This window comes from Panicum virgatum, chromosome 3N, assembly GCF_016808335.1.
Source record: "Panicum virgatum strain AP13 chromosome 3N, P.virgatum_v5, whole genome shotgun sequence".
Lineage (NCBI taxonomy): Eukaryota > Viridiplantae > Streptophyta > Magnoliopsida > Poales > Poaceae > Panicum > Panicum virgatum.
This window is the reverse complement of record NC_053147.1, coordinates 14809881-14932419: the sequence shown is the minus strand read 5'-3', so window position 1 is coordinate 14932419 and position 122539 is coordinate 14809881. Positions and strand designations below refer to the sequence as shown.

Sequence of the window (122539 nt, the reverse complement as noted above, 5' to 3'; positions counted from 1 at the left end):
GGAGTGTCACCGCCGCGCTGATGGGAAGGTTTGAGCCGGGTTGCGGAGCCGGACGGAAGCGAAGGGGAGAGTCGGGTGCTTGCGGCCCTACTCGGAGCCGGGGGTTGTGGGTTGAGACGGGTCTGACCCCGGACCCAACACTAGCGGGAACGAGGAGAATCCTCGGGTGCTAGGCTGGGGTTTTGATCCTCGAATGTGTGAAGTTTTCTCTGTGGGGGCGCGTCAGCACACCTGCGGGTGTAGCCCCCGAGGCCTTGGAGGAGTGCTTGCTCTCGTCCAAGGGCTAAAAACATCGCTCTGCATGGTCGATCAGGTGTGGCAATCGCCCAGCTTCTTTTTTAGCTGGCCTCGGCATTCCTTTCAGCCGATCTCGGCATTTTCATGCTGGTACGGCGGCCCGCAACTCTGTTGATCAATCTGGCTAGCGCGTGCAAGCGCGGGAAGTTTGTTTGACCCGTGGGGTTTCACAATTGACGGTAGCCGATTCATTCGAGGGTGCGGCCTGAGCCGCGGCGTGCGAGGAGCCCCCGAGCCCCGGCCTACGTGAAGGCATTCAGGGGACCCTTGACTTTTCGTTACGACCCTCGTCACCCTTCCGAAGGGAGGAGGGGTGAAGCGCACCATGCTATCCATGCCCGGGCCGTGAGCCATGGTTGCTTCGGTGAGCTATCGGCGGGTGGTTCAAGTGGACGTCTTTGTCCCGTTCGATTGGGTCCGAGGGCTCGGTGCTCTCCCTCGATGGGATCCCCCTACTAGGCACCCTCGGTTGGCCTTGAACATGACGTAGGGCATCTCGAACTCCGCATTCGAGGGTAGCTTGTACGGCACGCCCATGCTGTTTCTGACTCTGGTGATCTGGGGCGCCTATCGAACCCTCAGTGGGCAGGCTTCGAACCCCTAATCGGTAAGGCCTCGGAATAAAATTCCTTCGATGGTAAGGAACCCCCGGAGGGAATATTCTGTCATGGTTTGTAAACGGCGCAGAGTCGCCGATGCGCGGGTCTTCCACTGGTCGTGGGCGACTGTGGCAGAACCACCTGAATTACCCCTGCTTAAGTGCACTGGCCATCACCATAAAAGCAACACAGACTCAAACGCACTTCAAAAGGAACAATTCTTGGTCTGTCGGGTAACGTCCCGATACAACCACCGGATCTCAAATCGAACAAGCATACCCCTCACGAAGGCGAGTCCAGAGATATTATAACCATATATTTTACAACACAGGCATAGTAGTTATTACAACAAGTTCAAAGTATTATTATAGGTCCAAACTCAGTAAAACGTTATACAAAACATAAGTTTAAAGTTCAGAGTTTAAGCAGCGGAAAGAAAACACGATAGCTACAACACGTCGTAAAAGGATACCAAGCTAGCCCAAGCAAGGTATCACTCGTCGGGGTCATTGCCAGCCGGAGACGGATCCCACTCAACGGACCAGCCAGAGGGCAAAGAGCAGGGCCAAGTCAGACTAGCGGTCTGGTCCTCAAAACTCATACCTGAAATAGGATTCAACAGCAAGGCTGAGTATACTAATACTCATCAAGACTTAACCGTCAATGGATATACTTAGTCCACTTAGCTAGACTATGCAGGGTTCTGTAAGGCTCTGGTTTTCCTTTTGCTGAAAAGCAACAAAAAGTAGGTCCTTAATTTCACATTTTAGCTTTTAATATTCTAGTTGATTAACCATTCTATGTAAGCAACTAATTCTAATCAACCATGGTAGAACTTTAGTCAAACATCAAGATTGATCATAATAATATTACTCTTATTACTCTGTGTGGTAAAGAGATCAAGTAGTCTCAATATCCGCGAGAGACGGACGATTCGAATCGAATTTCTAACCTTGCAAGGTAAACCTAACACACACGTTTGGAACACCGTCGGGTCGTTCCCAAACAACCGTGGACCTTTCATTCCGGCTTGTGGATAGGGTCACTCTCCCCGACTACAGGGCACCAACTTCCTCCCTGCACCCGTGGTGTTGCACAACATAAACATAAAAACCTATCTCTAAGAGAGAGTGAAAGGTATATCCACTCACCGGTCCGATCAGCTACTAGGCTTACCGCGTACCATATTTACGGCATGTGGCTAGTACGTTCAAACACTTAACCACCGCAACCACACACCGCGACCTTAGCAGAATTCATCAATACAGACGGGGTATCACCCAAGGTCATGATATCGAACATGACCCCGTCCGATGTCCTTATACACCGTGTTCGGCTCCAGCCTCCAGCTCCAGCCCTACAGTATTTCTCTCTCACACCACTCCAGCTCTAGCCTCCAGCCACCAGCCAGGTAACAATATTTTTCTCTCACACCACTCCAGCTCCAGCCTCCAGCTCCAGCCTGCTGAACATGGTGATAGTGATTGCAGATAAAAGAAAACAAGCAACTCCTATTAAGCTCGCAAGTGACAGGCAATCACTCGACATTTACCGGTCCTATAAGCATAGCAATTACTCGAACTCAAGTCTAGTGTTCAGTACATAGGTTCCTAGGATCATGCATCTAGGGTTTCAATTCAAATCCTAAGAACTATAAATGCACAAGTAAGTAGTATATAAAGTGCATAATTTGAAATACTGGGTTTATGTCCGGGGCTTGCCTTCGCGGTAGTCACTAGCTAGATCAGCCTTGGGCTCTTCCAGACTTTGGTCCGGGTCTTCAGTCAGTGTAGCGGCGTTCACCTGGGCTTCTTGATCAGCTCCTTCAGACTCCGGGATCAGCTCGTATGTGCCGTCAGCTAGAACAGTCGTATCTATATGTGATGCAAGAAACGATATTACAATCATACACACTTCGCGATAAAGTTGCAGTCTACAAATTAGCAAGCATAACTTAGCATATGGGCAATCATTTATAGAGTAGTTATTTAACATGTCTTACTACACAAAACAACATGATTAACCTCACAAAACAACTTGATTATCTTCACAAAGTAAGTTTTAGTACACATAGCATGTAAATCATGGTTTGCCAATTATTCAGAATAAAACATTTACTCAGACAGCACCTAGAACAAGATTAAATTCTACAGAATAAAATACAACACTTATGAAGCTCAAAATTTCTCAGAACAGGCTTCATATGCTTATGAACGATCCATACATTTTTCAGAATTTATCTACGCATAAAACAGAAGTAATAATTTTGACAATATTAAACCATATATCGTAAAACTAATTAGTACAGAAAGTTCTATAATGTTTCTGGATCTTAAATTTTAAAAACATGAATATGTGACCAAAATAGAGTTCCAAAAATATTCTTAGATTTTTCTAAGGAAGGAAACTATTTATTATAATTTAAGCCTACTTAACAAGCATTAAATCAAAGATTTAGTTGAACAGATCTAAAATTTCTCAAACTTACGAAATAGCAAGGTTTTAGTTACATGCATGCAGGGAAAAAAATTCAGATACAGAACTTTAATATTTCTACCAGCATAAATACATTAGCAAAACTAGTAGATCTAGGAATCTTGAAACTTTGACCTAGTTAATGATGTGAAAAAGAGTTCAAATTTTTACCAGGTACTAGTAACACTGCAAGACACATTCTAACCAAAAATCACATGAATTTACGGAGTAAAACTCCTAGAACAATTAAAGCCTATTTATTCTATTCTTTTTCTTGGATTAACATGCAGACCAAAAATGAAAATATGTATGTAACAAAATTTGTAGATCTTGTAACAAGGATTCCAAAACATTTGGATTTTTATTTTTCTGATTTTTCTACGAATTTCTAGGTATTTTCAAATTTCGGCCTAGAAACAAAAGGAAAGGAACTGAAAACTTGCAGATAGGTCCCTAGAAAGAAAAAGAGTTTGCAATGTGGCCCCTGGCTCGCTTGAGAAGAAGACAGGGAGGGGAATCGGCCGGCGTTCTGGCTAGGGGACTCACCGGCGGCGAGCTAGAGGTGGCTAGGGAGCTTGAGGAGGTCAAGGCGCGTCGAATGGTGGGTTTGGTCAGGGCTGGGGCGGTTGGCTGGGGTGTTTCCCACGGCGAGGTGCGGCGGCGGCTCGGACAGCTCGCCAGCGGCCGTGATGCGGTGGTGGAATGGGGGTGTGGAGTGGACTGGGAGCTGCGCGACGCTCGCGCGGTGCTAAAGGCGGGGTCAGCGCGGGCGGAGGAGGTCTGGATGAGCGGACTCGCGGCGGCGTCGGGCTCGCCGGAGTTGCGGAGGAGGGGCGGTGGTGCTCGGGGCGCCTGGAGTGCGAGACAGGGGGTGTGAGGGGCGGACTGGAAGGAGAAGGATGAGGCCGTGCTCGTGTGCATGCCAGAGAAGAGAAGGGGTCTCTCCACCAACCGGGCCACATCGCCGGCGATGTGGCGGCCGACTGGGGCCTCGGGGTTGCGTGGCAGGAGCGGGGGAAGTCCAGCGCGAGGCCACGGTGACCAGGAGGTGGCCTGCGGCCCTCCCTCGGCGGCGGGCGGCGCCGCTCTGCGCCGGCGGCAGAGGAAGCAGAGAGGGAGAGAGGAGGAAGATGACAGCTAGACTTGTTTGCAATTTCAGAAAAGTTTAGGGGTCCTACTGTAAAACGAAAATAACTCCTAAACTAGGGCTCAAATGAAAAAGTGCCCAACATGAAATTTGTTCAACTTTTCAAGATCTACAACTTTGATGTTGTGCAAAAATTGATTTGACCAAAGGTTAAAGAGTTATTTTGAAAACACAGAAAGGATTTTGAATTTAATGGACTTTTGTCTTTTCCAAAGCAAATTCACCTTAATTTCAGAATAAAAAGTAAAATTTCCTGCCATGTAATGATTATCCTAAATTTTACAAAGAAACCCTCCACAAAAGCAATATTCACCCATCCTATTCAAATTAAATTATAGAAAAGACCTTGCATCAAATCATATTTACACAATTAACCTTATATTTTTAAAATAAGACCCTTGTTCAAGCAATTTAAGCACATGATGCATAAAATAAATGCAGTTCTACTGTGCAGACACCTAAGGTGTCACAGCTTTCCCCCCTAAAAGGAATCGCGCCCCGAGATTACAGGAAGATTTAGGACGGAATGGATTGGCTCTAAGAATGTCGGGAAAAATTCTTTGGAGATAAGTTTCAGTCTCCCAAGTGGCTTCTTCCGCAGTATGGTGATTCCACTTGATTTTGTACATTTTAAATTTCTCCCTTCTGGTACTTCTTTCTTTGGTGTCAAGAACTCTAATTGGATACTCAGCATAAGATAGATCGGTTTCAATTTTGATATCTTGTGGTTTAATGATCTCAGTGGGCATTTTGACGCACTTCTTGAGTTGAGAGATATGGAAGACATCATGAATGGCGGCCAACTGAGAAGGAAGATGGATTCGGTAAGCAACTGGACCACAAGTTTCGATAATTTCAAATGGTCCGATGTATCTGGGTGCCAATTGGCCTTTTATGCTGAAGCGTTGAACACCTCTAGTAGGAGATACTCGCAGATATATGAAATCCCCTACCTTGAACTGTAAAAATTCTCTTCTTTTGTCTGCATAACTTTTCTGTCTTGATTGGGCTACTTTAAGATTAGTTTGGATAACTTTGACTTTCTCTTCTGCCTTAATGACTAGATCTGGCCCAAAGACATTGCTTTCTCCGGCTTTTGACCAACTTACAGGAGTTCGACACCTTTGACCGTATAACGCTTCAAATGGTGCCATTTGCAAGCTGAATTGGTAACTGTTATTATATGAGAACTCTGCCAGTGCTAGGCACTTATCCCAGTTCTTGCCATATTGAATAGCACATGCCCTCAACATATCTTCAAGGATTTGATTGATTCATTCAGTTTGTCCATCTGTTTGTGGATGATAGGCTGAACTACGAATCAATTTTGTTCCAAGGGATTCTTGCAATTGCTCCCAGAAATGTGCAATGAACTGCGCCCCACGATCAGAAATGATCGTCTTTGGAACTCCATGCAGACGAACAATCTGGTCGAGATAGATCTCTGCATACTTCTTGGCAGAATAAGTTGCATTCACAGGAATAAAATGAGCGGTCTTGGTGAGTCTATCAACGATTACCCAAATAGAATCATGCTTCTGAGAAGTGTTGGGTAAGCCAACGATAAAATCCATACTGATGTCCTCCCATTTCCAGGATGGAATGGGTAAAGGTTAAAGAGTACCAGTTACTTTCAAGTGACTAGCCTTAACTCTTTGACAGACATCACACTTAGATACATATTTGGCAATCTCTCTCTTCATTCGAGTCCACCAGAAATTCTATTTAAGATCCTGGTACATCTTGGTACTACCGGGATGAATAGAAAACTTCGATAGATGTGGCTCATCAAGGATTTGTTTTCTAAGTTGGTGATTCTTGGGTACAACAAGACGAAATTCAAACCACAGAACTCCTTTATGATCCACATGGAAACATTTGTACTTTGCTTCTCCCTGGGATAGCTTTTCCTTGATGATTTTGATACCTTCATCATGTAATTGTGCCATGATGATGCTATCATGAAGTGTAGGCTCAACAGCTATATGGTTCAGACTTCCTTGAGGTACCATTTCTAGGTTTAGTTTCATCATTTCCTGGCATAGAGTTTCGTTGAATGGCTCTACAGATAGACAATGGCATTGTGACTTGCGGCTAAGTGCATCCGCAACCACATTAGCCTTTCCTAGATGATAGTGTACTTCTAGATCATAGTCCTTTATCAATTCTAGCCAGCGTCTCTGTCTCATGTTGAGATCAGCTTGGGTGAAGATATAATTGAGACTCTTATGGTCAGTGTAAATGTTACAATGAGTTCCCATAAGATGATGTCTCCAGAGCTTAAGAGTATGTATGACAGCTACTAACTCCAGATCATGTGTTGGATAGTTCTTCTCATGATTCCGGAGAGCTCTCGATGCATAAGCGATCACCCGGTTGTCTTGCAAAGTACACAACCAAGTCCCGTACCAGAAGCATCACAATAGACATCAAAAGGTTTGGTGCTGTCCGGTGTAGCCAGCACTGGAGCAGTAGTTAGTCGCGCTTTGAGAGTTTGAAAGGGTTCTTCACATTTATCATCCCAAACAAATTTCACTCCTTTCTTTAATAACTCCGTCATAGGTTTGGCTATTCTAGAAAAATCAGGAATGAATCGACGATAATATCCAGCTAAACCGAGAAAACTGCGAATCTGATGGACTGAAGTAGGAGGTTTCCAATCCATCACTTCTTGCACTTTAGTTGGATCAACCGATATACCTTCACTGGAGATAGTATGGCCTAAAAATTTCACACTATCCAGCTAAAATTCACACTTGGAGAATTTGGCATAAAGGTGATGATCTCGTAATCGCTGAAGAGCGATGTGTAAATGCTGAGCATGATCTTCTTCATTCTTGGAGTAGATCAAAATGTCGTCGATGAACACCACGACAAATTTATCAAGCTCCGGCATAAAGACTGAATTCATCAGGTACATAAAGTATGCCGGGGCATTGGTAATACCAAAAGACATAACCAGATATTTATAGTGTCCATATCTGGTGGAGAAAGCTGTTTTCGGAATATCACAGGGCTTGATCTTTATTTGATGGTAGCCAGAACGAAGATTGATCTTAGAAAAAATCTTGGCTCCAGCTAACTGATCAAACAGGAAATCAATGCGGGGAAGAGGATACTTGTTTTTAATAGTGACCGCATTGACTGGTCGATAGTCAACACATAGCCTCAAACTGTTGTCCTTCTTCTTCACAAACAGGGCTGGACTTCCCCATGGTGAAGCACTCGGACGTATAAAACCCTTGTCAAGAATGTCTTGAAGTTGGATTTTCAATTCTGCCAACTCATTTGGAGGCATACGGTACGACCTCTTAGAAATAGGTGCGGTACAGGGTTGAAGGTCGATAACGAATTCGATATCTCTATCAGGGGGCATTCCAGGCAAGTTATCTGGAAATACATCCGCATACTCAGACACAACAGGAATATCTTCAATTTTAATTTCTTTTATGGCATAGGCACAAGAGTTGAAGCACTCTCGTTGTGGCAGATAGAGTATGGTGGCTCCTTGATAAGGTGAATCTATCTCAATAGCTCGGGAAGAGATGTCTAACAGTACTTTATGTCTAGTCATCCAATCCATGCCCAAAATAACATCCATGCCTTCTAAGTTCAACAAGATCAAATCTGTCTTTATCAATTTGCTACCCAACTTAATTGGCACATGTCTAATGATTTGATTGGAAGCTATCTTCCCACCAGGGGTTGCTATCATGTAAGATCTCTTGGTATGACAAAAATCCAATCATACCTTTGCTCTAAATTTGGCACTTATAAAACTATGAGTTGCACCAGAATCAAATAATATGATTGCGGGTTTATTGTAGATAGAGAAAGTACCCGACATGACTGGTGCTCCTTCGGGAAGCTTTGTAAGAGTAGTGAAATTAACTCGCCCTTGTCGGACTTGCACCATTTGCCTCTTGCCCTTGCCCTTGTTGTTCTAGTTGGAGTTCTGCCCCAAATAAGGCTTCTTGGGCTGCGGGCAATTCTTGGCGAAATGGGAAGTACTGCCGCAATTGAAACGTCGATTGTCACCGTTCCCGCGATTGAACTGTGGGGCATTTGGCCTTGGGCCAAACTGCTGCCGCTGCTGAAAGACTAGAGGTCTGAATCCTCCCTGTTGCTGAGGCAGCCTAAAAACAAACCTGCCCATTGGGGAATTTTTCTGTGGAGCTCTTGGTGGAGTATTCTGCACCAGACGATACCTTGGTGGCTGAGCACTCAAGGGTCCTGTTGGTGCCTTTCGCTTCTTCTCGGCACGGTACGTGGGGATACAATCTTCTTGAGTAATGGCCATGTTGACCAGCTCATTATAAGTGTCTGGCTGAACAAGATTCCGGCGTTCCTTGAGCTTGGTGTTGAGGCCACGATGAAAACGGTCGCGTTTCTTGGTGTCAGTATCCGCATGATGGCCTGCGTACTGGCACAAATGATTGAAGGCATGTGCATACTGAAGAACAGTGCGGGTCCCTTGATTCAAAGCTAAGAATTCATTCAACTTCCTCTCAATCAGTCCCTCGGGAATATGATGTGTCCTAAAGGCATTCTAGAATTCCTCCTAAGAGATAACATGTCCAGCAGGCTGCATAGCACAATAGTGATCCCACCAAATGCGAGCGGTGCCACGAAGCTGCTGGGCGGTGAACTGAGCCTTGTTCGCATCAGCCCAAGGTACTGCTAGCAGGGCAAACTTGGACTCAATAGTACGGAGCCAAGCATTGGCATCCAATGGTTCATCAGTCCGGCTGAACTGCGGAGGTTGGGTACCAAAGAATTCCTTGTAACCCGCTGGTTGCTCATCACGTCCTCCACGCTGCTGCTGGCATGGCGGATTCTGCTGCAGGCTCGGCTGGGACAACTGGAGGTATTGGCTGCTCATGGAGCATACCAATATGATCTATAGCATCACCCAGCTCCATTTGCAGCTCGTGAACCTACTCCTGAAGAAAAGCAATCACCGTGTTGCGCTTCACTATTTCAGCACCATGCTCCAGAACCTGAAGCTCGTACTGTGCAATGACGTTATCTCTCCCAGCAACAGCCTCATTAAGCCCCTGAATCTGAGTGTCTCTCAGGCTAAGACCTCGCTGAAAAGTCTGGGCCAAGTCCATCACCTGATTTATGTGCCTCTGCTGAAGGACCTGATAGCGGTACTGGGCATTCATATACCTAATCACCGCCTGGATAGTCTCATCATTCACATCTCCAGATAAGTGACCAAAGTGGGTGGTTCTGAAGAGCCACTCTGCGTTGCCAGCATTGACTGCCGGGAACAAGCCAATAGGATAAGCGGCCACTTTATTTGGATGGTGCTCACAGAAGGTAGTAATAGCTTTGAGGGCTGCTATCTCAAAAGTGTCCACAAGGCGATATCCAACCACCTCAATCTCAATAGATGGCCAAGCCAAAGTGGGATGTTGAGGAATGGTCATGGTGGCACTGCACTTCTGAACTCCATCCTCATAAAACTGTCGTCCCTTGTACCGGGGTGGTTCTGGGTAGTGGAAAATACGAAGCGTATCCCACAAAATCCTAGAAAAGCCCTCCCAGTACAGGCAATCAGTATGAGCATATCCATCATCATCCCAGAAGATACTCGGAAGGTCCGCCATTTGAATCAAAAAGATTCAAATGTGAGTTATATGATTATCTCAAGACTTCTCAAATAAAGCTTTTAAGAAGATTGCGGAAAAATGTGATTCTGATTCAAAAGATTATATGGTTTCACAAGACTTAGGAAGTAAACAAACCACGATTGGTACTGGTTCATCATTTGAGATTCTATGGAATGAAAAGATCATTATGACATCAAGATGGGGCTAAGGATGAAGGCATGACTCAATTCCATCTTTTACATCCAAGAAAGTCTAAGTGTTTCAACAAACATGCTCCTAATATCAAGTTTTAACTCAACTTATTATTTAAGCATACTAAGACATATTCATGATGATCCACGCTAGAAATTCCTTAAAAAGGCTCATGTAACAAATTCAAATCCTAGGAATCAAATCAAACATCATCAAACTATGCATGCACGATCTATTCGCCCTCACAAGATAAGCAATTGCCAACTATTATTGAGCTTACGCGGTTAGTTCGGTGGCATAACATAGATATGTCTCTCCCTATAATATCTAGCCAATAAATTCTAACCATTCTTAACTTATCGAATCGCGGTTAGTGTACCTGCAGAAGATTGATAGAACATATATATGCATTGAACCTTTCACGCCAGCACTCATGAAAGTGTTCCCATACATTACCGCTCACTATAGAAGCGGCATCCATGCGTCCAACACTGCATGGACAGTGCTCATACGTTACCGAGGCAACGTATTCACGGGGTACTTTTACTCCCAATATAATCGACCGATGGTCAGTATATTGGCAGTAGCTCAACTAGGCCACTGCTTGAGCGCAGCTTTTGGTTCGCATTGCCGACGGAAAGGTCAGACTCCCTCAGCTTACTGAGTATATTTTACTCCCAATATAGTCAACTAATAGTTGGTATATTGGCAGTACCTCAAGTAATTCACTGCTTGAGGGCAGCGTTCGGATCGCATCACCGACGGGAAGGTCAGACTCCCTCAGCTGATTGAGGATCCTTACCTTCTTATCTTAGCGTAGGTGCGTCGTTACAGAATTTAAAAGATTTATTGTGCACAAAAGTAAGGTTTGATAGAAATGTAAAGTACTGGAAGTCAGATATAAATAAACCATAAGTAGATAGCCACCTAGTAACTCCCATAAATTCCCCTAGGGCTTTACATTCTAAGCACAATCCTTAACGAAACCAACGTAGTTTTATAAATACTTTGTTGGTCCAATTTTATACAGAAATCTATTTTTAAGGTTCCAACACCTCTGGTGTATACTTGTAGCTCTGATACCAGCTGTGGCAGAACCACCTGAATTACCCCGGCTCAAGTGCGCTGGCCATCACCATAAAAGGCAACACCGACTCAAACACACTTCAAATGGAACAATTCTTGGTCTGTCGGGTAACGTCCCTATACAACCACCGGATCTCGGATCGAACAAGCATACCCCGCACGAAGGCGAGTCTAGAGATATTACAACCATATATTTTACAACACAGGCATAGTAGTTATTACAACAAGTTCAAAGTATTATTACAGGTCCAAACTCAATAAAACGTTATACAAAACATAAGTTTAAAGTTCAGAGTTTAAGCAGCGGAAAGAAAACACGATGGCTACAATACGTCGTAAAAGGATATCAAGCTTGCCCAAGCAAGGTATCAGTCGTCGGGGTCATTGCCAGCCGGAGACGGATCCCACTCTACGGACCAGCCAGAGGGCAAAGAGCAGGGCCAAGTCAGACTAGCGGTCTGGTCCTCAAAACTCATATCTAAAACAGGATTCAACAGCAAGGCTGAGTATACTAATACTCAGCAAGACTTAACCGTCAACGGATATACTTAGTCCACTTAGCTAGACTATGCAGGGTTCTGTAAGGCTCTGGTTTTCCTTTTGCTGAAAAGCAACAAAGAGTAGGTCCTTAATTTCACATTTTAGCTTTTAATATTCTAGTTGATTAACCATTCTATGTAAGCAACTAATTCTAATCAACCATGGTAGAACTTTAGTCAAACATCAAGATTGATCATAATAATATTACTCTTATTACTCTGTGTGGAAAGGGATCAAGTAGTCTCAATATCCGCGAGAGACGGACGATTCGAATCGAATTTCCAACCTTGCAAGGTAAACCTAACACGTACTTTTGGAACACCGTCAGGTCGTTCCCAAACAACCGTGGACCTTTCATTCTGGCTTGTGGATAGGGTCACTCTCCCCGACTACAGGGCACCAACTTTCTCCCTGCACCCATGGGTTGCGCAACATAAACATAAAAACCTATCTCTAAGAGAGAGTGAAAGGTATATCCACTCACCGGTCCGATCAGCTACTAGGCTTACCGCGTACCATATTTACGACATGTGGCTAGTACGTTCAAACACTTAACCACCGCTACCACACACCGCAACCTTAGCAGAATTCATCAACACAGACGGAGTCTCACCCAAGGTCATGATATCGAACATGCCCCCGTCTGATGTCCTTATAGTGATTGCAGATAAAAGAAAACAAGCAACTCCTATTAAGCTCGCAAGTGATAGGCAAACAATCGACTTTTACCGGTCCTATTAGCATAGCAATTACTCGAACTCAAGTCTAGTGTTCAGTACATAGGTTCCTAGGATCATGCATCTAGGGTTTCAATTTAAATCCTAAGAACTGTAAATGCACAAGTAGTATATAAAGTGCATAATTTGAAATACTGGGTTTATGTCCGGGGCTTGCCTTCGCGGTAGTCACTAGCTAGATCAATCTTGGGCTCTTCCAGACTTTGGTCCGGGTCTTTAGTCAGTGTAGCGGCGTTCACCTGGGCTTCTTGATCAACTCTTTCGGACTCCGAGATCAGCTCGTACGTCCCGTCAGCTAGAACAGTCGTATCTATATGTGATGCAAGAAACGATATTACAATCATACACACTTCGCGATAAAGGTGCAGTCTACAAATTAGCAAGCATAACTTAACATATGGGCAATCATTTATAGAGTAGTTATTTAACATGTCTTACTACACAAAACAACATGATTAACCTCACAAGACAATTTGATTATCTTCACAAAGTAAGTTTTAGTTAGTACACATAGCATGTAAATCATGGTTTGCCAATTATTCGGAATAAAACATTTACTCAGACAGCACCTAGAACAAGATTAAATTCTACAGAATAAAATAACTAGTAACACTGCAAGACACATTCTAGCCAAAAACCACATGAAGTTACGGAGTACAACTCCTAGAACAATTAAAGCCTATTTATTCTATTCTTTTTCTTGGATTAACATGCAGACCAAAACTGAAAATGTCTATGTAACAAAATTTGTAGGTCTTGTAACAAAGATTCCAAAACATTTTGATTTGTATTTTTCTACGAATTTCTAGGCATTTTCAAAGTTCAGCCTAGAAACAAAAGGAAAGGAACTGAAAACTTGCAGATAGGTCCCTAGAAAGAAAAAGAGTTTGCAATGTGGCCCCTGGCTCGCTTGAGAAGAAGACAGGGAGGGTAATCGGCCGGCGTTCCGGCCAGGGGACTCACCGGCGGCGAGCTAGAGGTGGCTAGGGAGCTCGAGGAGGTCAAGGCGCGTCGATTGGTGGGTTTGGTGAGGGCTGGGGCGGTTGGCTGGGGTGTTTCCCATGGCGAGGTGCGGCGGCGGCTCGGACAGCTCACCGGTGGCCGTGCTGCGGCGGTGGAATGGGGGTGTGGATGGGCCTCGGGGTTGCGTGGCAGGAGCGGGGGAAGTCCAGCGCGAGGGGAAAAGGGCGGCGAGGAGCCTGAGCACGACGCGTGGAAGGCCACGGCGAGCAGGAGGTGGCCTGCGGCCCTCCCACAGCGGCGGGCGGCGCCGCTCTGCACCGGCGGCAGAGGAAGCAGAGAGGGAGAGAGGAGGAAGATGACAACTGGACTTGTTTGCAATTTCAGAAAAGTTTAGGGGTCCTACTATAAAAAAAATAACTCCTAAACTAGGGCTCAAATGAAAAAGTGCCCAACATGAAAGTTGTTCAACTTTTCAAGATCTACAACTTTGATGTTGTGCAAAAATTGATTTGACCAAAGGGTGAAGAGTTATTTTGAAAACACAGAAAGGATTTTGAATTTAATGGACTTTTGCCTTTTCCAAAGCAAATTCACCTTAATTTCAGACTAAAAAGTAAAATTTCCTGCCATGTAATGATTACACTGAATTTTACAAAGAAACCCTTCACAAAAGCAATATTCACCCATCCTATTCAAATTAAATTATAGAAAGGACCTTGCATCAAATCATATTTACATAATTAACCTTATATTTTTAAAATAAGACCCTTGTTCAAGCAATTTAAGCACATGATGCATAAAATAAATGCAGTTCTACTGTACAGACACCTAAGGTGTCACAGTGACATGGCCCGGTGCGTGCGGTGCATGCGCGCCTTTTCAGACGATCATCTCGGGCAGGTGGAGAGGCGTGGGCGGTGACCGGCTGATGATACGGCTTACAGTGCCGCCGCCCACGTCGGTTGCGGCGCCGCGATTATTGCCACTCGAGCGTGTAGGGTCTCCGCGGTCGTGGGGCCCAGCCATCGGTGGCTGTGAAATCTCCCGCATTTAATGCGGTAGATTTGGGGCTGCCGCGGTGAATCCGCCCGGAGCGGTGGATAAAAAAGAGAGAGGGGGGATCTGTTCGGCTCACCTGGCCATTTGCTTTCGCCTCCCCTGCCTTCTTCATCTCCGCTACATCTAGAGCGCAGAGCCAAGAAGTGAGGGGAGGAAGAAGAGAAGAGCGAGTGCACCTTAGCCTTCGTTCGAGCCTATTCCCCGCGTTCCCCATCGGTTGAAGTGATGGCGCAGTTCGCGGAGCCGGCACCATGGAGCAAGTCCACAGCCACCGAGGTGGTCCTGGAGGCACCGTTCGACGAGGGGCTCTTGCTACCGAACACCGAGTCATCGCGGCCGGTGTGGATCACCCCGAGACCGGAGGAGAGGGAGCTGAAGTCCCCTAGCGGCTACATCGTGACCCTCGTGCGGCCCCACAAGCGAGGATTCGGCGTCCTCGCCGTCATGTTCGTCTGCGCACTCTGCCACCTCTACGGAGTGGAGCTGCACAACTTCGCCCCCAACTCTGTCTCATAGGAGGCGGTCTTCGTCGCCATTTGTGAGGGCTTTTTGGGGGGTGGAGGCGCACTGGGACCTATGGGTGCATCTGTTCCGCGGCGAACTCTACACCGAGTACGTCCAGGGACAGGTGAGGAGATACACGCGCGTGGGTGGCCTCATGCTCCAGGTGCGCGAGAATAGGAGGAATCTGTACATCCCCTGCAAGATGACCACGAACAACGCCGGGTGGACCCGAGGGTGGTTTTACCTGTGCAACGACGACGAGCAGCTCCCGGCGTTCACCGACAAGGTGCTCTGGGAGAAACCGGATGCATGGAAGTGGGGGGTGCCCCACGAGCGCCAGCCCAGGCTCAAGGTGCTCACCAATGCGCTGCAGCGCTTGGCGAAGAAGGGGCTGACGGCGCCCGCCGTAATCGCGAATTTTCACCGTCAGAGGGTGATTCTCCTCATGGAGAGAAGGTTGGCGATCTTCGAGCTGACTCTCGAGGCTGCGGCCGAGGGCTCGAGGATGTCTAGTGTGTTGCTTTCGCTCGACGCCGCTGCCCTGAGGGTGAAGAGTGCGGTGTCGCATTTCCCCTCCAACCCCGAGGATCTCTGGAAGATCAAGATGCGCCCCGAGAAGGGGTACATCAGCCTGGTGAGTCCGGCTTTCGATTATTATCGATTTCCCGCCATCCCTTCTCCTTCTTTTCGTCTTTGATCCGGTTCGTGCGCGCAGGGAGTGAGCCATAAAGGCTATGTCTCGAAGCCCCCGCTCCCCGAAGTCCGCGAAGCGAACCGTCTGCACGCGCAGTTGTACAAGAAGAGGAAGGACGAGGTGAAGGCGAAGGCTGCCAGGAAGAGGCAGAGGAAGGAGGAGCACGATAAGGCGTGCGCCAGAGCGAGGAGAGAGGGCATCCCACCGCTGCCGACGCCCGAGTCCACCGAGGAGGAGGATTCCTCGACTGGCGGGGTCGATTTCTCAGAGTCGGATGACTTCAAGGCGGTGACGGGCGTGAGTCCTCCGCCGGCATAGCGACGGGCCGGTTTCGAGGCCTCGACGATGACGCTGGGTGAGAGGAGGCTCGCGCCAGCAACGCATATAGTGACGCCCGCAGCGAGGGCAGAGTGGAGATCGCACACACCGGCGTCGGGGCGAAGGTCGCCCGCGTCAGTGACGGGCCAGAGGTCTCCTGTGCCGACCGCGGGATGGGATTCACCCACGCTGGCTACGGGACAGAGGTCGCACGCGCCTACGGCGGGTGGGAGATCACCCGCGCCAGCGGCGGCGACAGGGGTGGGGGGGCGGACGCCTGCGTCCGCGACACCGGCAGGCGGCAGGACGTCCGCGGCGGGTACGGAGATGCTGGGGCAGATGGCCTCGAGGGGTCTGGTTGACCTGAGGGCGATGCCCCCAGGCCAGTCGTCAGGATGCGTCAGCGTGCCGCGGGCCCGGAGGAGCGGCACAGGCAAGCGCTGCCTGAGTTCCCTGTCTAAGTAAGTGGTTTTGATTCCATTTTTCGTACTTGTTCGTTCGACTTCTCGTTCCTGCTGACTCCGGTGTTCTCTCCCCCTTTGTCCAGCCACAGGGCCACTACCAAGGGCCCGGTCCGCCTCACGCCGACCAAGGCCCTCAAGATCGGGGCGAGTCCGACGCCGCATTCGGCGCCGCAACCCTCGACCGGGGGGGGGGACCAGTCCCTAGAGGCGGAGGCCGCAAAGCTCCGAGAGGCGATGGCTCGGTTGGCCCAGCAGGCCCAGCAGACCCGAGTGCAGGAGGGCGGGAATGAAGCTGGTCAGAGCGGCGCTGCGGCGGCCACTCGGGCCAACATCGAGGAGGAGGCCGGCCAGTGCGGTACGGGGAACGCCGCTCCGCCGGATGTCAAAGTCGAGCCCGCCCGTGGCGATGCGGACAACGCCGCTCGACCAAAAACTGGGGACGATGCCGGCCGAGGCGTCACGGAGGACGCTGCCCGGCCGGGAATAGGAGGAGGAGAGACCGGTGGGGATGCCCCGGAGCACCCCGCCAGCCCGGAAGAGGGGGAGACCCTCGCCCCCGGGTCCCTGTTGACGCTTCTTAAAGCGCCAATTTACGTACCGTAAGCGCACGGATCGTGTAGCTTTTTCCTTAGAGTATTCCCCCAAGGTTTATCAATCCATGGAACAAGTATATTACTATACTTAACTAAACACTAATGATGTTGGTAAAAGATCTATATTGAGTGTATGAGTGTGAAATAGATCTAATCTAACCAATCTAATTTAATCTAGACTAGTGAGCAATGGTAGGTGTGTGCACAAGATATGAAGAGCATTTGTCCATAGGGTCTAGGATCACTAGAGATGTAATCACCAAGCAACGAAGAACGGATCTAATCTAGCAAAGGTGTGTTCCAAGATCAAAACCTTTCCCTCCCGCATACTGTCACTACACGAGGATAATCGGTAACGAATCAACAAGAACATGATAGTTGATGTAATCTAAGTAAACCATGCAAGAGCAAAGCAAACCCAAAGCCAAGTCGCAAACTATTAAGCATCAAAGCATCATCAACAAGAATCGTGATAGATCAATCTCATAAAGGATTCGACAATTACAACTCAAGATCTCCTTACAACCCCATGAACAAACGAGGACTTTACCCCATGAAGCTAAGCGAAGCGTAGTCGATCATGGTGACGAAATCTCCGGCAAGGGATGGATCCCTTGCTGTCCTCCAACTTGCAGCGGCGCCGAGGGACGATGAGGCCTCCGGTGTCGCCTTTCTCATGTGTCTAACTCGAATGTATCTCTGGATGCTCTCCTAGATGCCCTCCTGGATGTCCTCTTGGATGCCCCCTCTTTGACGGCGGCTTCGGGGTATTTATAGGCAGATATGGTCGGTGGTTTTGGTAAAACATAGATTTGGGTTGACGCATACTTCGTGCTGAACTATAAATACCCCGAAGCCGCCGTCAAAGAGGGGGCATCCAAGAGATCATCCAGGAGGGCATCCAGGAGAGCATCCAGAGATACATTCGAGTTAGACACAAGAGAAAGGTGACACCGGAGGCCTCATCGTCCCTCGGCGCCGCTGCAAGTTGGAGGATAGCAAGGGATTCATCCATTGCCGGAGATTTCGTCACCATGATCGACTACGCTTCGCTTAGCTTCATCGGGTAAAGTCCTCGTTTGTTCATGGGGTTGTAAGGAGATCTTGAGTTGTAATTGCCGAATCATTTATGAGATTGATCTATCACGATTCTTGTTGATGATGCTTTGATGCTTAATAGTTCGCGACTTGGCTTTGGGTTTGCTTTGCTCTTGCATGGTTTACTTAGATTACATCAACTATCGTGTTCTTGTTGATTCGTTACCGATTATCCTCGTGTAGTGACAGTATGCGGGAGAAAGGTTTTGATCTTGGAACACACCTTTGGTAGAATATATCCGTTCTTCGTTGCTTGGCGATTACATCTCTAGTGATCCTAGACCCTATGGACAAATGCTCTTCATATCTTGTGCACACACCTACCATTGCTCACTAGTCTAGATTAGATTAGATTGGTTAGATTAGATCTATTTCACACTCATACACTCAATATAGATCTTTTACCAACATCATTAGTGCTTAGTTAAGCATAGTAATACACTTGTTCCGTGGATTGATAAACCTTGAGGGAATACTCTAAGGGAAAAGCTACACGATCCGTGCGCTTGCGGTACGTAAATTGGTGCTTTAAGAAGCGTCAACAAGCTTTTCTGGCGCCGTTGCCGGGGATAGCAGGATTAGCAGGATTAGAGGCTACCCGCCCTCACGTTGAAGGCTCTGGGAAGTATTTGGTTCTAATCTTGCTTGCCTCAAAGCGATACATGATAGTCTCTTTTATAGAGACGACTGACTTGACCCCTAAGCAATATCCTAACCGAATCAATCTATCTTATCTCTTTCCTAATAGACCAAATCAATCTAATCTAATCGGATTGTGCACTATTCACGTGGTACTGTACACATACTACAGTACCGCGTGGGGCCCTGGATTGGCTCCACTTGCCATAACACTTCACTACCCCTCGAAGACAGCTCGTCCTCGAGCTGTCAGATGGAAATGGCCATGGATGCTGCCCAAGGTGGTTGCCATGCAATGTTGAAGTTGAGCAACAAAGGCAAGAGAAGCCGCGAGAACAACAGGCTGCAATTCCCCAATGGTGTTCTTGCAGACGGTGACGGTGTAGTAGCCATGGCCGTAGTAGCAGCAGAGAAACAAAACCAAGCCGTCTCTCTAGCTTGGTGCGGATGGTGGGCTGCGCGATGGGGAAAGCAGCTTTGTCGCCGGTGTCGAGGTAGCGGAACGGAATGGCCTCGTCGGCGTCCATGAATACCTCCAGAATCTCTTCTATGAAATCTGAAAATATAGCCATCATGCACATTTGAAAAGAAGCGGGCGCATTGCACAATCCAAAAGGCATCCTCCGATATGCAAAAGTTCCATATGGGCAAGTAAACGTGGTCTTATGTTGATCATCCGGATGAATAGGTATTTGGAAGAATCCCGAGTATCCATCAAGGTAACAAAAGTGTGAATGCTTTGCCAACCTTTCTAGCATCTCGTCAATGAATGGTAGTGGAAAATGATCCTTCCTCGCTGCCTTATTCAATTTTCTATAATCGATGCACATCCTCCATCCTGTGATGGTTCTTTGCGGTATCAATTGCTCCTTCTCATTTTTCACAACCGTGAGTCCTCCTTTCTTCGGAATGCAATGCACGGGGCTTACCCATTCACTATGTGGCACGGGTATATTATTCCGGCATTCAACAATTTGATAACCTCCTTCTTCACCACATCACGCATAGCATGGCTCAAGCTTCTTTGATGCTCTACCACCGGCTTGTATTGCTCCTCGAGTTGTATACGATGTGTGCAAAAAGCGGGGCTAATACCTTTCAAGTCGTTAATCGAGTAGCCGATCACCTTTTTGTGCTTCTTCAATAAATTCAGCAACTTCTCCGTCTCTTCCGGGCTCAATTCGTCGCTAATAATCACTGGAAAAGTCTTGCCATCTCCCAAAAATTCATATTTCAATCCCTTGGGGAGCGGCTTCATCTCAACATCGGGCGCACCATCCTCTTCTTGATCTAACTCTCCAATGTCTTCAATTTTTTTTCCTCCAAATTCCCGTGTTGCGGCTTCAACTCTTCCATTGTTTCCAATAGTTCTCCGTCTTGATCATCTTGAGCGTCTTCATTCTCCAAAGCGCGTTGGAGGGGATCCCTGAAAGAATCAATGGAACGAATGCTCTCTACCTCTTCGTTATCAAGAGGTAGAGGTGAAGCAAAAGACGGTTTTGAATGAAATTCAAATATGCGCTTCTCTCCATCTAGATCAAAAGTGACAATCCCTTTTCCAACATCTAGAACAACATTTACTAATTTGAGAAAGGGTTTTCCAAGGATTATTCCTTCATGCTCATCATCACTAGCATTAATCACAAAAAAGTCGGTAGGAATTTTTTAACCCGCTATAACAACATTTAGATTTCTAAGCACACCAGGTTTGATTAATCTACCATCTCCCATGATCAATTTAATGATTGTGGCATCTATGTTTGATGTTTCGTTAAAAAGCTCAACATAAACCTTGGAACTCATCACACTAACATGGGAGCCAACGTCACATAAAACATTGCAACATTTTATTCCTTCTATTATGCAATCAACACGAGGTGTGGGTGATGGGTTATCTTCGCCTGGATCGCTTCCAATCGCATATACTTGGGCTATGTGCGCGTAGGGTGACGATTCCGAGTTCACTCCTATGGTCCTTCTGATCTCCAGCACTTCGTCTAAGTCAATCTCTTCCTCTTTTTCTTCAAAAAGTTTCCGAATAATATCGCCGGTCGATTCCTTGCCAAATGTATATCCCGTGTGAATATCCGGCGGGAAGTCTTCCGCTATCACCTTCGCCATTCCTCGTTGATTTGGATGCGGTCTTGCTTTGTCGAACAATCTTCCGAAGTCAATTGGTATCCAATCCATTTGCTCGAATTCCCTTAGCGATTTGGCGGTGCCCATGGTTCTTCCTTTCTTTTCCGGGTCGTCTTTCGTTGCACACTGGATCGATGCTTCTTCATCGTGGTTTGTCTCTATGACTTTCCCATGCTTTGGTTGTTCTTCCCTCACTTCCGATGCCTCTTTTCTGAAAATTCTAGCAAGCACCCGCAATTGAGATTCTTCTTCGGAGCTTGCCGAACATCGTTTTTCCCAATCTCTTCGCATGGCCGCACCCTTGCTGATTTTTTTGTAGGAGTTGGGCGGCTTCCGTGAGTGTTTTCTCCATGAGATCTCCTCCTGTACACATTTGAACAAATTGCATGCACTCGGGGGTTAGGGAAAAGTAAAAGGTATGCAGGAGTACTTCACCGAAAAATCCGAGCTTCAGTCCTTGTTCAATCAATCCATTGAATCTATCCCATGCTTGATCTATCCCTTCTTCTCCTTGCGAGAAGTTGATCACTTGCTTCCGAATATGTTGAACCTTGCTTAACGGAAAGAACCGCTCGCAAAATTTCTTCACCAAGTCATCCTAATTTCCTTTTACCTCGAAGGATGCAAGTGCAAACCATCTTCTCGCTTCTTCCGCAAGTGAGTATGGGAAAAGATTCCATCTAAACCAAGCTAGCGGAACTCCGTCTTGTTGTACCGTGTTGCATAGCATTGTGAACCACTTGATATGTCTATATGGGTTGTCCGTCTCATCTCCTCTAAAGGGGTTTGCCGCCGTCATCTTGATGATTTGAGGCTTGATCTCGTACTCGGTGGCTCGCAACACCGAATCTGATTTTTGCATGTCGAAGTCCTCCGATCGCGGGCTTGCATAATCCCTTAGTAATTTTTCTCCTTCCTCCACATGTTGAATGAGATGGGCCATCTAGACAATCAAAACAAAAACAAAAACAAAAATTTTCTAGGGAAAAGGTTAGGTGTTAGTAACCAACAAAATTAATACAAAGTTAAACGTAGCAAAATCGCTTGTTCCCCGGCAACGGCGCCAGAAAAGCTTGTTGACGCTTCTTAAAGCGCCAATTTACGTACAGCAAGCGCACGGATCGTGTAGCTTTTCCCTTAGAGTATTCCCCCAAGGTTTATCAATCCACGGAACAAGTGTATTACTATGCTTAACTAAGCACTAATGATATTGGTAAAAGATCTATATTGAGTGTATGAGTGTGAAATAGATCTAATCTAACCAATCTAATCTAATCTAGACTAGTGAGCAATGGTAGGTGTGTGCACAAGATATGAAGAGCATTTGTCCATAGGGTCTAGGATCACTAGAGATGTAATCGCCAAGCAACGAAGAACGGATCTAATCTACTAAAGGTGTGTTCCAAGATCAAAACCTTTCCCTCCCGCATACTGTCACTACACGAGGATAATCGGTAACGAATCAACAAGAACATGATAGTTGATGTAATCTAAGTAAACCATGCAAGAGCAAAGCAAACCCAAAGCCAAGTCGCGAACTATTAGGCATCAAAGCATCATCAACAAGAATCATGATAGATCAATCTCATAAAGGATTCGGCAATTACAACTCAAGATCTCCTTACAACCCCATAACAAACGAGGACTTTACCCCCATGAAGCTAAGCGAAGCGTAGTCGATCATGGTGATGAAATGTCCGGCAAGGGATGGATCCCTTGCTGTCCTCCAACTTGCAGTGGCGCTGAGGGACGATGAGGCCTCCGGTGTCGCCTTTCTCTTGTGTCTAACTCGAATGTATCTCTGGATGCTCTTTCTCCGCGATCTGCGCCATCTCCTGGATGCCCTCTTGGATGATCTCTCTTTGACGGTGGCTTCGGGGTATTTATAGGCAGATATGGTCGGTGGTTTTGGTAAAACATAGATTAGGGTTGACGCATACTTCGTGCTGAAGAAAACTGAGACCGATTGGGCTCCGAAATGGGCTAGGCCGGCCGGCCCAAGGACTCCAGGCCGGCCGGCCTGGGCCCTTTCTGGCCCCTTTCGGTCCCATCTTTTTCGTGTGGTCTCTTGCTCTTATTCCTCATCTTAGCCCAGTTGTAACCATGCGTCAAAACATCTCCGAAAATGTCCAATTTCCTGTCAAAATACAACATGCTCCAAAATCCAGGACAAAATCGAAAACGGTCAAGTTCGGGTGCGAAGTGGCGGGTTAGTACATGAATCATCCCGAAGAATTTACCGAAACAACTCCTAATCATATAGTAAAATGGGTACTTAAGGAGCGCCAACAGTCCCCGAGGGCTGAGGCCGAGGGAGCCATGGCAGTGGCGTCGGCACCAGCGGCGCCAGTGGTAGAAGAGACCCTTGTCCCAAAGCTTGCAAGGGCCGGAGAATGTGGTGCCAGTGGTGGAGCTGCCGCTGAGCGAAGAGTTCGGGGAGTCCGAGGGTGTCTTCGGCGTGGGGACGTCCGAGAGGCCTGGTCACGGGGCCAACTATGCGATTGTTCAGTCCAGTGTCCCCTCGGATTTTGCCCACATGGAGCGGGAAGAAGGTGGCGACTGGCGAGCGCATATTGTTCCCCCGGATTTCACCCACACCGAGCGGGAAGAAGGTGACGCCTGGCGAGCACACATGGCCATCGGGGCTAGATCGAGGAGGATCTCTCCCGGGCTCTGAATCTCTTTGCTCGAGCAAACCGTGATGTCAATAGTGTGAGTCCTGTTTGCGTATTTCCGATTTCGTGCATATGATTTCCACTCACATTTCTTCATCTACAACAGTTGTTGTCCATGTTGCGGGACAAGAGCGACAGGCTGATGCGGCTGTACTCCAGGGTGCACTGGCTTGATTCAAACAATGCCACCTTGGTCACGCAGCTGAACGAGGCCAACGCTCGGGCCGACCAAGTGACACCCTTGGAGGCGTGGATCCACATGCTGGAACGCGAGCTGGCCCGAGCCAACAGCGAGCACAACGTGCAGCGAGCCGCTGCTGACCAGAAGGCCCAGGAGGTCGAGGTGCATGAGGCCGAGCTGCGGCGAGCTAGAGCGGCGCTGGAGTAGAGGGATCAAGCGCTCGAGGCGAAGGAGACCGAGCTCCAGCACAAGGAGGCTGAGCTCCAGTGCAAGGACGCCGAGCTCCAATGCGAGAAAGCGGCCGTCGCCACGCTCACCGCGGCCCTTGCGGAGAAGGACGCAGCGCTTGTGGAGAAGGAGGTGGCCGTTTTGAACACAGAAGCCACCCTCAAGGAGAAGGAGACCTCCTTGTCCGCGCTTCTGGATGCCACACGGGCCTAGCTGGAGGAGGCGCAAAGGTCTATCGCGTGTAAGTGTCCGAGATTTCATTTAACTTGATTCTAGTTTGCCGCAACTTATCTCCGTTCCCTCGTTTAGAGCTGAGGAAAGCGGTGGTGGACGAGACCGCGGCGAAGGAAGCCGCCCAGATCATGCTCACAGTGACGCAGGCTGAGCACGCAGACCTGGAGTAGACCGCCGTGGCCATGTGCCAAGAACTCGAGGGGGAGGGAGCCTCGTCCGGTAGATCGGTGGCCAGCCGCCTGCGATCGCTGGGCGGTCGGGTGGCCGAGCGTATTAAGAGCGCCTTCCGTCTCGGCGTTCAGAGGACCCTTGGCGTGGCATCGACGCACTACGACCTGGACCTCGCGCTGGTATCGTCGGGGTACGTCGTCGCGCCCGGCGTCGACGGGGATGCCGCAGCGGCTGCTATGGATGAGGCCGACACCGCCGTCGAGTGCTTCGCCGCCGCCTTGTTCAAGAAGCTTGAGGACGATGTCCTCCCCCTAGCTGAAGTAGACGCTACTGAGGATCCTCAGGAGGGAGGAGGCAACCGGTAGGAAGTCTAGGCCTCGGAGCCCATGTAAATGAGTTAGTATTTTGTCGTTACTATATTTTTGGGTAAGAAAACTAGTTAATATGTATTGAAAGTGTGGACGATCGAGGCCTTGTGCGTTAGAGCCCTCGTTTTCTTTACTTTAATTTCCGTGTTCTCGTATGCACCTTAGATAGGTCTCAGCGAGGAAGTTTGCGTTCATAAGCAACTTAGGCGTAGGGAGGTGAGTGGGGATGCTGTATCCCGGAGGCGTAGGCGGTCCCGCGGCTCGACCGATCCCGTTCCATAGTTGTTTATGCCTTGCGTCTACTTTTCTAAGTATACGAGAAACTTAGGTATGGAAATTTTTTGAAAAAAATGTTGGCGATTTTGGGGACGCTCGGGGTCCCCCCCCCCCCGTAGTAGACCCGAGGGAGGCTTGGCTTTGCCGAGGGTAAAACCGAGCCTACCTCAGTGTTCGTGCGCATCCGAGCCCCCGAGGGTTCGGAAGGTTCCCAAAAAATAAATAAGTAAAGCATACTTTTTATTGCTTCGGGAAATTTTAAGTACAAGTACAAACTGTGTACAACTAGCTTGGAATTTTAAGGAAAGAAGCGACGTAGCTGCTGAATGTTCCAAGCGTTGGTGAAGACTTCGCCCTTTTCGTTAGCTAGCTTGTACGTGTCAGGCTTGAGCACTTCAGCGACAATGTACGGGCCTTCCCACGGCGGTGAGAGCTTGTGGCGTCCTCTGTTGTCCTATCGAAGCCTCAGCACCAGATCCCCTTTGTTGATATCTTCGCAGGGATTGCTGATAACGTGCTGAGTGTAGGAGCGCCACGTCTCGAGCCTCATCCACTTGGTCTAGCGAGTCCTCGCGGACTTGCTGGTTTTGCTGGTCCTGGTAGGCCTTGAGCTTTGGCGACCCGTACTCCAAGTCTGTAGGGAGTATGGCCTCGGCGCCATAGACGAGGAAGAACGAGGTGAAGCCCGTGGCTCTGCTCGGAGTTGTCCTCAGGATCCAGATAACCGAGGGTTGCTCTGTGAGCCACCTTCATCCAAACTTGTTCAACTTGTTGAAAATCCTTGGCTTGAGGCCTGGCAGGATCATGCCATTGGCACGCTCCACTTGGTCATTTGTCTGTGGGTGTGCCACAGCTAACCAATCCACGCGTATGTGGTAGTTGTCTCAGAACGCCAAGAATTTCTTGCCCGTGAACTGGGTGCCGTTGTCGGTGATGATCGAGTTCGGAACCCCGAACCTGAAGACTATGTTGGTGAAGAACAGCACGGCCTGCTCGGACTTGATCTTGCCGATGGGCCGAGCCTCGATCCACTTGGAGAACTTGTCGATTGCTACCAACAAGTGAGTGAAGCCCCCAGGCGCCTTCTGCAGTGGCCCAACGAGGTCCAGTCCCCACACGGCGAACGGCTACGTGATGGGGATGGTCTGCAGAGCGTGAGCCGGGAGGTGTGACTTCCGGGCGTAAAACTGGCAGCCCTCGCAGGTCCGCACGACGTCGGTGGCGTCGGCGACCGCGGTGGGCCAGTAGAAGCCCTGCCGAAATGCATTGCCTACGAGGGTGCACGGCGCAGCGTGGTGACCACAGATACCAGTGTGGATGTCTCGGATTAGCTCCTTGCCCTCGGGGATAGGGATGCAATGTTGCAGAACGCCCGAGGGACTGCGCATCTACAGTTCATCGTCGATCGAGACGAAGGACTTGGCCCGCCTAGCGATGCGTCGTGCCTGAGCACGGTCCAAGGGTAGGACCCCTCGAATCATCTAGTCGAGGTACTGGGCGCGCCAATCTCGCGGAGGTGGGGCCTCGTCGATCTCCATTGCTTCAGCCTCGTTCATCGAGGAGGTCTCGATGTCAGTGTCCATGGCCTCGGGCCCCACCACTGAGGGGTCCTCGGCTAATGGCTTGACAGTCGCAGCCCTCGAGGGTTTGGGTGCTGCTCTGATGGCTTCCGCAGGGTTCCTGAAGTCGACGGTTGGCTTAGTGAGGTCGCAGGCGAAGACGTTCGAGGGAACGGTGGCTCGCCCAGACGCAATCTTAGCTAGTTCATCCGCTTCCTCGTTGCACTTGTGCGTGATGTGGTTGAGCTCGAGCCCGTCGAATTTGTCCTCGAGGCGACGTACAGCGTTGCAGTACGCCTCCATCTTCTCGTTGTGGCAGCTGGCTTCCTTCATCACCTGATCGATGATGAGTTGGGAGTCTCCTCGGATGTTGAGGCACTTGATGCCGAGCTCGATGGCGATGCGGAGGCCGCTGAGGAGGGCCTCATACTCCGCCATATTGTTCGACACTGGGAAGTGCAAGCACACCATGTATCCCATGTGCTCTCCGAGGGGTGAGACGAATAGCAGGACCGCGCCCGCACCGGTCTTCATTACTGACCCGTCGAAGTACATGAGCCAGCATTTGGCTTGAATCTGGGGTGGGGGCAACTGAGTGTCGGTCCACTCGGCAATGAAGTCTGCCAAGATCTGGGATTTGACCGCCTTGTGAGGGGCGTAGGTGAGAGTCTCTCCCATCAGCTCCACTGACCACTTGGCAATCCTACCCGTGACCCCCCGATTGTGGACTATCTCCCCGAGGGGTAAAGATGAGACAACGGTGACGGGATGAGCCTCGAAGTAGTGGCGCAGCTTGCGCCGAGCCAAGATTACTGCGTAGAGCAGCTTCTAGATCTATGGATATCGTGTCTTGATTTCGGAAAGCACTTCACTGATGAAGTACATCGGCCTTTGGACGGGCAAAGCATGTCCCTCCTCTTGTCGTTCCACAATGATGGCTGCACTGACGACCTGAGTCGTGGCTGCCACGTATAGGTAGAGGGGCTCACTGTCCATCGGTGGTGTTAGGATTGGAGCGCTTGTGAGCGACGCTTGAGTTTGTCGAGAGCCTCTTGGGCCTCGGGGGTCCACGAGAAGTGTTCGGATTTCCTCAGGAGTCGATATAGAGGTAAGCCTTTCTCACCGAGGCGTGAGATAAAGTGGCTGAGGGCTACTAGGCAACCCATGACCTTCTGTACCCCCTTTAGGTCTTGGATCGGTCCCTTCCGAGTGGTGGCCGAGACTTTCTCAGGGTTGGGTTTGATGCCTCGCTGGGAGACGATAAAGCCCAAGAGCATGCCTCGAGGGACTCCGAACACACACTTCTGGTGTTGAGATTTACCCTTTTGGCCCTAAGGCAATCGAACACGATCCTGAGATCGGCTACCAGGTCGTCCGCCTTCTTGGATTTTACGATGATGTCGTACACATACTCCTCTATGGTTCGCCCGATATGGTCTCTAAATACGTGGAGCATACATCGCTGGTATGTGGCTCTGGTGTTTCTAAGGCCAAAGGGCATCGTGACGTAGCAGTACATGCCAAAAGGGGTAATAAAAGAAGTCGTGAGCTGGTCGGACTCTTTCATTTTGATTTGATGATAACTGGAATATGCATCAAGAAAGGATAAAAGTTTGCATCCCGCAGTTGAATCGACTATTTGATCAATTCGTGGTAACGAAAAGGGAACCTTAGGACATTCTTTATTTAAACTAGTGTAGTCTACACACATCCTCCATTTCCCACTCTTTTTCTTAACCAGTACAGGATTAGCTAACCACTCGAGATGGAATACCTCCTTGATGAATCTGGCCTCCAAAATCTTGTGCACCTCCTCGCCGATCGCCCGTCGCTTGAGCTCGTCGAAGTGCCGCAGGCGTTGCTTGACCGGCTTGGAGTTCGGCAGGATATCAAGGGAGTGCTCGGCGACTTCCCTCGGGATGCCAGGCATGTCCGAGGGATTCCACGCGAAGATGTCGGCGTTGGCGCGGAGAAAGTCGATGAGCACCACTTCCTATTTGCTGTCGAGGGTAGCGCTAATCTCAGTGCCTTGCCGTCGAGGGTCTTTGGGTCGAGGGGGACGTCCTTGGTACCGTCGGCAGGCTCGAAGTTGCCCGCATGCCACGGCTTGGAGTCCATGGCCTCCTTGGCCATCTCCTGCAGCTGCGCGGCGAGTACTTCGTTGAGCGCCAGAGCCTCGGCGTGCTCGACGCACTCGACGTCGCACTCGTAGGCGTGCTCGAACGAAGAGCCGATGGTAATGACACCCTTCGGGCTCGGCATCTTCATCTTGAGGTAGGTGTAGTTGGGGATCGCCATGAACTTGGCGTAGCATGGACGCCCAAGGATGGCGTGGTATGCCCCCCGAAACCTCACCACCTCGAAGGTAAGCACCTCCTTGCGGAAGTTGGCTGCCGTGACGAAGCAGACAGGTAGGTCGATCTGGCCGAGAGGTTGGACTCACTTCCCCAGCGCAACACCGTGGAATGGCGACTTGCTAGGGCGGAGCTTGTCCAAGCTGATCCCTATGAGCTCCAAGGTGTGTGCGTACATGATGTTGAGGCTGCTGCCTCCGTCCATGAGCACCTTGGAGAAGCGAGTGTTGCCAATGATGGGATCCACAACGAGTGGATACTGTCCTGGGTTCGGTATGTAGTCGGGGTGGTCCTCGCGGCCGAAGGAGATGGTGTCCTCCGACCAGTCGAGGTAGGATGGCGTGGCCTTGGTGACGGAGAAGACTTCCCGGCGCTCGCACTTGCGCTGCCGAGAGGTCATGTTCGCCGTTGGCCCTCCGAAGATGAAGAAGGCGTTCTCCACCGAGGGGAACTCGCCGTCTCCACCCTTGTCGCCTGCATCCTTCTTCTTGTCCTCGTCGCGATACGCGACGCGGTTGTAGTACTTGCGGAGCATCTCACACTACTCGAGGGTGTGATTGACTGAGCCCTTGTGGTAAGGGCACGGCTTCTTGAGCATGTCGTCAAATAGGCCGCCACCGCCTCGATGGGGGCCTCGCGGGCCCTTGCGATCTGGGGAAGCAACGAAGGCCTCATCAGAGTCCTCCGCTTGCCCCTGTCGGTGCTGGTTCGGTGGGGCCGGCTTCTTTCCCTTCTTCCCCCGATTCTGCTTCTTGGCGGGGGCCTTGGTCTTGCTGTTGCTGCCCTCCGCGGGCGCATCTTCCTTGCACTTGCTCGTCATATTGTCAAAGATGGCACTGACTACCTCCTCGCCGGAAGCAAAGTTGGTGGCGGCATCGAACAACTCATTGGTGCTGGCGGGATGGCTTCGTGCGAGCTCGTGCACCAGGTTCCTGCACGTCATGCCTTCGAGGAAGGCGTTGATGACCTCGATGTTGGTGACGCTAGGGAGCTCGGTGCAATGATTGGAGAAGCGTCGCACGTAGTCGCACAGGGATTCGTTGGGCTTCTGCCGACACCCTCGGAGATCCCAGGAGTTCCCAGGGCGCACGTAGGTGCCCTGGAAGTTGCCCACGAAGACCTTGACTAGGTCGGCCTAGTCGTGGATCTGATCCGCAGGCAGATGCTCGAGCCACGTTCGTGTGGAGTCGGCGAGATGAAGGGGAAGGTTGCGGATGATGACCACGTCGTCTGTCGCACTGCCTAGCTAGCATGCCAGGTGGTAGTCGTTAAGCCAGACCGTGGGGTCGGTCTCTCCCGAGTACTTGACGAGGGTAGTGGGTTGGCGAAAGCGTTGGGGAAAAGGAGCGGTGCGAATCTGCCGACTGAACACATGGGTGCCCGGAGGCTCCGGTGACACGCCCCTGTCGTGCTCAGGGTCGAAGCGGCCACCCCGTTGAGGGGTGTACTTCCTCCCGTTGATGATGTTGCGGATGTCGCCATTGTTGGTGTGTCCGCGTGCGTCGTGAATGCGCTCCTTTACAGGAGGCCTCCTGATGCGATCATGCATCGAGGGTGCCCTTTCCTCCTGGTGGGATGTGCACCGAGGCCTCGTGGTCCTGATGCACAGTGCCTCCGGTCTTAGCCGAGGCCACCGAACGCATGCGAGATGCGGAGCTCTCAGCCTGCTGCACAGCAGCCTACTCGATGAGCACCTGTGCCTCGTCGCGCAGGTTACGACCCTCGGGCGTAGAGGGCTAAGGCATTGCTTGGAGTAGGTAAGCCACAGCGATGAGTTTTTGGCTGGCCCTTTTCAGGTCCAGTGGGTTGTCGACGTTGTCGTCGGCCAGGATCCACTCCTGGGCGACACGTCCCGCCGCCCGAGCATGCGCACCACGTGCGGTGCGCTCCTGCACGAGCGCGGTACGTAGAAGTCGGGTCTGCCGACGCTCCTCGTCGAGCCTGGTCTCGAGCTCCTTGAGTTGCGCCAGCTGTGCCTATCGCGCCGCCGATCCGGCCGACGCAGCTGGGTTCGCGGCAGGCAGCACCGCTTGGTTTGCTAGTGGGGGCTCCTCGTTGTTTCCGCTGTCGCTCGGTGCGTCGTCGATAGCCCCATCCGCCAGCTCGACCATGAAGCACTCCCAAGTGGGATCGTAATCCCCCTCGCAGGAGTCCTCGGAGCAGGTGAGGCAGTAGTCCGCCTCTAGTTGAAACGACCGGAAAGCGTCGAGGTCATGGACCCCAGAATAGTCCCACTCTAGGCCGTGAAGTTGTCCATGAAGAAGTTGATGTCGTCGGCAATCGTGCCGGCAGTGTCGGGGTAGGAGTCGTCGGGTGATGACGTGATGAGGTTGCGGATCGAGAGGAGGTGATGTCCCGGCAGATCCTCGTACGTGCTCATGTTGGTGCTGACCGACGAGGAGTATGTCATAGCAGTGTTGTGCATCCCGAAGGAAAAGAGCGACGGCGCAGTCGCACCCTCCTTGGGAGGCACCGAGGCTGTGCTCGGTGGTGGTGCCATGACATCCCCCGCCGCGGCCATAGGTTGCGGGGCGCCGACCTCGACCCACGTGGGGGTGGCAAGGCGGGCCGCTCTACGCCGCTCCATGCGCGCTTGCCGTGCACGCTGGCCCAAGCGCCTCTTGCGCTGGGGCGGTGGAGTCGGAGTGTCGGGGTTGGCCCTGGCCGGGAGAAGCTCCATGTCATAACCGTTGCCGGTCACGACGAAGTCGAGGCTCCTGAACCGGAGCACTGTGCCCGCCGGGAGTAGGCGTGGCTCGTCTTCCATCCAGAGAGTAAGAGAGAACGAAGACAAAATGTCACGCAGCGGACTCCCCTGCCTGGCGCGCCAACTGTCGGTATCCTGACCCGGCGGTCCGGCACCAACTAGTAAAGATGCTATGTGGTCTCTCACCCTGGATGCTTGATGCAAGAGGCAACACAGGAATGCACAATTTTATCCTGGTTCCGGCCGCGGGGCCGTACGTCCAGCAAATGTGTGCGAGTGCATTGTACTATCTTGCACCGGGAGTGCCTATAGTAGGGGGTACAAGCGACGCGAGAGAGGGAGGGAAGCTCCCAAGTCTCTGCTAGGTGATTGAGGCAAGTGCCAATATTAGGAGAACGAGTGGGCGAAGCTAAGGAGTTGGTCGCATGAGAGCGTGGAGGCGAGAGAGATGATGGAGAAGATAGAGCCCGCCTCCCCTTTTATAGACACAAGGAGGGGCGGTGTACATGTACGGGAGGGGGAAGAAGTCGCAGTTTCTCCCCGAATCGGGGGCGCACAGCGAACAACTACTGTAGATAGTACACTGTGGGACACTGGAGATCATAGCGCCGGGCGTGCAGTTGTCCTGAGCGTCGTCCTTTGCCTTGCGGAGATCACGCCGGCATCATTGCGGCTCTAGCAGGCGTCGTGGTGATTGCCGTGGAGGGTACCATCCTCCGTGCTCGACGTGACGGGGCGCCGAGGGTCCTGCGGGTGGAGGTCTTGCTCTGGTCAAGGCCCGGGCCGTGTTCGAGGGTCGCACCCATGCCGGTCGAGGGTTCCGTAGGGGAAAAAGTACACGGGGTAGTACGGGCAGTTGGCAGCATAGTGGTGGGAGCAATGCTGGGCACGCTCGCACAGGGCATCGCAGGTTCCCACAGAGACGCCACAGTGCTGGGGATGGCTGAGCAGTGATCGGAGTTGGTGGATGGGATTCCGGTCACAGCCGCTGTGCGGCATGGCAGCCTGACGCCGCCTGACCTCCCACTCCGTGGCGGAGTGGTTGGCAATTATGGCTTCTGTCAGGCGGACGGTGAGCCGGCGGATCGCTAACTCTATCTGCCGAGGGGTAGCCTCGAGCGAAGCGAAGTTGGCCTGCTCTCCCGAGGGTAGGTCCGCTACCCTCGAGCGAAGCGGAGCTGCGGTGCGCTGTCGAGGGCCTCGGCGGGGAGGCCTCGAGCGAAGCGGAGATCGCTCCGCGTGTTTGAGGAGGGTTTTGAATGGGCCGTACTGTGGAGGTGGGCTGCGTATTGGGCCTTTTTGAGTCCTTTCCTTTCCTTTGGATCGGAAGGAGACTGTAGGACTTCGTGGGCCTAATTGCTTTATCACATGTTTTGTGTTTTCAGGGCGGTTTAGTCCCCTAGTTAGGGTGCCCCTAATCATGGTACCCGACAAGAGCAGTCATGGAAGCAGTGTCACCTCTGGTCAGAATGAGTGTGTCGTCTGCGTACTGAAGGACCGGGCATGGCAAGTTGGGGTCAATAGGGTGTACAAGATCCCCACGATCAGTGCACTTAAATACAGATCACTGTACCCAATTAAAACTTAAAAGAAAAATATGGGAAATTAATTCAAAGAGGAGAGGTCAAATAAAAGTCAAAGTATACAAAAGAAATTAAAGGAGAAAGAAAAAGGAGTGAGAAGCTACTCAGAATTCAATTCAAAAATATGCACAAAAATTTAGTTGGCTCATGAGAGGTACTTTAAATGACATGTGCTCAATTGAACTTCAGCCAAAACCCACCCAAAAACTGAATAAAACCAAAGTCCTTTTGAGCAAGTTTGAAAATTTAAAAATAGTTCAAAATGTGAGTTTCAAATGAAAATTTGCTTAACACAAAAGTTGTAGATCTTGAAAAGTTATGCAAGATTGGTATTCAACACTTTTTCATTTGAGCCCTCTAAGAAGGAGATATTTTTAGTTTACCGAGAGGTCCCTGAACTTTTAGAAATCACCGATAGGCCCTCACCTCCATCTCTCCCCTTTCGGCTGCTCTGTTTCGCCCGCCGCCCGCCGTACGCCGCCGATGGACCTCGTCCACGGCGCGTGCGCGGCCAAGTGGACCCAGGGGAGCTCTCCAGCGCCACCTGGCCTGCCCCTTGGCACCTCCCCAAGAGGACACGCGCCCCTGAGGCCCTCCCGAGCCGCCACGCCACCCCGCCTGCTCGCTCCGCCCGCTCGCCGTTGAGTCACCCCGGACCAAATCGACCTCCCCCAGACGCTAATAGCCTCGCCCAGGTGCTCTCCGGCCTATAAAGAGGACCCAAGGCCCGCAGTCGCGCGACCCCCTTTCTCCTTCCTCTTCCTCCACCGTCCGCCATGGCCGGCGAGATCTAGCTCGCGCGGACCGGCCACCACAGCCCCGCATTGCTCCATCCATCCACCCCAGCAGCTTCACCACACCCCAGTCAAGCTCCACGCGCGCGGAATCGAGCCCAAACCCATCCCCGTCGCCGTTCCCCTTCCGCGCCGCCGCCGGCGAGCTCGGGCTCACCGCGGACCGGCCAACCCAGAGGGAGACCGTGCACGAGAGCTACCCCAGGAGCTTCCTCACGCTCTCATGGTGCTCGTGCGCGCGATGTTCCTCTACCCCGAGCCCTCCTTCGCCTACAACGCCGGCAACCCGAACTTCACCTCCGCCATTGACGCCGACGAGCTTGTTTTCGATCACCTTGCACTCGAACGCCGACCTGGGTAGGTGTTCCTCGAACTCCTCTCTCTCACGCGCCTCCCCGTTGCTGCCCCAGTAAGCCCTGCCTAGCAGAACACCACCGGCAAGATGCAACGGCGGAGAAGGCCGGCGAAGGACCCGGTTGTAATTTATTTTTTCGCTCAAGGGTGTGTTTGCAAGATTTCCAGCGTTTGTCAGTGAACTTCTAAAATGCATAACAAATCTCAGAAAAATCGTAAAAATGCAAACTCAACTGATCTGGAATCCTGGTAACAAGATCTACAAGTTTTGTAACAGTGAAGTCTGCAGAAACTCTACCAAGTTTAATCTAGGAAAAAGAATAGGAAAATCAACCCATGCATGTTCAGGAAGTTCCACTCAACAAACGACCATGATTTTTGAATATGTTATCACTGATGGAATTTTAAGCTCACAGTAAAAAGATGGCACCCAACCAAAACAGTTATCATGTTGGAACAATCAAGATTCTCTAATCTGTTGTTGACTTTCATGATTTAATACTGGAAAACATATACATAAACTTGCTCTAGAATTTCTACTGCATGCATGTGTAACTGAAACCATGTTAATCCATAAATTTCAGATTTATTAGAGTTTATTTGCTATATACCATGATTAATGTGTGTTCAATCAACTTAATTCTTCATATATAGTTTTATGCTCAGAAAAAACTATATTTCTTTCAGAAGTCTCACTTTGGTTCTATGATCCTTCCTGAAGATTTTGAGTTACAGTTAATGAGTATTGCTTTAGATAAAAATCATGCTTTAGATAAAAATCATGCTTAGTATCTCATGGTTAGATTTGCCATTTTTGTTCTGAGTAAACTAGGCCGTATCTGATCATGATTTTTGGACATGTTCTTATTTAGAGTATTTTCTCGCTATAATAAAAAGTTCACATGCAGTACTGATCAAATGAACTTTGAAAAATTTATGCTAACTCATGATAAGTTAAATGCATAACTAATTTATCTTGTTGATATGAAGCTTGATAGTTTTTATGGAATATGTTTAGCTCATGACTAGGCTTTGGTAAAAATTTGAGAACCATATCCCTAGTATAACTCTCTGTAGATTTAATCTTATTTAATAGCTTGCTAAATTTGTTCATTTTTTCACCTCTGGTGTATAATTATATAAAATCTGGAAAAATTACAGTACTGAGTAGATTCTATGAAGTTTCTTCCACAAAATTTGTAGCACCAGAATCCATGTCATTCGTTCTGTACAAAAAGGTGAAGCAACTAGAGTAATCTACTTACATGAATGATTATGCTTAATTGCTTTATGATTAGATGTTGAAAATTATACCATAGATGCTAGAGTATCTGATCTGTGTTACTTTAATTTTTCATCACTAGCTCATGAGTAGATTTGTTGTTATGAAATAGTGAAAGCATGCTATGTTTTAATGATAAAAATGAAAACCAAACCCCACACTCATTCATGAAGAAACATAGTTGTGTTTACTACTCCATAAATGACTGCCCATGAAATAAAATTTTGAGATCATCACTGAATTAATTTTTATTGGACTACAACTTTATCGTGAAGGAAAGAAATCGTTATTCATGAATAACTCATAATCTTGCATTGCATATAGAAACAGTTAATCTCGCGGACGGTGACTACAAATTGGTGCCAGCGGACTCTCATTTTGGTCAGGAGGTTAATTTGAACTATGCTAACTTATCTCAAGACCTGGGCCAAGCCCCAGAGGTTTTTCTGCCTGACAGTGCCTAAGAAGGCAAGCCCCGGTGCATAATCCCATTATTTTTCGAGTTATTATTCATCTAACTATTTATAATGTGTTGTAATAATTTTATTTCTGCATTTAAGTTTTCTAGGCGTTGATCGAAAACTTTAGATGCATGATCCCTAGGTACCTATGTTTGATACCCGGACCTTTTTATCGACTAGTTGCCATACTAATTAGGTACGGTAGAAATCGAGGGGTTTCCTGCCTCTCGCGAGCAAATAGGAATTTTACTAACTTTAATTCCTGCTGAAATATAAGGACAACGGGCAGGGTTGTATAGTTGTGATACCCCGCTGGTGTAGTCAAAAATGGCTAAGATCGCAGAGTGTGGCTCATTTCGTTAAGCGTTTGAAAGTACTAGCCACATGCCGAGAAATATGGTAATCGGTAAGCTTAAGTACCTGATTGGACCGGCGAGTGGAACGACCTTTGCACCCTCTTGGTAGAAATAGGGTTTATATTTTTGTCGCGACGTACGGGTGCAGAGTGGTCGGACTCTGTAGTCGGGGAGGGTGCCCCGGATCCACAGACTGGAAAGAAAGGGGAAAAGTTGCGTGGGCGAAAGCGGCGTCGATCCCCATGCGTGTGTGTTAGGTTCCCCTGGCCAGGTTGAAATTCGATTCAGAATCGTCCGCCTCTCACGGAATGAGATTGCTTAATGTTTTCGGTCACACAGAGTAACAAGTGGAACAAATGTTGATAATACTACTGTATGATTAAATGTATGCTCTACCATGTTTGAGTAGAGTTAGTTGCAAACTCAGAATGGTTAACTCCCACTAGAAAATGGCAAAATAAAACTTGAAAGTAAGGATCGACACTTAGTGGCATTTTTGACAAACAAACTCCACCAACCAAAAAGTCTTGCATGTCTAGTTATCGGACTATGTTATATCCGGTGACGGGTAAGTCTTGCTGAGTATTAGTATACTCAGTCTTGCTTGTGGCACTGTTTTTCAGGAACTAACTTCGAAGATCTGTTTGCAAGTCTTACTTGGCCGTGTACCTTACCTCCGGGCTGGTCTGTTGAGTGGGATGGCCCTTCAGCTAGTGCTGACCACCCTCCCGCTGAGTGACATGTTTCGTATGGGCTTTATCGATACGTCACTTCCTTTCGTTAGATATTTTATTGCTTCCGCTGAGACTATGACACTTGAATAATTTGTGTAGTTTGGAACTCTGTAGTACTTCGCTACTCTGAACATGGTTTGTAATAAATTTCCTTTCCGCTGCAAACTCTGAGATGTATGAGATGATCTGTGTTGTAATCTCTGGGCTCACCTTCGTGTGAGTGTTGTCTGTGCGATCCTGGAATAGCGTGGCTTTTATGGAGGCTTCACTCGAGGAACTACCGGTGAGTGCCAATTTGGGTCAGAGTTGCTTAGCAACAAAGATCAGTGCACCCGGACTCAGTAGTTTTGGGTGCTTCCGCCACAGCGTTGGAGGACGTCTGCGACGATGATGAAAAGGTATGGCGAGAGCGGATCGCCCTGACGGAGACCGCGCCGACAAGCGATCCAACACCCAGGAACGCCGTTGAGCATCACAGCAGTCTTCCCACTGATGAGGATCGCGGAGACCCAAGAGCGCCAGCGAGCATCAAAGCCGCGAGCTGCAAGGATCTTGTCAAGGCTAGACCATTCCACCGAATCAAATGCCTTCTTAAAATCGAGCTTAAGAACCACGGCGCGCACCTTGCGCTTGTGGCAGCAACTCAGCAGATCGGCAGCGTAGACAAAGTTCGCGATGTTCCGGCCATGAACGAACCCAGTTTGGTCAGCATCAACGATGATGGGGATCGCGGGTTTGAGCCTGTTGACCAGAACCTTGGTGAACATTTTCATGGGGCAGTTCTGCAGTGAAATGGGGCGGAATGCGTTAGCAGTCCGAACGCCTTCTTTCTTGGGGAGCAGAACGAGCAGAGAACGGTTGAGGCCGTCGAGGTCTAGCTGGCCAGAGTGGAAACCGTGAAAAAGCTGAAGCACATCATCACGAAGGAGCGTCCAAAAGCTCTTGTAGAATGAAGGACCGAAACCATCGGGACCAGGACTCCCGTGCATATCCATGGAAAAGAGCGCAGCAGTGATCTCACTAGCGGTGAAAGGAGCAGAAAGGTCCCAGGAAGCAAGGTCGAGCTGAGGGTAAAGGTCCTGCAAATCAAAGCGCCAGGACACATCATGGCTTCGGCCGAGAAGATTCAAATAGAAGTTGTGGAGGATCGTGCTTTTCCCACCATGGGAGGTGATGGGGCCATCCTCGCTGTCCAGAACAGCGATGCAGTTGCGACGACGTCTCCCGGAAGTAGCAACATGGAAGAAGCGCGAATTCTCGTCCCATTCCACTACCAAGCGAACGTTGAAGCGTTGGCGCCAGTAGGCAAGTTTCTCGGCCTGAATGTTGTGCAAACCTTGGATGGCAATGCGTCGCAGCTCCTGTTCGTTGGTGTTCAGTTTTCGCTGCTCCTCGAGAAGGTCCAGAGATTCAATCAAGATTTTGGTGTCGTTTTCCCGTTGAGCAAGGTGGAGAAGTCGCTTCGCCCAGGAGCGGCAGGCGCCACGGCAATGTTTAAGCATCTGTACAAAGTTCTTGCCAACGTCGCCAGAATAAGAGCGCGAGAGAATTCCATGGATCACCGCACGGAAGTTGGGGTTAAGAAGCCATGAATTCTCAAACCGGAAGCAAGTGCTCCGTGGGGTTTGAGTACTCACTTTCAGAAGCAATGGGACATGATCGGAACAAAAACGAGTCAAAGAGGAGAGGACCGTATTGGGGAAAACTTCATCCCACTCAGTGTTCACAAAGAACCGGTCAAGCCGCACCAGGGTTGGGTCATCTCTCTTGTTGCTCCAGGTGTATGCACGATCCGTGAGGGGGATCTCAATGAGGCATAGCTCGTTGATGAGATCGTTGAAACGCAAAGCTTCGCTGAAGTTAAAGTTGTCGTTGTTTTTATCCTCAGGCACACGTTAAGTTGAAATCACCAATTAGAACCCATGGGTCAGCGACAGTGCGTGCAACAGCGCTGAGTTCGGAGAAGAAGGCCTGTTTTTCACCATGGTTTGCAGGAGCATAAATATTCGTAAGTGTAAATTCAGACGACTCTGTCCGGAGCGAGAATCGGCAGGTGAGGGAGTACGGGCGGCTGCTAGAATGAATCAGGCAGCAAGTGCTCTCGTCCCAGGCGGTGAGGAGGCCGCCAGAGGCACCACACGAGTCACGAACCACGCATTGTCGCAGACGGCTTGGGAGGAAGCTGGCCGTCTTGTGTTCAGAGGCGGATGTCAGCTTGGTTTCCTGGAGCGCAGCAAATGTGGGGCGTACAGAGATGAGTTCAGCAAGAACTTCATCGCGTCTAGTGGCATGCCCAAGGCCACGCACGTTCCACGAGCAGAAAGCAAGGTTCTTATGCATCAGGAACAAGAGGAGCACCACAAGACGAAAACAACACATAACAGAGTTCACAATACAAACAAGGAGCGTACAGAACACGCCGGCCACGCCCTTGCGGGACCCTAACAACACAACGGCAGCTAGCAACAAACGCCGGGAGCTGCAGACCCGGGACAACAACAACAACAAACGAAGAAAAACACAACACATAACCATACGCTCACGACCTAGCGCAGGGAGGCCGAGCAAAGCATCAGGCCAGTACAGCTCTATCCGCAGAGGGAGAGCAGCCCAAGCATGAAGAACAAGATCATGCCGGGCAAGGACACACCCCCTAGTGGGGTAAACACACAGCAGTAGCAAGTAGCGAAGCAGCATCAGGTAGAGGCCACCACCTCCTCCACGTTGTTGGAGATGTCGGGGAGACCACACGCACGCCCAAGGCATAACAGCTTGCTGGTGGAGATCCGGGCAGGCGGCGGTCGCTCAAGCACGCCAGAGCGCGCCAGCGCCTCCTTCATGCGCGCGGTGGCACGCACGAGATCCAGCTAAGCGGCCTTGACGCGCGTTGCCTTGGTCGCCGCGAGCACCGCAAGCGGGCGGTAGCGGCAGACGAACCGGAAGTCGGCGTCCTCGTGGCGCACCAGACGCAGAATGCGGCCGTTGAGGCAGAGCGGACCGCGACGCAGGGTCTCCTCCCGGAAGAGCTGATGCCGGAAGACCACCATCATAGCCCCGTGGGAGGAGGGAGCTAGCCGGACGGGAGGGTCGCCGCCACGGTGCTCTAGAGCGGTGCGGATGAAGAGCCCGGGGTCAGCGCACCCAGGCTCGACGAAGGCGTAGGCGAGGCAGCGACTTGGCCCCAGGTCCACGTGGGGCATGTGGACCTCGGCAAAGTCGTCTCCGGTGGCAAAGTGATCGCCAGAGGGTGGAGGAGCAGCAGCGAGGGGGGAGGGGGTGGCGGAATGCCAAACACCGGGCTGGCGAAGCCATGAGAAGAGGCGACATCGGCAAACCTGACGGCTGGAACGCGATGTCGCCCCCGGAGATCAGCATCGGAGCGGGAGTCGAGCTGAGAGGGGGGAGTGTGGAAGAGGCCGCCCACGCCTGAAGCCCGGCCGTCGATCGTCGGCGACCTCCTGATCTCCGAGGCCCTAGCCTGGAGTGCACCGAGCGGGGACGGAGCGCGTGGCCGTGGCGGGGTGTCGAAGTCGTCGCTCGGCGGGCGTGCCGCCCTCCTGGTGGCCCGCGCCCAGAGCACTGTCGGGCCCGCCATTGAGCACGTTGCTCTGCGGTGGCCGTAGCGAAGACACAAGCGTCACCTGACGGGGTCCCTACAGGCATCGACCAGGTGATCAGTGGCGAGACAACGGAAGCACTGGTGGTGGAGAGAAGGCAGCGAACGGACACGGCGGAGACGGCTGCCAGTGGTAGATTTTATAGGTGTGGCGGGGGTGAGCAGAGCCGCAAGGTATGGTCGCGCCGCACAAGGATGGGACGCTAGAGTAGAGTCACCGGCGAGCCGCGTAGAGGTGCAGGCCTGGCCGGAGTGACATCCGTTCGGCGCGCGCAGAGATGGACATCCGTTCGGCGCGCGAGGTGACTGCACATCCCTGAGGGATGAATGGTTCACAGGAGGGCAGTCAGTTAGCAGCAGGGGAGAGTCAGGTAGGGGCGAGGATCCCCGATCTCCTGCGGATCTGGCACAACGGCAGCAATGGCGGAGAGCGGCGCACCTGACAGGAGAGTGGGAGGCAATTGAATACCGGACGTGGGGGGTAGAGAGTGGGCCGTCGGCATGAGGCCCAGCTACCCCTTTTGGGATTTTGATTCGTGACCGTGACGTCACTGTCCCGCTCTCCAGAAGCAGTGCTAGCATCCATGGCGGAAGCGAAAGTGGAGAAGAGGAGAAGGGAGACGGACCCAACTCTGCATCGACCGCGCAAGGCGATGAAAGCGGTCTTGTTCTGGCTGGCGGTGCAGGCGGAGAAAACCCCAGGACTGGGACATCGAACTGTGAAACGAAAGGGAGGACGGGAGAAGCGAAAGTTGAGAGCGTTGGCTACTTGAACCCTCGAGGGAGAGCCAAAGCTAGGCTCAGCTCGGACCCAGAAGGTACAATCAGGGGAGGCAGGAGAGCCCGGCACCGCGGGGACGACCAACAGGTAGAAGTGCAAAAGGATGAAGTCGGAGAAGGACACACCTGGAGCGCGGGGTTCCATTGAAGCGACGACTTCCGGCGGCGCGGTGAGCCTGAGAGACAAAGTCGGAGTTGCCGGAAAGACTCCCAGAAGCAAGCACGGATGGGCTGCGGGGGGTTTTCGAGCAAGCCGGCGAACCCCGGGGTGGGGAAGCCCGACTACGAGGACGTCGGGACTGACGGCAGGGGAGAGGGACAGTCACACCGATGGGCTCAAAGGTGGGTGGCAGGGAGGTGGGAAGGGGGGAGAGGAGGGAGGGGAGAGCTTAGGCGAGGGAAGGAGGGAGGATCACCGGCGCCGAGGATGGCGGCGGTGGTGGCAGAGTCGCCAGCCAGGGGCGCTCTTAGAGGCTCCCTCTCCCATCCGAAACTACCAACACGTATTTATAGTTTGAAAGAAAGTAAGGTTAAAGTTTCAAATCCGAAAGAGGGGGCCCCTCCATCCATCCATGCACATCAGCCATCTATATGGCAACACGTGTCGAGCTCCACTCCAAATCCAACGTGTGCTCTCAGCGCTACTCTTCGACAGATCAATCTCGTCCGTTCGTTAGAGTTCGCACCAATTTCAAATAGTGAAAGACAGGTTAAATAATTTCTTGCTGAAGATGAATAGGAATTCAGGTGTTGGAGGGCAAAGGGGATATGGGCCTTATGGCCAGTGCTGCTCACGAGGCCACAGCCTTGGTGGGCTGGGCCTCATCTTCTTTTCTCTCGGATGGGCCTCATTATGGTTGGGCAAAGTGGATGCGAGTTGGTAGACAGCGCGCGCGACGCCGAGCTGGCTTTGCGCGTGCGCGGTGCGCCGCTGTCGGCGACCACGTCGAACGGCGACGGGCCCGACGGAAGCGAAGCGGCGGCGCCGCCGCGTCTGGGGGAAAACGTTTCACGGTTTGGAGGGGGGACAGCTCGATTCCCATCCACGGGTTGTTATGATCAGCGCCGCCGGCGCGTTGCTCCGCCGTGCCGGTCGGTGCACGGCACATGCCTCTGGATGGGTTTGCTCGCTCTGCCGCGGCGAGAAAAGCGGATCGCCATCACGTTCCCCGGTGCCACGACACGACACGACAGGACGATCTAATCCACGACAAAGAAAAAAAGCATTTCAATTACTCAGTGGAGGCATCAGTTTCACGAGATTGATGACAGAGATCGAAGCAGCAGCGAACAAAATTGATCAAAAATATGTACACATTTTGAGCGTTCATGTTAGCAGCCATGATCCATGAGTTACATGATCTTTGTCATACTAGCTAGATCTAGCTGAGCATCCTATTAAGAATGGAGGGAGGGGGAGAGCTACTAATCAATGGCGGGCGGGCGGGCGACGGCGTGCGCGGTTGGAAAGGACAGAAAGATCAGGCGACGCCAAGGAAGTCGAGCGCGGACTTGGCCATGACGGCGGCGAACTCCTGGAAGCTGATGACCCCGTCGCCGTCTGCGTCGGCGTCGCGCATCATCCGCGTGAGCTCCTCGAAGGTGAGCGGCTGGCCGAGGCGCGCCATGGAGCGCGCGAGCTCGGCGGCGGAGATGAAGCCGTTGCCGTCGCGGTCGAAGGCGCGGAACACCTCCAGCAGCTGGGCCTGGTCGACGAGGTGCGTCTGCGTGGTGAGCAGGGGCGCGATGGCGGCCGCCAGCTCGTCGAACTCCACGGCGCCGTTGCCGTCGGCGTCCATCCCCGCCAGCAGCGCGCGCACCTCCTCCCCCGTGGGGCGCAGGCCCAGCGACCGCAGCAGCGCCGCCAGCTCCAGCTGCGTCAGGCTGCCGTCGCCGTCCATGTCGAACCGCATGAAGATCTCGCGGAGCTGCTTCAGCTGGCTGCCCCGCAGCGCCGCGTGCTGCTGCTTCTTCGTCGGCGCCGGGACGGAGGCCGCCGCCGCCGCCGCCGCCGGTGCTGACCTCGTCATCGCTAGCAGCGCTGGTGAAATCCTTGAGGTTTGTTGAGATGGGCAATCAGCTGCTGGTAGAGGTAATGCCAGATGGCGCCCGAGCCGAGAGGGCTGACCGGGTTATTTAGGCTTTCTCCAACCATTCCCCCCATCCAACTCCCCCCAAACGTACTATTTACTATATTTTACTACCTCCCTCCAAAAGATTCCTCCCCCTATAACTCCTTCTCTCCAATCATTCCCCCCATATCTATTCCCCCTATATACTATCACTCATTAACTAACTATTTATTTAACGTTTTTGAATTAAAAAAAAATCATACAATATTTATACTGTCATAATACGTATTATCATCGTGTTACGGGGCTCAAACGAGATTAATATCGCGAAGAAACGGTGTGATTAGAGATATAGGGGGAGTTGAAACTCACCCTATACATGGAGGGAGTTTCAACTCCCCCCGTATATAGGGGGAGCTGTGGGGGGAGCCGTTGGAGGGCTCGCTCCCCCCAAAGCCCCCCCTACGTAGGGTGGGGGGAGGGATACGGGGTGCCCTTGGAGGTAGCCTTATGGAGGCCGAGGAGGCGGCGGATCTACCGGGAAGACGCGTCGCGTTGGGTATGGGCTGCCCGTTGCGCTGCCTGGAGACAGTGGAGAGCTGCGGCGGCCGGCCGAGGTGCGTCTGCGCATCAGAACTCAGAAGTGGTTTGGGGCTCTGTTTTTTCCTGGTTGCAACCGAGAGGGGTGTAACACCGTGTGTTAATCAAGGTGCTAATCACGTATTAATCCGCTAATTACGGGCTTAAGAAGGTCATTAGTGTTAATCAGTTCGCGTAGTAAACTTCGATTTAGCCGTGTTCGACTACATTTTTCTCCACGATCCGAGTCCCCTCAACTTTCGTCCAAAATCAAAGTTGTAGATCTTCTCTTCCTCTACAACTTCTATTTTGGCCAAATTTCGAGTTACCATATGAAATTTGGAGTTTCAACTGGTCAAAATCGAGTCAAAATCATTTAAATGTGTCACTGTTCTCTCCTATGCTGCATTGTGCTCACCCGACGCCCATACCGGCGACGCGTTGGTGACTCCACGCATCGCACGCGCCGGCGATCCTCGCCATCCGTGCTGCACCATCCTTATCCCGTGCGCGCGACCCTATTCGTTCCTCCTCCCCTTTCTTCTTCCTCGCACGTGAGTTGAGCCAAGCTCAAGCAGAGCCGCCGCCGAGCTCTGCGCCGACCACCCCTCGCCACCCCGCCTCGATTCGCCGTGCCCCGAGCCGCGCAGCCTCTCCCTTCCCCTCCTCCACCCATTCCCGAGCTCGGCCGCGCCCAAACCCGGCCGGAATCGGGCCCGCCATCGCCGGCCGCCATTGCCGCTCACCGGAGCTCTGCCCGCGCTCGTCGATCTTCCCCCTCCAGCCACCCTCCGCCCAAACCGAGCCCGCGGTGAGCTTCCCCGCGAGCCCCACTCTCTCCCCGACCCTTTCCCCGTTCCAAACCAGCGCCACCGCCGCCGGGCCGCCGCTGCGCCGCCGCGGGCCGCCCCTGAGCAGGCCCCAGCCGCGCAGACGCGTGCCCCCGCATCCCCGCTCCACCCTGGCCGCGGGCCAGCGCCGCCGTGCCGCCGGGCGGCCCCCGCCGGCGAGGAACGCCGCCACCGCGGATTGGCCTGGCCACGCGCCGGCCATGGCGTGGGCAGGGGAGGGAGCTGGGGGCAGGGCCTCCCACTGACATGTGGGGCCAGTCGTCAGCCCCCTATTTTGGGTTTTGTTTTTCAATTTTATTTATTTATTTCGGCTGAAAATTTTGAAAATTTGTAAAAAAAATATGAAAAATGTAAACTAAATTTTGTTGGGTTTCTTAAGTTAAGGTCGTTAGAGGAAAAATACTCATGTATGTGAAATGTCACTTTTGTCCCTGCTAAAAATTTAGTTTGTGCTTAATCTAGTTTATTTAATACCGGTTGTTCTATTGCTTTAAAAATTATGAAATTTATGCAGTAGCTTACTCTTTATGTGTGTAGTTCACTGAAAAATTTTCAGGTGCATAGCCTATGTGCATGTTTGTGGATCTGTTGTTGTCCAGTTTATTTTGCTAGGGCAAAAATAAATATTTTATTTTTACAATAAAAGTTAATAAATTTTTCTTGCATGTGATATCAATGTATCTTCATGCTAGTAAATTTTGTGGCTTTATTCCTGTCTGCAAGTTAAGTTCTTGCGCGTGTTTCGCTCCTTGCCGCAGTTTTCCTTTTTGTGTTGACAAATAATCTTTCTTTCGGTAATATCATTGCATCATGAACACTTATATCATTTCATTGCACCATTTTAATTATTGCATGGCATCCTTTTTCATACGTGTAGACGCCGCAAACGAAGCCGTCTACGAGCTAGTTGCTGAGCCGGTCCAGGAGCCACCAGCAGGAGAGCAGCAGATCGAGGAAGCCGTTGAGCAAGCTCCGGAAGACGTTGTTAACCCCGCTGACTTACAAGGCAAGCCCCGGAGCATAACTCCTACTTTAAAACTTATGCAATGTGTTATTTAAGTACTTGTGCATTAAGTTCTAGGAGTTACTTGGAACCTTAAATGCATTATCTTTAGGAGACCCCGATCTTTTACTAGCATGATAGGTCGATAGCACTGCCATGCTTAAGTAGGATACGGTAGAAGACGGGTGATTTCCTGTCACCCGCGAGATATAAGTTTGGTATTTCAGTAAGAAAGTAAGAAATAATGCTATGAGAATGGAAAAGGAGACTGGGCGGAGGGAAGTTGGATATGACCATGGAATAAAGGAAAATTGAGTCTCCGCCTATGTCAATTGAGGACCGTACCATTGCTGGCCGTGCTGACCAAGATTGAACAGTACTAACCACATGCCGGAAGTAGGAGGTAGTCGAAACCGATAAGCTAATTACCTAAATTGCTTCAGAATCTGATTCTCGACCCGTGGTGCTGGGCAAGGGATGACGGATGGTGAAGTCGTCCACGGGTTCACCGAGTGTTTGCACGTGCGAGGCTCCTCATCCGGGCGTTTGCGGGCTTGACTCAGGCTTCGGGGTAATCATGGGAACAGTTGCTCGGTGTGACTCGACGGGGTCACACTTGGCGTGTGAGTTAGGTCCACTTTGTAAGGTTAAATCGGATCGATTCGCCGTGACTCGCGGTTATGAGAACCTTGCTCACTTCGTCGCATCGTAGTAAAGAAGTGAAATGAGACTGGAATGGAAAGGTTGAATTGTATGTTACTAAAGATTAATATGATCAATCATGTATGCTCTAGAGAAATAGGCGAACCTAGTTTATAGTTGTCAACTCAATTGGAGCTAAAATATTGAAAGTAAGGATCCAATATTAGCAGTTTTTCCGCAAAATAACTCCAGAGCCAAACAGCTTTGCATGTCTAGATAATGAGCTAAGTATACCTATAGATGGGTAAGTCTTGCTGAGTATTAGAGTACTCAAGGTTTGGTTGTACCCCTCTGAGCAGGCGGTGTTCCGGAAGACTTCGAGGAGACTTGCGCATCTTGGATTGGTCAGCCTCTTCCTCCGGGTTGGATCGTCGAGTGGGTCCCGTCTTCTCCGTGAAGTACGAGCAGATTGGCCTCACATCAATGGGTAAGATGTGAAGCTCATCTTTTGTCGTCGACGGCAATTATCGTATTGTATTTTGGGTCTCTGTTTTAAACTCCGTTTTTCATCCGCTGTGTTTGAACTCTGATGTTTGAAATGTAACTCTGGATTGTAAAACCTTATTTTAATTTATTTCAGAAGCTTGTGTTAAACTCTGTAGTAAATTAATTTGAACTCTGCTTTTGCTTGTAATTACATGTGCTCGTCTTTTGGCGAGAGTTCCCGTGTAATCGATCCTGGTTACAGCAGGCAGTCTGAGTGTACTGGTTGAGTGCAGAAGCTGTGGTTTAAGCTTAAGTTGTTAAGTATTGCATTCGATCAGTATTATTTGGACTGTTGTGTGACAAGGGGTCAAGTTGGCTGCAAGTTCGTTGTAACCTTCAGGCTCCAAGAACTGGTTTGATACATACAGTTCATAGGGGCTGTATGTGTCGTTCTCCGTTACGGATGAGATTTCAAAATTTCAAAGAAGACTTCTCTGCTCATTTGAAATGGAACGAGCCTGTCGAGCCACCGATATACTCGACGCGAAATGTATAATTGATTTCATTGATTCAGTATATTCAGCACGGTTCCCTGCACCCACCACAGGTCCACGCCCATACCGTGTGGCACCTTTGCTGAAGCGCCCAAAGATGATTCATCTCTGAACTCTATTTAGGACAAAACTAAGGTCCACGGCCATTCCTGACCTCTTTTTTTTTTTAAAAAAAGGAAATCTCATTTCTGAATTCAGTTGTTACACTGTGTGGCTGCGCACCAGCTAGACTAGGAAGATGCAAAGGAGCTCAAGCTCATCAGTCCATGCCTGAAGGACGCTGGTAATGATATCCTGAAAGAAGTAGAGTGCGGTTGGCATCAGCGGCTCAAGATTGGCAAGAGAGAATCTTACAGCTGCCGCTCTCCCATAAACAATAGAAGTGGCCGGTCACTCATCAGGATGTGGTCGGTCATGCACTATCATTTCCTGGAGAATAATTGGACGTGTTCGTACCGGAATATTTCAGAGTTACCTGCTCATGTTGCCTCGTCAACCAATGCCAGCCACGGCGATTGTGGAAAAAGCTATGACCACTCACCACTCCCTGAGATACTAGTAGCCTATTTTTCTGAAAAGAATACTAGTAGCCTCTACATTGTTGTAGCATGATGTCCGCTTTTGAGAATTTGAAGCAGGCTGAAGCACATCTATTTGAATTTTGATGCGCATTTAGTTCCTGTTCAACTGGATGCAGGCATGTCGCCGTTTGCTAAACTGAAGGACCTTCTTGTCGTCAGTATTTGTTCTGGTTAAACACTTCAAGTTCATATTTGGTTTCTGATACAAAACACACTTGCCTAGCACTGCGCTGTCAAAACACAGCCATCATGCATCTGACCTTATTAGATTTGATCCTGGCAGCGGCAGGCATCAGCCTTTTCATCAGTTGATGTTTCTGCATATTCTATTTAGGTCAACTGGTTGGTGGGTGGGGTGTACGTGCGAGGTCAGCTGCGGCAGAACTTCTTTTGAGTTTTCTTTGTCTTTTTACATTCAAGGAATTACACTTATGTATATCTACACAAAATATTTATTTTGCGATAAAATATGTCTACAACTATCATGGTGTACAGACCAGTCATTAGTTCATGCTAGTTAGTCCCCATAATTTTGCAAATGCTGTAGCTTTACTTTTTTTTGCCCCCAACACGATTTTTTTTTGAAAGCCAATCGGTGAGCTTTATTGATCTGATAATGTAGTTACATCGTTCACTAGTACATTCAGAATGAAACTAGGGGGATCATCAACCCAAGTACAAGAAGATTTCAAAGAAAAAGCTTTCCTAGCAAGCTCATGAGCTACCCGATTAGCCTCCCTATTACAATGTTCAATGGATATACTATCGAATCCGCTCCACAGGAGAAAGCAATCATCATAGATTGCCATCGCCGCTGTTGCCGAGAACCCACCATCCTTCATCGTTTCGACAACCTGCATGCAGTCAGTTTGGATACTGAACCTATTGCATCCTATATGTTGCGCCAGCATCAGACCTTCTCTAAGTGCGTACGCCTCCGCCATTGGGGCGTCAACTACGTGTGGTAAGAAGCTATGAGCAGCTGCGACCCATTGTCCTTCATCTCTAATGATAACTCCAGTACTCCCACTTCCCGTATTAGTGTCAAAGGCTGCATCCACATTCACCATCAGTTTACCTTTTGGAGGTTTCTTCCATCCTTGGCGTATATTAGATGTTTTTTTCTCAAGGACATCATGTAATTGGTAGTCAACGCTGCAATCGACATTGCTGATATGAAAGGTGTTTGAATGCTTTCTCCGTGCACAAATTTCCTTCTCTCCCACCAAATATACCATCCAGCTGTTAGCACTAGTTCCACTAAACCCACATTATTCAGGGCTGGGATTTTCCCTCCTATTCGAATAATCTCCTCCATCAAAATAGAACCTGATCGGTCAATGTTTAACACCTCCTCAATTCTGTCCCACACTCCTAGACATCTCCAAACCTCTCGCGCTCTGTCACATGTAAACAACATGTGTTTGATATCTTCACACCCCGATGGGCATAGGGGACAGCTTCCTTGGTTTCCAATGTGTTTGTTTGCTAGAACACCTTTGCAAGGGATCATTCCATGTAAGACACGCCAACCAAATATTTTGATTTTCCCTGGAAGGTCAAGCTTCCATAGTTTGTCCCACTGGGTTATCTCCCACTCTACTTGCTTCTCCTGTTCTTCCCCTTTCAAATTTATATTCCCATTGAGAATGATAGGCAGACCTGACTGTGAACAAGCCATTTCGGTTATGGTGCCATGCAACAACATCCTCTCTTCCCGGTGAGATAGGGATTTGAAGGATACAATGTACATCAGTTGGCCAAAACAAAGAATTTATCAGGTCCTCATCCCAGCTCCCATCCACTGGATTTATTAGTTCGTTGACTGTCCTTACAATATTGGTACCTCTAGGTGTTTGAATTTTCAGATTATGGCTTGATGGAATCCAATTGTCTTCCCAAATATTTATTTGAGATCCATCCCCCACTCGCCAAATGCAGCCACGTTTGAAACATTCTAATCCAGCGAGGACACTTTGCCAAGTATAAGAGCTCCCACTTTTCAGCTTTGCATTCAAAAGTTTCCCATCAGGGTAGTACCTTGCTCTCATCACTCTAGCGCAAAGGGAATCAAGATCACTTAGCAGCCTCCATACTTGTTTTGCAAGCATTGCGATGTTAAAGCTGTGTAAATCTCTGAACCCCATACCTCCTCTTTTTTTTGGGAAACATAATTTCCACCATGCTTTCCAATGAATTTTCTTGTGGTCATCGTCGTTGCCCCACCAGAATTGTGAGATGGCATCCGAGATCCCTTTACAAATATTTTTTGGGATTTTAAACACCATCATCGCATATACTGGAACGGCTTGAGCAATGGACTTGATAAGCACCTCCTTTCCTCCCATGCTTAACTGCTTCTCCTTCCATCCATTTGTTCTAACACGAACTCTATCAATAAGATGGCGAAAACAATCACTCCGATCTGCTCCAACGAGGGCTGGGAGTCCCAAATATTTATCATTTAAGGATTCAGTCATAATATTCAGAGCTTCACAGATCTCTCCCTTCACCACCACTTCAGTATTTTCACTGAAAAATATGCTTGATTTCGCCCCACTTATCATCTGGCCTGAGTTTTTACAGTATCTATCTAGTATAGCTTTCAAGCTCTCCGCATTCTGTTTGTCAGCATGCATTAGGATTAGAGAATCGTCTGCAAATATTAAGTGTGAGATCATTGGCGCATTTCGACAGACTTTGATTCCCTCTAATTCCCCCCTATCCTCTGCTCCTTTCAACATGCTTGATAGTCCTTCTGCAACAAGCAAGAACAGGTAGGGAGACAGGGGGTCCCCCTGTCTAAGTCCCCTTGTTGGCTTGAAAACTTCTGTCTCCACAGAATTGAATCTTACACTATACTGAACAGAAGTAACACATGCCATTATGGTTTTCACCCATCTACGATCAAAGCCCATTTTCAGCATAATTTTCTCCAGGAAGCACCATTCTACTCGGTCATATGCTTTGTGCATGTCTAATTTGACAGCACAAAGACCCTTTTTTCCCCCTCTTTTTCTTTATTGTATGCACACTTTCATAAGCAAGTAATATGTTGTCTGTAATCAATCTTCCCGGAACAAAAGCACTTTGATGATCACTTATGATTTCCGGCAAGATAACTTTAAGTCTGCTCGAAAGAATTTTAGAAATAACCTTATATACCACATTGCACAAGCTTATGGGTCGAAATTGAGATACCTTATCAGGATTGTCTACCTTTGGATCAAAACAATGGTGGTATTATTCCATCCCTCCGGAATTGTTGCTGTGTTAATCCCTTGTAGAACCTCCTGCACCAAGTCGCCCCCAACATATCCCAGAATCTTTTATAAAACACAGCATGAAGTCCATCAGGCCCAGGTGCTTTCAGGTCGCCAATGCTGAACAACGCCTTCCTAACTTCATCTGGTGTAAAGGGAGCAGTGAGCCCCCAATTCATCTCCACAGAAACCTTCTTTTGCACATCATTCAGAACTGAGGCATCAATGTCCTGCACCTCTGATGTATATAAACTCTCAAAGAAATCTTGTACTAGTTTGCACATTGCTTCTCTTTCCTCATGCAAAACTCCTAGATTATCCACCAAGCCCTTTATAGTATTCCTTCTTTTACGCTGAGTCGCATAGTTATGGAAAAATTCAGTATTGTGATCTCCATGTTTCAACCAGTTTGCCCCCAACACGATTAGAACAACTGGGTCAACAATCCTTTTTTTCTCCTCAAATACAGCCAATCATCCCGACATGGTTTCACATTTCACACTGCTCAACGACCCTCTGTTCCCAAAATCCAAAGGCATGCCATCAGACTCCATGGGCTCCGCGGAAAGGCCACAACAGTGAAACATGCTCCCAAAATCCAAGCCATTTTATACTTTGGAAGCAAATCTCGAGCTGTGAGGTCTTGGATTGGGAATGGAAGAAATGAGAAAAACTTGACTGAGGGTATGAAGGCCCCACCGTTTTTCTTTAAAAGGAAGTGACCATGGGGTGTTTCGCAAACATACTGTCCATGCAGAAATATTTGCATCAGGAATATTTGTATGGGGGGGGGGGGGGGGGGCTTCCAAGCTGCTATTTATTTATCTAAGGCCATGCAGAAATATTTGCATCAGGAAAACATGGACAGCGAGCCGGTTCTTTCATTCATTGATAAAAAAGAGATAGAGAAGGGATAACCGAGGAATTTACATAAGAGGCTTCTCAAACAAGGGATCATAATCACACTACCTCCATTAACCAGTTTGCTTCCCAGAAAACAAATGCAATCGACGTACACAGGATCTAGAGGTCAATCTTCAGACCACAGCTCCAGCACGGTCCATCAATCACGGACCTCTGAACTGACGGAAGCACGCAAGGCATCCTGGCCGCTGATCGACGGGAATCATGCCTCCACCCTTTGATGTGTCGATCGCCTCCAACATAGACACCACCTCAGCCATCTCAGGTCGCTTGTCGGGGTTTGCGTCCCAGCAACGCTTCATCACGTTTGCTAAAGAACTTGGACAGCAGCGCGGTATCTCGGGCCTCAAGTTCTGTTCACCAAGTGATATTATATTGTCCCCTTGCTCAGAATTCAGCAGCTACAAATGTAAGTATGAAAGAGGCATGCTAGGAATATGTTGTTTTTTTACCTGTCGAACAACAGCAGACGTGACCTCTGAGAAGCTCAAATCTGGATATGGCATATCACAGCAGTATATCTCCCATAAACATATTCCAAAGCTATAGACATCACATTTCCTGTTATAAGGATTGCCATTAAGAACCTGCAAATCAGATGCCAATGTAAGACACATACTAATATGCAAGACATCAGATGCCAATATAAGGCACATACTAATACGCAAGTAGGCATAAACAAGGGATGTGCTTTCTGCGTCTGACAGACATACAACTACTTGATGCAAGAATGGTATTTTATTAGTTTATTATGCTAAAATGGAATCAAAAGAGCAACTCTGAGGATATAAACAGTAGTTGCTACAGAAAAGATACCTCAGGTGCCATGTAACCAAGTGTTCCAGTTTCGCCGGTCATATCACTGGGATTAGAAGCTTCAAGACGAGCAACACCAAAATCAGCAATTTTCACAGTTCTTGTTTTGTCAAGAAGCATATTTTCAGTCTTCACATCACGGTGCACAATCTTCTTTGAGTGAAGATAGCTTAACCTAATCAAACTCAATACTCAACCAAATCAACGTTTGAAGGGTAAAAGAATGTAAAAAAGAATCTGAAGAAAGAAAGAGAAGAATCCAGTAGAATACTTACCCCCTGGCAAGGTCAAGAGCAATTTGGACAACAACCTTAAAAGCTAACTTCCTTCTTCGGTTCTTTATCAGAAATGATTTTAGTGCACCTCCAGCAAGATACTCCACAACAACGCAGCATATATTAGTTGGCATGCCGATGTGTCCATTTTCTGTCTGAATATTCAGATCCCTTGCGCCCATTATCGCTCCAATAAACTGGTCAGGAATATTCAAGCTGTTGGTACGCTAGCTGATAAGGAAACATATAACTGAGAAATATGAACCTAGTAAACTTTGTGGCCCCACAGTACGCAGTCACCCGCTGTTTCCCTAATAGTAGCACAAATGAACAATCATATACCCAGCTAAAATCTTCATTTTCAAATTTTCATTCCAGCTCCTTTCTAAAATAAAAGTTTTTATACCAATTCCCAGCACATAATCATTGAGTTTTTCTTCATGTTTATTGTGACTAGAGAAAAAGTAATTGTGGATGTATAATAGCACAACCTTCAGGAAGCTGCTAGTTTGGCTTACTAAACTACAGTTCAGTCATGGATGATTGGTTACTAAATTAAGCATGCTGTTCTGTTTTGATGTGGATATATTGCACGAGTAAAGAAAGAAATAAGGTTGCTATCAGAATACTACTGATCATTGTGGCCTCTTCCTTCATTTGATATACAGTTAAGGATGTTACATCAATAAGACAGAAAACCAAATGTATTGATGTAATGAACTCAATGTGCAATCTAGACAAATAAGACAAATATGGCCAGTAACTTGCGATATGACACTGAAGATCAATTTCAATTTGTCACCATTTCTTCTAATACCACCAAATATGGACTAAATAAATGCATGCCAATGTTATTACAGCAGCAGATGTAATATAACCAAGCAGTACCTTAGTTACATTTGGATGGTCAAGCTTATGCCAAACAGAGACCTCCTGTGAAAATGCGGCTCTTAGTGCTGCAATATCTTGTTCTGACCTATGACCATCCTCACCCCAATCAAGCAATTTCACTGGGAAACAACGCAGTCAAAATGTCACATAAAAAAGTAAAAGTTGTAAGTTATAACAATAATCTGCACATCTTCATAATGAAAAAACACCTAGTTCCTATTAGGTTGGATCTTGTTAACAATAATTTATACATCAATAACAATGGCAACCTAAAACAAAAACACTTGAGTTTGAGAATTATAGGTAGTAGGTGTACGAATCTCCAGGAAGGTACTTTGTGTTCTGTTATCCATGGCCCAGTTGTGTTCTAATATCCAAGCCAAAGTTGACATATTTAATAGCGATATTTTCTTTTTGAATTGGCTGTAGAAACTCAATATTCCCCTATCAAGCATATTCTTTTGGTATCAAATTTTTGACCAAATAACAGCGTGCCAAACTATGGAACTGAAGCCCATACCCAAGCCAGGAGGAACGAGAGAGTGCTTTCTGACAAGCGTGGGGGGCATACTGTCATGGAGTATAACAGGACATGCAATCCATAAAAGCAGAATAACATGTACTGTGATATAGTATGCAAGTAGGATGGATCAACAATCATTATCATGCTAGATACTCTAAATCTGGTTACAAAATCTAGATTGCATTCGACCCTACTGAAAGGTGGTCATCTTTAGCTCTTTTTGCCTCTGTGGAACCCCTAAAGCAGCTTTGCATCCAACAACTGCCGCATTTCCTTTCCCCTGGTCTCAAAACACTAGCAGCGATCACAAGAATCACGACTACCTGATTGATGGTCCCGATTCACATGAGTGACCAAAAGCCGCCCTATCCAACTGATGTCACGCGAAAGCAGAGCATAGCACCACGGGATGCCCGCCAAAAAAGTAGCGGCATCAACTCCCGCAATTTGCCAAAAGAGGCAAGAAAAAGGAGGCGCTTCGGGTAAGCAAACAGCGACCAGCTGCTGCCTCCGCCGGCCGCCGGTCCCCATGGGGCGCCGCATTGGCAGCTGGGCACAGCGATCTCCGCGGCACGCAAAGTTGGTACCTGCGACGTCGTGGCCGTCGTAGATGCCGCGGTGGACGGTGCCGAAGGTGCCGCGGGCGATGACGCCCTTGACGACGAGCTTGGCGGGGTCGATCTCCCAGTCCTCCCTCCGGGGGCGGAGCGAGTGCTGCCTCCCGCCGACGCCGCGCTGGTTGGCGCCGGCGGAGGCCTCCTCCTTGCGCTTCTCCATGGTCCAGGCGCGGCTGAGGTGGCGCTCCAGCTGCTCGTCCAGGCTCTTGAGGTCGATCTGGTCCGCCCGGACGAACCCCCCGTCACCTCCTCCTCCTCCTCCGCCGCCGCCGCCGCCGCCACCCCCCTCCTTCATCGCGTGCCGCTTCGCCTGATCGCCTCACGACTCGACCGTGCGGCTCGGTGTGATGGACTGATGGCGTGTGGTGCGGTGGCTCCCGCGGTTAGGCTAGCGATGAGGTGGCTAGGAAGGAGGGGGAAGGGTGGCGGCGGCGAGGCGTGGGAGCGGCAGGCATGTGAGCTGATCTGAGCACATGGGCTGCCTGCCTGCCGAGTGCCGAGGCAGCGGAAGCGGACGGGTGGGCTCGAGGGGCCCAGCGTGGGGTTGGGTTTTCTGCTGGTTTTTCGGATCGGGAATGCCGTGGGCTGCGCTCGCCGGAGCGGCTCGATCGGGCGGCGGCGGTTGGGGCGCGGCGCGGCGTATATGTATACGCGGCGCGGTTCCAGGGAGGTGGGGACCGGGGGAGGCCGGCGTACGGCGTGGGCTAGATGGCAGGCTGGTGGTTTCTGCAATTCTGCGTATCAAGAATGTGCAGTAAAAACCGCTCAGTCTTTGACTACACGTGTAAGCAAAGACGTCTTGATTGACTGCTGCAGTGGGTTCTCGGACTATTGTTCCATGGTCATGGTGTACGTATGTTTGTATATTCACATAAGAATAATTTATATGTAGAAAGTTACCGTTCATTCCTTTTTAAAAAACTGAATTACCTTACAGTCATGCCTATAGAGGCGGATCTAACGGTGGCTCCATAGAATCCTTCCTAAACCTTCTCTATAATTTTTTGACATGAATACACTAGAAGAGATTAAAGTTGTTTAGAGTAGAAGAAAATCCGTCCTAATAATTATTCTGGATGATCCGCCAATGAACGCCTGTGTTCTCCATGCATTCAGCATCGGCCTTAAACTCAAACCATTTACCACGGACCGGCAAGCCAAGGCCAAGGCCAATCCAAACGCTAGATCATGCGACTCTCAGTGCCTCGCGGAGTCGCGGTACTGTAGAGAACCTTGTCCCTCGTGTCTTTGTTGGAAAACAAGCGAACAGCCAAATTATCAGCCATGCGTGATATTCCAGTCCCGATCTATTTCACACTTTTGGCGGATGGCCAGGGCCTCTGGATACCCAAAGATTTCCGCTGCCTCCCGCTCACGGGTTCGCAAACGGCTGCGGATAACGTTTCTTGTGAGCCTCGGCTCTCCTTGTTATCGCTTGACATCCACATCCGATGTGTTTTCCTTGCCTTTTGCCTACGTGATTGGCGTAGTAAGATGCTCAAACTGCTAGTGTCAGCTACTCTGTCGGCATTGAGAAATTGTGCGCCGCTCAGCTTGTGTGACCTCGTGACGTTTGGTGGTGAAGTGTGGAAGAAACCGGCACCGGCCAGTGCGACGCTGAGCCTTGAGGCCTGCTGCTTGACTTCTGCGAGATTTGCTTTCAGAATAGAATAGAATCCCGCTGTCACTTCAAGACTGCCGCGTATGTGCTGTGGGCTTAACTTGTCCCTGACCTCGAAGAGATAAAACTTTGACATCGACAGAGCGCATACATCAAGTGGATGACAATCCGACGATATCTGGATAAGGATTTTACGACGAGCTGTGTAATTTCTGTGTATTGCATCACATCATGGATCATTGCCCGTCCAAATATAATGCAACGCGAGCGTCGGATTCATCTCGTGTTTCAAAAAGGTTATGCAGCTATCACGACGACATCAGCTCAGAAATCAATGTAACATGCTCCAAAGTGGCGTCGTCGCAGGTGGATTGCCTTCGCTCTGTGGAATTCCATATGATTACAGCATAGCTTGTCAAGGATTAAGACGGATACGAATCACAAAACTTTGCTGATGTAGTCCTTGCTGAAAAACCTCCTAGCGATAGATGACCAGGAACAGCCTGCAGTTAGAATATCCTGCCGATAGGCTTCAGCTCTGTTGGTAAATGATCATAGTTGCCAGAATCAATCTGCGTCTGGAACATGGGCCGCTTCCCATACTCGCGCAAAACACCTGGTGCCAAGTGCTCCTTGTTTGGTGTCAGCATAACATAGTTTGGATCAGCTCGTTGGTAACTGCATTTCGTAAATATTCATTCATTCATGAGCCAAATGTACTCAGAACTGCTGAAATTAATAAAAGTAAAAGAATACGATCTGATCAAAGAACAAAAATAACAGAACCTGGCTTGTCTAAGATCCTCTACTCGAAGGCCAAGTCCATATGATGTTGTGCCCTTTTGAAGATCATTCACAGCTATAAAACAGAAAACAGGGAGTCAATGTACCCAAAAGGAGAGTGATTTCATTCATAAATTGCAAACCCCAGAATTAGACTTTCTTCATGTTCTGTAAGGTTTTTCTACTTCACTGGAGTACAATGAATACAAATTTGAAAATAGTGTAAACTATAATCAATTACCATAATAATAGTAAGCAAATAAAGCAATGTTTTCCAGATTACATGTTAACATGTATGAAGTTTTGAACTGCTCATTGTGCTTAGATCAGCATTTATTTACAGCTGGGTAAGTTATGTTCGAAACTTCAAGTTCTCAATGCAAAGTAAAAAACTGTAAAAGAGGCGATGATGATATCATCAGTTCGACAGTTCATCACTTCCAAAACATACAGCAAAATTAATCAAAGGAACTGAAAAGGTCCTTCACTCAAGCAGTATTAATGGATCTGGGTGTAAATGGATGTTTTTGCTTTGCAAGAGATAAAGGTCACAAAGGCCTGCACACCTGTGACACTAAATGTAAACGATGGTCTCCACCATGATTTGAATGCCAGAGCTATAGAAGACTTCGAGGGACCAAGCTTTCCCTGTCAAGACCAATGAACATCAAAACAAATGAAGTAATAAGGAAATCTAAAGACAAGGTCGTGCCCAATGTGTTCGCAACTTCTAATCCACCACATACTTATTTCACCTCAAAGACTTCCAAAATTCCAAAAAAGGGTGAAGGAGGATAGTAAAAAGGTAAGCTACATCTATGGAGGAAGATACGGAAAACACACTTGTCTATTGGCTGGATTTGAGTTTTGGAAGATACAGGAACATCTTAAATTGTTGAGTTCAGATGTGCACATGGTGCAGCGTGAGGTGGGAATGCATTACTTGTCCATAGGCTGGGTTTGATTTGTGGATGATACAAAAAAATAAAATGATAGGGTGAACTATCCTAATGGTGCAGGTGGGAATGTGTTGCCCATCCTCTCTAAAGACCTAACTGATAAATTCATCTATTTAACCTTCAGTAGGAAGTTTTTGTTAGCCTGCCAACTTGCACCCAACTGAAACAAAGAACTGCCATCCTCAGTTGCTTTATCTTTATCAACCCTGCAGACAGTATGAATATGTCGTTAGCCACTTGGGTTGATGTGAAACAGAGTAACGTTCCTCCATGAAAGCTTACCTGGCAGCCAACTCAAGTCCAAAATCGATGTAGTTTGTAATACCAACAACCTGATCATCTTCAAAAGGATTTTTTACCTGGTAGACACAAGCCGTGCATACTCACAACAAATCTCAAATTTGGAAACTCTAGTATTGAAAGTAATCTAAACCATAATTAAAATAATAAAAACAGATTAGCTCTTATCAGGAAAACTTCCTCCTATGAGCACAATCAGGGAAAAAAACGGAAGCCAATCTATATTCCCCGCTAATAAAAAGGAGTACGATGAGCATAAAGACTATCTTTGATGACATGGATTGGTTTAAATAGAATTAACCAATGGCATGGAACAACAACCATGTTCAGCTCGAGTTGAATATTGGTGGATGTGGACTTCACATTAACAACACAGACATATGTAACCTGAATCTCAACTGCAGTCACAGACTTGCAGTAATGAGAAAGGACAAGAACTCTTTGCGAATATATAATGACAGGGAACTGCCCTTACCCTTCTTTGAACAACCAGGTGCTGATAGAATGATGCGATCAGCTGCACATTAAGGAAACAGAATGTCACTGCAAATGAGAGAGAAAAATTGATGAAGCCAAGCACTCCTTAGACAAAGGAATCTCTTTAGCTAGCATCATTTGGAGCTGCTTAATTTATGCCAGCATTGCAATCCCAATGTTACGGACCATAAATAACTAATACTAGTTTTTAAAAATAATGGTTCACCATTTGCACCCTGCACAAAAGAATGAAAAAACACATATCCATCCAGGACTCTTTGGCACCTAGGTGAAAATCTATAAACTTTACGAATAAGCACAGCTACTTTTTTATGCACCCTTCGCTTCAGAATGCTAGTTCAACTCTAACCACCTTGTGTACATAGATTAGCAGGGCGTAAGATCAAGGAGGGATATAACAGGTCAAAACCTTATTCTCGAGATTTTGGAATATATTTCACATGGAACTCGTGTGTACATATATTATTGTGTGTAAAGTATAAACACAGAGTTACATATAATATTTCAAGAATAAGAGAATCAATGTTTCTAATCATCCAATGCAATAATAATGTTCTTACATAAATCACCAGTATGAGTATACAGCTACCTAGGCACCTAGCAAATTTATATATTGATCCATGCAAAAAAATATCCTTTACTCCATTAGAGGCAGTATATAGTTTATAGCCTTATCAAAAGATCGTAGCAATTGCAAACTAATAAAATGCAAACGCTTTCTTACAGAAATACATGTAAAATTGAAGCAAACCTGTGTACTTCTGGCAAGCTCTAGGGAGAAAATGAACGAAGGGCTGAGCGGGCTAGTTGAGCCAACACCATAACTGATTGCACAATTCCAGTTCTCCAATTCTGTAAATGGCATAGGGTGTTTGCTCCCACCTATTTGCAGAATGGACAGGATAGAGAATAAGAGTTAGCAGGAAAAAGAAGGCTCAAAACATCAACATCTACACGTGTTTATCTGCTAGCAGGAAACGCAGATGATCGTCAGGACAGCGTATGCCTATTGTACAAATCATGTAAGAAGGACAGCATCTCCACAAAACATTGGAATTCAACAATGACGACTACAACAACAAAGGCTCCTAGTCCCAAACAAGTGGTTAGTCTATTTAAAATGTTGGGAAATCAAATAGAAATAGAAATTGTAAAGAGTTTTGAAGTATTATAAATCTTCACGCGGTTCAATGCCAACTTTATTGGGAATAAAAGGTGTTGTTATTTTTGTTGTTGCATATCAATACCAAAAGAAAGCTGCAGCTTACACACACTACGATGGTCCTTTTAAGGGTGGGTAAGATGAAAATGCAGAGCATCAAATAACTTTTAAGAGAGCCACATCCAATTAAAAAAGAGAACCTTAGACCGTTTTGACTGGTGACACTCACTTAGTGGTTTGTACTGTACTCCTGCAGTTAAACTCCCTTTTCTCCCAACCAACCATGCACCAGAGGGTACCTCACTGGATACTGCAAAGAAAAGAATTATCATCATGACATGAATATTATTAGGAAGCAAGCCAAACCATTAAATTCATTCAAAACTAAGGAGGTGCGTCTACTTGTTCAATATCATTTGTAATCACAATTCAATAAACAACAGTAACATAGGCAGCTAATCCCAAGCAAGTCGGGGTAAGCGAACGACCAACAAATAAAGGGAAAATGAAAGAGGTATTTCAGTAGTAGATAGATCTATACAAGGAATTGGAACAAAGGATGCCCCAACTGATAGATTCTCTGAACCATATCTTACACCCATGACCCCATAATCTTCTGAACGCACCCTGCAAAAATGATGAATATAATTCCCTCACTCCTAACCATATTAACAGAAAGAAACAATATAATATCTAAGATTGGACATGAAAAACAACACAAAAGTATCTGGAAAACTATTTAACATCATTGTGCATTATATGCAGTCTACCTGTTTCCCATTAGCAAAGGTAATGTTCCAAAGGCACCAATACGATACTTTGGATCATACGCACATGATCTCAGCTGCAGCAAGCTGCACAAAAGGGAGGACCCGCAAACGACATTATCCACGTTTTTTTCAATAATAAAGACCAGCATTATTATAGTCCATTGAGCAGGAAAGTGCTTACGGATTTGAAGTTGACACAAGAAGGTCCACAAAGGTGTGAGGATCATAAAGTTCTCTAAAAAAATTAAGAGAGGTGTTTTTGTAAGTAAAAAAAATGTTGGGCAAATATGAAAAGTTTAGAAGTTATGAATATGCACTTCTGCCAGCGAAATAGAGCATCTCCTTTTACTTCTGTTCCACTATTTTGATCAGCAGCAGCAGACACCTAACGAAATTAAGGAAAGCAAAAAAAATTTGTAACTTAACCAAAAATCTTTAAAAAGATGAATGTGACTGGAAAGAAATATCTTAAGTTTCCAATTGCAACAGCTATAACCATTCTTCAAAACTGCATCCAAAAATGCTACCAGAATGAAACAGTAATAGAAAATAAAGGTGGTAATAGGGATCAGTTGGCGATCCACTGAGCATCGATTATATCATGAATAGACAGGTACTGTGCTATTGAAAGGGTTCAGAAACACAAGGTTTAGCAGACATGACAGGCAATGTTTGAAAGGATACAGTAGCAATCAAATCAACATGAGGATCTTCCAGCGGCTTCAACATGATCCTTGAGGTCATATTCCCAGCTTGATCGAAGTAGTCCTCAAACAGGTTGTGCAGAGAAAGTTTCCCAAACATTAACTCATACGCCGGCACCGCCATCCTGCATGTTCAAGACCAGCACTGCTTCAGTAAAGCACAATGAAGGGTCAAGGCTAACATAAGAGCAACTCCAAGAGCTTATGCAAATGGATTTGGTTAGGTAAAAAAAAAAAGAAAACCCTACAAAAACTGGATCCAACAGTTTATGCAAATATCCCCATTAGCTATCCCATTAGTCATTCCCGATCTCCCGGAAGGCAAAAATGCACACCCCGCTCCGTTCGGTATCTGCCTCGACCCACCCCTCAGCCCGAGCTCCGAGCTCCCTCCGACGTCGGCGGCGGCGGCCGAATCGGCGGCGCGGCGGTCCGGCACAGCGGTGGCACGGCGGTCCGTGGCGGCGTGGCAGGGCCAAAGCTTTTGCGGTGGCACCGTGGTCCGGCGCGGCAGGGTGAGATCTACAGCGTCGCAGCGGTCCCGAGCTCCTCGGCGGCGCGGCGAGGGCGGAGCGGCGCGGCTGGGCCAGAGCTCCGCGCGGCGAGGCAGGTCCTAGGTCTGCCCATCCGGCCGTGCAGCGGGAGCTCGCGCCCGCGCCGGCAAAGCTCACCCGCGGCGGCGGAGCTCACGCCCGCTGGCGGACCGCAGCAGGTGCCGGCCACGAGCTCGCCATATCCTTGCCCGCTTCCCGCGCAGGTGCCATGGTCCCTCGGAGCTAGTGCGGCGGACGGCGGCGTCGAGCACGATGGGCTCGGGCGTTCACTTCTTCGGTGCCGGCGGCGCCCGGCCGCATCATGGCGGCTCGAGCACCCTGCCCAAGTCCGGCAGGGTTCAGGAAACTCACGCCGAGCAGCACCTCGAATGTGCTCCTTCTTGTACCGAGCGACGGCGACGGCAGGAGCATGCGCTTCTTGCTCGACAGCAGCGAGGCGGGCGGCGCGGACCGCATAGAGGCGAGGCGAGGATGAAGCGGCGCAGAGAAGTCGCGACGACCGGCTCCAGCGCATGACAGCTCTTGCAGGGACCTCGCGCACATGCGTCCAGCGCAGGGAGGTCACGGCGGTCGGCGCACAGCAGCTCCTGCAGGGCCCTCACGCACATGCGGCCTGCACGGGGAGGTCATGGCGGCCGGCGGCGTCCACTGCACGGGGAGGTCGCGGCGGCCGGCGGCATCCAGCGCACGGCTGGAGGCTAGTGGAGGAGGGGTGGATAGAGAAGCTATTGGATTTTACTCTCTTTTGATAGCTAAATGGTTAGCTAAATAGTTAGCTAAATAGAATTTACCTAATATAATTTGAAGAAGCTCTTGGAGATGCTCTAAGTGCAATGTAGCTATATTTCATCCTTCCAGGAGGATTAGAATTAACCTTAAAGGTATGCATAAAAAAGGTATCGCATGAAATTCTGTCAGAGATGTGCGTGCCCCAAGGATAAGCTACAGAATTGAGATGCACAACCGAACAGCCAAACTGATGCTGACGATCTGACGCATTTCACCGATACACAGTTCCATTTCACCCTATGCGCGCGATCAAGGACAATTGACTAACAGGCATGATTAATCAAGGCGATTCAACCGTTTAGACCAGCACTATGTAGCGCGTACGTCTACGGCTGAATCATCAACCGAGAGGGTTTGTGCGAAGTGGGTTTAACAATTAGCTTCCCTGCTCCTGACATGAACTAGAGGGGCCTAGAGGAACGGGAGGGGGCAGGCGGCGAACCTGGTGCGGGCGGCGAGCGGAGGGTAGTCGAAGAGCGGCGGCACCAGCACCATAGGCGGCGGCGGCTCCGCCTTGCTGAAGAATATACCCATCTCGTCCTCGGCTCACGGATTCTACGGCGGTGCTGCGGCGCTTCTCACTCCTGTCCCCTCCTACTGTCATGCCCGGGGCGTCAAGCCAAGGGGAAAGCGTCAACTAGATATTACCTGTTACATTATAATTGTTATCTCGCTGACCGGTAGGGTCCAGCCGTCAGTAATGCTGTAATCCCCACGGGGGCGTTATGTATGGGGATCTCGCGTGGAGACGGATTATTCCAAAATCTGATAATAGAAACCTCCGTTCTTGGGTGCCAGGGTTCATCGCCCTCCTCAGATCGAACCCGAATCGTGTGCTCTTGTTGATCTTCTCACGCTGTCGATCGATCGGTAGCCACGGGTGTCACAAGTGGTATCAGATTCAGCGTCCTCGGCGCGCAACCGCTCGTGTACTACCTCGTTCGATCCCGTCTCGCCGCCGCCACTTTTCCGGCGATTTCGAGTTGCTCAGCCGCAAATCACTTCGACTCCGGCGTCCACGCCCCGCCTACCGACCTTGAGTCGACGGCGGCCACCGCAAATCAACGGTTAGCCGTTCCGGCGCCGTTGACCAGTCACTATCGCGCCGCTTAGGGTTTAGTTGTTGGGGATCGGTCGTTCTCGTCGCGGAATTCCTCGTTTCTGGGATTTCATCGGCGAGTGGAGTGGAGACTACTGCAGCACGGGCGCGACGTCGAACACCTCGACGTTTGCTTGCGGGATCTGGTGGCAGACTACCGAAACCCGTCGGTTTGGGTTGATACTGCTCGGGCCTTTTTTCGAGGTAATATCAAATCGAGTAGCCATCCCCTCACTTCCGGTGTAGTCACCACGGCGCCCCCTAAGCCCTCTGCACAGACTCAGATCCTCCTTTCCCAAATGGAGGAACGTGCTCGAATTGATGAAGAACATTGGGATAGCGTGATGGAGAGCCTAGATATTCTATTTACCAAAGTTGGAGTAGTGGAGGAGCGTCAATAGAAAATGGAATCCCAGTTCGACATGTCTACCAAGTTACTGGAACAGATGTTGTTGGATCAACAAACTCTAGCCAAACAAATGGAAACTACAGGCAATGCAGTGGCACAACTCACCATTAACCAGATGTGCCACCGTCAGGATAGACTCCCTAGCCCAGCTTCTAGTGACAGTAATGAGGATGGTGGCTTTCACCATCGCAGGCAGTTTGCTCCTGGTGGCTCTGGTCATGGTCGTACTACTGTTCCACCACACAGAGCAACCAACAGAGAAAGAGCTGGACACACTGAGTACAATAGCTCAAGGACCTACATGCCTAAGATGCAGTTCCCCACTTTTGATGGTTCCAATCCCTGCATTTGGAAGGATAAGTGTGAAGACTATTTCAGGATCTTTGATCTACTAGAAACCATGTGGCCCAGCATTGCTGCTATGAACATGGATGAGAAACCATCCAAGTGGCTGAAGGTGTACAAAATGAAGCATGGACTGGGAGATTGGGCATCTTTCATGGCTGCTGTGGAACAGAAGTTTGGGAACAATGACTATAGAGAAGCCTTGACAGAACTTTTGGAACTGCAACAGGGGTCAACGGTGGATCAATACATTTCACAATTTGAGGACCTTCAATATCAGGTGACAATGCATAATAGTGAATTGGGGGAGCTATTTTTCACTACTCAATTCTTGAGAGGCCTGAAGCCAGAAATAGGCAATGTGGTGCAAGCTCAAATTCCTGACACACTTGAGAGGGCTATGCTCCTAGCAAAGATTCAGCAGCAGGTGGTGGACAAGAGCAGAACAAAAGGGTAGAAAACTGGGTACAGCCACAAACCTCATGTACCCTCTTCCAAAACAGATGGGAAAAACAATGGGTCTACCAGTCCACTATGGAAAGAAAGACAGACTAGAGATTATCTGAGGGCTAATGGGCTCTGTTTCTACTGCAGAGAACCATTTGATTCTAACCACATCAAGACTTGCACCAAAAGACCCCAGCAACAGTTGAATGCACTAGCAATTAATGGGTTGGATGCAGTGTTAACAGAAGATATCCTTCAACAGTTAGAGCTAGAAGATACTTTAGCATCAGATTTTGGCCAACTCTCTCTCAATGCATTAGCTGGTACTGCTCAAGGAGAGGCATTGGTGGTGAGAGCATTAATTCAGAACAAAGTGATGTTAATCCTGATAGACAGTGGGAGCTCACACAGTTTCATCAGTCAGACATTGGTACATAGGCTGAACATTCCAACAGTGCCCATACTGCCCCAGAAGGTAAAGCTAGCTAATGGTACCACTTTAGTGACAGACCAGTGGATTCCCAAACTGACTTGGTGGAGTGAGGGGCATACTATCCAAACAGACATGAAGGTCCTGGATATACCAGCATATGATGCTATATTAGGCTATGACTGGTTGCATTCTAATAGTCCCATGAATTGCAATTGGGCTGAGAAAACACTTGAATTCCAGCAGGATGGTAAACTAGTGAAGCTACAGGGCATCCAACCTCAAGTGGCATCCATTTCAGAAATATCAATCACTCAAGTACAAAAATGGGTCCAAGGTAATGATGTCTGGGCAATGGCAGTGGTGGAGCCTGTCACTGAAGACCATCCTCAGCACCATCAGAAAGCTATACACCAACTATTGCACCAATATCAGGATGTGTTTCAAGAACCACAGCAGCTACCCCCCCACAGGTTCTATGATCATCACATCCCCCTTATACCTGGTTCCACTCCTATTAATTCTAGGTCATATAAATACTCACCCCATCACAAAGACGAAATAGAGAAACAAGTTAAACATTTATTAGCTGATGGTTTGATCACACAAAGCTGTAGCTGTGACACCCTAGCCCAGGGCTTAATAGGATTAATAGGATACTCATACCAACAAGTTGCAACTTCTTTTCCGGAAGTCGATCTCCAAAGAACTCCGAGGTTAAGCGTGCTGGGCCCGGAGAAATTTGGGGATGGGTGACCAACCGGGAAGTTCTTCCCGGATGTGCACGAGTGAGGACAAAGTGTGCAGAAAAGACTGGTGTTGGTCTGTGAGGACAGTCTATGTCCTAGAAAGCAGCAAGATGTAAGCGGGCCCGGCCTCGGGGAGGCGGGACGTTACAGAATGGTATCAGAGCTGACTCTCGCGATTTCACGGGCACGTACGGGCGTAAATGCGGAGGCATGAGCACGGGCACGTGGGGGCGCATATGCCGCCGGCATGTGCACGGGCGCGTGGCGGGTTAGTGCGCGGGCATCTGGGATGCACCGTTGGCACTAGACGCACGGACGTGGCACAGAAACCGTTGGCACTGGACGCACGGACGTGCCACATGGGCTGCTGGCACTGGACGTACGGTACGTGGCCAAGAGAGGACGTTCCTGGCTTGGGATTGACCGACGAGGACGTCGGTCTCTTAAGGGGGTGAGCATGTGACACCCCGGCCCATGGCTTAATAGGATTAATAGGATACTCATACCAACAAGTTGCAACTTCTTTTTCGGAAGCCGGTCTCCAAAGAACTCCGAGGTTAAGCGTGCTTGGCAGTGTGCAGAAAAGACTGGTGTTGGTCTGTGAGGATAGTCTATGTCTGTTGTCGGTCGAAACCCACCAGCGAGCAGCGACAGGCAACACGAAGAGCCGGGAGGTTGCTGGGGCGCTGGCAGGCACTGCTCCCTCGTCGACGGCCCGCAATTCCAGCACACGCCGCGGCTTATGAAGACGCAGGGCGTGCCACCTTACCTATACCTGATCAGGAAGGTGCGAACGTGCTTGCAATGATCTGCCTGCATACACAAACACGTGGAAATATAAGTCCGAGCCGTGGTCGGCTCCCCGGGACGACTCTTGCATCGGCTTTAAAGAGCCGATCGAGTCCCGGTGTCAGATTGGATCTGTTTGCATCCGGATATGATAAATAGAGCAAATAACCATAAAGCTGCTTCAATTAGATCTAACTAATCTAATCCACGATGGTAAAAGATTCACTGCTAGATCGGAACATCCTACACATGATTGGGCCTAATGAACATAACAAATAACTAAACCATAACAAAAAACAGAGGCCTAAGAACTAGCAAGAGCCGATTCCCGGAACAATCCCTATCAAGGCTAAGATAAAGCATCTACTACATCACCGGATCGTCCAACCCGTTTGCAAGGCCTAACCTAGCAGATATTACGCCAACTCTTATGTTCAAGAGCAAACCATAACAGATCAGATCTACTAGACATAAAAGAAGCAGGGTGTTGTCTCCGTGCAACTAATTCTATGCGACAAGAACTAGCATAAGATTAAAACGTGACTGCACAGAGACAACATGATATTCGTAGATGATAAACAACAAAGCACAACAGATCTACTAAAAGCCATGCTACGAACATCAAGATAACTAGCATTACTCGCCATCAAAAACGCTTCAGTACGAGTAATACCAAGGTAAAAGCAAGAACAATGCTGCCCTGATCGCAAGACGCGATCAGGGCAGCATGGCGCTTACTTGGATGAAACCATAGGATTAGGGGTGGCGATGCGCCGAGAGTTGTTGTTTGCGAGACGTGATGACGTTCTTCTTTCATGAATAACATAGGGTACATATTTATAGTCCGGAGACTTGGGAAACAATCTAAACTAATCTTGTCCCGATCGGACTCTATCTCTAATCTTGAACTAAATCTAACGATACATGGCCCATGTGGCCCAGATGCTCACGCAGGAGCCGATTTACAAGCCTTCTTAATCTTCTGCTTTAAGCTCATCTTGCTTTCGGCCCATAAATTAATCCCGTTAATTTATAGCGATAACACATGCCCCCTGGTTTTGGCAATGATAGTTCCAAAACCATTATGTCGCTTCATCTTCCCGTTAATGTTCATTAAACACACTGCAACCACCAAGGAAGACGCAACATCTCTGCAACTGGCTCCTCGTAAAATGTGAAACTGCCGATCCATCTTCCATCTTTTCACTATTTAATCTCACTCTGAATCGGCTCTTCTTCACGGCAAACTCCTTCTTCCTCCCAAAGCCAATAGCGCAGAAAACCCCACTCCTCCACCAGCGATGGCAATCTCTTCTTCCTCTGGCTCCAACTCTTTTGGAGATTCCTCTTCTTCCTTCTCATCATCTCCTTCTTCTTCTTCCCTCTCCGCCTCCTCCATCGACACTATCCCAGAGAGCCGAGAGCCGACCCCCGAATGGGACCCGACAGCGGCGTACGAAGCGCTGGCGCCTCTGCACTGGGATGCGGAGGAGTTCGACTTCGGGTTTGCATCCGAGGAGGACGAGCCCGAAACTGAAGGAGAGGAAGACCTCCAGTTCTTGTTCCAAGAGGAACTGGAGAGCAGCGAAGACGACGACTTCTCCTGGGAGGGAGCCGACTCCTTCGAAGAGATCGACTCCTCCTCCAGTGACGACACGGCGGCAGGAGGAAAGCACACCAATTCCTCAAAGCCCCCACGGAGGGGAGTGAAGAAGGAAGCAGCAGCGGCGGTGGACGAAGCAGCAGCAGTGCCGTGGACGATGGCAACAGCGGCAGCGACGACGACGATGACGACGGCGGAGAAGCATCGACGCGAAGCCCCAAGCGCCGTAGGCACTCAGATACCTACGATTGGTAGATGTAGGTAGCATCGTAGGGGTAGGATCACAAAGCCAAAGGATTAATTCCTTTGTAACAATCGGCTTTCCTTGTAATGACCTTTTATTAATGAAATCGAGTTTCCTTCAATTCCGTGTATATCCATTTACTTTCCAAAAAGCTGATGGCAACGCATCAGGCTTCAATAAATATCCAAGAGCCGACGAAATTCAAACTAGAAGCAACCCGCATAAGAGTAGAGTATCACCTCCACCTTGAACCGAACTCGAAACAAGCTCTTCAAACTGAACGTAATTCGAAAACCCAGCTCTACAAATCCGAGTAAGAACTCTCCAAGCATTCGGAATTCGAATCAGAGCCCACAACAATCAAACCCCAAGTCAACAGATCTGAACCATGACAGACTCTGCAGCTCAGACAACAAACTCTGCAATCGATGATGCGGCAATCTGCGGCCTGAAGGTAATATTCGGCCTAATCCTTTAGTTTTCCTCAGCTTACTAAGCCTCTGAAATACTAAGCTCTGAAACATGACACCATATGCATACTTCTGAATTTCTGAACTTCAGGTGTCAGACATCCTTCTGCCGCATCCCTCCAATCCAAAATCTTTCTGTCTTGGCCCACGAACTTTCGAAAATCCTATAGATTTGATCTCTTGTGAAGCAAATAGGATCCCTTTTGTGAGTCAAAACATCGATATGAACCTCTGGGCCGACTGCTTAAGAGCCTGGCCTAGTCTTCCTGAGAGCTGGATTACATGGTACAGCAGAGTAGCAAAAGCTTATATGCCCTTGTGGCAAGATTTGAACATAGCCGATGTACTTAGCTTATCACTGTGCCCTCTTGACAAAGATGAAAATCTTCTGAAAACCATCGGCTATTTCTGGTCTGATGCTCTGAATTGTTTCCTCTTTGGTCATGGACCCATGACCCCTACTCTGCTGGATGTCACCATGATCACTGGCCTAGACATTGAATCTCCTAATCCAGCTGCCCACAAAATGGCAGAAGTCCCCTTCAAACTTTCTTCCAAGGTTAACTGCACAAACTGGGGCACTTACATGAATCAGCACATGAAAACAAAAGGTCCAGTGACTGAGAAGGAACACACAGCCTTCTTAAATCTTTGGCTAGAGCACTTCATCTTCTGTGGCCCTTCTTTAGCTCCAACTAAGAACTATCTTCCCTTGGCCTATCACTTGGCCCATGGCAATCACACCGGCCTAGGCAAACTTTTCCTTGGAGAAACATACAGATATCTCCATTTGATGACATCTAACCTTCTTAACCAAAAGAAACTGAGAATTGGAGGCCCTTGGTGGTTTATTCAGTTGTGGGCACAACTGTACTTTCAACACCAGATTCCGAACTTCCAAGGCCTGACCAAGAACTCTTTTCCTGATGAGAGTGGCAAACCAATCAGATGTACTAGCTATGGCCAAGCTTTATTCAGTCTTCCTGGCAGCAAACTGAATTCCACAGATGCAGCAAACTGGTTCAGAGTCTTCTATAAAGGCTTAGAGAATCCCCTTTATTTCCCATTCACTGAATCTGAATCCTTTGAAAACCCAACTGCCTTCAGATTAGACAATTTTGCCGATGACAACAGCACTCGGCATTTATACTCTTTAATGATCCGACATGGCTTCCTTCCTGTTGGCATCAGCACCTCCAATAGAATTATCAAGCCAGGTTATGAATCTTACCAACCCGTCATAGCAGTTCGGCAATTTGGCCTAGGACAGGTCCCTCCCCACTTCCATATTCACCACTTGGTGGAGAGCAGAGCCGATCTGCCTGATGGTCTCACCAGCTCAAGATGCTACAGCATGTTCGATGACCTCCACATTCCAATACCAGCCGATCTGTCCTTCACCTCCTCATCAATCGACTTCAGCACATGGTGGGGAATGTGGAAAACACATGTATTCAGGAAAGCTCTAGGTCCTCGACTGCAGCAAATTGATCCTGAATATGTAATCCCCGAGGAAGAGGTACTGAATTTATGCACTTTGTTCTTTCTAGATCATCCATTCCTTTACTTGACTAATCATGCTCACCTTGTTAGCAGCAACAGGATGGTCCAGAACCTATGACCAGCAACGGGAAGCCATTCCACTTTCTTCCAACTGCCCCTAACGTACTCTTCTGCAAGGGATCACCAACAATGAAGAAAGTGATAATGACCATTCAGCCAGACTTACTTCAGTCGGCTTCCAAACGAAGACAAACTTCTGTAATTGTTGCCCCCCGAGTCTTGACCAAGAAAAGGAAGATGATCACGAGGCGAGTGATCAAGAAATCAGCACCAGCTTCCCCAAGTCCATCAGAGTCCAACACCAACCAGGTAACTCATCCTTCTAAATCTTCTTCTATATTGCATACATATGTACTCTGGTTGACTGTAATTCTATTTCCAGAACGCAGTTGAAGACATCTCCAACGCAGAAAGCCAAGTACAACATGAGATGACCGCAACTCTGACAGAGGCAAATGACGAACAAGCCGATACTGTCGATGTTCTTGATGTCAACACAAGCTCTAACAGGACGATCGCTCTTGAACCGCCCAACGCTTCTTCTTCAGAACAGGTAACATTACAAAAACCAATTCTGCTTCAGCCGATAGCTTCATAACGCACCTTGCTCTAATTTCAGATATGTCCATAGGACTTCGATATTTCAGGTTTGCTCTCCTTTGACCCGGCATCAATGGGTCTGACTGCCCCTGGAGAAAAAGCACCATCCTTGCAGCAATCGGCTATCTTGGCAAATCAGCTTCAATTCATCAAGGATCTAATATCTGCTACGATCACTGCTCTGGTTGATGATTCCAACAAGATAAAAGAAATTCTTGAGCAGATAGAAACCCAGCTTCCAGAATCACTTCAAGTCAAACTTTGGCCAGCCGGCCATCTCCCTTTCTTCCGGGCAGAGGTGAGGGCAGCTCAACAAAGAATAGAAGCACGTCGTTCTCAAGTCTCTATGAAAACTGACATAGCTCAAAAGTGCAAAGCCCTCAACCAAAAGAAAGCAACTCTGGATGCTAAAGCTGATATCTCCGAGAACACAAGACGACTCAACCTCTTGGAAAAGGAACTGATGGAACTTGAAGAAAAGGTCCGCAATATCCAAAGACTAATCTAAGAGGAGAAAGCTTCGATCGCAAACTCTAAGCAGGAAGCCCAAGAAATGACTGAACAGATACAGGCAGAGTTTGCAGAGATAAGCACCTTGAGTCGGCAGATAATATCAGGCGATGACAAGGATGACGAAGAAATCATTGCAAGAGCTGATGCTGTACGTGCAGACGCCATCCATGCCATAGAAAAATTACTGAACTAGTAGAACTGTTCAGAAAACATTTGATGTGGCCTGTTAAACCCTGAAACTTGTACTCATTAAAAAACACCTTAAGTCGATGGTCACACATCGGCTGTCTTGCTTCTCATATGTATTTTACTAGCCAACTCAAAGTGTTGGCTTCTCCTTTTTTTTACCGGCCAACTCAACGTGTTGGCCTGTCATGATTTTTTTACCGGCCAACTCAACGTGTTGGCCTATCTCTTTTTTTTTTACTGGCCAACTAAATGTGTTGGCCTTTTCATGATTATAGCCAGATGGATCTCATCGGCTCTTGTTACTCGCTCTCCCACATGCTCGGGAAATACTTCTTGAGGTGTTGGCCATTGACAGCAACAGGAAACTTGATGCCATCCAATTCCTCGAGCATGTATGCATTCCCAGGCAAAACCTGATCAACCTTGTACGGCCCGTGCCAAGTTGGAGACTACTTGCCATACTTTTTTATCTTTAGTTCCCAATGGTAAAACTGCCACCCAAACCAAGTCCCCAACCTGGAAATTCTTTGGCTTGACCTTCTTGTTGTACGCACGAGCAACTTTAGCCTTGTTTTCCTTAATCTTCTCCAATGACCAAAGCCTTAGCTCTGTTAGGTCCTCCACATTGTCATTCATCAAGGCTGCATACTGTTCAGCAGATAGATCATTCTGAAACTCAACACGCCTTGAACCGACCGTGATCTCCCATGGTAACACAGCGTCTTGGCCGTAGACTAAATGGTACGGCGATGTCTTGGTGGATCCGTGACATGAAATACGATATGCCCACAAAGCTTCTGACAAAACTTCATGCCAGCACCTAGGATATTCATCAATCTTTCGCTTTATGAGCTTGATGAGGCTCTGGTTGGATGCTTCAGCTTGTCCATTAGCCTGGGCATAATATGGAGATGATCTAATCAGCTTAATCCCCATGTCATCGGCAAAGTTCCTGAATTCCTCTGATATAAAGACCGATCCTCCATCAGTCGTAATGGTCTGAGGGATCCCAAATCTGTGAATGATGTGCTCTTTGACAAAGCTGATCACATCTCTTGACGCTACTGACCTTATGGGCACTGCCTCTACCCATTTTGTGAAGTAATCTGTAGCAGCTAAGACCCATTGGTGACCTTTGCTAGATGACGGGTTGATCTGACCAATCATGTCCATGGCCCAACCGCTGAATGGCCATGGTTTGATGATGGGATTCATTACTGATGCTGGCACTATCTGAATTTTGCCAAACCTCTGACATGCCTGACATCCCTTGTAATATTTGAAGCAATCTTCAAGCATAGTGGGCCAGTAATAACCCGATCGCCTAATTAGCCACTTCATCTTATGAGCCGATTGGTGAGTACCACAGGTTCCTTCATGAACCTCATGCAAGAGCCGATTCGACTCTGAAGGTCCCAGACATTTAAGCAGTAGTCCTTCCAAGGTCCTATAGAACATGTCATCCCCTATCAGAACATACTTCATAGCTTTGAGTCTTGTCCTCCTGGGTGCCCCCCGAGCCGAATCCTTCAAGTAATTGAAGATATCGGCTCTCCAGTCTCCGGGTTCTAGAAACTGAACCTCCACATCAACTCCATCGGCTGTCTCCTTGTACCCAGAAGCCATCTGTGCCAAATCATTAGCTTCATTGTTCAGAGTCCTACGTATCCAGTGGAAATTGATGTACCTGAATCGTGACATCAACTCACGGCACTGCATCCATATCGGGAAAAGAGCCTCGCTCTCACATCTATATTCTTCCGTGAGTTGAGAAATCACCAACTTCGAATCTCCAAAAATTTCCACCACTTCTGCACCAGCTTCGAGGAGCAGTTCCATCCCTTTGCGAACGGCTTCATATTCCACCAAGTTATTAGTGCATGGAGCAGTCATCCTAATGGAAAAAGGAGTAAGTCGCCCCTTGAGGCGACACCAACAGAATTCCCATGCCGCACCCATCATCACAAGCCAATCCGTCAAAAAACATAGCCCAAGCACGAATAAATAGTGCAGCAATATCCATGCTGATCCTGTCTGCAACAAGATCCGCCAGTGCCTGTCCTTTGACTGCTTTTGCAGGCTGATACCGAATATCGAACTCTGACAATGCAAACATCCATTTTCCAAGCCGGCCTTTTAAGACAGGAGCCGACAGCATGTGCTTTATGACATCCGATTTGCATATGACAATTGTTTCCACCGAGAGCAAAATATGACGAAGCTTTGTACATGTAAAGAATAAGCAAAGGCAAAGCTTCTCGATTTCAGGATACCTGGTCTCGGCGTCTAACATGCGCCTGCTGAGGTAGAAAACCACCCTCTCCTAGCCGTCGTGCTTCTGGACTAACACCGAAGCAATGGAAGTGTCACCCACGGATAGGTACACGTAGAACGGCCTATCTTGCTGAGGAGGAACCAATACTGGAGGCTTTGATAAATATTCTTTGATTTCATCGAAAGCTTGCTGCCGTTCTGCCCCCCAGCGAAACTCATCATCGGATTTGATCTTCACTAAACCCATGAATGGTTCGATGCGCCCAGACAGATTAGAAATAAATTGTCTGACAAAGTTAATTTTACCGATGAACTTCTGCAATTCTTTCTTCGTAGTAGGTGGCTTCATCGTCTTCACAGCTTCTTGACTCTTCAGGCCAATCTCGATTCCTCGTTCATGCACCAAGAATCCCAGAAATTGACCGGCCGACACGCCGAAAGCGCACTTCTTTGGGTTCATTTTGAGCCCAAACCTTCGAGTCCGCTCCAAAACTTGACGCAGATCTTCTAGGTGCCCCCCAGCTGATTTGGACTTGACCATGACATCATCAATATAAATTTCTACCAGTTTGCCAATGAGATTACGAAAAATGTAATTCATGGCACGTTGGTACGTTGCACCGGCATTCTTCAGTCCAAAGGTCATAACCAAATATTCGAACAAGCCGACTGCGCCTGGTACTCTAAACGCAGTCTTGTTCACGTCTTCTGGGGCCATGAAGATCTAGTTGTAGCCGGCATTACCTTCCATAAAACTCATCATTTTGTGGCCAGCAGCTGCATTGATCAATGTCTCTGCAACAGGCATTGGGTATTTGTCCTTTGGCGTCGCTCTGTTGAGATCTCTAAAATCGACGCAGACACGCCATCGGCCATCCTTCTTTTGCACCGGTACCACACTAGAGATCCATTCTGCATACCGGCACGGCCTGATGAACCCAGCATCCAACATCTTCTCCACTTCTTTCTTGACTTCTTCTAGGACTTCGGCCTTCATCTGACGTGCTCGTTGCTGAAACGGCCGAAACCCTTTCTTGAGCGGGAGCCGATGCTCGACGATGCTTCTATCTAGACCGGGCATCTCGGTGTAGTCCCATGCAAAACAATCCCGGTACTCTTTCAGCAGTGCAATCATCTCCTCACGCAGGGCCGGATCCAACTTCTTGCTGATAAATGTCGGCCGTGGCTTATCCCCAGGACCGATGTCAACCTATTCCAAATCGTCAGCTGACGTGAACCCATACCCTAGCTTGCCGTCGTCTGAAAAACCAGCTGCGAACGCAGGCGAGTCTTCGTTATCGACAAGATCGGCGACAAACACAGGGAGATGACAAGAAAAATTATTTGGCCAACCGCACAGGCTGGCCGCCTCTATACTTCCATTATCATTCGGAACCAAATAGTCGATGAGTGGCCAACTGCCAGAGCAGGCCATCGTATGTACATGATGTAAGAATTCCGACCCCAAACAGGATTTTTCTATTTTTTGGGGCCAGTCGCTGGGACCGGCCTCTCTATCTCTATTGCACCCCGTAGCATGCCAGGATGCGTCTACTCTGTGAGGCCAGTGAATAAGACCAGCCTTAGTCCATTTTTTGTCGCTTCGATCTGATCACAATCTTCCAGGGCGATCCCTGAGATCGGCTTTTGCCCTTCCGCATCCCAGGCGTTCATGTCTGCGAGCAAGGCCTCGCTGGAGTCATCTACATGGACCACCTCCACTTCATCGCCGTCCCATTGGACGAGATACTGGTGCATTGTGGAAGGAATACAACAGTTGGCGTGAATCCAATCCCTCCCAAGCAATACCGTGTATGTACTCTTGCTGTTGACGATGAAGAACGAAGTCAGGATCGTCTTGCGGCCCACTATCTACTCCACATTAAGAACCCCCATTGTCTCTGATGGTTGTCCGTTGAAGTCATTGAGCATCACATTGGTCTTGATTAGGTCGGCAGAAGAACGCCCCAACCAGCGCAACACTGAATATGGCATCAGGTTGACTGCAGCACCGGTGTCGACCAACATCCTGTTAACGGGTTTGCCGTGGATGAAGCCCTTGAGATACAGCCCCTTCAGATGCTTGTAGCTTTTCTCCTTGGGCTTCTCGAAGATGATCGGCTGTGGGCCCAGATCCAGCTGTGCAACAGGCAAATCCTCTGGTTGGGGTGCCCAAAACTCTGATGGGAGCACGAACACCATGTTCACATCGGCTGATGGCTTCTCATCGGCTTTTGTCTGCTTGGGCTGCCACTCTTTTCTTGGAGGGCGCCTTTCCTGCCTTCGCGGTCGCCTGACTTGCTCCGCGAGATCCGGACGCGCCTTCCTCAGCACGTCAAGGTACTTTGCTTTTGCCTCTTCCAGATTGTGCAAGCGCTGTACTCTGTGCTTCTGCGAGCGATTAAGCCCGTCAGGACACCACCGTGGGCGATGGTACCTGTCTTCTTCTTCTGGCTCGGAATCACCCCTGGATGGCTACCTCACACGGTCATCATGACGTGTTCTGGGCCCTAAGCGCTGGAACACCGATGTCTCGTCCTGCTGGCGTCCTCGAGGCCTGCACTCCAAGCAATCATCTATAGTAGGCAATCGGCTCATGCCGGAATTCCAACAGTACCTGAAGAACGGGCAATGCCAGTGGTCGCGTATAGCCTGGCATCTCCCCAGTGTCCTTCCTGTGCGGTGCTCGTACTCATCTTCTTCCGATTCGTATCGGCGGCGCAACTTGTACTGGTACTGGTACTTTTCCAGAAGCCGATTAGAAGCTAGAAGCTGGTTGCGGATGTGACGCACTTGCTCTTCAGTCACATGTTGCTGTTCCAGCTTGTGTTCATCCTGCGGCCGTTTGCCAGAAGCGGCCTCTCTCCTCTGCTTGTCATGGCGGCGCATGGGTCGCACCATGTTGATCTGGAATGCCAAATTCTGGCCCTCGGATTCGAAATCTAACAGCTCCACCACGTTAGCTTGTGGGAAGGGCTTCGTGTCAACCTTCATCGAGTGTTGGGCCAGGATTAATTGGCCTTGCTCGATAGCCGATTGAATCTGACGACGCAACTCCTTGCATTCACCCGTGGCATGAGTGAACGAATGATGCCATTTACAGTATAGCCTCCCCTGCAGCTCTTGTGCGGTTGGCAGTTTGTGATTCTCTGGGAGCTTCAGCTGTTTCTCTTTAAGCAGTAGATCAAATATCTGCTCTGCTTTGGCCACGTCGAAGTCGAAGCCCTTCACAAGCCCCTGCTGTTTGACCCACTTGCACGGGACAGGGTTTGCCCCCCGAGTCCACTCTGCCACGGCCACTTCTTGCTCCTCGCCAGAGTCATCAGATTCATCCGCCTGGGCCACGTTTACATGGCGCTTGAACTTGTCCTGGTACAGCTCAGGATGGTAAAGTTCATATGCCGTAAGCTTCTGCACCAGGTGCGCCAGAGATGTGAACTCCAACTGAAAAGCCGCATCCTTGATCGGCTTAGCGAGTCCCAGAACTACCAGATCGACTGCTTCCTTCTCCGTAATGCGTGATGAGTAGCATCGATTCTTGACATCTCTGAAGCGCTGTATGTATTCAGACACTGTCTCTCCTCGCTTCTGCCTGACTTGGGCGAGGTCGGCAATTCCAGCTTCAGCAGCCTCCGAGTGATACTGGGTATGGAACTGATCTTCCAGCTGCCTCCAAGTTCGAATCGAATCCGGAGCCAATGACGCGTACCATCCAAAAGCTGGGCCTGTAAGAGATTGGCCGAAGAACCGGACCCTCAACGGATCCGACACTAAGATCATCCCAAGCTGGGTTAAGTATCGGCTCACATGCTCGATGGAGCTGGCTCCTTCCGACCTGTTGAATTTGGTGAACTCAGGGAGCCGATACTTGGGTGGCAACGGAATCAAGTCGTAGTCACTTGGATACGGCTTGGAATAGCCGATCGCTTTTCTCTTGGGCAGGATGCCGAACTGGTATGTCAGTATTGCACTGACCTGCTCCACACTAAGAACTCCTGGGGCCGATGGCTTAGCACTCGGCCCAGTAGCGTACTTTGCCAGCCACGCTTGTTTCTCCGCGTCTGCTCCAGGAGCTCCTGGGTTTACCACCTGCACCGACCGTGTTGGATTGACGCTGTCAGGGATGTAGGTGCACGTATAGCCGTGTGGGATCTCCTTGGGCGGCTCGGTGAGGAACTGGCCCTCTCCAGGATCACCGCCGATCTTGTGGACGACGTAGATCGGCGCACTCTGTGGTTTTGGAGCCGCAAATGAGAACGGTAATAGCGGTCTAGAATGCAGTGCAACTTCCTCTGCGTGACTCCCCAGGGTTGGTCCCGATGGAGAGTATTGGTTCTTGATTATCTCCTGAATGACGCGATGTGCCACGCGCTCGAGCTCGTTCATCAGGCTCTGAGAGTGCCGATGAAGCGTATGGGCCACCATGTAGTTCATCTCCTGACGCAGGGCCCTGGTGCGCTCCTCTGATGGTACAGACAAATCTACGTTGTCGAGAACGCCTTCAGGTGAGAACCCCTTCCACTTAATGCCGTGGTTGCGGGTCTTCTCAAAAGAGCCGATGAGATCGGCTTCCAACAGAGTTTTGATCTCATCATACTTCTTCTTGTGTTCAGGAGGAAGCTCTTCATACGTGATGGCTTGGGAGCGGGTTCTTGATCTTGAGCTCCAGACATTGTTGCAGTGGATGTTGTTGCCGAGAAGGGTCCCACCGGGCGTGCCAGAATGTGTTGTCGGTCGAAACCCACCGGCGAGCAGCGACAGGCAACACGAAGAGCTGGGAGGTTGCTGGGGCGCTGGCAGGCACTGCTCCCTCGTCGACGGCCCGCAATTCCAGCACACGCCGCGGCTTATGAAGACGCAGGGCGTGCCACCTGACCTATACCTGATCAGGAAGGTGCGAACGTGCTTGCAACGATCTGCCTGCATACACAAACACGTGGAAATATAAGTCCGAGTCGTGGTCGGCTCCCCGGGACGACTCTTGCATCGGCTTTAAAGAGCCGATCGAGTCCCGGTGTCAGATTGGATCTGTTTGCATCCGGATATGATAAATAGAGCAAATAACCATAAAGCTGCTTCAATTAGATCTAACTAATCTAATCCACGACGATAAAAGCTTCACTGCTAGATCGGAACATCCTACACGTGATTGGGCCTAATGAACATAACAAATAACTAAACCATAACAAAAAACAGAGGCCTAAGAACTAGCAAGAGCCGATTCCCGAAACAATCCCTATCAAGGCTAAGATAAAGCATCTACTACATCACCGGATCGTCCAACCCGTTTGCAAGGCCTAACCTAGCAGATATTACGCCAACTCTTATGGTCAAGAGCAAACCGTAACAGATCAGATCTACTAGACATAAAAGAAGTAGGGTGTTGTCTCCGTGCAACTAATTCTATGCGATAAGATCTAGCATAAGATTAAAACGTGACTGCACAGAGACAACATGATATTCGTAGATGATAAATAACAAAGCACAACAGATCTACTAAAAGTCATGCTACGAACATCAAGATAACTAGCATTACTCGCCATCAAAAACGCTTCAGTACGAGTAATACCAAGGTAAAAGCAAGAACAATGCTGCCCTGATCGCAAGACGCGATCAGGGCAGCATGACGCTTACTTGGATGAAACCCTAGGATTAGGGGTGGCGATGCACCGAGAGTTGTTTGCGAGACGTGATGATGTTCTTTCATGAATAACATAGGGTACATATTTATAGTCCGAAGACTTGGGAAACAATCTAAACTAATCTTGTCCCGATCAGACTCTATCTCTAATCTTGAACTAAATCTAAGGATACATGGCCCATGTGGCCCAGATGCTCACGCAGGAGCCGATTTATAAGCCTTCTTAATCTTCTGCTTTAAGCCCATCTTGCTTTCGGCCCATAAATTAATCCTGTTAATTTATGGCGATAACAATGTCCTAGAAAGTGTGCAGAAAAGACTGGTGTTGGTCTGTGAGGACAGTCTATGTCCTAGAAAGCAGCCAGATGTAAGCGGGCCCGGTCTCGGGGAGGCGGGACATTACAGTAGCCCTTTTGCTAGTCCAATTTTGCTAGTACTCAAGAAAGATGGCTCCTGGAGGTTTTGTGTTGACTATAGAAAGTAGAATGACATCAAAGTTAAAAATAGATTTCCTGGTGTTGGTCTGTGAGGACAGTCTATGTCCTAGAAAATGTGCAGAAAAGACTGGTGTTGGTCTGTGAGGAAAGTCTATGTCCTAGAAAGTAGGCAGATATAAGCAGGCTCGGCCTCGGGGAGGCGAGACGTTACAGTAGCCCTTTTGCTAGTCCAATTTTGCTAGTACTCAAGAAAAATGGCTCCTGGAGGTTTTGTGTTGACTATAGAAAGTTGAATGACATCACAGTTAAAAATAGATTTCCTATGCCACTGATAGAGGAGATTTTGGATGAACTAGCTGGTACAAAATATTTTGCCAAGTTAGATATGAGGTCAGGTTATCACCAAGTGAGAATGAAACCTGAGGATGAGTACAAAACAGCATTCAAAACTCATCAAGGCCATTATCAATTCAAAGTGATGCCATTTGGTTTGACCAATGCACCATCTACCTTTCAATGCATTATGAATGAGATTTTAGCTCCCTTCTTAAGGCAGTTTGTGATGGTGTTCCTAGATGATATCCTGATTTATAGCCCTGACTTTGCTACTCACATACCTCACCTCACATTGGTTTTGGACAAGTTAAGAGAACACCAGCTATATATGAAGGCTAGCAAGTGCTCTTTTGCTCAAACCAAGCTGGAATACCTAGGCCATATTATTTCTGATAAGGGTGTCTCTACGGATCCTTCTAAGATTGAAGCAATGCTGCAATGGCTAGTGCCCACAACAGTTACTTACTGCATTGAGGGGATTTTTGGGATTAACGGGATACTATAGGAAATTTGTGAAGAACTATGGATTGATAGCTCATCCTCTTACTCAGCTTTTGAGGAAGAAACAATTCCAGTGGTCCGATGAGGCACAACAGGCATTTGAAACACTCAAGCAAGCTATGTCAAGTACCCCTGTGCTGATCCTACCTAATTTCAAGGAGCCTTTTGTCATAGAAACAGATGCATCTGATGTGGGTATAGGAGCTGTCCTCATGCAAAACAATCAGCCAATGGCATATCTGAGCAAAGCCTTGGCCCAACACCACAAACAGTTATCCATCTATGAAAATGAGTTCTTGGCACTAATCATGGCAGTGGATAAGTGGAGGCAGTATTTGCAACATCAAGAATTCCTCATCAGAACTGATCACAAAAGTCTGACCTACCTCACTAAACAGAACTTGCATTCTGACATGCAGCGTAGAGCTATGAACAGATTAATGGGGCTACAGTTCAAAGTGGTATATAGGAAAGGAAAGGAGAATTTGGCAGCTGATGCACTGTCCCGAGTTGGTCATCTATTGGCCATACAGGCTGTCTTCTTTACAGCCAATTTGGGTGCAGGAATTGTTGAACTCCTACACTACTGACCCAAGAGCACAACAGCTACTAGCACAGCTAGCTATCAAGAGCCCAGATGAGCATGGCTACAGTCTGGACAAAGGGGTGATAAAGTTCCAGAATAAGTTATGGGTGGCCCAGAATTCAGCTTTGCAGACTAAGATCATCACTGCATTCCATGCTAGTGCACTTGGAGGTCATTCAGGGGTACAAAGCTACCTATCACAGAATTCACAGATTGTTTCATTGGAAGGGGCTTAAACTAGCAGTGGAGGACTTTGTCAAACAATGTCAGGTTTGCCAACAGGCCAAACACATGAATACTCACCCTGCAGGGTTGTTGCAACCTCTGCCAATACCTGAAGGGGCATGGCAAGACATATCCATGGATTTCATAGAAGGACTTCCTAAGTCTGAAGGCTATGATGTTATTTTGGTGATAGTGGATAGATTTACCAAATGTGCTCACTTCATACCTATCAGACACCCTTTTACAGCTCCTACTATAGCCAGAGCAGTGTTTGATAATGTGGTCAAGCTTCATGGAATGCCCAAGACTATTATGTCAGATAGGGATAAGATTTTCACCAACACAGTTTGGAAGGAGCTTTTTCGTTTGCTGGGCACTCGTCTGTTGTTCAGTTCGGCATATCACCCCCAAACAGATGGTCAAACCGAGAGAGTGAATCAATGCTTGGAAATGTACTTGCGCTGTGTGGTATATGATACACCAACGAAGTGGAAGTCAATGCTGTCCCAAGCGGAATTCTGGTATAATTCATCTTTTCATTCCTCTTTGGGTTGCTCCCCTTTTCATGCATTGTATGGTTATGACCCAGACTTTGGAGCTGGTCCCATGAGTCAAGGATCTTCTACCACAGTGAATGAGATGGTTCAGGAGATCAAGAATCAGAACACATGGCTGAAAGAACATTTGGCTCGAGCTCAAAACAAGATGAAACAAGCAGCAGACAGATCCAGAAAGGATCAGGTGTTCCAGGTAGGAGAGCAAGTGCTATTGAAACTCCAACCATATGCTCAGTCGTCTTTGGTGAATAGACCCTGTCCCAAGTTGGCCTTCAAATATTTCGGGCCATTCCAGGTGGAAGCTAGAATTGGGTGGGCAGCCTATCGTTTGGATCTTCTAGAGCACAGTCAACTTCACCCAGTGTTCCATGTGTCTCAGTTGAAACCATTTTTGCCTAACTATACACCTGTGTTTTCTGAGTTACCTAAAGTTGCAGAGCTCGACGCAAGCAATTTGCTGCCGGAAGAGGTGCTGGAACGTCGGCTGGTGAAGAAGGGCGGGAAGGCGATCCCTCAAGCTTTGGTCAAGTGGAGCACACTGCCTACAAGCATGGCCACCTGGGAGGACTGGTACGTGCTGCAGCGCCGGTTCCCAGATCAACTTGCTGGAGGACCAGCAAGTTCTGAAGGAGGGGGAGGTGTCATGACCGGGGCATCAAGCCAAGGGGAAAGCGTCAAGTAGACATTACGTGTTACATTATAATTGTTATCTCGCTGACCGGTAGGGTCCAGCCGTCAGTAATGCTGTAATCCCCACGGGGGCGTTATGTATCGGGATCTCGCGTGGAGACGAATTATTCCAAAATCTGATAATTGAAACCTCCGTTCTTGGGTGCCAGGGTTCATCGCCCTCCCCAGATCGAACCCGAATCGTGTGCTCTTATTGATCTTCTCACGCTGCCGATCGATCGGTAGCCACGGGTGTCACACCTACTTCCTCGGACTCTAAAGCGACCGCCCCTCTTCTGCAGTTCTGCAGCGGCCGCGGCGAAATCCTGACGGAATTGTTCCGGGGCGGCGGACAGCGGGCGGCGGCCGGCGGGGGCGGGGAGGGCTTTTGATTGGCGAAACGATAATACTGGCTAGTTGAAGGGGCTCCTCTGTTAAATGTTGTGAACTGCCGCTCTTCTGCAGATCCGACCGCCAAAGCCCGATCCAACGGTCGATTGAGCAATACTACATTTTTTTTTCTTGATCAGGGAGCAATACTGCAGCCTACATTGATCAGTCCTCTTCCAGTCTTCCATTCGCGAATACTCCAATCCTGATCCCAATCCAAATTCCCAGACACAACTACACAAGTGAGAGCTCCGCTCCCGTCTCCGGAAAGCCAAAACCCTAACCCTCGCCGCCCGCCGCCCGGCACCGCCATGGACGCCGCTGGCGAAGAAGGCGACGAGTTCACCACGTACGATCAAGTCGCGCGGTTCTTCAACTCCCTGGAGGGCCCGTCCGCGCAGGAGCGTATCGACGGCATCATCCCCTTCCTCGTCTCCCTCCTCCCCGCGCCCTACGTCCCCGCCCCAGAGATCGAGTCCGACTCCGACGACGAGCGCTTCTCCCTCACCTCCTCCGAGTCCGAGGCCTCCGACGACGGGGCGTACCACGACCCGATCACGGCTGCGCCGAGCGACGGCGAGGATCGCATCAGCCGCCTCCCGGACACGCTCCTCGCCGACATCATCCACCGCCTCCCCACCAAGGACGCCGGGCGCACCGCCGCGCTCTCCACGCACTGGAGCCGCGTGTGGGCCGGAACCCCGCTCCTCGTCGACGACGCCCACCTCCTCGGCGCCGGCGGGACCTCCGGCGTCCCCGTCGTGCGCGCCCTCTCGCGCTGCGTGGCCGCGCACCCCGGCTCTGTCCGCGGCGTGCGCATCACCCACGTCTCCTTCTACGCTCACGAGTACGCGCTCCGGCGCCTGGTCGCGGACCTCGCCGACAAGGACGTCCAGGATCTCATCCTCGTCAACCGCCCGTGGCCGCTCGACATGCCGCTCCCCGACGACATCCTCCGTTGCGCCTCCCTCGACCGCCTCTACCTCGGGGTATGGCGCTTCCCGACCACAACCGCCGCGCATCCGCCCGCGTTCCCCGACCTACGCGAGCTCGGTCTCTTCCACAGCATCGTCGGCTACCAAGAACTCGAGGCCCTGCTCGCGTACTGCCCCAAGCTGGAGGTCCTCTCCATCGTCATGTCGTACCACGACCCATCGCGTTTCCGCCTCGTCTCCGGCAGCCTCAAGATTGCGGTGGACTGGATGTCATCCTTCGACGAGGTCGCCGTGGAAGACGCCCCAAGCCTCGAACGGCTGCTCTTCCAGAGTATTGGCAAGAGGAGGCCCGTCAAGATTGTTGGCGCCCCGAGGCTGGAGGTGCTCGGGGTCCTCGACCTCGACCTCCACACCCTCGAGATCGGTGGCACTGTCATCGAGGCTGGGATGAATGTGAGAGCTAGCAACATGGTACCAAGCCTGAAGATACTGGCTGTGAAGGTTCAGTTTGCCTGCAACATGGAGGCCAAGATGCTGCCGACTTTGCTCAAATGCTTTCCTCACCTTGAGACGCTTCACATCATGCCCATTCCATCCAATTCACTGGACAGTGTACATGACCTGAGGTTCTGGGAGCACCAGGGTACTTGTGAGTGCCTCGAATCACATCTGGAGACTGTGATCGTCCATGGGTCCTTGACGGAGGGTCATGGGGTTGGGTTTATCTGGTACATCATGGGAGAGGGCAAGGTGTTCAAGACCCTGAGCTTTGTTTGCAGCGATGAGAAGGCGAGAGGCTTCAGAGAGTCAGCTGAAGGCAGAAGTGGTGAAGTTGCTATCTGTGTGGTCGCCCCACGCTGGAGTTTCCAAGCTGCCATTGATTCGTCCCTGGCCGACCCCTTCTGTGCGCTGTAGGCTCAGGCATGAGGATGCTGGTGTGGTTTAGAGATGGAGTTTACTGTGCTTGGGGAGTTTCGTGGTGAAATTGGCATGGGGAGAAACGTGGACATGAAGGTCTGTATAAGCCGGTTTAACTGTTAGGATCTGATTTGGGTTTTTCTGGAAAGGAATTAGAATTCTGGGTTATGTTGCTTCTTTTCTGCATGTTGTTTGGCTCCTCTATTTTACCCGGATGTGCGAAATCAGGCTGGAACTTCTGCTTGTCGTTAGTCTGTTAAAGTTCATATTGACAGCTATTTGTCGGGTGCAATGTTGTGGCTCGTACTTGTATGTTAAGTACTGAGACACGTGTAATCTGAGACTTCGTTGCCAAGTTCCCGGTTGGCAAATATACTACTACTACAGCATTTACGTAGTATTTTTCAGCATTTATGTCTGTTAAGTGCCTACGCATTTGTGTAAAATCACTTCTGGAAGGTGTAATCAGTCTATTAATTCGCTTGTTCTGACGGTAACAGTAACGGAAGTGACATGCCATCGACAACAAAATCGTTTGATGGTTTTTCATAGCGTGTTCTGGCGGTAACGGAAGTGACGCTGACATCGACAACAAAAATCGTCTGATGGTGGTATTTGCAAAATCATCTGATGGTGGTATCTACCAGTTCCTATAGATTGACTGACTTACTCTAGTTCATTTCACAACAAAATTTCTTCCGCTTCGAGCTGCTGCTAAGATGTATTCCTGTAAACATGGTAACTGATATGGATACATCGGTTAGAACTGTCACACCCCAAGAAAAAAAAGAGAAAGAAATAAAAAAAATCCCACGCCGGGCCCACCCGTCAGCCTCCTTCTTTCCTCTCCTCCTCTGTTCTGCCTCGCCGCGGACGCACGCGTTGCCACGCGCCGGCCATCCCCGGCTTCCGTGCCGCGCGCGTCCTCCGCTCGCCTTATCCTCCACGACGACGACGCGGCCTTATCCTCCACGCCCCTCCCCCCTCAAACCCTAGCTCTTCTCCCTATCTCCATTACCGCCGCCCCCAAGCCGTGCCGCTGCCGCTCGCCGCCGCGATTCGCCCGCTCTGGTGAGCCGTGGCTCCATCCCTCGTACGGGGAGTTCCTTCTCGCCCTCCCCTTCCGATTCCGGCGCTCACCCGGCCTTGGGCCTCACCGTGCAGGGCCGCCGCCGCTTGCCTCGGTCCGCCGCCGCCCCTGCGCGTCGCGCCGCCCGTCCGCCGCTGTTCCCCGCCGTCCAACCCGCCGGTGAGGCTCGCCGCCACCTCCTTCTCCCCGTGTGTGCCTCCCCTGGCCGCTCCAGCCCTGCCTCCGCCGTGCCGCCGTTCGCCGGCGCCGCCGCGTCGCGCCGCGCGCTCGCGGGCCGCACCGTGCCTTGACTTGGCCGGGGGGCGCCTGCCCGTGGGACCCACCTGTCGGCCTCTGGCTGGCGGGTGTGGCCGGATTCGGGTGCACCTAGCGTTTTAGGGTTTTGTATTGGAGCAGCAATCTTGCAAAATGCATAGAAATTCGTGTATAACTCCAAAAATTATGAAACTTGTTTTGTTGGATTCCTCTAGCTCAGATCTATTCAAGAAAAAATATTTTTTTGCATGTTACTTTGCTATAGATTTATCTATAATTTTATTTTGCAAAAGTGAGTTTAATGCTTAGTTATTTGAGTATTGCTCTAAAAATTTCAAACTAAATTTTGTTAGACTCCTTGTGAGGTGTAATTTTCAGTGGTACAACTTGTTCACATGCTTCCTTGATGTTTATCAAAGTTTTAGCTTGTTTTCTTATGCTTTATCTGAAAATGGTTTAATATAGAACTTTTTGCTGGAAAGTGAGAAAATAGTAAAACTAGTTTTTTTAGCTTTTTTTCATGCCTAGTATCTAAGATAATTTTTTGGTTTTGTTTAGTTTAGTTTTCATTCCTTTTCTGTTTTACCTTGTTTAGAGTGGCTGAAAACTAATATATTTATGATTAATTATAGGAAAATCCTTTTACTACAAATGTAATTTTCATTAGTTTCTTGCAATGTTCTCGGCATGCTCAAATTATTTCATGATTTATGCTTATTGTTTAGTTCATTTCTTAATTCTTGCATCGCATTCATGCATTATAGTGACCGAACCGTCGGAGGTCGAACCCGTGGAGCCCACCGAGTCCGTGGAGCCTGAACCCGGAATCCCGTTCGTGGTCGAGCCCGAAGTTAACCAAGGCAAGCAGCTAAGCATAATTCCTTGCACCTATCTAATTTGACTAGCTTAGTTATCTCACCTGGGTAATGTTGGGTTATATATATTATGTATGTATTGCATTGTTGTACCTATCTTGATGCATAGTCCTTCCTTGATTTGTTACCCTTGTTCTTGGCACTAGTTAGTTAGTTAATTACTTAACTTGACTAGATGCTTAGCCCTGCTTAGAATACTTACATTGCTCGCTAGATAGGAATGGTTTGGAGGATCACATTTACCATTTACTCTTGATTGTACTGGTTCGGTTGGGTTGTTAAGAGTTTGGTAATATCGAGATTCGAGCGGAATGGTAGGGCCTAGAGAATGGAGTCACATGGGCATAGTCCGCTTGAATAGTTTAAGGACCATTCGTGGATGACGTCGGTTTTGAGCACCTTTCCGTGCTACCACATATCCAATATAATGGTACGGATAAGCCAATTACCTTCTTTGACTTGATCATTGATGTGCAGTCCTAGATACGTGGCTACAGGCTATGCAGAGAGGCTTAGTGTGTCCCCAGGTGGACCTATGTGTAGGAAAGTTTAGAGATGTCCCTGGTGGTGTCCCCAAGTGGACCTATGTGTAGGAAAGTTTAGAGATGTCCCTGGTGGAACTAAGTCTCTACTCGTAAGCTAGGTGTGAGGTTCAATGATCGAGCCTTGTTGGGAACGGTTGACGTGAGTACCCCTTTGCCCGGCGTGATCTGTTGGGTGAGTCGCACGTTCCTCGCGTCGTGTGGGTAAAGTAGTACACCCTTGCAAGGTTTTAATCAATTCGAATTGCCGCGCTCTTGGTTATGAGCAAGCTCCTTATCCCATGAACTCCTCGTAGAATTTCGATTATGATGGGAATGGTTCATGTTACAGCTATGATCAGTTATAGATTATATTACTCTCTTAATCAACTAAAATTGTTTGGGAGTTTGGGCAATATTAATTAATTCTGATGGGTGATAGTGTATAGAGCTAATGCTTCTGCAATAATTACTTAACCTTAAAGCTTTTACTTGAGCCATTGCATGATCCTTGTATATGTAATCGCGTAAGTCTTGCGAGTACCTTTTGTACTCAGGTTGCTTTCTAAACCTAGTTGCAGGTGAGCCCGAAGTGGTGTTCGGCCACTTCTACCCCGCTGATCCAAACGCGGGGGAAGAGTAGGTCGTGGTGGCTGTAATGATGTCTTTGAGCAAGGCATCATTACTTTAGTAAGTCTTTATCGTAGTCGAGCTCCGTGAGAGCATGTAAATACAATAAACTTTATGTTTCTATTTAATATGACTTTCGTGAGCCCAAGGCTTGTAAGTGAAGCTTGAAACCCACCTATATTGAACTTGTAATATTAAGTTTCGAACTCTGTTTTTGTAAAACTACCCTTTGTGGATTATTGCCGATGTATTCGATTGTAAACGGTATGTGCATATGCTGATTCTGGGCGTATGTTGGAGCACATACCGGGACTACCGGATTTGATATTATTTTGGATGAATGACGTGTCGGTTATTCGTGTCTCTAGATGTGGGATAACACGTGGCACGCTCTCCGGCAAGCACGTGTTAACTCTCATCTGGATGATAATGACCGGCGGTTCGTTTAAAATAGTATCAAATTGGGCGGTTCTCACAAGAACTTAGAAGCTGCATGTTGCATTAAATAACAGGCTAAGCAATATGAGGAAATCAACAAGCTAAGCGAGGGCATTTTGAATGGTGGCAGCAAAGTACTGATTTTAGGAACCTGGACGATTTGGAGGACGAGGAATGATGTTGTGTTCAACGGAGTTCCTCCTAGAATTTCCCAAGCTATCACCCTTGCGCTGGAAGAAGCTGAGCTCCGGCAGTTGGCAGGGGCTAAGCATCTTGGACGCTGTTAGACCTGCTGTGTAGGTGTCGAGGTGGCTTTTTTCTGTTACACAGGCGCGCTTGTTAGCTAAATTTGGGTGCGGGTGTGGGGTTTTGTATGGCCACTTTGGCCTTAGCTCTCAGGCGTATTGCAAAAAAGGGAAATCAACAAGCTGTACAGCAAGAGATTCATTGTCTTTGTTGCATGGAGCTGAACTGTTTCCAGTGGAACCCATTCAATACCATTTCACAGCAAAATTTCACTATTAAATATATTCTTGTCGAATTCTCCCTAGAACAAATCAAAGGGCGCTATAATTTACAGGGCTTTGCATCTCTAGCAACTCGCAGAAAAACTACTCTGGCTACTAAATGCCCCAACGCAACACACAATTACATTATTCTGTCGATAGGCCTCAGATCTGTGGGTAAATGATCATAGCTGCCTGAATCAGAATGTGCCTGGAACACGGGTCGCTCCCCAACTCCCTGTGCTGAGTGTTCCATGTTTGGGGTCAACATGATATAGTTTAGATCAGCTCTTTGGTAACTGCATTTCATTGACATTAATGTTATCAGTAGACAACATTGCTAATAAAACAAACATAATCCAACTTCAAAAGATAAATACTGAACCTGGGTTGTCTGAGATCCTCTGTTCGAATGCCAAATCCAAATGATGTTGTTCCCTTGGAATGATCATTCACAGCTGCAAACAGAAAAGGACTATGTCAATGTGGCCAAAGAATGAGGGTTCTGTTAGGTGAACAATTCATATCTGCAGCCACCCCACAGTTAGAATTACTTTATGTTCTATCTGTTTTTTTAGTTCACTTATCCAAAATACAATTTCAAAACAGGAGTAAAATCTTAAGCAACTGCCAATTAGGTAACTGGAACACAATATATGAAGCTTCGTGCTTAGATTAAAATTTTGTATGGACGAGTAAGAACATATGAATGGAACTTCAAGTTCTCATGCAAAATAATAAACAGTAAAAAGTAGGAAGATACTATTGCTGCCAAATCAAGTAAACCTGATCAAAGAAACTAAAGAGAACCATTTGCTGAAGCAGTATTCATGGATCTGGGTGTATATGGATCTTTCTCAAGAGTGCAAAGTCTTGCACAGCTTGCATACATACCTGTGACACTAAATGTAAAGGATGGTCTCCACCACGATTTGAGTGCCAGAACTACGGAAGACTTGGAAGGACCAAACTTTCCCTGTAAATAAAGTGCAATGAACATTACAACAAAGAAGTAATATGCCAATCTGAAGATCAGATTGTGCAAAATACATTCCTGCCTGTTTTTCACCTATAATGGCTTCTGAAACTCCAAAAAAGAGTGAAGGGTTGGCATACTGGGTGGCAAAATGTAAAGCTGGTCTACGGAGTTCAATATAGAAAAAAAGACAATCTATTATCTTATTATTTGGTCAACAAACGGAGCCTCCATGTTCGCTCTCAAGGCCTATAAATTCCCACGTTAATAGGAGAAAAATAGAAAAATAAAAATTACCCACCACTGCCATTATGATAAAATTAGCCTAAAATACCCCTGTGCCTAATTAAAAATCACCCACCAATGCCATTATGAAAAAATAAATATAAAATATCATTTAGCTATGTATCAGTTACAAACATATAGTATTAATAAAAACTAAAGCTAACAACAATCAATCAAAATAAAACGAAAATAAAAATAATTATATGCATAATATTATTAAAGCTCAACAAATCAAATTGTTGTTATAGATAGATCATATTTGAATTGTTTTAACCAACAATAAGACATAATTTACGCTAATGAACAGGGTGATGTATGGTAAAAAAAATAGTATAATTTTTAAGTAAGGATACAACGACATGCAATTTATTGAATTTTCAATACTAGCCGCGCAAATGCGCGGGCTATACGCCTAGTTGTATATAGGCTGAGTTCGATTCTAGAATATTGCAAAATAAAATGTTATCGATTCTTTAGAGATCTTATAAATTTATAAGGTGAGGCATGCACGTGCAGTGTGAGGTGGGATTGCATTGCATGTCCTCTTAATAGAGTAGGCATGAAGGGCTAAATGGATGGATTGACTGAACCTTCAATAGGAAGTTCTTATTAGCTTGCCAACTTGCAGCTAACTGAAACAAGGAATTGCCATTCTCAGCTGGTTCTTTATCAATCCTGAAAAGTATGAAAATGGAGTTAATAAGTTGTACTATTCGTGTACGCCAGAGTAACATTCCTTTACTTGAGGCTTACCTTCCAGTAAACTCAAGTCCAAAATCAATGTAGTTTGTAATTTCGACAACCTTCTTATCTTCTGAAGGATTTTTTTACCTGGTGTACATAAGCAGTGCATACGGTTAAAATTTTTTCGAATTTCAAAACTCGGATGGCATGAGTCTATTGCAAATGGGTTCATATTAAAAAAAAGTATCCACCTCTGCACACAACCAGGAAAAACAAAGAAGCAAATATACCCTCTAATAATGAGTTATAATAGACCTAAAAAATAATCCCTCTAATAACGAGTTTATTAGATCCCATCTAATAATGAGTTTGATGGGCCATAAGGAATATCTTAATGGCACAGATATTTTTTTCAACAGTGCAATTTTCAATGCAATGCCAACAAGGAATCACGATGCCATCTGTTTCAGTTGAGAAATGGAGTTCAAAATTTATATTTCAGCTGATATATCTGATATCTTCAAGCTAAACTTGCTTGTTCATTAGTGGACGAGTGTTCCTACTTCCTACTTGTGCCTGCTGTCCAAGCTACGCAAATATTGATGCTGGGCTGTTGGCAACAACAGGTTACCAGGCAATCACCAGGAACGACTGCGTTTTGTATGAATTTATAGCTTTTTCTGAAAGATGTGTGGCTCTGCATAATCTTGATAACAGTGATTGTTTGAACTCATGGTAATGATGTGTTACACAGTGATGATTTTATATTCATATAACAAATCTAATTCTCATGAATCAAAGACTTGACATTTAGTTAGTTTTTCATTCATACATCGAAGATATTTCTATTTTTCATACATAAAAAATAGAACTCTATGCGAAGAAAAAATGAGAGAGGACCCTTACCCCTCTTTGAACAATCATGTGTTGATAGAAAGATGTCGTCAGCTGCACTCAAGGCAAATAAAATGTTATTTCGAATGAGATTAATTTGTTGGATATAAAATACTTAAGGAAGGAAACACTAGGCGTGTCATGGGTAGGAAGTACTGTTCATGCCGTGAACAGTAACAGAGCTCAGATATTAGGAAAGATTAGATTAGATTGGTTTGTTATTTCCTTAAATTTAGGGATTGGTTTCTTAAGAGTTAAGTCAAGTTTTCTTAAGGGTCAAGCCAGCCCATCTATATAAGGATGGGATTGTATCTCTTTTAAGAAAAGCAATGAACAATGAAGAAACAATTCTAGTCCCCCTCAATCTCTCAAGCTCTTGGCAAAGCATAAGGCCTAGTTACCCCAAAATATTCATCTACATAACATCTGGTATCACGATCCAGGCCTTCCTCACTGCTCCGCCCACCCTCGCCGCCGCCGCCGCAACGCTCTGCGTCCACGCCGCCCGCACCACGCCACCCTGCCGCCATGGGTGACAACAGCAACACCCTGCAAACCACGCTGGAGACGCTGGCCGCCTCCCTCAAGTCCCTGCAAGCCTCGGTTGAGGCCAACTCCCTGGCGATCCAACGCCTGCACAAGGCGCAGCAGCCGCCGTCGTCTTCCTCGTCCGGTCCACGGTTCGGCTCCGGCGAGCACCATCAGGATCGGCCGCCTCGATTCCAGCAGATGGACTTCCCCAAGTATGATGGCAAATCAGATCCGCTAGCGTTCATTAACCGCTGCGAGTCCTACTTCCTTCAGCAGCGCATCATGGAAGAGGAGAAGGTCTGGATGGCCTCCTCCAACTTTGAAGCCGGCGCCCATCTATGGTACATCCGGGTCCAGCGCGACGAGGGCACGCCACCATGGCGCCGCTTCACCGAGCTGCTGCATCTTCGCTCCGGCCCTCCCCCAGCACCAGCACCCCCGCCCTCTCGCCATCAACACCAGGGCATCCTTCCATCGCCGCAGCGCCTAGGGTTGCCAGCCCCGCCCCCGACAGCACCGCCAGGCCCAGCATCGACCACAGCGGCGCCTTCATCGACGCCCCATAAATTCCAGCACCGCGGCATCCTACTATCGCCCCAGTGCTTGGCGCTCCCAACGCCACCTCCTCCGACTACCTCAGGCCCTTCTCCGATTACTTCGAGCCCGGCATCGACTACCGTCGAGGGACGCCAGCAACTGCAGCTTCTACGCAAGGAGAAGCTACCAGATACATTGCTGGATCATCCGGCGCTCAACCACACAGCAGTGATTACTGCCGTTCTGCATGGGGACTACATTCATGGTGGAGCCAACGTTGTTCATACGCCGTCGGGCCCTGCAGTTCCTTCCCGCGGAAGCATTTTGGGAGCAGAGAAGCAGCTTCTAGATGGCTATCCTTCCAACACCCGCGTACATCTGCCGTGGGGCTATGAAGGACTGGAGCCATGGCCTCCACCTGACCACCACAGCTCGAGGGCGAGCTGTCTTCGAAGGAGGGAGGAGATGTCATGGGTAGGAAGTACTGTTCATGCCGTGAACAGTAACAGAGCTCAGATATTAGGAAAGATTAGATTAGATTGGTTTGTTATTTCCTTAAATTTAGGGATTGGTTTCTTAAGAGTTAAGTCAGGGTTTCTTAAGGGTCAAGTCAGCCCAGGATAGGATTGTATCTCTTTTAAGAAAAGCAATGAACAATGAAGAAACAATTCTAGTCCCCCTCAATCTCTCAAGCTCTTGGCAAAGCATAAGGCCTAGTTACCCCAAAATATCCATCTACATAACAAGTCGAATATAAAATTTTCTTTATCCAACACCATCAGCGACTAATTAATTTTTGCAAATGTTGTGCTTCTTGATGCTTTGACTATAAGAGATGGCTTCTTTAATTATATTTGTCTATTGTTCTCTTCCCAAAAAAAAAGGAAAACATAACCATCAGAGTTGTAGTTTCATGACATGGTTTGATGAGACTAGTAGTATAGAGTTATTATAATTCATATCCTAATTCAATACGCCAGATATCAGTCATTTCATTTGAGGCTGTAATTTGTGTATAGCTTGTCAAAAGTTTTTAGCAATTGCAAGCTACTCCCTCAATTTTTGAATATGTGACGTTTAGGACAAGATAATAAGTTCGAACTAATTAGCTTGTCCTCAATATCATATATTTTAAAACAGATGGAGTTGTAAACTGGTGAAGCTTGTTAATTGAAAAATGAAAAGTACAAATAGAGCAAACCTGTGTACTTCTAGCAAGCTCTAGGGTAAAAGTGGATAAAGGGCTGAGTGGGCTAGTTGACCCGACACTATAACTGATTACACAATTCCAGTTCTCCGGATCTGTGAATGGCATAGGATTTTTGTTTCCACCTGTTACAGAATAGTCAGAATGGAGCATTAGAGCTAGTAGCTAAAGTAGACACCCAAAAGAATTTCTTAATTAATAAAAAACCACAGGAGAAGGCAGACTAGTGCCAGGAAAAGCAAATATCTAGGTGCAAGTAACTGCAAAGATGATATTTCGAGAAAATAGCTTGGGAGTCAAATAGAGATAGAAATATATTCAGAATTGATAAGCATTCTCACTCTTCAGTTATTGCTGTGGCCTTTCTAAAGCACTTAATTTGTTTAATTTTTAATGCTGTAACCATTGAGATCTGCTTTTGTGGAGCTATAACAGCAAAATACTAGTATTAGGTGGATATTCCATGGCACAGTATGTCAGTAATGATAAACTGGTCCATCGTTTATGCATATGCAAAGCATCAAAATGAAGTTTTATGGGAAGCCCCAGCCAGCTACACAGGAAAACTTCAAAACCTAAATACAAGAAAATATGAAAAAGCTTTCAAGATGGCCAACTAGTGCCGAATATTTACTGCTCTATTTCAATCAGAACCCAATACTAATATGAAGTAGTACAAATCCTCAACATCCCTGCTCTAACTGGGTTTAATATTCAAATGATGAACCATCTATTCAACCCCTAAATCAACCAATACAGCTGGGGAAACTAAGAATATTCACTGCAAGTGTTCAATCTTCTATTATCTACATAAGCTTCAGAGTTTTAGGTCTGATGACTCCACATCCATTTCTTGAGGAACTTTTTGGTTATGTTACAGATGTTCCATCATTAATACCGAATTTAAAATAATCCTACAGCATTAGGAATAAAAGTAAGTCATAGCCAGTTCGCTATACTCAGTTTTTTATTACTCAACTTAAGCTTCAGCATCTTACAGCTGCAGTTAACAAAAAGGTCCCTCTCCCTACTATACAAGGAACTCAGAAGAATTGTGCAGCATGAGGGATAAGAATATAAGTTACCAGCCCTAATGCATATATCTTTTTAAATAAAAAGGAACTCAGGTATTCTGCATCTAACAACCTCAAATTATAAGAGAAGTGAGAACACAACTATTGTGACAATAAGTTAACACTCACTAAGTGGTTTGTATTGAACTCCTGCACTTAAATTCCCTTTTCTCCCAACCAACCATGCTCCATATGGTACCTCACCAGATACTGCAGAAGTATTATCAGCATATGAATTAGGGTATGCAATGCCATTAAGTTAGCTTGGAATTACAGAGGGTACATACGTGGCGAATGCCATCTTTAATCACAATTGGATAAACCATATGATAATTGCAAATAGATGCATACAAGGAAATGGCACAAAAGATGCCCCAAGCGATAAATTCTCTGAACCATCCATGCTAATGACAAGTAAGACTAGATGTTCTAACTATCTAACCATCCATGCTAATGACAAGTAAAAAAAAATGAAATGATGATTACCGAAACAACAGCCCATGAAAAGGGACATGTGATGTTAGTAACACAAACATCAACAATAAGAAACAAATACTAAGTGCATCAAATGTTGACAAGAACCGTGCAATTGAGAAAAGCTGAAGTGACAGAAACACAAACAACAGTAAGGATACTGTAGCAATCAGATCAACATGAGGGTCTTCCAGGGCCTTCAGCATGATCCTCGAGGTCATATTCCCAGCTTGATCGAAATAGTCCTCGAACAGGTTTTGCAGTGAGAGCTTTCCAAACATTACTTCATATGCCGGCACCGACATCCTGCATGTTCACCATCAACACCACTTCAGTAAAGCACGAGAAAGGATCAAAGGTTAGGATACTGTAGAGATATCTGTCCTCCTACCAAGAGAGCAAATAGTGAAGGTATAATCTCGTGATAAGAAGGTTGGGAAAAAATTCTCTTCTTGGATATGTGCATTATCAGGAAGAGCTACCAAAACAGAGAAGTACAGCTGTACAACCAACTGGTGTAATGTCTAACTTCATCGATCCACGGATGGGTTTCATAATAGAAGTGAGCGATCAGGCGCAATTACTTAGCAGGTACCCAATTAACTACGATGGTTAAACTTTAAAGTCGCTGATGAGTGATGAGGGCGGATTTCGTTTAGCAGGTATCCAATTTTCCCTTGTTTGAATGGAAATGGGCATGCCTCAATCTGAAAAAAAAAGAGGTCTATGGTGTTGCATTTGTGTGGCCATCTAAAGATAAATCATACACTTATACTCTTAAACCGATTTACAAAATTCAGCAGGAACAAAAGTTTACTTTGATCTATCCAAGTGTGATAGGATATTTAATGAATTGTATTATTATGGATGCATTAAGATGTCTCATACTTCACTCCTTCTTGATGACTTGAAGCGGCAAGCCTTTTGCAAATGGCATTATTCTTTTTCTCATGCAACTAAATGATTGCAAAGTATGACGCTGGCAGGTTCAATGGCCACTAATCAAGGCCATTTGAGTTTACATGAAATGCAGGTTGATGCCACAAATGATTGCACACAGAAACTCTAAAGCTAGTTGTAACACGTAGTAATTATTATCAAGTTCATATTGACCAAACAATAAATCTTAGAAGTTAGAGAAACATTTATTAATAAAACGTTGCACTGCAATGTTGAGAGTTTACTTCTTTTTTATAGAATGGAAACATCTACTTGTATCTTGCTAATCCTGCCCTTCCAAACAGATGAATTGACACAAAAGTATCCCTTTTATAACTATGGCCGCAGAAGTGAAGTAGTTTGCACTGGACATTACAAAAAGATGAACAGAAAGCTTACCAGTCCTAAATAAGTGTACAGCAGAATGTCAAGACACCTTAATCTCTTGATAAGATATGGACATTTAATCCCTTCTGATGATAAAATCTATCACCTTGAAATACATCATAAGTATTCCTTAATCCAAGATTTTAAGACATCAACAAGCTGCTACTACGTTAAAGCCTGTACGTTCCATGCCACTGACATTTTGGCCAAAGGACCAAACATCCTCTATTCGGCTGGCTTATCAGCCAACAAGCTAGCGGTGCTTTTCTCTCACACCAAATCACCACCAACCAGCCAGCTGTGTTTTTCTCTCACACCAAATAAGGCTTCACTAGTGGCTGGTGCTGATTTGGTGTGAGAGAAAATCACTACTCGCTGGTTGGCTGACAAGCTAGCCGAACAGAGGATGTTTAGTCCTCCTTTGGCCAAAATGCCATGATTTTTTCAAGAGAAAAATAATTGATGCAGTGTTGAAAAACACATATCAAGGGACACCAATGTGAGAAATACAGCTCCAAGCAGGAGATTTCTCCATGTTCATTCCTATCATGGAGCTTCTGATGTCCTCCACTTCTGCCCATCTACCACCTCCAGCATGGACATTACTGAACACCACATGGTAGCCAACATTATTAGGTTCCAACTCCACAAGTTTCTGTGCTGCAAAAGATGCAAGCTTAGAGTTTGAGTGCATTCTGCATGAAGCAAGGAGAGCACCCCATATTCTGCCATCCGGCTTAACATTCATGTCAATGATCACTTGCAGAGCCTCCTCTAGATTACCTGAGCGGCCAAGAACATCTACCATACAGGTATAGTGTCCTAGATCGGGTGCAAGTCTGAATGTTTTTGTCATGCAATCAAACAACTCCCGAGCTTCACTTACAAGACCTGAATGACTACATGCTGACAGCAAGCTAAGGAAGGTCACTCCATTTGGCTCTATTCCTTCTTCTAGCATCTGATTAAACAATGTCAGAGCTTCCTTACCTAGACCATGGATTGTGAATGCTTCAATCATTGAACTCCATGTGACTATATCTTTATGAAGGATTTTTGTAAAGCATCTTTTTGCCAGAAGAATGAACCCACATTTAGCATAGAGTCTAACAATTGATGTCTCCAAGGCACAACTCTTAGACTCTGCAGAATAGTTGTTTCTTATGATATATCCATGAGCTGCTTTACCAAACTTGAAAGCACCAATTTCAGTGTAACAGATTACGAGTCCTCGGAGCACGTCAGCACTGGGAAAGCAGAAAGAGTCCATCATTCTCTCAAACAGATGGATTGCGTCTAGGAACATTCCATGGTGGATAAAGGCCCAGAGCATGGCTGACCATAGGCAGCTGCTTCCCCCCTTGAATTGCTCAAACAACTGAACTGATGACATCAATTCACCACATTTAGCGTAGAAATCCACAAATGATGCTACCAAGACTGTGTCCATGAGGCCACTTCTAACTGCAAAGGAATGCAGCTTCTTGCCTTGCGAAAGAAACCTGTGCTTGGCAAATGCAGCAACAGTGGAAGTTAAGGTCTCACAGCTTGGACACACTTCCTCTGCCCTCATCCTTTCATACATATCAGTGACTTTAGAAATGTTCCCCTCTGAAGAATACTCTGAGATTATAATGTTCCACGAAACCAGATCTCTTCTCGGAGACTGCTCAAACAACATAGCTGCATCCTCCAAGCTGGCTGTCCGGCTCAAGTGTGTCAACATCGAGTTGAGAACTAGGAAATCACCTGCCCACCCACTTTTCAGTGCGTAGCAGTGCACCTGCCTACCGCCGGTAGCATCCCTCATGGCCGTGCATGCCCGGAGGACTACAGAAAGCGTCACTGCACTGGGCTCGCAGTCGCCGTTCGTCCTCATAGCCGTTACCAGCTGGGATACCTCCAGCAGGTCCCAGGCACCAGCATATGCGGACACCAGCGTAGTCCAAGAAACCACATCCCGCGCACGCATTTCGTCGAACACCTGGCGCGCGGGCGCCACCAGGCCGTGCCGTATGTAGGCCTCCAGCAGCGTGTTGCAGAAGTACACGTTCCTGCCGAAGCCGGCCCGGATGCCGAAGCAGTGGGCGGTGCCGACGAAGCCGGGGAGGGACGCCGCAGCTCGGTTGAGGAGCGGGAGCGTGAAGGCGTCCGGGCGGGAGCCGGTCTGGAGCATGGCGGAGAAGGCGGATACGGCCTCCGTGGGGTGGCCGGACTCGAGGCGTCGCCGGATGGCGGCGTTCCATCGGGCGGTGCCCGAGTAGAGTGGTGGGTTGCGGAGCAGAGCGGCCAGCATAGAAAGTGTTCGACGAAATGCGGAATAGTAGTTAGCGCGCACCCATGCGCGCGAGATTTACTGGAGCACCTGCTGCTGCTGCTGTTTACTGGAGTTTAGGTGATGGCCACCTGCTGCTGCCTGCAGCTCGCTGTCGTTGCCAGCCGCCGCCTGCTGCTGCCTGCAGCGTGCTGTTGCTGCCCGCCGCGGCCTGCTGTTGCCTGCAACGCGCAGCCACCGCCCGCCGCTGTCTGCTGCTGCCCGCCTGCGCGATGTGCCGCCGCAGCACGCCACCCGCTGCCTGCGCGCTGCTACGCTGCCGCAGCGTGCCGCCCGCACGCCCGAGCTACTGCCTCCGCGAAGCGCCGCTGCCTGCGCCGCCGCTCGAGAGAGAGGAAGCTTGACTATTCAACATTTTGAATTTAACATTTCAAAATTTTATCTGTACAATTTTAACATAAACTAGATTTATGCCCGTGCGTTGCCATGGGTGAAAAACAAAAGTTTAATGCAAAAAGAAGCTAATCTGCCAATCAATGACTTATCCAAAATCCAGTAAATTTGCATTGATGAAACAAAAGATTATTACTCCAATATTGTTTTCTTCATACATCATATCCAAGAAAAAAAAAGAATCAGTGTATCCAAGCAACTTGCCTATGGACATGGTTTACTTTCAACAGATCAATTATGAATGGCTGTTGCAATGTGTGAATGAAGAAAATAATCCATGTGTCCATACGTTCTCACAGTAAGTAAAATGGATTATATATTCAAATGATGGAATACACAGAGCCATTCACCTCCTAACTGTGATGTAGGCAACAGCCAGTGGCGGACCTAGGGATGGATTAGAGCCCGGGCGATCTCTTCCTATCTCCAGCACAAGTGCATTACGAACACAGACTATTATGTTTGAATGCATAGCTCCCATGTAACATCAACGCCGGAGCGTGGGCACCTGAGACCACCTATGGCAATAGCTCATGATGCCCCCAAACCTTTTCGTCAATGCATGTCGGAAAAAAAATAATAAAATCACAAAAAGTTGGATCTAATATTCAACAATTTTGCTTATCTGCAATAAACCAGAAAAGTAAAGGTGACAAGTGCAAATAACAACAAAAGCTAATGTATTCTTGGTTTAGCCAAACAAATTAATGCTACTTCCATGACACATCTGTGAAAATGGGAATAAGCTGACGTGAAGACTGAACCTGGAAGATATATAGCTCTATTCACTCATGATGCAGAAGACACAGATTTTCTCGATGCCACTGACGGACTGACCTTTCCTGACATGAAAAAGTAAATATATTGACCTTTAGTATCAGTGCTATCGACCTTTCCTCATCAGGATGCACTGAGTGAAACTAAATTTGAAAATCAATGACAAATGTGAAGAAAAGAATTCGTTGTGACTGATGAGCGATGGGATAATATATAGTCCACTGACAGGAATCGGTTTTGATCTTGGTTGCGCATAACATTCTGACTCATCTAGCTAGAAAAAAGATACAACATAGCTGCCAAGAATGATGCCATGCATGGAACTGAAGCACTCAAATTTGACCTGCTGCCAATGCCAATACTACTCTAAAGAATTAGGGGCTTTCTGGAGGAGTACTACTCCTGCTGCTTTAAAAAAAAGTTGAGCAATGTTCTCTTCGACATCTCGCAACTCTACAAATTATTAACAAACATTGGAGATTTAATTCTTCAGATGTCACTGGTGGAGACAAATTATTAGCAACGTTGTTCGAATTCATTACAACATAGATGGAATTGGGGTGAGTATTTTCAAGTTCCATACCCTTCCTCAATCTTCACTTCTTCTGTTCTTCAGATGTCACTGGTGGAGACAAACAATCAAGCACTTTGCGCACAGCACCAATCCAAAGCATGCTGCATGCGTGCCACACGGGCCAGACAATGAATCGAGCACCATGCAACCATGTGCTGATGTGCGCTACTAAGCACCGGCGTCAAGCGGCAGGCCACAGGACGGCCGCGCGCCGCGCCTTGTCGCGCCGGACGCCGAGCCTCCCGCGGCTCCACCTCCATCGGTCCCCGTGCAGACTCCGGCACGCCCAGCCGCCCGCGCCCACGCGGCCACACCGGCACCGCGGCACACGTCCCCGCCTCCGTGGAACAGGACCGCCGACGCTGACCGCGGGTCCGTGCGCCGGTACGGCCTGGGTGCGCGGCCGAGCGTCCCAGCGGGCGACCAAACCCCTGGCGCGGAGCCGCCCCGCACGCCGGTTTCCCATTGCCGCCACACCCGGTCTTTCGCACGCCTGCCGCCGGCGGAGGCGGACGGCGGGGGCGGATGGCGGTCGAGCCTAACGGCGTGTCGTCCCTTCCCACAGAATCACAACGGCGGCCGGCGGCTGCGGGTCGCACTCGGATGACGGGCAAAAGGTGGCGTAGGATTCGCAGGAATGATCACCGTCTATTTTAGCGAGCGGCGGGAGATGCAGCGGAGGGGCGCGGTTCGCACGCGATGGAGGGACGGGACGAAACGAAGGACGCGATAGAATTTTCTATATAATCAGATCCCCTAGAGATAGGGGTGGTAATGGGCCATGGCCCTAATGGCCTCTTCACAGCTCAATAAGGCCTTTAAAATTTTTAGTTTAAAAATACATATGTTTAGAGCCCGGCCCTTTTAGGGCCCGATCCTTAAATTTTTTAGTTCAAAATATTGGGCCCTTTACCACCCCTACCTAGAGGCAGTAGTTGGTAAGGACCACTGCCCTTATAACCTATGGCTCGATCTTGCCTCCGGAGGATCTGAAATCTCCAGTAAATCCAATGTTAATACTCATCTTTAGCACATGGGTGATTATATAGAAAACTCCAGTAAATCTCCTGCTGCTGCGACCGGCGGTGATGGCGGCGGGGAGAGAGAAGTTTGGGGAGAGAGTTAGGTTTAGAGTGGATCACTGGATGTTTGCCCTAATCTCAAATACTAGAATGTGAGGAAGAAAAAAATCTGATAGAAGATGAATACGATTGGCGGCTAACGGACGTAATGTCAAGATAGCCCACAAACAGCCCAGCCCAAAAAACAGAAACCAAGGCCCATCGGGCTAAACGACTGGCCGTACGCGTTCGTCTTCCTCCCGTCCTCTTCCCAGCTGCTGCCTGATCTTTTATCCCACACTTGCCGCTTGCTGCCCGGGAACTGGGCTGCTGGGGGAAGGTCGCCGACGGGATCGATGGAAGATTTGTCTACGTTTACGGACGGAGAGGTGGCCGAAGAAGCGAAGCGGCAGGCTCCAGGTTCGAATTGGAAAGGGTTTCTTCTGTTCTCTTAAGCTCGTGTCTACTAATTTCCAGTGATGCGGTCGTTACTCGTTAGGGTTCGATTGCCTGTTCGAAGATTCAGTAGTTGCTGTTGGCGAAAACTCACATGATCCACCTTCTTCCATTTATACTGCTTGCTGATAGCTACTGCACATCCAAGAGATGGGTTCACTTCAAAATTTGATGGCATGTGTACCTTTACAAAAGCATTGGATCCACCCACATCGTTCGCTTCAGTTAGGCTACTGATTACGCGCTCCGTTTTCCAAATCGACCAAGCTTTTCGGTGGATTGAGTACTGGTTCTGTGAATCACCATCGCGCCTTCGTGAATCTGAAGATGAACTCTTTTATTGTCGCAGTGGAACCTTTTTAAGGCCATATGCTTTAAGAAACAACTAGTAGTTTAGTAGCCTATACGAATACCCCACTAGAACAAAAATTGTGCATAAATTTGCCCGCTGTTCCTACTTATAGATCGCGATGCCTATTTCATGATGGTTTGCACAGAAGTCAAACTGATTGTGGAACTGTATACAGGCCAAGGAAGCTCTGAAGGTAGTCATAGTACTCTTTTGCAAGGCATGAAGGAGCAGGAAACAAGAAAAGGAAAGGCGGCTGTTGGATCCACTGAGCTTATGAGGGAGGATCTGGTTCAGAGTGCTGTTAGTTTTTTGAAACATCCGAAAGTAGTAACCTCTTTGGATGGACAGAGGCGATCTTTCCTTGAAAACAAAGGACTCACTGTGGATGAAATAGATGAAGCATTTCGGCGTTTACAAGTAAGAATTTGTTTGTTCACTTTCTACTGGCTCTGATTTTCTTCCCTGATTACTCTACCTTAATTTCTACTGGCTCTGATTTTCTTCCCTGATTACTCTACCTTTTTATTTTCTGAACTCGTTTTTGGGGTGGAATTAAAGAGCCCATCTTCGAATTCTTTGAGCTCAAATGCTTGCACATCTCAAGGTATGGAAAGATACTCCATTTGTTAATCATTCTTTTAGATGATCTTTTTTTTCTCAAATACGCAGGAGAGCTGCGTATCTTTGTATTAATAGAGAGAAAAAGTCGGCCCCTTACAAGCAGTACACTCACTCCGAGCCGAGCTGTGAGTGGCTGAGATACAAAATTTTTGTTTCTAAAAAATAAAATAAACACTTGACCACTAGACCACTCAGGACACAGATAAAACTTATCCTAGTCCAATGTCTTGACCAGCAGTCAAGGAGTTAAGGCTCCGAGCGCCTGCAAGACACCACAAATGGTGTTCATCCTTGAAAGCCTGAAGTAAAATGTCCAAGCTCGGTCTGGCACCCTCGAAGACGCATGCATTTCGGTGTTTCCAAATGATCCAGGCACCCAACATGACCAAAGTGAGTGTAGCAGAGATGCGGATGTTATACGGTGATGTTATACGGTGCTGAATGTTGGCCTACAAAAAGGCGACATGTGCAGCAACTGAGTGTAGCAGAGATGCGGATGTTGCGGTGGTTTTGCGGGCACACAAGGAGGGATAGAGTCTGGAACGAAGTTATTCGGGATAGGGTCGGGGTGGCACCAATTGAGGAGAAACTTACTAAGCATCGGCTGAGATGGTTTGGACATGTCCAACGAAGGCCTCCTGAGGCGCCGGTGCGTAATAGGGTTCTTGAGCGGGTCGATAATGTAAAGAGGGGTAGAGGTAGACCTAAACTGACGTGGGATGAGTTGGTTAAAAGAGACCTTAAGGATTGGAATATCTCTAAAGAGATAGCTTTGGATAGGAGCGCTTGGAGACTAGCTATCAATGTGCCTGAACCTTGAACTTATTTCTTTCGGGTTTCATCTCTAGCCTACCCCAACTTGCTTGGGAAAAAAAGGCTATGTTGTTGTTGTTGTTGTTGTTGTATCCCTACTATATTTTATAGAGAGGATTGAACCTGAGACTGAACCGGTGGCCCCTGTGGTGCCTCGTCATCCAAAATCATATATGGAGGTCAGCTACCTATCTAACATGGGTAAATGGCTGCAAGTTTAATCCTTACTTCGCTGCAGACTACTGCATACATGATATCTGAATATGTCTGTTTTAAAATAAACTTCAGAACTTAGATAGCTAACTGCTTGTTTCAGTGCAATTAGATTGAATTTCTGAACTTAGAATTATTCCTAACTGCTCGGTGTTGCATTATCCATGATTTATTGAGCCCTTCGGTTTAGCTTGATGTTGGTCCTCAGAGATTAACTCACCTGAATCTGGACTTATGTATTGGTAACGGATTGATAGATTTAAAGGGAACAATCTTGTGCTCAGTTTCATTTGAGTTTTAAATGTGGGACTGTATTTGACTTGGCAGATCATGGAAATGATACAGAGGGGTGAGCGGCCAGATGATATCCAGGCATGTCTGAATTCTAGTTGTCTTCCATTAAAGCTGCCACAAGAGAAATCTGTAGTTTCATTCTTTTATGAACTTTCTCTGCTGTGGTATAGGATATTAATGATGACCCTCCAAACCCTGATCAACCAATCTCAGAACCCCGTATGGCACCGAAACCCAAGGTTTGCTCTCGAAAACTGACTGCCTTACAATTTTTTTTTCATAACATAGATTGTTCTCGCACAGTCATGATCCGTGATTGCTAGGAAAGCAGCATATGTGTGTAGTATAATTTGGATTAGTTCGTGACATCAGTTAGACTTGTTTAGCAGTGGTTGTCTCACATAAAGTTTCCTGGTAAAACAGCCATGGGAAAAGCAAGGTCAAGAAAGTTCGGCCTGGGATTTGAAATCATCATCAAGTGACTCGAGCGAATTGAGATCAGAAGTTCAACAAGACAGCACCAACAAGGCTATGAAGTCAGCCGACAGCTCACACCAAGGGCAAGGGGGCTCACTGCTGCAACAAGAAGTAGCTGCAGGCTCTGAATCTCCAACAGTGGCTGCTGCCACTTCGTAGTCGTAACCACAGTATCGCACAGTGATGTAATGAAACATATATGGAAAAAAGAAAGTTGTCTGGGCATAGAGCTTGCTAAAGATGCTTCAGATCCCAATACCAAACCACTCTTCTAAATTCTGGGACACCTGCAATTCTCAGGAGCTATTTGAGTTGAAACTTCTCCCACTTTCTTTCTTTGGACAGTTTGTCCATACAATCTGTACTTGACTGCCCTTCAAATGCACATTAGCGTATAAATAAATACATTAAAAAGGCAACGCTTATCCTCGGAAAATGTAATGATCTGCAGATTGTCGTCGGAAACATATTATTGAATGTTAAGCCTGAACCGACAATCCAGCATCTCAGACATGTCTGCTGCTTGGTCGCGAGTCGCAAGCAACCTTTGCTTGGCCAGATGAACTTCTACGTGCAGGCTCTGCATCTCCAGTGTGAACGCAGCAGGTGTGAGGTCTCGCCACACGTGTGTAAATGTATCCAGCTTTATGGCATCGAATATGCCCGGTGCGTGTCGTTGGCAGCGCACAGTAGCCGCGCTCTGTTTCGGCAGGCGTGTGCGGGAGCGGTGAGGACTGATGGGGTTCTGAATCCGTGAAGAGAAGCCTGTAGCAGCCTGAGTCCCTGTCACCTTTACTTGAGTTTTCCAACGCCAACCACCTCGAGCAATAACCAACCTAACCTGCACCATACATGAGAGACAATCGAGACCAAAGCTCGGGCAGGCCGCAGGCCTAACCCTTTTTTTCCTCGCCCGGCTCTGCTCGCCAGATTCACGACATGTTTTGGAAGGACCCTTTTCCGTTTTGGCGTTGACTTGACTAATTGCTCATTCAGAGTTTTCAGTCAGACTCCCGGGTGTTGCGTTTGACTCGCATCACGGTTGCGTCAACAGAGAGGCTTAGCGACCGTGGCACGTCAAGACGCAATGCATCTTGCAATTGCAACTGAGCTGCTGCAGCAATGATTTCAGATTTCCTGGTGTTAGCGCTCGGTGGTGGATCACGGACGGCAAAAATGGCGAAAATGGCTGCAATGGCCACGAGCTAAACGCCTGTCCGGTCCGGAACGAGAGGAGTGGAGAGGACCAACACTTGAATCGAACACGCTCGCCGAGATATCATAGCAGCGCGTCAAAACGGTAGCCTAACGTTAGGTGTTAGGCAGCTTAAACTGATCTGACTTGACGGCCTGAAATCCTGCTGGCACCTGAATCTCTGAATCGCAACGCTACTTTTCTCCAATTGAGGCCCCGTTTAGTTTCCAAACAAATTCACACACTACCTATCACATCGAATTTTTAGATACATGCATGAAGCATTAAATACAGTTGAACAAAATAATTAATTACACAATTTAACTGATTACTACGAGATGAATCTTTGAAGCCTAATTAGTCTATAATTAGACATTATTTCTCAAATAACAACGAAATATGCAATCTTTACCTGTAAACTCCGTAAACGCAAAAAAAAATACATCGAATGTTGGGACATATGTATGGAGTACTAAATGAAGTCTATTTACAAAACTTTTTGCATGGATGGGCTGTAAATCGCGAGACGAATCTAATGAGCCTACTTAATCTATGATTTGCAACAGTGATACTACAGTAATCATCCGTTAATTATAGATTAATCATATATTAATTAGCATCATTAGATTCGTCTCGCGATTTACAACCCATCTATGCAAAAAAAATTTGTAAATAGACTTCATTTAGTACTTCAAATTAGCAAGATTCTAATACAAAATTTTTACATGTAAAAAACTAAACACGGCCAAGCAACCACGGAGCAAGCAAGTCGGCGCGGGCGAGCTGGTGGCTGCTGATCAGCGACCGGCGCCGCCCGGAACAGACGACGGTGCCTCTCTGGCCGGCGCCGCCGCGCCGGGTTCCGGTGGCAACTATGGCCGCTGCTCAGCCAAGCGCTCGGACATGTGCGCGCGCCGCGTCTCGCCTTGAATAGGGATCGTGACGCCGCTTCATTGCGCTTCAATTCTGAAAAGAACGGCGCAAGAGCTGCGCAGCTTGCAGTTGCAGGGAGCGGGTGCAAATTTAACCGGAAATGGTTGACGGCCTGAGTCCGGGACTCCGGGCCGGTGGTCGAATGTTTCCACCCAGCTGATGCTGGCCCGTCGAGACGATGACCTGATGAAAGCAACTCTATAATTTTGCACTGTTCAGAGTGACCGGGAGCCGAGGGCTACCGGTTAATTTTGCAATCGCCGGGTGGGTGTTTAGTTGGTGAAAAAAATTTGGATTTGGCTACTGTAGCACATTTTGTTATTATTTGACAATTAATATCCAATCATGAATTAATTAGTATTATTAGATTCATCTCGTAGGAATCAGTTAGGTTATGTAATTAGTTATTTTGTTTAACTGTATTTAATGTTCCATACATATGTCTAAAAATTCAATGTGATGGGTGCTGCGCAAATTTTTTTGGAACTAAACGCAGCCTTTGTTCTCCAAACACTGCTTAAAAAAGAGTGCCGAGATAGGCAGGGATCGTGGGCGCCATGATAGCAGACAAGATTGACGCGAAAGCTACACAACGAATAGCACCAGAGCTGCGGATCGATCGGCCCGGCGGCCCGGAGTGATGATCGAATCATGCTGTCCAGCTAGATCGTGCCGTGCCGGCGTCAGTAGACGACGGCAGTGGCGGATCCAGACTAGAAAGCGAGGGGGGCTCAACTACACACTGTTAATCTTCAACCTTGAACTTTTTTCAATGGCAGAGAAAAAAATCAAGAGGGACTCGGGGGGCTCCAATGGAGTTTCCGGGGGCAGGGGGGCTCGAGCCCCCCCAGCCCCCCTGCTGGATCCGCCCCTGGACGACGGTGCCCGTTCCTCCATTAGGATTAGAAGGCATCGCTTCTGCTGCACTAGCGCGATCACCCATGGTCCCCCGAACATCATGGACGGACGGACGGACGAACCGACCGCGCATACCGTCCGGTGGCTTGCAGCCGTAGGCAGCAAACTCGTGATCACGAGCTCTGCACTGGAGAGGTGCTCGCGTGCGTGCGCGTATGTGCGTGCATGCACCTGGCTCCGCCGTCGCCGTCGCCGCGGCGGCGCGCGCACGGCACCTGGTCGACCGGCTCGGCTCGCCCGGCTCGCCGCCCGCCACCGCACTCGTTCGCACACGTCGCGCTTCCCGCAAAGTGGCAGGGCAGCGGGGTTCTTTCCGTAAAGCAGGAGGTGCGCGTTGGTCGCCGGGTATGATTCTTGTGGGCGCCGTGCCGACCGGCCGGGGGTCGATCTGTCGAGGCGCGGTGGCCGTCGGACGGTGTCGTGGCTGAGAGCGAGCTCATGTGTGGTGCACAGAACAAAAGCAGTTGATTGCACGAGAGCAACTGTTGGATTGGCTGGAAATTGCAAACCAAACAGGGAGTTAATTGCGGTGTTCCTCACGCCTCCTGAGGAATGTTGAGTACTCTATCCAGCTTGTGATAAGTGAATTGTCAACCGTGCGGTGTGATCGTGCGCTTGGTCTTTGGATTGCAGGTACATGGGTGTCGAGTGTCGACGGGGAGCTGCCGTGGAGGTGCTGTGGCCGATGGACCGTGCGGTGGACGGCGGTGAAGGGCAGCCGGGACCGGAGCTCGGACCGGGCGGCAGCTGTGGCGTCCACTCCTGGATCGAGGGCGCAAGCGGCGACGGAAGGCGGGTTTCTTGGTTTGCGCCACAAAACCAAGGAGGCGGACGGCGGTTGAAGACGCCAAGTCGTGGAGGCACGGGCGTCGGTCTCGGGACTGACGGAGGCGACGGGCGTCGACGGCGTCTAGGGCCTCGCTGCGGGCGAGGAGGTGACGGGCGTCGGGCGGCGTCTAGGGCCGTCAGAAGGCCGAGGCGGGAACGGCGTCTAGGGCCACGGCGCGGAGGCGGGAATCTTCCCGCGCGTGAGGTTTTGGCGTTTTTTCTCAAAACCGGCCACCTACCCGAGTTTCGCGGACCCTCCAAAACCGCGGACTGGATCTTCATCAAGACGGCGGTATCGCGGAGAAGACTTCGTTTCGAAGAAAGAACCTCGGCCGTCGGATGAGATCGTTGTACAGGGGGTGCTGCAGGCCAACCGGTCTGACCGGTCTGACCGGTCCAGCGTACCGGTCTGACCGGTCCCGCGGGTATAAATACCCCTTCACTTGTGTTAGGTTAAGGGCGGCTTTTGTAATCTGTTCGTGGACTCTCTGTTTCTCCAGGCCGCCGCCCCTGCGTCTCCCTCCCTCTGTTCCTCTCGTTTGAGTTGATTTTGTCCATGGATTATTGAAACCTTGTAAGGGATTTGATTGGGAAAGGAGGCCATATCCTCCTCGTGCCCTCTGGGCTTTTGATTCGATTCAATCCCCTGGTTTTGTGCCTTGTGCAATGGATTTTCGATTTTGTTTTTGGCACACTTGATTGAGAGGAGGCTACGAATTCTTTGCTGTGATTCCCGTGCTTCTAACTCTGTCCTAAACCCTCTGGAATCACTGGCGTGTTCGAATTCGATTTCTTGAGTTCTTGAGAAAACCCGAATCCCTTTTGATCTCCTCCATAATTCTCACGATTCGTTGATCTTTAGGAAGAGATCTTTTGGGGATATGTTCACGGGGTAGGGGCGAAGCAATCCCCCAAGTTTCATCGGTTTTCGTGGTCGTTTGCTCGGGATTCACCGTTTGAATCCAATTTCTCGAGGGTTTTCTGGGTGCTACCGGTCAGACCGGTAGGCACGACCGGTCAGACCGGTCCAGCGCACCGGTCAGACCGGTCCAGGCAGATCAGTTCTGCAGTTTTTCCGATTTGCTTCGTGGTTTCGCTCGCTCGTTCGAGGCCTTTTGTGTTGGTTTAGATTTTCCATAGCTATTCCAAACTTTGGCCAGAACGTTTGAGGGCTTGGGTGATTTTCGGGATATAAGCCGACGGTTTGAAATTCTGAAGAAATTTTGATCGGCTCCCATTCACCCTTCTGGTCGCCGGCTTCGGTCCCACACCTCCCGTACGCGTTCACACTTGGTCGAGAGAAAAAGGGCACAAGCCATCATCTCCATTCTCCCGGCTGATTCAACTGTTCACATCCAAGTCTCCCAGCTGTGATCAATTCCTAACCCCGTCATTAACAATAACCAGCGCTAATCACACATAGACTAGTAGAACTTTTGACTGATCGAGATGATTCCAAAACCCAAACTCAATGTTCAAGTTTGGAATCCGCAGAAACTGACTAGTTTGTCCGCGTGCGAGAAGTCAGAACGGATGCTGGTGGGTGGTGGCTCCGGCTGACGCCGTTCACGTCGGCGAAGAAGCCCACGAGCTCCTCCCGGTACGGCAAGAACGTGCGGCGCGGCGTGCCGCTCGGGACGGCGCTGCCGCCGCCGCCGCCGGTTCCGCCGCTCTTGGCGAGGTAGGCTATCCGGTGGGCGGCGGTCACCCTCACCATGTCGACCTCTGCGGTGTTGGGGGTGGGCTTCCTGCCGGCCGGCGGAGTGGCCTTGGTCTTGGGCTTGTCCTTGTTGGGCGCCTCGTGCTTCGGCGTGGCGAAGAAGAGGTACTTCTCCTTGCCGTCGCTGTGGCTGCGGCCCACGACGAGATCGCTGATGCGGCGCCAGCGCGCCAAGGACCCCGTGGAGCCGCTCTTCCTGGGCCGGCGCGGGGAGGGCGACGCCGGTGCGGAGGAGCCGGAGCCCGGCCTCCAGACGCAGTAGCTCTCCGGCGCCGCGCCCTCCAGGCCGTCCCTGTCGTCGTCCGCCGCCGCGGATGACGCCGACGACTCCGTGGAGCTGGTCGACGAGTTGCGCGCGCGGGTCTCCTCTAGGAAGAGCCGCCCTAGCTGGCCCCTCACCCGCGGCGCCGCCGCCGGAGCGGACCGCGACGTGCCGTCATGTATGCCAGCCGCATGGACACACCCGCCGACGCCGACGCCGCGCCCGAACACCGGGTAGAACGGCCTGATCCGCCCGTCCGCGAACAGCTCGTCAGCCGGCGCGGCGGTGCCGGCGGGGGAGTCCCTGCTGACGAACGGGAACTCGAACTCGAACTCCCCCTCGTCGGACGACGTCGTCTCCTCGCCGGAGGAAAGCGGGACGGGAGCGACGTCTTCGTCGGCGTCGCGGGGCACCAGCGGCGGCGCGGGCGCGTCTGTCTGCTGTCCAGCTACGGAGGCGTCGCCGGGACCTTCTATCTCTTTTGGCTGGGGGATTCTCACCTCCATGGCTGCCGCCGCGAGCTTTTCCGACGACTCTTTCGTGTGGCGCGGGGAGAACCGGGACCCGGGGGGATGTGAGGGGGAATGAGGACTGAGGAGACGGCGGGGGATAAGAGACCGGCGTTTTTAAAGGAGGCGCGGGTGGGGGACGTTTGAATGGTGGCGATGGCACGGTGGGGCCGGCCTTCCAGAAGGTCTCCTAGTGGTGGCGGTCTTCGTTTTGTCCTTTCTGACGACGCAGGTTAATAAACCCAGGAGGGTCCGTGAGATTTTTTTCCACTTTTCTGATTTTTTCTCATCCGGTCACTGTTATCTTATCTTTGCACACAAGCACAGTAGCACCTGTACCATTTTTCTACCCGCAAGTTGCGTATATAGCCGTAGAGTACAGTACGCACTATGCCCGGTCATTCCTCTGGAGCTCCACTTTCGCGGCAGTACATAGCAGAGGAGACCAGGCCACACCACCGGCGCCGCCGTGTCCACACCGATCGGTCTCTGCGATCGGTGACTGCAAGTCTACGCCCCTGTATGGTGGCGTGACCACCACCGGCAGCCAGCGTCGCGAGACGGCGGGATGGGACGATCAATCAACAGCGACTCGCACCGCGAGAGAGCGAGACTCTCGAGCGCATGATTCCCTTGGACTCCAAGTCTCGGCCTCGGCCCCTTTCTGTTGGAAACGATGACCGCCGGCGCCTCCTCCTTCGTCCATGATTCGTCAATGAGAAAGTGTGAGCTACTGCCTACTGTGCAGTGCACTCGACAGCTAGCGGACGGCGACATTACATGCGTGCGGTCGGCATCTCTTCTTCCCCCGCGCGGATCGCCTGCGAGTCCCTGCCGGACCCCGAAAATCCGGCGATCTCGCCCTCGATCCTCCGCTGATACCGACGCGTTCCCAAACAGCGAGATCGCCATGTTAGAACTGCTATAGGATCACACAGTGTACGGATCGAGTAGGATTTCTCTTCTTTCTTTAATCTGAGTACAACAAAGTCCTAGATCTACAACAATAACACAGAGAAAAGAGAGAGAGAGGAGCGAGATTGAGGACCTTCGGTGCCTGAAGAAGAGCTTGGCCCGGCCATCACAGGTTCGTTGATGGAGATCCGCTCAAAGGCGGCGACAAGCAGTGCAGAGGCGTCGTGGACGTGGCGTCGGAGTCGAGAACGGTGACGGTGACGCCGATGAATCAGCGTCGATGGCAGTGGTGGGGATTCCCGCTGCTCCAGCGCCCCTCTAGATCGGCTAGGGTTTAGGATGTGGGAGAGGGTACTGCCGGCGCGACGAACTTCGTTCACAGTGCCCCGGCCCCTTCACCCCTTTTTATTTTAGCGTTGTGCAGCGGGGGCCCACCAACCATTAAGGGTTGGGCGCCCCCGATCAGGGCGCAAATCAAGGGCCTAATAGACCGTTGGGTCTATTAGGAAAGAGATCAATCCAATATTCTCCCCCTTGATCTCATTCTTTTAACTTTATACTTTAACTTGAAACTTTTTCCTTTAGTTGTTCCATCACAGATTAATGAATAGAGCATATTTATCGTCACGGTCCAAGACCGATAGACTCAACAGCTACCATACACATCACTGTTTTGAAATAAATTCTTTATATTTTGGGCCCTTTTGTTTTCCAGAAATCACATGCTTTCCCTTAAACCCATGCTGGCTATGTGTTCCATGAACACATTGGGTGGTAAGCCTTTAGTGAGCGGATCCGCAAGCATTTTCTTTGTACTTATATACTCGAGTGTAATAGAGTGATTCTGGATTTTCTCCTTCACAACATAAAACTTTATGTCAATGTGTTTGGCAGCACCACTTGACTTATTGTTGTGAGCATAAAACACTGCTGATTCATTGTCGCAGTACATTCTGAGTGGTCTTTGAATGCTGTCTACCACTCTTAAACCGGGTATGAATTTCTTTAACCATTCAACCTGCCCCGAGGCCTCATAACATGCCACAAATTCAGCGTACATCGTCGATGATGCAGTGACGCTTTGTTTGGAGCTTTTCCACGATATAGCTCCTCCTGCGAGTGTGAACACATAACCGGACGTGGACTTTCGGTCATCAATGACCCCCGCAAAATCCGCATCTGAGTACCCTTCTATCTCTAGGGAATCGGATTTTCTGTATATTAGCATGAGGCCTTTTGTGCCTTGCACATAACGTAATGCTTTCTTTACCATGATCCAGTGTGCCTGTCCTGGATTACTTTGATATCTGCCAAGTATCCCGGTAACAAATGCTAAGTCAGGACGTGTACAAACTTGAGCATACTGTAGGCTTCCGACAGCTGAAGCATATGGAACCGCTTTCATTTTATCGATCTCATACTGGTTCCTGGGACATTGAAATTTCCCAAATCTATCGCCCTTGACTATTGGAGCAGGTGAAGGCTTGCACATATGCATACTGTATTTCTTTAGAATTTTTTCTAAGTATGCCTTTTGTGACAGTCCTAATACCCCCTTTGTTCTATCTCGGTGAATTTCAATTCTCAAAACAAATGAAGCTTCACCGAGATCTTTCATATCAAAGTTTGAGGACAAGATTTTCTTTGTCTCCAGTAGCAGACCAACATCACTACTAGCAAGTAGAATGTCATCCACATATAGGATCAGGAAAATAAATTTTCCACTTCTGAACTTTGCATAAATGCAATTGTCCTCCTCATTTTCTTTAAACCCAAATTTTCTTATGGTTTCATCAAACTTTAAATACCACTGCCTAGAGGCTTGCTTTAATCCATAAATGGATTTCTTTAAGCGACACCCCATATATTCTTTTCCTTTCACGACAAAACCTTTTGGTTGTGCCATGTAAACATTTTCATACAAATTCCCGTTAAGGAATGCCGTCTTTTACATCCATATGATGTAACTCTAAGTCATAATGTGCCACCAATGCCATTATAATCCTGAAGGAATCTTTACACGAAACCGGAGAAAAGGTTTCATTATAGTCTATCTCTTCTTTTTGCGTAAAGCCTTTTGCCACGAGTCGTGCTTTGAACCTTTCTACATTCCATTTGGAGTCATGTTTTATATTGTAAACCCATTTACAGCTTACTATTTTGGCTCCTTTAGGAATTTCCTCTAAGTCCCAAACACCATTGGAACTCATTGATTTCATCTCATCCTTCATAGCTTCCAGCCATTTAGATGAGTGAATACTTCTCATGGCTTCTTCATATGAAGTGGGATCACCCTCCATATGAACCTCTTCTGTATTATAAACTTCATGATCGCTAGAAATAGCCGACCTTCTTTCTCTTTGTGACCTTCTAAGGGCCACTGCTTGTGGCACATTTTGTGCCTCAACTTCTGGCACATTTTCCATAGGGGGCTGTAGCTCCTCCTCCTCATGTCCAACCACGGGTTCAGGCGGTTCCTAGATGACATGTTCCAAACCTTCGCTCACTGTTGGTATGGGTGGAGTTGCGACAGGTGTTGACACCGTAATAACTGGAATAGTTGGCGCAGCAACAACCGAAGAAGGTACTGGCGTCACTATTTCAGGAACTTTTGGTGCAGCATCAACAGGTAGTGAGAAAAATGGCTCTTGAATCATAGGAGTAGGCACATACACCCGCTTCTCCTCAAGGTCAATTTCTCTAGGTACCATGCTCCCCTTGATCATTTCACTTTCTAGAAAGACAGCATGTCTCGTTTCTACAAACTTTGTATGTCTGTCTGACCAGTAGAAACGAAAACCTTTCGACTTTTCAGGATAACCTATAAAATGGCAGCTTGCAGATTTGGGATCCAGTTTTCTAATATTTGGATTGAACACTTTAGCCTCAGCTGGGCTCCCCCAGACCCGTAGGTGAGCCAGTGAGGGTTCTCTTCCTGTCCATAGCTCATACGGCGTTTTGGGCACCGATTTGCTTGGCACTCTGTTGAGAATATGGATGGCGGTTTTTAACGCCTCCATCCACAGACTCAATGGCAATGTGGAATAACTCATCATACTGCGCACCATATCCATTAGTGTACGGTTGCGCCTTTCAGCTACTCCATTTTGCTGAGGCTCCCCCGGTGTAGAGTATTGGGCAACTATACCATTTTCCTGTAAAAACCTCGCAAAAGGTCCAGGAACTTGTCCATAAGGGGTATGTCGACCGTAGTACTCCCCTCCACGGTCTGATCTTACTATTTTAATTCTTTTGTCAAGCTGATTTTCAACCTCAGCTTTGAATATTTTAAATTTATCCAATGCTTCAGATCTTTCTTTAATTGGATAAATGTAATCATAGCGGGAGTAATCGTCTGTGAATGTTATGAACGAATCATAGCCATCCACACTTTTCACAGGAAACGGTCTACATATATTAGTGTGAATTATTTCTAATGTTCCTGCACTTCGTTTGACACCCTTTTTAATTTGCTTTACAAATTTTCCTTTAATGCATTCGACGCATTGTTCAAGATCAGAGAACTCTAACTGTGGAAGAATTTCACTCTTCACTAATCTTTCAATTCCCCCCTCGAAATATGGCCTAAACGATAGTGCCATAATTTCGATGAAGTATCTTGAGTTCTCTTTCTTTTCTTTGTTTCTTTCTCTGACAAGGATTCATTCACATTCACATTACATACAGAATGTACTTTATCACGCATAGATAATAAATAAAGATCATTGTAAAGGACAGCATCACCAATACAATTATTATCAAACCATAGTTCACATTTGCCATTCGCAAAATGACAACCAAAACCATCTGTGTCTAAGCGTGATACACTTATCAAGTTTCTTTGAAGCGAAGGAACAAATAAAACATCTTTTAATACAAGCATGAAACCATTAACTAGCTCGATGGAGACATCGCCAACAGCTTCAACATCTGTTTGTACTCCGTTCGCGACTTTAATGTGTCTTTCGCTTCTTTGCGTAGTCCTTGTCGAACGGAATCCCTGTAAAGAATTTGCAACATGCACAGTTGCACCAGAGTCAATACACCAAGTAGATTTAGAAAACTGGGATTCATTAATAAATGAAATTACATTCTCACCATTCTTTGCCATTATCATTTTTAAGTAAGCGGGACAATCTGCTTTACGATGCCCCTTGTCAAAGCAGTGGAAGCACTCATCTTGTGCTGGAGGGCGCTGTTGCTGATACTTCTGTGGCATGGGGGCTTTGTCTTTAGCTTTAGAGGAAGAAGCAGCATGAAAATGCCTTTTCTTGTTATTATGCACAAAATTGACAGACCCACCATTCTGTTTCTTGAGTCTATCTTCCTCTTGTGCACACATGGCAATTACCTTTTCCATGTTCCGCTTCTCTGGCTGTGAGTTATAGTTTACAACAAACGTTGCAAACTCTTTTGGCAGAGAGACGAACACCAGGTGCACCATAAACTCTTCCTTGAGATCCAAGTTCATTGGTTTGAGCTTGGAGTTCAAGGCGCATATCCCCATGATATGATCTCTTATAGTACCGGCATTGCCATAGTACCTCTTTGTGACCAACTGCTCTATGATCTGTGTGGCATATGTCTTTGAAGAACCAGTAAACTGGTTCTTTATCTTTTCAAGGTACTCTGCAGCTGAATCACACTCTCCAATTGAACCCAGAATGTTAGGATCAATTGTGTTCTTTATCACTGCCACACATTTCTTGTTGGCATTATTCCACTTTATCTTTTGGAGATCATAAGCCATCTTTATGGGAGCATAGTCCCTTTGCTTTTCCTACCACTCATCATCAGTGTCAGATTCCCCTCTCACTGGAGCTGGTGGCTCAGTGGGCTTTGGAGTGGTGATCATCTCATCCACCTCTCCACAGACGAAAGCAAGATCAACCTTCTTGATCCATTCGCCATAGTTGTCTCCTTTTAGAGTCGGGATGTGACTGATGAATCCCATCAAGTTCATGCCCGCTGAAAATTTCAAAAAATAGTGAGAACATAATAACAACAATTGTATGTAATAATTCCAACGTTGGTCAAAAATAGAACATACAACTGTTTATGCAATTAAATCTATATCACCGTTGGGCAGAAATAGAAATAAATGCACAAAAACTATGAAATTACAGTATTGTAATTAACAACGTTGGTCTGAAAATTAACAATACCATAATCCTCAAAAATAATCTTTTAACCATGCTCTTAAACTTTAATTGTCTCGTTGGTTCGAATTAAAGTATAAAAGCAACTATATAAACTTAGCAGCGGAAACATGTAGGAATTTCTATTTCCAGAAGCAAAACTATAAATTTTTATCTCTAAACAATAAACACGTTGGTGCAAAATTGAATAGAGATCAAACTATAATCAAAACTATTCAAAAAACTATTGAAATTGCTTCCGGAAAAATAGAAAAAACAATAAAACGAAACACTGTTCAGGCGGCCCAGAAGCAAAACCGGCCCGCGGCCTGCTCGGCCACCTTCCCTTGGGCCCGAGGCCCGAATCGGCCCGCCGCGGCGTCCCCTCCCCCGCCCGCATGGGCCGTCTGCCAGCCCAGGAGGCGAGACGATATCTCGGCCGCCGATTTTGATTGGACGGTCGTCCGCGCGTTTGGCCGGATCAAAACCCGACGGCGACGCGGCGTCTCCAAACCCTAGTTCATTCTTTCCTCCCCCTTCTCTCTCCACGCTACGCAGCGGCGACGGCCACTGGCCATGGTGGCCGGGCGGAGCGGGCGGGACGGCGCCGTCGCGGCTTGCTCGCCGGCGCGCTCGCTCGCTAGAGGGTGAGCGCGCCGCCGTCGAGCCGGCCGTGGACGGAGCCATGCTTTCGAGCCCCGCACGCGCGACCCCGGCGTCCCGGAGCAGCGAGCAGGCGGCTCCACTGTGCCGCGAAGTCCGGCGAGCGGCGGCGCAAGCGCGTCACACGCTCCGGCGACGGCAGTGGCGCGCGGATCAGGTAGGTCCCGCGCCCTTTGATCTCTAGGGTTAGGGTTAGGGTTTGACTGTTGAGTTCGATTTGCCATCGATTCGATCTGTTCTTGCTCTTATTCTATCGATTCGAGTTCGAATGATAGGGTTTGAAACTTTTCGATCCGAGATCGAGTTGCTTTTCTTTGACTGTTGTTTCGATTCGCACTCGAAACTATCTTTCCTGACCTCGATCTACACGTGTGTAGGCGACTGATACCATTGTTAGAACTGCTCTAGGATCACACAGTGTACAGATCGAGTAGGATTTCTCTTCTTTCCTTAATCTGAGTACAACAAAGTCCTAGATCTACAACAATAACACAGAGAAAAGAGAGAGAGGAGCGAGATTGAGGACCTTCGGTGTCTGCAGAAGAGCTTGGCTCGGCCATCACAGGTTCGTTGATGGAGATCCGCTCAAAGGCGGCGACGAGCAGTGCAGAGGCGTCGTGGACGTGGCGTCGGAGTCGAGAACGGTGACGGTGACGCCGATGAATCAGCGTCGATGGCAGTGGTGGGGATTCCCGCTGCTCCAGCGCCCCTCTAGATCGGCTAGGGTTTAGGTTGTGGGAGAGGGTACTGGCAGCGCGACGAACTTCGTTCACAGTGCCCCAGCCCCTTCACCTTTTTTTATTTTAGCGCTGTGCAGCGGGGGCCCACCAACCATTAAGGGTTGGGCGCCCCCGATCAGAGCGCAAATCAAGAGCCTAATAGACCGTTGGGTCTATTAGAAAAGAGATCAATCCAACACGCCTGACTGGCTTCGTGGCGGTGCGCGACCCGTTCCCACGCCGTTTGCACTGCGCGGCAGCGGCAGCGGCGGCCGGTGGGAGCAGCTCGCGGGCGCGACACCAGCAGGTTGACGGCACGGCACGACGCGTTACGCGTAGGCTCTTTTGGGTTTACAAGCGAAGCGAGGCGATCTGGGGTCTAGTTATCTGCCGCCGATTTTGTGTGGTGTGCAGTGTCGAAGTGGTACCTGCGGAGCACTAGCTATCCTGTGTGCCTCTCTCCATCGCTGGTTCAACCGTTCACATGGCTCATGGCTGGTCGGATGCTTGCCGCGCAGCTCCACGGTGGCCTGCCGTGCCGTCGAATGTTGCGTGCTGCGTGAAGGCTATAAATCGACCGGGCTATAAAATTACGATCCATCACCTGCAGCATGAATTGGACTGTTTTTAATTTTATTTGGCTCAATAACGTTACATGCAGATCTGTGCGTAGATTATTTTTCTTTTACCGTGTATCCGCATGCACATGCATGGTTAGCTAGGTGCATGGCTATACATTATTATTTATTCCCTACTACTCTAACTGTTTTCTTTTCTTTATTCATTATATTTCTTTCCTTCATTCTTTTCATTTCCTTTTTTCTATTTTTATTCTAAATCTGCATATACAAATATTTAAAATACAATAAATCTGCATTCTTTTGTTCATATTTAAGAGTAATTTATACTTAATGTATACTAATTTATCTGTATTGTGGATTCATAAATTAGTGTGTGAAATGATTTGTTTCCTTGTATATGCTAATTTGTCTTCATGTAAATTATTCATCTAGGTGTAACGTAATTGTTCGCGACACCAAATTACTTGTTTGCTTTGTAG

General features: G+C 48.3%; 7 protein-coding genes across 8 annotated transcripts; 2 read left to right on the top strand and 5 right to left on the bottom strand.

The window, feature by feature from the left end:
- Positions 1 to 43141: 43141 nt before the first annotated feature.
- On the bottom strand, positions 43142 to 44000 carry LOC120667372 (probable calcium-binding protein CML14). Its single transcript, XM_039947459.1, has one exon. It carries the CDS (start codon positions 43903 to 43905, stop codon positions 43357 to 43359), a length of 549 nt encoding a protein of 182 aa, XP_039803393.1. The 5' UTR covers positions 43906 to 44000; the 3' UTR covers positions 43142 to 43356.
- Positions 44001 to 52750: 8750 nt separating this feature from the next.
- LOC120664541 (serine/threonine-protein kinase STY13-like) lies at positions 52751 to 56563 on the bottom strand. The gene is made up of 6 exons (XM_039943806.1): positions 55923 to 56563; positions 54810 to 54931; positions 53922 to 54118; positions 53647 to 53821; positions 53283 to 53417; positions 52751 to 53183 (listed from the first exon to the last, which is right to left on the bottom strand). The coding sequence occupies exons 1-6, from the start codon at positions 56245 to 56247 to the stop codon at positions 52974 to 52976; spliced, it is 1164 nt and encodes a 387-aa protein (XP_039799740.1). The 5' UTR covers positions 56248 to 56563; the 3' UTR covers positions 52751 to 52973.
- Positions 56564 to 57750: 1187 nt separating this feature from the next.
- On the bottom strand, positions 57751 to 85166 carry LOC120664540. Its single transcript, XM_039943805.1, has 15 exons — positions 85030 to 85166; positions 64535 to 64686; positions 62730 to 62874; positions 62363 to 62430; positions 62227 to 62280; positions 62046 to 62129; positions 61817 to 61902; positions 61505 to 61585; positions 60865 to 60995; positions 60091 to 60132; positions 59598 to 59674; positions 59434 to 59521; positions 58923 to 59004; positions 58360 to 58432; positions 57751 to 58251 (listed from the first exon to the last, which is right to left on the bottom strand). The coding sequence occupies exons 2-15, from the start codon at positions 64624 to 64626 to the stop codon at positions 58083 to 58085; spliced, it is 1272 nt and encodes a 423-aa protein (XP_039799739.1). The 5' UTR covers positions 64627 to 64686; positions 85030 to 85166; the 3' UTR covers positions 57751 to 58082.
- Positions 85167 to 85373: 207 nt separating this feature from the next.
- Positions 85374 to 87418, top strand: LOC120664539 (F-box/FBD/LRR-repeat protein At5g22660-like). The gene has a single exon (XM_039943804.1). The coding sequence runs from the start codon at positions 85470 to 85472 to the stop codon at positions 87006 to 87008; it is 1539 nt and encodes a 512-aa protein (XP_039799738.1). The 5' UTR covers positions 85374 to 85469; the 3' UTR covers positions 87009 to 87418.
- Positions 87419 to 91490: 4072 nt separating this feature from the next.
- On the bottom strand, positions 91491 to 104120 carry LOC120664538 (pentatricopeptide repeat-containing protein DOT4, chloroplastic-like). 2 transcript variants are annotated; one of them, XR_005670953.1, is made up of 9 exons: positions 103402 to 104120; positions 102806 to 102883; positions 97643 to 98293; positions 96435 to 96565; positions 94178 to 94219; positions 93341 to 93418; positions 93178 to 93262; positions 92221 to 92302; positions 91491 to 91625 (listed from the first exon to the last, which is right to left on the bottom strand). XR_005670953.1 is itself a non-coding variant. In XM_039943803.1 (6 exons), exon 3 carries the CDS (start codon positions 101607 to 101609, stop codon positions 99798 to 99800), a length of 1812 nt encoding a protein of 603 aa, XP_039799737.1. In that variant the 5' UTR covers positions 101610 to 101960; positions 102806 to 102883; positions 103402 to 104116; the 3' UTR covers positions 94174 to 94219; positions 96435 to 96565; positions 97643 to 98293; positions 99326 to 99797. The 2 variants fall into 2 exon arrangements, 1 of the variants encoding a protein (XP_039799737.1); XM_039943803.1 differs by lacking the exons at positions 91491 to 91625; positions 92221 to 92302; positions 93178 to 93262; positions 93341 to 93418 and adding an exon at positions 99326 to 101960 and having other exon boundaries at positions 94174 to 94219; positions 103402 to 104116.
- Positions 104121 to 104714: 594 nt separating this feature from the next.
- LOC120664537 (peroxisomal membrane protein PEX14-like) lies at positions 104715 to 108108 on the top strand. Its single transcript, XM_039943802.1, has 7 exons — positions 104715 to 104873; positions 105437 to 105678; positions 105820 to 105865; positions 106807 to 106874; positions 107236 to 107280; positions 107373 to 107441; positions 107626 to 108108. The coding sequence occupies exons 1-7, from the start codon at positions 104810 to 104812 to the stop codon at positions 107836 to 107838; spliced, it is 747 nt and encodes a 248-aa protein (XP_039799736.1). The 5' UTR covers positions 104715 to 104809; the 3' UTR covers positions 107839 to 108108.
- A 4742-nt stretch (positions 108109 to 112850) lies between these two features.
- LOC120664536 lies at positions 112851 to 114119 on the bottom strand. Its single transcript, XM_039943801.1, has one exon. It carries the CDS (start codon positions 114039 to 114041, stop codon positions 113055 to 113057), a length of 987 nt encoding a protein of 328 aa, XP_039799735.1. The 5' UTR covers positions 114042 to 114119; the 3' UTR covers positions 112851 to 113054.
- Positions 114120 to 122539: the final 8420 nt, after the last annotated feature.

Excerpts from the sequence above, each read along its gene's own strand:
- LOC120664536 (XM_039943801.1), bottom strand. The coding sequence starts at position 114,041 with ATGGAGGTGAGAATCCCCCAGCCAAAAGAGATAGAAGGTCCCGGCGAC.
- LOC120664538 (XM_039943803.1), bottom strand. The coding sequence starts at position 101,609 with ATGCTGGCCGCTCTGCTCCGCAACCCACCACTCTACTCGGGCACCGCC.
- LOC120664539 (XM_039943804.1), top strand. The coding sequence starts at position 85,470 with ATGGACGCCGCTGGCGAAGAAGGCGACGAGTTCACCACGTACGATCAA.
- LOC120667372 (XM_039947459.1), bottom strand. The coding sequence starts at position 43,905 with ATGACGAGGTCAGCACCGGCGGCGGCGGCGGCGGCGGCCTCCGTCCCG.
- LOC120664541 (XM_039943806.1), bottom strand. The coding sequence starts at position 56,247 with ATGAAGGAGGGGGGTGGCGGCGGCGGCGGCGGCGGAGGAGGAGGAGGA. Across the intron at positions 53,822-53,921 it reads GCTCTTGACCTTGCCAGGGG|GTTAAGCTATCTTCACTCAA; the intron begins GTAAGTATTCTA and ends GAGTTTGATTAG. Across the intron at positions 53,184-53,282 it reads CGTCTGCTGTTGTTCGACAG|AACTTGAGGCCCGAGATACC; the intron begins GTAAAAAAACAA and ends CTTGGTGAACAG.
- LOC120664537 (XM_039943802.1), top strand. The coding sequence starts at position 104,810 with ATGGAAGATTTGTCTACGTTTACGGACGGAGAGGTGGCCGAAGAAGCG. Across the intron at positions 106,875-107,235 it reads ATCCAAAATCATATATGGAG|ATCATGGAAATGATACAGAG; the intron begins GTCAGCTACCTA and ends TTGACTTGGCAG. Across the intron at positions 107,442-107,625 it reads GTATGGCACCGAAACCCAAG|CCATGGGAAAAGCAAGGTCA; the intron begins GTTTGCTCTCGA and ends CTGGTAAAACAG.
- LOC120664540 (XM_039943805.1), bottom strand. The coding sequence starts at position 64,626 with ATGGGTATATTCTTCAGCAAGGCGGAGCCGCCGCCGCCTATGGTGCTG. Across the intron at positions 59,005-59,433 it reads ACAAAAACTTCCTACTGAAG|GGAAAGCTTGGTCCCTCGAA; the intron begins GTTAAATAGATG and ends TGGTCTTGACAG. Across the intron at positions 58,252-58,359 it reads GAGGATCTTAGACAAGCCAG|TTACCAACGAGCTGATCCAA; the intron begins GTTCTGTTATTT and ends TACGAAATGCAG.